At 40.3% G+C, this 135,331-nt stretch overlaps 1 protein-coding gene across 1 annotated transcript; it reads left to right on the top strand.

Moving 5' to 3' along the window:
* Positions 1–15,128: 15,128 nt before the first annotated feature.
* LOC145416068 (hemicentin-1-like) lies at positions 15,129–101,955 on the top strand. The gene is made up of 6 exons (XM_080285162.1): positions 15,129–15,144; positions 88,068–88,160; positions 94,198–94,358; positions 97,991–98,201; positions 100,842–101,138; positions 101,833–101,955. The coding sequence occupies exons 1-6, from the start codon at positions 15,129–15,131 to the stop codon at positions 101,946–101,948; spliced, it is 894 nt and encodes a 297-aa protein (XP_080141288.1). The 3' UTR covers positions 101,949–101,955.
* The last annotated feature ends 33,376 nt before the right edge of the window (positions 101,956–135,331 follow it).

Below are 135,331 nucleotides of genomic sequence, written 5' to 3'. Positions count from 1 at the left end.
AATGGAAATTTACTGAATGAGGAAGACAGCTCCAGAGTTAACCTGCAGCACACATGAATGACTAAGAATATCTGTTAACATTTGCATTAGGGAACTGAACAGAAAATGGATGAGAGTGCGTTGCCAGTTGGGTACTACGATCCCGCCGTAATGCAGGAGGGATGCAAGCAGACAGTTCAGAAGTGTAGTGTCTATTGTTGTAGCGACAGTGAAGAGGTAAAGATGCAGCAGTACGGCGAAGAGAGAGAGGTTGAAAAGAGTAAGCAAGTGGAGGAGTGTTGATGAGACGAAAATTCTCTGGCTCCACTTCGTTTAGAGAATCTGTGGGAGGCGCCACACCACATATGAGAGGTGGCTCCACACAGCTGAATGGGTAGGCTATAAAGAAGGAACGAAGTCGGCTCAGCACACCCAGTCTCTTGGGAAGGTCTTTTAAGAATTCTGACAATATGTTCACCACATGGACTGATAGCCAGCACCTCGTATTTACTAGTATGTTTATAAATATGGCTGGATAAAACCTTTTGTACGCCATTTGTGTGCAGCATGACGTCATTACACTGACTTCACAACACTGAAGAGGAATAGTAAAGTATAATAAGCAAAACAATATTGCTAAAGAAGAGGTGTTAGGGGCCTCCTTACCCAACTTGAATCCGACCCTTGACTCCTTTCCCCGACCGGTACATTAAACCATTAACCCACGAGCCACCCACTGTGTATAAATTAAAGAAATTTATAAAGGAAATGATCTAATACATAATTTCTTCCCACTCAGACAGAGCTGAGTAAAAATTAATTTGGTTGAGAGTGGAGTTGAGTTCGGCGAAAAGGTTGAAGGGACGTGTGGACGTTGTTTGATGAGATGGCAGTAGGAGGGAAATGGATTGTTGTATTGCTAAGTGAAACTGCAGATACCTGATGAGGTACACACACACACACACACACACACACACACACACACAGTTTATGGCCAGATGCTGTCCGATTAATCTAACGACTTTGAAGTACCAATCCACTATCTTCAATGGTGAGATATAAGGATAAATTAACACAAGAATACGACGTAAATCAAGACAAAGTGCTATGGAGAGGACGTAGAGCCACATTATTGTCTTATAAACTGCACTGGGGCGAAAACATAGCCAAGTTTAATTGAAACGAGGACACTCATTCCTATCTCATAAATAAAGCTCGTCGAACTATATTCAACCACAACTTCATATTTGAATTATAGGAGTGACCCAGTTACGTCAGCTGGAAACAGGCCGGCTATATATTGGTAACACTGTCTTGCTGAGAAATATCAACCTTAACGTATATTTTATTGCAGCTAATGACAAGTGATTTTTTTCTTTTTAGCCAAGAGAATTTCACAGCAGCTGAGCAGTAATTTAGAGTATAGTTTGTTCACTGTAACTATGCGTAAAATTGCCATCTCTCCATCTTGAATGCTGTAAGAACAGATTGTTTTACGATATACAGTACCGGTAGGGTATTATCCTGAAAAGTTTTGAGAGAATGCCGAACACTAGCAGTGTCTTATCATGACATTCATCTTGCATAAAGAGGAAGAAGAGACAGGGAGAAAATAATACTTCTGCCTAGTTGAAGTCAATGAACTACGCTGTATTATCCAAGAACAGAGACAATGTACGCTTGCGTTACTCTCATAATACATGGTGTTTTGACGAACAGATTACTCTCTCTGTCTCTCTCTCTTTCATGGTGCACTGTTTAGTTATCATTGCGTCTGCTTTTCTCCTAATATTCTCCTTGATGTTACCACGTAAGTATTCTTAATCTCTCTCTCTCTCTCTCTCTCTCTCTCTCTCTCTCTCTCTCTCTCTCTTTCTCTCTCATATTAACTCGTTTCCTCTCAGTTTCCTTAATCTTTCTCCCGCTTATAACCTCGTCTACATTTTCATTTCCTTCTCCCTAAGACGTCGTTGCTTTTCTTATTACTGCATTATCTCCTGTGTGTGCCTTGAATGGCTCCATATTGGCTAGTCTATTTTATCTTTTCTTTTCTTTTTTTTCTTTTTTTCAGTTTTTTCGCTTTCCATTATGTTTTCGTTCCGTTTCTAATGTCTGCGTATTTTTTTTCTTTCTTACGCCTTGTTTTATTTTTCTTCTCAATTTTCTTGCTTTTACCACATCTCTCATCCTTGAACATTCTCTCTCTCATTTCGTTCTGCCTATCTCTCAAGTTCCTTTTTTTTTTTGTCATTGTTTAAATTTTTCTTTACTCATGCTAGTCTGTTTTATAATTGTTATTTTTCTTTGTATCTGTCTTAATGTGCGTCCACACTGGCGATAGTTGGTCTCCAGACAATTTGAAAACACTGCGCTATACACCGCAGTCGACATTTTGATATATGTCTACAACAATGTATGTAACAGTGCATGTAAAAATATTGGCAAAATGTTGGCAACAAGAGGCGATTTGGTGAGGCCGTCCACACTTGTTTCCGTAGACATGAAGGTAATATCGGCATGCAAGAACGCCTTGGCAGCAGCTGCTACAGTAGTTATTTTGTGTGGGCCTCGGAGGAGACGCCGACATAGAGTCTGGGTGAGACCGTCCTTATTACATAACAGGAACAATGCGGGACAGCTGGGTCTCGTGCACAGTTTAATAGAGGATGATGCCTGTCTTTTGCCACCTACAGTACAAGAAAAAGGAGTATTCCATAATTTCTTTCATATATCCAGGTCTGAGTTCGAGCACTTGTTGCGCATGAATGGCACACATAGGAGGTAACATGACACAAACTTTAGGCAGCCAATATTGGCCAAGACCGCCTTGCTGTGACATTGCTGTTTGCCAGTATTTCCAACTGTGTATTATTTTATGTAACCAAAGTAGTGTCCTGTATATGGGACAAAATAAAATAACTGTAGTCCAATGATATACATATTTTCTTACCTCGATTTCAGCATCGTATGTCCTGTGTGACTTGTGTTTGTCTGCCAGAAACCACATGCTGTTGAATGCAAACCACTGGCACCTGTACACGCCATTAGCTCCATTACCAGATTTTCTCTCTTTTTTTCTTCAGTTCTCTTCTGAACTGAGTAATAAAGTTTTTCCTTTTTTTTCGGCCTCACCTTTCTCCACCTTCAGAATTTCTGCAATCTCTCACCGCGAATCTGCCCTCTTAAATATGTGCTTATAAAGTACATGGGTGGGATCCCAGAGTAGAGTTCGTCCCTCGCAATTGTCTATTAATTGTACCGTCTGCTCCCTGGTCCACTCCATAGTTTGCTCCGTAGTCCAACCTGAGTACCTGACGCTGCCGCTGTTGGTGTGCGTGTGTCTGCTTAGATATCTCCCCCAACCACGTTGACTCGTCCGCATCAGGGTTGCCAACATATCAGCTACAGATTAGTACCAACATGTCTGCAACACTGTATCATTAACGTAACACGTTGTTGCCTACTATGTTGTATTTTGTGTTGCCGACGTGTTTTGTCGCCAGTGTGGACGTAGACTAATAGTTTTCCTTCTACGAAGGTTCTTTCCATATTTCCCTGTGTCGGTTCATCTTTATTTATATCACTTTCATTCAAAATATATATATATATATATATATATATATATATATATATATATATATATATATATATATATATATATATATATATATATATATATTCTCTCTCTCTCTCTCTCTCTCTCTCTCTCTCTCTCTCTCTCTCTCTCTCTCTATTGTTTTGGGAGTGTATATTATGGTGCACTCGTAACCCTTAGTTAATGACCAAAAGGGATACGGTAAAGCTTACAAAAAAACTAACTTAACTTTACTGTACACTATAACATACACAACCAAAGAAGAAACCTGGGTTCGTTTTACAAAAGGGAGGATTCATATAGCCTCAGGATACAAATATAAGACAAGTCATTTCTTACCTAACCAGAATACACTCAGTGGAGGCTAAGTACTCACAAAGCTCAAGGAAACGTGGAGACATCGAAGGTTAAATCCAGATATAAATCACACACTAGTGTAAATGGTGGAGTGAACCAAAAATAGGAAATGATGCACAAACAGTGTGTTTTGTAATAAAAGTCACGCAGTGAGCAGTGTTAGGAAAAAGTGCAACACAATGTGACAAAAGTGTAAAGTGACTGTAAATGTGTACAAATATGAACAAAAATGTGTGTACAAAAACTGAGACAAAATGTGTGTCTGTACAAAATCAGACAAAAATGTGTACAGGGATGTGTGTACAAAATAAGACAAATGAGTGTCTCTTCACATTTCCCTCGACCTTATAAAGAAGACTTATTCTGCCTTTCTCAGCTAATTAACCACTAGGCTGACTTAAAAATAATCTCTGTCCATACAGAAAATAGAGGCACCTGCTACTAATGAGGGCCTCATACACTCCACACAGAACCAATTGCGTGCCATCAAGAACGTGACGAAAGCGCCATTTAGGCTTCTAATTGGCAAACATCCCTACTTTGCTCCTCCCACATTATGTCACACCCAAAGGTCAAGGACTAGAGGGATTTTCTGCGTAATCTGTGAGAAAAACATCTGGTGTGTTATCAGTTGAGAAGGGAAAAGTTGACCGCTAAGTAAATAGAGGTGGGCACCCCGGAAAACTGATAAAACTGATAAGGGAAAAGATTTAATGTTATTAACGGCTCGCTTCTCTCTCCTTTCATTATCTTATCTTCTATTTCACCCATTCGCTACTGGGGTAACTACGCCAGTGATTCCTCTCTTCCTGAGAGAAGAAATTTCTCAAGGGGAAATTTCTGGATTCTGTATAATCAAGTTCTGGACAGGTAATCTGCTAAAACATTATTAACACCTTTTACATGTTTTACATCAAGGGAGTATGCCTGCAAAAATAGGGCCCAGCAGGTCAATGTAAGATTTTTGTCCTTAAATCGGGACAAAAATTTCAGAGGGTGGTGATCAGTGTACACTACAACATCACCTGACCCTGGACCAACATATACGGAGAAGTGTTGAAGGGCAAGTATGAGTGCAAGGAGTTCTTTCTCAATAGTTGAATAATTTCTCTGGGCCTTATTGAACTTTTTGCTAATATAGCACACAGGCATTTCAAAGCCTTCATCATTATCCTGAAGCAAAACTGTGCCGGCCCCTAGGCCACTGGCATCAACGGCTAATTTAATGGGTTTATCAAAATTGGGAGCTTGAAGCACTGGGTGACTTGACAGGATGGCTTTGACTTTAGAATAGGCTTCCTCACATTCTGGCTTCCACTCATACTTGACTCCTTTTTTTAACAAATCAGTGAGGGGAGTTACATGATCAGAGAAGTTCAGGATAAAAAGTCTGTAATACCCTACCATACCCAAGAATCATTGCAACTCTCTTATTTTTGGGTTGGGGGGAATTGACTATGGCCTGAACTTTACCATCAGATGGACTCACTTGGCCTACACGGACCACATAACCTAGGTACTGCACTCAAGCCCTCACAAATTCACATTTAGCTAAATTATGCACAAAATTAGCAGAGGACAGTCTCTGAAGCAAAGCATCTAGTTGGTTCAAGTGTTGTTCCCAGTTGTTGTGAAAAATAACAACTTCGTCAATGTAAGTAACACAGTTCTCAACATCTTTGATGAGATCATTCATCAGCCTTTGGAAGGTGGAAGGAGCATTCTTCATACCATAGGGCATGACCTTATATTTATAAGTCCTGCCACCAACCACAAAATAGGATATTTCTTGGGCCCTTTCTATGAGTGGGACTTGCCAATATCCCTTCATTAAATCTAATTTTGTGATAAACTTAGCACTGCCTATCGCATCCAAACAATCATCTACTCTAGGAAGTGGGTAAGTATCAGTCCTGGTAAGGGAGCTGACTTTATGATACTCAATACAAAAGCGATGTGACCCATCAGGTTTTGGAACCAATATGATCGGCGAGCACCACTCACTTTGACAGGACTCGATTAACCCCTTCTGCAACATATAGTTCATCTCCTCTCGAATGATGGTCTGCTTCTGAGGACTAGCCCGGTAGGGGGACTGCTTTACAGGGCTGGCACCTCCAACGTCCACGTCGTGCTGTGCCACTTCCTTCCATCCTGGGGTGTCCTAGAAGACATCAGGGAACTTCTCGAGAAGGGCAACAAGCTCAGCACGCCTTTCTGCAGTCAAGTGGGAGAGTTTATCAGTCAGTGTACTCCAAGCTTCCTGGTTTTCTCTCCAACTGGTCATCTTGTCCAAAGTCAAAGGGCAGCCCTCATCCTCTGCCAACTCGACACCCGACACCATGCATGCAGCACTAGGGGGGTCCACGTCTCGCCTTAGAGTGACCATACCACTTCTTCATCTTCTCTTGAGAGGACTCCAATTGTGCCCTGGCTACTTCCATACTATAGGCCAGTCTTTCTTTAAATTTTGACACAGAGTCTAGCAAGTTAATTTGGTCATCATCCTTGACCCATTGTTCTTTGAGAAGTTTAAGAGGACCTCTTACGTCATGGCCAAAGATTAACTGAAACTGGGAGTAGCCCAAGGACTCGCTCGGTGCCTCTCTGGTTGCAAAAAGTAGGAAAGGCAAACACTAGTCCCATTCCTTTTCATCAACACATAGTTTTCTGAGCATACTCTTTAAAGTTTGGTGCTACCACTCTAATACACCTTGACTCTGAGGATGATATGCTGAGGAAGTGACCTGTGAGATTCCTAACTCCTTAAAGGTTTGTCTGAGCAGTTTGGAATTAAAATTACTGCCTTGATCTGACTGCACTTCCTTAGGGAGACCAAAACGGGTAAAGAAGGTCAGCATCTCCTTTATAACCAATTTAGCTGAAATATTTCTCAAGGGAATGGCATCAGGATATCTAGTGGCCATGTCTAACATTGTGAGGATGTATTGGTGGCCTGAAGAGGTCTTAGGCAAGGGCCAACAATGTCCACAAGGACTCTAGTGAATGAGGCCTCAAACATAGGTAGAGGAATCAAAGAAGCCGCAGGGATGGGCTTAATGCTCTTACCGACTAGCTGACAGGTGTGACATGACCTACAGAACCGAGAGACATCTCGACGGATTTTAGGCCAGTAAAAATGCTGCCAGATGCGGGAGAGAGTCTTCCTCACCCCTAAGTGACCTGCTAAAGAAGAGTCATGAGCAATGGACATAATTTTTTGCCTATAGGGTCTTGGAACCACCACCTGATGTACAGTCTCCCACTAGTTATCATGAGCAACACTAGGAGGTCTCCATCTTCTCATTAACACGTTATTTGGCCTTAAATAAAAACACTCAGTCAGTTCAGACTCACATTCATCATCCCTAACTGCTGAATCAGTTAAAGTGGCAATCTCTAGATCAGATCTTTGCATATCATCTAACTTTGCACTTGCATCAGTCTGGGGAGAATCATCTACCTCTGAGTCATTTAACTGGGCAAAAAAGGTATCACCAAGCCCAATATCCTCATCGGCATTGCCAGTGCCATTACTGTCAACGTTCTCATGGCTGGCTTTTGCCATCATAGCTCTAGTTACAGCACATGCGGGAAACAATTTAGGACATGTATCTTCCAACTCTTTAGTCCTATCCTCACTCAGGGGAGTTTTTGACACGCAGAGGACAGCACTCACCTCTCCTCCGCCAAGTCATTACCCAAAAGGAAAGTGACCCCTTGCACAGGAAGCTGGTCAACAACACCCACACGCACTGAACCAGTAACTAATTCTGACTGGAGCTTCACCTCAACTAGGGGAACAGATAGAAACTCAGCTATACCCTGTAGCAAGACACATTCATTAGGGTCAGTTATATCAACAATCCCCTTCAACATTAGTGACTGTGAAGCTCCTGTGTCTCTAAGTATAGTGACTTCCTTACCATCTTTTCCATAAACTGAAATTGACCCCTTAGAAATAAAGTTAACAAATAAATGACCTGGGGAGTAGTCACTTTGAGTACTGCTTGGGAGAAGACACTCTGATGGAGTCTTATTACCACTCTCCCCTGAACCTGACGGCTGCACTGCCCCAGTCTTACTAGTGTCTAACAATGGCTCTACGGGAGTCTGTCTATCCACCATTGATGGCTCCATTCTGGCCTTATCAACAGTATGCACCTGCTGGGGTTGTGTCTGACTACCGCTAACAATATCTGTGGGTGGCTGCTCTCTGTTGGTGTCAAAAGATCCCCAAGAGTTTACCAAAGTAAATGGTTTTACAGAGGGACTTTTCCCTTGTTTTTCCAGCACCAATCCTCCAAGTGCCCCGTTTTCTGGCAATACTGGCAAAACCTGACACTTTTTCTTGACCCTCTGGCAACACTGTCCTCACTTACTTTCGTGCTAACATGCTCTGGGGTTGCAGTGTTCCCACTAGTGTCACTTGACATTAACTTGCCTTTACCAGAAGAAGGGTTCGCAAAAACTGGTTGGTTCACTCTCCTACCCTTAACAAATAACTTAGGCTTACGTTCATGCTTATGAATTATACTATAGTTATCTGCTACAACAGCAGCTTCAGCTAGGGTATCTAAATCTTTCTCCACTAGGTATGTAGCCATATCCCTATCTGTCTTACCAGTGAAGTTCTCCAAGATTATTAATTCTTTAAGTTTACATAAATCATCAACTTTCTTTGAATGCAACCATTGATCAAATCAGTCTGAGTACTCTAGCATATTCCACATGAGTCTGATCTTTCTTTTTCAAGGTGGATCTAAATTTAAGCCTATATGCCTCTGGCACGAGTTCATATGCTTTGAGAGTGGCATCTTTTAAACAATCATAGTTGGCACTTTGATCAACAGATAAAGAAATATAAGCCTCTTGAGCCTTTCCTTTCAAAACACTCTGCAGCAGTACTGTCCAAGAGTCTTTTGGCCACGAGAGACGACCTGCCACCTTTTCTAACATATGGAAATACTTGGTGACATCTTGCTCATTAAAGGGAGGTACTAGCTTAATGTTCCTAGCAACATCAAAAGATTCCTTGGCAGATGAACTACTAGCTCTAGGTAAACCAGGGTGCTTCAGTCTGTATTCGTGATCCATTTCCTTTTGTCTCATTTGAGCCCGTAATTCTATTTCCTTTTGTCTCATTTGAGCCTGTAATTCTATTTCCTTCATTTTGGCATTCCATTCTTGTTCTCTCATTTTTGCTTGCACTTCTAGTTCCTTCAGCTTAATTCTGGCTAACTCAAGTTGCACTTTGTCACCAGTATCATGAGCAGAAAAATCACTAGGGCCAGGTATCTCCGATGTCAAAGGCTCAGGGTCAACACCTTGTGCAGTATCAAATGACTCAGAACTAACTTTGCTCAAACATAGTGTCCAATATTAAATCAAGTAACTTAGTGACTGAGGCAGGAAATCTCAACTGTGAGGCCTGACAGGAGATGCACTTGGTGGATTACCCTGATCCTCCACAGTTCAAATACTACCACTCGTATAGAAAATATGATGGTCACAGAGTTGCCATATACATTTACAAATCACACCCACAAACAGTAATGGTTTTAAATTATTCTCTGGAAGCTGTTTTGTACAGAGTAAAAATTAGTAATACATATCTGTCTATTTGCCCTTTCTACTGTCCACTATAAGGTCCCATTGATAGTGATGCTTTGAATTCACTAGAGTATTTGAACATATTTCTGGGAATAAGTTAGTGTTGGGCGACTTTAACTCCCATCATTATTGATGGGGTAGCTTGAGGATTAATGGTTGTGGGGAGCATATAGCTGACCTAGTACTACAGTCCAACCTCTGTCTTCAGAACATTGGTAGAGCGACTCGTGTAGATGATCGTACTGTTAACTTTTCGGATATTGACTTATCCTTGGCTTCCCCAGGCATACATCAAGATTTCTCGTGGGACCCTTATGACTACTCCCTAGGAAGTGATCACTTGCCCATCTGTATTTCATATACACGCAACATTATTTCGGACCCTTCACCTCCAAAATTTAACTAAGAAAGCAAATTGGGGATTTTTCTCATGGACTCCCAATTTAGATATATCTGGGGAGATCATAGATGGAAAAGTCGAAAATTTAACCAATTCCATATTACACGCAGCTGAGGCTGCTGTTCCCAAGACTTCTGCAGTTCATGCGAAGCATAGAGCACACTGGTGGATGCTGAATTGCCAACAAGCATTAAGTAAACGCAACAGGAGAAACAGGTTATTTGATAGTCAGCCTACTGAGGAAAAATTCATTGCATACAAACAGGCACAGGCTGAGGCAAGGAGAATTCTCTGAAGGGCTAACCGTGACTCCTGACAGTCTTTGTGTCCGAGGTGAATCGTTTTACACCATTAAGTAAAGTCTGCTCCACCATTAAAATACTAAACAATAAAAGCCCTTACATTCCTGTTACCACACTGCAGGTGAATAATAACGTATATGATGATCCCGTAGATGTAGATAACGTCCTTGCCAGGAGTTTTTCTCATGTAAGCAGCTCAGCAAATTACGACCAGTGTATTGACCACCACAAACGCACGGCTGAACTACAAATATTGGACTTTGCCACAGAAGACATGGACTCCTCAAACAATCAAGAGTTTATGATAGATGAACTGCTCCTTGCCTTTATATCCTGTAAAGACACTATTCCTGGACCGGATAATATCATGCACGGTATGATCCAGCATCTTATTCAGGAAAACCTGATTAAGATGTTAACACTGAATAATGAACTCTGGGTTTCCCCAACGTTCCCAAACTCATGGCAATTTGCTCACGTCATACTGTTACCCCAGAAGGCTGGTCGTCTCATGAATCCCACTTCATTTAGTCCTGTTGTGTTGACTCAGGAGCTTGGTGTGGACCTCAGTGACTGTGACAAGTCGGTCATTGATAATTTAGCGCCTTGGAACCCATCTAACTTTACTGTTGATGTATCATGGCTCCCAGCAGCAAAGACCAAGGGGCCCGATGCGGAGATTCACTACTTTTTCGTAACATCATCGTGAGTCATCTGGGGTCCCAGCAATTGTGCATCAATGGCTCCAAGTCGAGTGAATGTGTGGGCACTAGTGTGTGGTCGATTAAATGTGCCCTCATGTATCGGCTGCCTACTGATATATATGTGTTGACATCAAATTTTTTTGCGATTAACAAAGCCATAGACTGTGCTCTAAACTCTAGGAATGAATCAATTGTCATATTTTCGGATTCAATATCAGCCCTTCAGGCAGTGACTTCTTGCATTACGGATTCTAATAAGACTAAGGGCCGCATCGTTAATAAATTACATTCTTGTGACAAGTCCTTCATGCTGGGTGACAGGTCATTGTAGTATCTACGGCAATGAGCAGGCTGACTTACTTGCGAAGTCGGGTGTGGAGCTTGAGGAGACTTGGGACGTTCCTTGTGATGTACGGTCGAGTCTCTCCCTCGGAAAGAAATCATTAAATCTTCTGTGGCAGGGTCAGTGGACTAGACTTAATATCGCAACATGTAAGCTGTTCCTGGGCGACTTGGCCACAGCGAATCGCTCCAGTAGTGTGGAAGAATATTCGCTCAGTTGAGAATGAACTGCACACGACACACCCATAGTTGCCAGACACTGAAAGACGATTTCCATCGCACTGTGATATCTGTGGTGTGGTGTTATGTATCGGTCATATCATCATGTGCTGTCGGCGATTTATTTATGAATGCTCTTCACTTATAAACTACTACGGCGCAGCAGACGTCTCCTTCACCCTCTCCAACATCCTGGGTGATGGGGATATTGTTAGTGATAAATTGATGGCTTTCTTGAGATAGGCAGGATTGATCATACTCGTACTGATGTGGCTTTTTTGTTGTGTGGTTATGGTTTTTATCGGCTGTAAATAAGTGTATGTTGTAGTATTAATTAGGGTTGACAGTTGACGTATTTCAAATAGTTCCTGATTCTGAATGACCTATGTTTTATATTGATGGCCCATATATTAAATCGTGCTTTGCCTGACAGTCAACAGGTGTTGAGTGCAAGTGTGCAGTATAGAAAAGTATTTAGCACTTTCAGTTGATGGTGTTCTGTGGGGTGGGCACTTCACTTTTTATACATATGTAAATGCTTTCAATCATTTTGTATAAGTTATCCTAATTAGGGTCGACAGCTGACTTACATGGATTACTGATGCCCTATACATTAGTTTGTGCCTCGACCGACAGTCGGCAGGTAATGAGCGCAGGGGTTTAATGTAGAAAGGCATTACTTATCTGCAGTCGATGGTGTTCTCTTGGTCGAAATATTTTTCCCATTGGCGTAGGTTTAGTTATTTGTATCTTTAGGCTTTAGTATACTCGTAGGTTAGGGACTAGTTTGTTAGGTTTATTAGTTTTAGGGGTTTTAGCTTAGATTTAAAAAAAAAGTTCGGTAATTATAAAAAACTAAAAAAATTAAAATATAATTGAAATGAAAAAAATAAGTAAATAACAATCTCTCTCTCTCTCTCTCTCTCTCTCTCTCTCTCTACTGTATACCTTTATACACACACACACACACACACACACACACACACACACACACAAACACACATATATATATATATATATATATATATATATATATATATATATGTGTGTGTGTGTGTGTGTGTGTGTGTGTGTGTGTACTTCGGCCCCAACGGTCGAAAGGAAAAAAAAAACTGCCAGGCCATAATAATAATATTATTACTATACTCCAGTACATACACTTCATGAATACCATGGCCATGCTACTGTACTGTTGTCAGTGCTCCAGCAGGCAACATAAATGTATCAGGTGCTCTTGTGCTAGAGACCTGCAGCCATGTCCATAATGCAGGCTTGGACCTCTCTGTAAGAATGTGTTGGGGAATCACAGCCCACCAGAAGCGGCACTTGGCCGCTTCCAGCATGGCAGGCATCAGGATGGTGACAGGGAAATTAACGAAGCAGTCACTGACAACATATATAATCATATTGACATTAGCTGTGATGAAAGACCCCATCGTGAGGTGCGGGATTGGGATGGCCGCCAAGAAAAGAGGGATATGGATGTGTAGTGTGAGCTAAATAACCATAAGGAAGTGAATAGTAGTGAAGTTAGGGATGAGGAGCATCATGGACAAGTGTATGAAAGAAATGAAGCTCAGGATAAGGATCACCATGGAGAAGTGCATGAAAGAGGGAATCATTCTGGTGTTACATGACCCTAGAATGATCATAACACAAAGAACATGGAAGCAGAGCAGCCACACAGGCCTGGGAGGGAAGGTTATCCTACAGACTGGATGGGTAAATCCAGAGTAAATGTAGCAACCTGGGAAAACACTACATATAATGAAATCGTTGGTGGTCACCAAGTAACTTTTTGACCCTCCCAAATGCAATGCAACAGCTAAGGTGAGCAAGGAAATTACTCAGCTAATAACAAATTACAGTGACTCCTCCATTTATGTGCCTAATGTGTCATTGATTTTTTTCCTGGGAAACTGAATCGCACAAACAGTAACACAGAAACCAGTTTTATAAGATTAACTGGTCTGGTGAAATTCAAAAATTTTCCCGAAGTCCCTTTTTTGCCCCTCTTGAAAATTTTTGACCCTCGCAGATCATACGTAATACTGATTGTAGTAAACATACAACCTGTAGAAACATCACTGGACATAAAAAGTTGATTAGAATGTACAAAGTGATAAATAAGTGGTGATCACTTACCATGACTGGGGGTGGAGTGGTGCTTGGGTATCGGGGAGGGGCATTTTCGAGGCTAAGGAGCTAGAGGACAGGGAATGAGCAATGCCTTTAACCCCTCGAGGGATGAGACCAGGCCTGGACCCCCTCAAAGTCACTCCTCCCATCATTTCAGGGGGTCAGATTTCTGGCATTTTCCCTCACAAACCAGATTCATTTCCGCGTAACAGGAATCTGGGTAGGGTATAACTCTCTTTGTAAATGGTGTAAATCGCAAATGGAACCAGTAATTGGAGGGGTCACTGTACAAGGATAACTCACCCATTGCCTCTCTTAAGGTCCTTGTCCGGGAACCACACTTTATCCTCAATAAGATCCCCCCAAGAACAAACATCGCAGATATTGTTAAGACTATCCAAAAGCGGGTTGAAAATGGAAAAATAGTGAAACTGGCAACTTATCTGAGGAAGCAGGGGACTTGCATATGAGAATACGGAATGTAAAAAGAAAAAAAAAACACCAACGATGTGGCAATGATTTTGGTATGGAGACAGGGGAAGGCCTCGATGGCAACAAGATCCCTGTCAGTTGAACCATCAAATGGAATGCTTGATCTGACAGAGGAAACAATGAAACATCTGAAGGAAAAACACCCAATTGCAAAACAAGCAAATGAACTGTCAAAACTTGACGGCAACTACTTCCCACCCAATCCTGTCATATATGACAGGATAACTGGAACTGTGGTGTGCAGGAAGACAATTCACATACAAAGAGGATCATGACCGTCGGGCACGGATGCAAAATCTTGAAAGTAATCTTCAGTAACAAGTTTAAGGGGGCCCTGCAATAGACCTGTGCAACACCCATGGATGGCCCGACCGGGGGGTGTGGGGTGGTCACCCCCTAGTGTGTGTTCTGAGTTGGTCAAAAAATTACTGAGTTGGTCAAGAATGGAGTGGAGACTTTTTTTTCTTTTTTTTTTTTTACATAAAAGGAGATGTCTCCAAGAGGACAAAATATTTTTTCACCTTTTTTCTTTATTTGACTTACCAAGTGTGATTTATGTATGGGTAGGTTATTTTTTTTAAGTGGTTAGTTTAAGCATGTTGTATCTCTCACTGTATGACTGAAAATCATTGAACAGTAGTGCAATTTTGAATTTGTGTCTAAATGCACCAGAAATCCAGAATGAAAATTTGTTTTAAAATGTCACCAGTAAATAAATTACTTTCCAGGAAATACTGTGAGTCTGTTTCAATAAAAATTACTGTCTCATAAATTTGGTTTGTTTATATCTGTTTAGTTGGTCAAACCGTAACACCAAACGGATCAAGTCGGTCAAAACTGTCCCTACCCCCCCCCCCAACATATACTCCTCGGGCCATCCCTGGCAACACCATTGCCTCGCTGGCGAGAAAACTGACTTCAAATCAGTGCAACAACACTGAAGCACTGACGGCATGGAGACTAATCCTCCTTGGTAAGAATCCAGGATGAAGGCCTGTCAGGGTAAGTGGAGTTTAAGGCAGATTATACAAAATGCATTGTGAAGGTGATGAAATATGGTGTTATGCAGACAGTTGGCAACCTCCAGGTGTGTGTGCAAGTCAGCAGGCAGGAGGTGAGACAACAGTTCACCGTATGAGGAAGATATTTGAGGAAGAAGAGTGCCACGCGGTATTGCTAGCTGATGTCTCAAATGCATTTAATTCTATCAATCGAGAGGCAGTGCTGCACAACACAAAGGTTAAATGTCCAGTATTTGCCCAGTATGTGAAAAATACAAAGAGCAAGCAAACCTTCACATTATGAGTAAGACAGGTTATCAAGATGTCGGTGTTATCCAATACACAAAAGGAACTACCCAGGGGGAACTCGTTGCCAGGGCTATGTACACCCTGACTATGACATTGCGCAACAACAGAGCAAATACGAGGCCACCAATGTAAAACAAGTAGCCCATGCAGATGATCTCACAGGTGCTGGCAAGGTGGAATATGTGAGGAAATGGTGGGACCTTTTAACATCTCATGGCCCTGAAACTGGTTATTGCCCTAATGCAAGGAAGTCCATCTTGATCGTGAAACCAGCTTAATATCAAGACGTGCAGGAATCTATCAAAGACACAAAGGTGACAGTGACAAAAAAAAAAACGCACTAGGCATCTACGTGCAATAACTGGAACTAATGAATTCAAAATTAAATATGTGAGTGATAAGGCAAAGACAAGGGTAAAAGAAATACATTTACTGTCCAACCACTCAGAAACAGAACCCCATGCATCTTATACCGCATTTTCATATGGTGTAAAGCATAAATGGACCTTTGTGATTTGAACCATTCCTGATATACAGTAGAGTTGCTGCTACAACCACTGAAGGAGGCTATAAGGGAATCATTTCTCCCGTCACTGACCATTGGCCACATATCCGCACCAGGAGAAGGGAATCTTCTAGCACTGCCGTTGACGATGGGAGGCCCTGGCCTTATAAAATCAGTAGCAATAGCAGGCTATGAACAGAGAAATTCACTTAGGCTCACTGAATCCTTGTCACAAAAGATTTGTGCCCAGGTTAAGACGAGTGGAATCGACTAACAACACAGAAAGATATAAAGACACGTATAATCTAAGTGTGAGGAGCAAGGCAGAAAGATCAGTTGCAGCACATAATTGGACGTCTCACATCAAACTAGTACAAAAAAGTTGAAATGACACAGGAGGCTGGGGCACTGTATTGGCTGATGGCCCTCCTTCTCAAGGCAAATGGCTTCCACTTCAACAAGCAAGGATTTACCGATGCCATAGCCTTGAGATTTGGAAGGCCAATAAAAAAAAAAAGCTATGTCAATAATGTGCATTTGGCACTGTGGTTGATGTAAACCATGCAGTGGCTTGCCAGAAGGGAGGTTTTGTGTGCATTCAGCATGAAGTACGCGATCTCACTGCAAAAATGCTACAGAAAATATCCCATGATGTTACCACGGAGCAAGCTCTCCTTCCTCTAGCTGATGACCACTTCATCCACCGAAGAGCAAACACAGCAAATTATATCCAAGAATGGATGTCGCTGCTTGAAGTTTCTGGACACGTGGGCAGAGGGCTTTCTTTGACATTAGGATATTTGGTCCTATGGCAGCATGTCACCGTGAACTCTCAAGGCTGCACACAAGGAGAATGAACAAAAAGAAGAAGAAGAAGAAGAAAAAAAAATTATCATGAAAGGATCCAACATTTGGACCACGGTCAAGTCTCTCCCCTTGTGTTAACAATATCAGGTGGGATGGGTACAGAGGCGGGGAGATTCAATTTGAGACAGAGTTTTTTTCTGAGAAAAAGTATCAACAACAGAGATCTGTTGTGGCCTGTATGAGATGTCAACTTTCATTCTCCATCCTGAGATCTGCACTCTTATGTCTCAGGGGCACAAGGTCATCGATCCTCAGGTCTATCTCTCTGACGGGCATGGATTACGAGGCTACTGTAGTTGAGAGCTGCATTGACCTGCGACTCCAACAGATTAGTTTTTATTATCTATCTGTCTATCTGTCTGTCTATTGCCAGACGCTTTATTTCTGTAAGATGTGGCCACAAACCAATCTCCTCCATGTTTTTGCCCTGTCCCCCGTCATTTCGCTGCCCTTCCCCCAGCTCACATCCCCTTATCTCATATTCCTCCACACTCCATCCTTCCATCTCATCGTCGGCCTCCTCTTCCCTTTCCCCCCATCCACCTTGTTCACATACACTCTCCTCGTTAGTCTCTTACTTTCTTTCCTCTCCACATAGCCAACACTTAAGTGTATTTCTCCTAGTGCTTTCTATCACTTCCACACCCACACCATAATGCTCCTTCACTTCCGCATTTGTTAGTCTGTCTCTCCACATAACTCCACATGCCTCTCTCAACTCATTTCCACTGCTCTCACTCTTAATTTGTGTCGTTCCAACAAGATCCAAGCTTCACTTCCATACGTTAGAGTTGGTATCACAATACTGTTATGCAGCGACTTTTTTACTTCCTTTCTTACTTCCTCATTTCTTATCACTGCTTTCAGAGAACAAGCGGCCTTTCTTCCCTGTTGCACCCTTTCAAGTACTTCATCCTCCAAACTTCCATCATTACTCATTACATTAACCAAGTGCTTAAATGCACTCACATTTTTCATTTCCTCACCATCCAACCTCACTGTTCATTCAGTGACCCCATTTCTCTCAATGACCATAACTGCTCATTCCTACATTCACCTTTTGATATCGTTTCTTACACATTTCCCCAAACTCATTCACCAAGCCTTGCAGTTCCCTTCGTCTTCACTTAACAATACAGAATCATCTGCTAACAACAGTTCAGGGAGTTTCCAAACTCTGTCCTCTCTAACTAGGGCTGCTCCAACATTCACTGTCTTACCTTGTATCTCATCTCTAACCCCATCGATATACAGACTGAACAACCATTGAGACATGACACATCCCTGTTTCAGTCCAACATTCGGAAAGAAAAATTCAGTCAGTTCACCATCCACACGCACTGCAGCCTTACCATCCTCATACGTACTCTTCACGGCATTCAACAGCTTCTCACTTGCTCCATATATTCTTTATACTTTCCACATCCTTGTCTACCCATTCTGTCATTTGCGTTCTCCGAATCCATGAATGCCTCAAATAGCTTCTTTCCCTTCTCTAGAAACTCTTCCACTAAAGACCTAAGGATGAAAATCTGATCTACACAACCTTTTCCCTTCCTAAAACCTCCCCGTTCTTCTCCAACTAATTCTTTTTTTTATTTCCCCAGCTCTGTTAATAAGTATTCTACCATATATTTTTCCTATTACACGAAGTGGACAAATGCCCCTATGATTACCACACACTTTTTTTCCCCTTTTCCTTCGTACAAGGGAGTAATTATACCTGATTTCCAGTCCTCTGGGATTCTACCGTCCTTCCAGGTCAATCTTCACGTCTTCCATGTCCATTCTACTTTTGTCTCTCCCCCATGCTTCATGATTTCACCACTCACTCCATCAATTCCTGGAGCTTTCTCCATTTTGACTTTCTTCATTGCTTCCACAACTTCTATCCCATTGATTCCTTCCTTCCTTCTCACCTCCCTCCTTTTCCTAGCCACTTATTTTCTATGTTTAACAATTCCTTAAAGTGTTCTCTTCATCTGTCCACTTTTTCTCCCTTCTCCACTAGCAATCTACCATTTTTATCTTTCACTCCCCTACTAACATCTTATTTACCCTGTTTACTCTTTTCCTCCTTCGAGAACATTTTCTTACATTCCCTCCATTTTACACTCAGATTCCTTCCAAATTCTTTATCCACTCTCCTCTTACTCTCTCGTACTAATCTTTTCACCTCTCACTTCTTCTCTACAATAAACTCTCTCTTCCGTCTTTCAGATTCCTCCATGCCTCTGTTTCCCATCCACTCACTTTATGCTCACTACTTTTGCGCAAAAGCCTGTCTCACCTCATCATTCCACCGTGCTGTTCCTTGCACTCCGTTTCGTCTTCTCTTCACCCCACACACCATCTCACATTCTGCACAGATTTCCTCTGTGAATATCTTGTACACACCTTCCACCTCCCCCATCTGCCCGAAATCCGCTCTTCCACTTCTCTTTTATATTCTGCAGAGCATATGGTTAGTAACCACAATCGATGGCGTGACTGAGGCCAACAGATTGTATTATGAAGGTTATTGTTAACCTTCACATTACAACTGCAAATGGTGAACTGTATTTTGATGGTTGATGTTGATCTAAGTTGTATTATTCTCAAATGGATGGAGGTGATAATAACTAAAAAAGGTAAAATTATTGTTATTATTGTTATTATTATTATTATTTTTATTATTATTATTATTATTATTATCATCATCATTATGATGGTTGTTATTGTTGTTGTTGTTGCTGTTGTTAATATTATTTTCGTTAATTATAATAATAATAATAATAATAATAATAATAATAATAATAATAGTAGTAGTAGTAGTAGCAATAGTAGTAGTAGCAGTAGTAGTAATAGTAGTAGTAGTAGTATAGTAGTAGTAGTAGTAGTAATAGTAGTAGTAGTAAAAGTAGTAGCAGTAGACCACGGTCAGTTCACTCCCTTCGTGTTCACATCAGATGGAATAGATTCAGAGGCGGGGTGATTCTGGTTGAGACTGTAGGAGGTTCTGTCTGTGAAGAAACATCAAACCCGGAACTCTCTTGTGTCCTGGATGAGATGCCGACTATTGTTCTCCCTCGTCTGTACTGTGCCTCAGGGGCACAAGATTATCAGCCTTCAGGCCATTCTCTCTGAGGCAATGGACCACGAAGCTTCTGTGCTCGCGAGCCACATTGACCAGCGGTTCCAATTGGTTATTTTTTTTTTTTCTGATCTGCAACGAGGCGATAGAGGCTCAGTGGAGTCCTGAGGGCAAGTGGATCAGACTGAGTGGAGAAATCACTCCAGACATCCCTCATCCCTCACCCTGCAGGGTACAGTGCCAGGTGAACTGTAAGTCTCCACAGGACTATAGGAGATGCCTAGTTTTCACCCACATCCACCTGTTCCACCCTCTCAACCAATCCAGTGACAATTGTGAGGCCACGGCCTCTCTAACTATACTGGACTCGGTTGGTACTGGGATTTGGGGTACTGGATATCATATCCGTAGGTATTGCAGTCCTAGTCTGCCGAGTTCCGTCATGTCATCTGAACCTCACTTCACTCTTGCCATCAGCTGCAGTAGTAGTAGTAGTAGTAGTAGTTGTGGTGATGGTGGTGGAGGTGGTTTTGGTAGTGGTTGTTTTAGAAGTAGTAGTAGCCGTAGTAGTAGTCATATTAGTATCAGTGGTAGTAGTAGTATCAGTGGTAGTAGTAGTATCAGTAGTAGTTGTAGTAGTAGTAGTAGTTGTAGTAGTAGTAGTAGTTGTAGTAGTAGTAATAGTAGTAGTAGTAGTAGCAGTAGTAGTAGTAGTAGTCAATCAATCAATCAATCGTCTTTATTTCGTATCTCGTGATACATAAAATATAATACATTTCATCATCATAAATACTATAGATACTCCTTTACAATTGAATTTAATAAAATATTTACAATAAATAAATCCTTAACAGTCAGATCGAGGAGTTGATCCAATTTCATTGATTTAAAAAAAAAAATAAATCCAATTTATACAATTTGCATACCAACACATTCAGTATCAACTGTTATACATCTTTTTCGAAATTTACATTAACTCCACACCACTTATTTCCTCATGGTTCTGCACCCACTGAATTCTGGCATTTATAATGTCCACAGAGTTATCCAATATATCTATCTCATATTTATCATAAAAATATTTCAATAAATGAGGAACATGGTGGCCAGAGGACTGATAAAATAACCTAAAAACCGCATTATTCTTTCTACTTAGGGCTTTACAGTACCTACCTTGCACTAGGGCAACATGGTGTCTAAGTAAAAGTAGTCCTGCTGCCTTAGATATACTATGATTACTTATTAATCTTGGGACATTATATATTTTCTTAAGAGCATTTGCAAATGCACTTTGAAAGCTTCTGAATACATTGCTTTTAAGCATATCTTTCATATTCCAAATACTTAAACCATAGTCAGGGACACAGTATGCTTTAAACAAATACAGTAACGTCTGTGCATTAACGTTCTTAAATTTTCTAATTACTGAATTAAATTTAGCATAAAATGAGTTCAATCTGAAAGAAATATCTTGATTATCAGAAAAGTTGTCTTGAATTACATGGCCTAAATATTTGTATTCATTTACCACTTCATAACAATTTAAATAACGGATACCTTGTGCCTGTTTCTTATTCTGTTGAAATATAACAATTTTTGATTTATCATTGTTAATTCTTAACTTAAGACTATTAATATTCTGTTCAAATATGTCACACAAATATAGAATATGCTCTTCACTATCAGCTAGTAATGCTATATCATCAGCATATGCAATTGCATTCAATCTAACAACCCCAAGGCAGCAACCCACATCTGTTTCCGTCAGGGTTTTTAAAACATTATCTATGTACAGTTTAAAAAGTAAAGGAGAAAGAACTCCTCCCTGCCTCACTCCTTTATTAATTATATGATACATTCCTTTACTCCCATTCCATGTAATTCTTGCTAACTGGTTTCTTAAGTATCTCATTAAAGTTAATGTTAAGTCAGGGGGAACTCCTTTATCCAGTAAAATATGACCCAATTTAAAATGATCAACATTATCAAAGGCCTTTGATAGATCCATAAAAGCTATGTATGATTTTCTGCCTCCTTTTGTATATGACCTAATGGTTTCTTTTAATAAAAAACAAGCATCTCTTGTAGACATTCCATTACAGAAGCCAAATTGTTTGGAATCAAAAAATACACTCTCACTTAAAATATTTAAAAAATGAAGTTCTAAAATTTTTAAAAGACAAGATGAAACCATTACTGGTCTATAGTTAGCAGAGTCCGCTGCATTACCCTTCAGATCTTTCATTATGGGAGTGATATCACCCTTTAACATTTCAACAGGTATGTAACAATGAGTAAAACAACTGTTGATAAAATGTGTTAAAATATTTAAAAACTCCACTGAAGCATGCTTTAGTAAAAAAGAATGTAATCCATCATGCCCTATTCCATCATTCAATGACTTAATTAACACAGAAAGTCTTTCAACTGATATGCATATATGAAACTTTCTTTTAATTTTCCACCTTTCTTTCAATACTGTGAGAAAGGAGTCCTCTTCATCACCACTACTAACATCTCCAACTCCTCTGAGCATTCTTCCATTAAAAATGTTTATTATTTCCTTATCATTACTGGTCCCATCAACTACTTTTGATGACCTTATTTTATTACTTTGTTTCTTGATTTCTTTCCAAAAGGCTGTCATATTCTTATTTAAGAATTTTTCTTCCACAGCCTTTGATCTTTCACTAATTTCTTCCTTCTTGCACTTAGAGAGTGCTAATTTAAATTCTTTCCTACTACCAACCATCTTCATGTACTCCTTTGAATTTCTTTCTTTTACCTTGTTCAACCATTCCATGTAGTCACAGCGTGATCTCTCATACAGTGTTTTAACATTTCTATTCCAACCAGGAATAATTCTGTGTTTATTTTTTCTTACCCTCATACCCTTATATTTCTTAGTACGAGATGATAATGAAGAAATCAGTTGCTCATAAAAAATATCAAGTTCTTGTATATGCTGCTTACGCTGGCATCCAGTAACCTGGCAACTTAATGTTTCAAGAGCAATTAACCTTGTCAAATCATTATTAACATCTTTTTCTATTGTTTTAATATCATCAGCACTTAGGCTGTTCCAATTTAAAAAGTCCTCACTAACACTTGTTTCTCCCTGGCAAAATGTACCAAGGCATTCTTCAGGGCAATTTATGTACATACATACAACCATTGGTAAATGGTCTGATCCAATAAAAGAATATAACACCTGTATATTAGAAATTATAACATTTTTGGAATCTCTACCTATAATATGGTCTAACCATTTTGTGTAGGAGTTGTTGTAAGGAATAAATGTAAATGTGTTAATATCAAGCATATCATAATCAAAACATTTCAGGTCATTTCTCCCAATAAAATTGCTGAGATTATTCCATGCTCTACCTATAAATGGGTCTGCATTAAAATCTCCTAAAAAATACACATTATCATAGCTATAATTAATTAAAACCTGCTCCAACTTACTCAGTGACTCCAAATAAAGTTCAAGGGTGACATCCTCCCAAACATCACTTTTTACATATACATTTACCAGTAATACTGTGAAACCTCTCACTGACATTTCCAAAATTATCATATTTGCTTCAAGAGATATAACTTTAACTTGAAAGGAAGCATTCTTTTTCCACAGACAAACAAGCCCTCCCTCACATCTTCCTCTAAATGATTTAACTGATTTCTCTGAATAGCCAGCAGCAGATCCCACACCCATATACCTTTCATCAATAAAAGCAATATCTCCTAGCCTAGTAGTAGTAGTAGTAGTAGTAGTAGTGACAATTGCAGCAGCAGCAGCAACAGAAGCCCCAGCAGCAGCAGCAGCAGTCGTCGCAATATCAGTAGCAGCAACAGCAGTAGTAGCTGCAGCAGCAGCAACAACAGCAGCAGCAGCAGCAATAGCAGCAGTAGCAGCAGCAGCCATAACAGTAGCATAAGCAGCAGTAGCAGCAGCAGTAGCAGCAGCAACAACAACAACAGCAGTACCGGTACTAGTAGTAGTAGTAGTAGTAGTAGTAGCAGTAGTAGTAGTAGCTGCCATTGCTGTTTTTGTTGTTGCTGTTATTGTAGCAACAGGTTCATCTGAAACGTAAATCTAGTTGACTACAGGCTGAAACTGCCTTCCTCCTTCAGTCCACCATCGAGGGATAGGGAGGGAGTTGAGGGCCGTTTATATTGTCCGGACATTGTAATCATATGGTTATTTTGGTGCCGCCACATGAAGGCATCCCTCTCCAGCACCAGAATGCATGATAAAACTATTAGTAGTACTTCTCCCTATTAAGTTACTATCCCACAAACTCCTCCTTCACATCCTTCTGTCAGTACCGTGGTAGTGTACCTCTCCCTCACAAGTTAGAATGCTTCAAGCCCTTTCTTCCCCTTCTTTTATCAATACAATGGTATATACCTCTTCCTTACAACTTCGAATCCCCTAAACCTCTCCCTTCCCCATCTCTCTGTTTATACTTTACTACCTCTCGCTTACAAGTTAAAATCCCCCAACTCCCTTGAGTCCCTTCTGCCTCTTACCCTCAGTTAGACCAGGATGGATGTGCTGGTAGGGCGGGTCTCACGGCACCCATAACAGCTCCCACACTTTTGCTTAACCTCGCTTATCTGCACCCAAACCCATGAAAGCTTCTCCAGTATGGTTGATAATTCAGATGCGACTGCGCGAGACTTCCCTCTCCCCTCCTATCTTCTCCCTGCCTAGCCAGTGCCTGTCTGCTGCCTCTCTCCCTCTCACTCACTTGCTCTCTCTCCCCAGCCTAGCTGGAGCTCAGTTACACACGAGACTGGGAGGAGTGAGGTACTGTACGTGTCGCGTGCTTCAGAGTAGACGGACTTTCTCGATCTCCTGTGAACGCTAAACGTGATAAAAACTCAGTTTTATACTGCAGTTTTTAATGACTGTTTACCTGCGGTGTGAAAATTTTATACAAATATTCACGGAAAATTAACCTCAGTATCAAACTTTACGAAAGGACCGCTGCATATTTGCCGAAGTGAAACATTACGCCAAGTGCAGCTTTTCTCACCAGCACCGTAAATGACAGGGAAAGTAGCCTACCCGATAAATGTTGCCCAAGACCACGACACGCAGTCATTGAATTAAAAAACTAGGTTCCTACTTAACTTCTGTTACTAACAATGTGAAGTACTGAAAAATCAGTAGAAATCCGTGGAAAGCATACGAAGTATTTTCAAGATTAAACCCGGATAGCAATTCTTCTTGTTTATAAACAACTCGGTTGTGGCCAGAAGGAACGAAAAACGGTAAAAAACCTGATCTTGTCTGTACCTAAATTATGAAAATCAGCAGAACTTTTACGTGAGCTAAGACAGAAAGTGTGGTTAACTTTATATTTGCTCCCGAAACTTTCTTGCCTCAGATGGATGATCAAAAAATACTCGGGATTAAGTTGTTTCCTTGGATGTTTAATCCCTTCACAACGATGTTTTTTTTTTAATGATTTTATTTTTATAAATGCCAGACGATTTTACACAGCTCGAGAGATTTTTTTCTTTCATTCTTTTTGTTTAATGATTCATTGCATTTGTTAGATACCGGTATAGACTTATTTGACTCCTTTACGAGGGGGTCTCTCCTTTGGTAAAAAGTAAGTTCCCTGGATATAGAAGAATGAAATACAGCAGAAGTAATAAAAATTGAAGAATTATACTCCATTTTTTTTTTTTAATTGAGGCGAAGATGCACTTGACGGGTTGATGATGATTGGCTGAATGCAACATGTCCAAAAAATATTTACTAACCCAAATTTCCCCCTCAGATATTTGTTGTCAGTTAATAATGTTAGATTATGAAGTAATGTTGCATTCAGCTAATAATCACCAATCTGTCAAGTGCATCTTCGCCTTGATAAAAAAAAAAAAAAACTGAGTATAGTTCTAAGGGTACACCTTGAAATATATGATTAATTTTCTTCATATTTTCACACATAGAATACTTTACTGATGGTGTACTATTCTGGTTTCAGGCCGTATTTTCAAGTCGTCTGAATAAATAATGCCACTGCAAAACAAAACACTATTCATCCATCATATTCAAGGATAAAGACCGTTTTTCCAAATTTCACTCTGACGGTCTTTGAGCTCAGGTTGATTATGAGGTTACCTGGTTTTCGGGTAAGTCGTCCTGTCACTTAAATAATCACTGTCGTGTTATTGATATATGTATATTAACGTTACCTTCACAAAATAAGCCTCTTCAATGACGTAGCTTATTAATCATTGTATTCATGCTTCCTCCAAACTGTTTTATAAAGGTTTTGGCACTTTTCGAACTGGAATGAACAGATGTTGCCTCACTTAACCACCTCAGTAAGACAAGGCTTTGCTAAACTGAACAAATTAATCAGGCAGCAGTAGCAGCAAGTGTCAGAATTACGTCATTCTAGTGAATAAGTTATTAAGGATTTTTTTTTTTTTTACCTCGATCCTATCTTAGTTTAAAATGATGGTAAAGTATTGCACATTTATTTTGTTTCTTGTTAGTTGCATTAATTTCTTTGGTTTTTCATGGTTGAATCAGAACCAAAGATTAGCTCATATATATATATATATATATATATATATATATATATATATATATATCTATATATATATATATATATATAAACGAACCTGAGGCTTACAGCCTGGAAAACTTGTCCCTCTTAGACAGAATTGGTAAAAACGACAAAATAAAAATAGTTTAGTTTGCGATGCCTGACACATTTCATATAAAAGACTGGAAATCATAGGAAGTGTGAAAGACAGATTGATCAAGATAATATTACAAACTTTCTCTTCAGTTAAGCTCCGAATATCCCTTAATTCGGCCGGATAGTATGGTCTCCTGGCTTTAGTCATTTTCATCGTAGCCAGGAAAACAATTGCTGGTTTATCACTATAACACGACCCTTTTGAATCTGATTACATGTTATCCATTACACTCTTGCAGCAAGACGAATTTATTCTTCTTGGGAAGGCCTTTTCGCACTTTAGGACATACCATTTATTACTACTTTTATTATTTATGATCTGTAATATGGACATAATCGTCTTGTGGGAACAAGTATGAAAAACAGAGGTATGTCAAAAGCCTGAACAGGATCAGGTTATAGTTTCAGTCATTATATATATTCGGCCCTAAATGTCTCTTTACGAGCTGATATTAACACTGACTGCATTTATAACAGCTCTTTGTCATTCCAGTACAATTGTAGCCTACTTGACATTTTCGTCTATTTGTCACCCGACGCCTTCATACGGTAAAGATGGCCACATCCGAATCACCTCCATGTCACTGTGTTCTCTGCTGTCTGGTTGCCCTCTCTCCAACTCACACACCTCTCTTCTTCACATTGTGCGTGCTATCTAGCTGCCTTCATTTCACTAGTTTTGACATCGTTTTGCCCCTTGATTCAGGTGTTGAATTTTAGTTTATTCTTCCTGTTCTCAGATTACTATTTTATTCAACTTAGGAAAGTCGGCTCATACTTGAAGGGATTAATGAAGGCTGTATATGTCTAACCTCTTCAGTTATAAGTGTCTTTAAGTGAACATGATTATTTGGTGGTAGCAAAATTAAACGAAAAAAAGTCACCAGATTCAAGTGGGTTGATGTTTTCAATTCATCCATCATCTAGTCCTCTTTTGCCCCATCAGCGGTGTAGGAGACCGGCACTAGGCCACTTAGTCCCAACATTTAAGGTGGGGGAGACAAGCCTCACTCTTCCCTGGAGGACATTATATGGACAATGAACCTCATCCATCCTCGGATATAACATTTAAAGGACCCATCATTAACCCCTAAACCACCAGGCTTCATTTTATTGCATGGGTATCACCAAGAGTAGTGAATGTTTTTCTTGATTGCAGTAAACTGTTTAGCTTGGCACTCAATGCAGTCACCATAGGACAACACAACATCGTAATCAGGGACCCACGATGGTTTGATGGCAAGGTGTTGGCATGGCGACCTGTGTGTCTTCAAAATCTAACATTAAAGTTCAAGCCATTCGGACACTTATCACACTCAGGATACTATGGCTCACCCTTTATCACGCTCAAAATCCTATGACTCACTCCTATCACTTACTGAATCTTATGACTCCTATAACTTTCAGGATCCTATGACTCACTATTTGCAGTTTGAGGATCCTGTGACTCACTATTACCACTTTGATGATACTATGACTCACTATTAGCACTTGCAGGATCCTCTGACTCACTGTTAACACTTGCAGGATCCAATGACTCACTCTTATTATTCCCTAGATTTTGAGTCTCACTCGTTTCGTTTCGTTTCGTTTTTAAAGGCTCCGACATGCTTGCATGCGTCGCCCTTGGTCACCAAATGGCGGCTTTCCAGGCTGCACGATCTATTGCAAACTCCCTGTTCAGTACCTTATCCCTGAGGTCATACTTAATGACCTCGTCCCACGTCTTTCTTTGTCTATCCCTCACAACCCCACCTCCAATATGAACACTTCTCACCTTCTACACCCAATTATCATCCCCCATCCTCTCCACATGTCCAAACCATCTCAGTCTACTTCTCATCACAACACCAATACATTCCAGTCCCATCCTACCTCTCAACTCTTCCATCATAAACCATCTCCCAAGGCCTTGCACGCAGGGACGCATTGCACATCCAGCTAATCATTTGTCATTTCTGTACGTCTGAGCTTGCTAATATCCTCCTCCTTTACTGCCCAGGTTTCACTACCATACAGCATTACACTCCTAACACATGCTGCATACAACAACCCCTTAGCACGTAGGGAGAGTCCTCTCAGTGTCAGGAGAGGCAACAGCTCCCTGAACTTCTTCCAACCACTTGTCACCCTAGCCACAGAGCTAGCTCCAGCCCCACCTCCAGCACACAACATGTCTCTCAAATAACAGAACTCTTCCACACACTCAAGAGACTCACCAGCAAGTTCAATCCTTTCACGCCTGACAATCTCCACCCACTCTCCTCGACACGCCGCACACATAAAATCAGCATTATCTCGCAGTCTACCTTTGATACCACTACATCTCTCGTGCACCCATTTATCACAAACACCGCACAAGATGGAGTTACATCCCACGCCCTTGTGGCAAACTGCACATGGCCACTCTCCCTCGCCTTTGACAGTACCGCCACAAACCCTAGATATCATCACTTTTGTTTTATCTGCATTTACCCTCAAGCCCTTGTGCCCCATACCATCTCTCCACCTCCTTAATCTTTCCTCTGCCTCCCTTTCGTTCTCTGCAATCAACACCAAATCATCAGCATACAACATCTCCCACGAGAGTCCGTTTCTGAAGTCACGTGAGAGGGCTTCAAGTACAATGATAAACAACATGGGACTCAAAACTGACCCCTGATGCACACCAACGTTCACGGAAAACTCATCACTCAAATCTCCATTCACTCTTACCTGGATGTGAGCACCCTTATACATGGCCATAACAACCCTAACTAGCCACTCCTCCAAGACAAGCTTTCTCATTGCCCACCTCACCACCTCTCTAGGGACTCTGTCAAAGGCCTTTTCCAAATCAGCAGAAACAAAATACAGATCCCTTTTGTTACCAATACATTTTTCCTGAAGCTGTCGAACAATGAATATGGCATCAGTGGTCCCCCTACCTGGCATAAACCCAAACTGCATCTCATCAATATTCACTCTTTCTCTAATCATACCTTCTAGAACTCTCTCCATTACCTTCATTATCTGATCTAAGAGCTTTATACCTCTATAATTTCCACTTTCCAGGGCATCGCCCTTCCCTTTATACACATTTACATTTACACTCTTCAGCCAATCATCTGGGACAACCCACTCATAAATAATCATATTTACCAGGTCTGTGACTAACCTCACCCCTATATCTCCTGAGGCCTTCAACATTTCGACCGTCAAGACACACCTGCTGCCTTCCCACCTTCATCCCGCCTATTGCCTCACTCTCAGTAGCAGCATCAAGCAAAGGCCAAGGGACAAACACTGGATCTCCTAGCTCCAAACCTTCCCTCTCCCAGTCAGACCTTCCCTGTCCCAGTCAAACTCCTCACTCAGCAAAATAAAATCAGCTAAAATACATTCCTAGAGTTACTCCTATTGCGAAATGATTATTGGTGACAAAATCAACAATCTAAAATCCAATTACTTACTCTCAACTGAATAAATCTTTCTGGAGTTTGGTAGTATACAGTGGTAGAGCTGGCCCAACCGTGGAGGAGTTAGTGTTTATTGGTAAACTGTCCATTCTTATCCTTCCATAGGCTAGCATCCTGTTGGTTCACACACACACACACACACACACACACACACACACACACACACACACACACACACACACACACACACACACACACACAGCTACTGGAACATGGATTTGCACTTGTCACACCAGTCACCCTGTAACAATTGGTACTTCGTCAGCATGGGGAGAGCTTACATCTGGCTGCCACTTTCCCTCCAAGGTTAGTGTCTGCTCCTGCAGCGAACCTTATAATCCTCAAAGCTAGTCAGGTGTAAAAAGAAAGAGGAGATTTCTCTTTTATATATGGTATAAAAAATAAATAAACATCTACCTATCTCTCTATTTATTTATCAGTCTACGGTATCTATCTATCTATAATTTATATATATAATATAATATAGATAGATAGAGAGATAGATAGGTAAATAGATAGATAGATAGCTAGATCGGCAGATAGATAGACAGATATAGATAGATAAATAGATATATTGACAAAAAGATAGATATATTGCATGACTAACTATGGACTTGTCTGTACTCTTTTCTACTAAGAAGACGTCTTCTATCATCCTGCAAATCTGATGACGTATTTTAAAGATACCGTATTCTCCTGGTAAGATCAAAAGCATGTATTTATCTCACTTAGGACTTTACGAAGTCCGTTCAGTTGATAATATAAATACATGAACTAGAAAAGGCAAATTCAATTGCTGGATGTTTTTGGAGTTGGGGAAAATATTTTGTGATCAAAACTGTTGGAAGCGTTCAGAAATTATGGCAATAGCTGTTGGTGGCTGAGCTTAAAAAAAAAAATAAATACTAGTGGCAGAGTGTGTGGAGGAAAGAAAAAAACATTCAGATAAAGCATTAAAAAAAATCACATCAATTAAATACTCAAGATCAAGCATAGGCAAGAGAAAAATAATCTAGAAATACAGAAATGGAAATGCAGAAAAATGAAGAATGGACATAAATAGCTGAAGAATGTATGCATGACGAGTAAAGAATCCAAGCTTGCTTGTGCGACTTTTCATTATGCAGTTATTTCACAGCAAAATTTGCAAGACATATTATTGATTCCCACGCTCGTTTTCACTCGGTAAACTTTTTATAATGGTGGATTCATCTTCATTTTGGTTTATCATATTAATTCTATTTCCTTAAAATAATATTAATGATTTATACATTCGGGCTCTTTGAACCATTTTAATTGATTATAACTTTAGGGTTGCATTGCAATTCTGATTATTTATATATTCTGTCTTCCATAAATTCTCTGATACTGACGCTGAAGAGGAACCTCTACGTGGGTACACTATGCACTAGGGGTGGAGCAGCTGCGGCCTCCACCAAGAAGCCAGACATCATATTCCTTTTATATTTTCATGGGAAGGACTCTGGTTCGAGCCAGGTGAGGTGCTGTCTAGCATAAGGGGCGTCGAATTCCTTCACGTTGTATGTACTGTACTGTACCCTTAGAACAGTCCCACAAAAGCTGATGCTTACCCAAGGTCAAATGGTCTGCTCAGTCAGACAAAAGCTCATGTAGAAGCAACAATACCATCCTTGAATGGCTCCCGGATGTAATGCATTACATTATACTTCCTGGTTTCATTAGCAATTGATACTGTTTAAAAATTGATACCGTATTTTGAGGTTTGCATGCCCTTCTGCATTTGTAATTATGTTTGTTTATGAATCCTGCCCTCTACTGCATTATAACAGTTTATATATCCTTTATCAGTCTTGCAAAGCAGGATTGTATTATTTTCGGTAAAGCGCCCTATACAGTAGCGTTATACTCAGGTCGTGTGTGTGTGTGTGTGTGTGTGTGTGTGTGTGTGTGTATTGTAACTCCTCCTAGGCTACTGAATGGATTTGAATGAAACTTCTCAGGTGAGTTTGTTGGGTTCCTGGGAAGGACTTCCATCATATACAACTTTCTAACCATGATATTTAGGGGATCAGTCCCCCTAGCCAAAAAAAAAATTCTCAGAAATATTGAAAGGAAGGCGGATATGGCTTTGATATATTAGTACGATATACCTTTTATAGTGAACTCTTACTTGTAAATGGATATTTGGGGAGGGTATCCCCCCTCGATAATTCTTAGAGGCTCAGTCCCCTCAAAAAAATAATTATGAAATAAGAGAAAGTGAGCTAATGAATTTCAATGAAGTATCTCAGGTCTGTTCGGCTGTTTACTCTGATAATGTCCTCCACTACTACATAAAAATTGTCACTATTATATTAGGAGGTCAACCCCTGCAAAACTTATAAATACAAAGTAGGGGAAGGAGGGCAGATATGACTTCGATATCTTACTACATGTAATACAATAGACTGTCATCCGTAATGCTATATTTGGGGAGAGTGACCCCCCAGTGATTCTTGGGTTGTCAGCACCCCCCCCCCCCAGAAATAAAAATGATCAGAGATGAAGGGAAATACTTCAGTGCAACTTCCTAGGTGAGTTAAGTTAGTTACTGGGAAGGTTCCACTATATACAATTATCCAGCTATTGTATAACTTCTCTTGGTCTGTAGAATTTTTGCATGCTTCAGTTCTCGACCTTAATTATTTTTTTTTTCTTGGTCTGTATTAATTGTTTGGTGTTTTACTTCTGATTTTTTTTGGTAATTCTGCTAATAAATTTAGGTTTTTTATTTTTGTGTGTGTGTGTGTTAATTACTTTTTAATAATTATAATTATTGTGTTAAATCTGGTTTCTTAAGTATATAACTGTGATTGTTGATTATTCAAAATTTTCTGTAATCTTTGCTGCTCTATTATGTTAATATTTTCAGTGACATTTTCATTGCTGTATGTTGTTATTATTATTATTATTATTTTTTTTTTGGTGGGGGAGATTTTGTCAATAAACATTTCTCAATTTTCATATTTAATTCTGAGTTCTTTTTTTATTACTTTTACTACGATATCGACTTTGTTTCAAATGTACGACTTCCTTCAATTGTTTCTGGCGTCCCTTGCAACTGTTTTTCCTCTAGATTTCTCCTCAAACTCTCTTTATATGATAATTTTGGAAGTCTGTTTATACCACATAGTCACTTTGTTCTTGTAGCTCATTCTGTTACATTCCTCAATGTCTTAAAAACTATCGCAGGGATTACCTTGGGTGAGCATAAAGATATGTTGAAAACACTCTGCTAACAATTCATTAGAACAGCAAGAAAATACCGTAGCCCAGGTTGGGCACCCACTTTAACCAAAAGAAAAATGCATATTCACAAAAGCACAAAACACAGCCTTAAGAATATTAAGAAGATGCACTTGGTGCACTATGGCTACAAATACAGACAAACTACACACACACAGAGATAGGTAGACAGGTGGGTAGATAGACTGACAGAAAGATAGAAAAACAGATCTAAATTTCCGTTCACGGTTCATCTGGATATGAGAAGCGCACAGTTCATAAATTCAGTTCAACACCATCCCTCATTGGTAACCATAATGCTTCACCCCCTCCAAAAGAAGTAAATAACTAGCAGCCTCCCAACACTACATAAATGTCTCCATAAAATCCCTATTACTCTACGCAACACTGTACCTAAAAAGCCAGTGCATAAACACATAGTTACTACTAACATCCAAACCTTCAACCAAACAGCATGCTTCATTTTTCACCATCGATCATATCCCCAACACTATATTGAGTGCCAAAATAACACCCCTCCTCCTCCTCCTCCACTCGCTTAACAAACAAATGTATAGCCAATAGCCACCATTGCCATCCAAAAACATCACTCAAAAAGCATCGTTCATTAATCACCAGACATTCGCACCTCAGAAATTACCCGACCCACAGAGACACGACTGCACATAGCCAGTGTGCAAAATGGTCACCACTCATCCCTGCCAGAATACCGACACTAAATACAACTCACAATAATCCATGATACCTACACTGACTGCAGCCTTCCTCATCCTCACGCCAAAACACACTTACCTTATGCATCATACCATCACAACACAGACCATTTTTTAACATAATCTCAACAAAAGACATCTGGGAGCAATCAGTTGATGTGGCTAGTTCCGTGCAGTCGACTGGGTTCACGACTGGATGACTCCGTTTTTTTTTTTTTTTTCCCGAAGAAGAAGGAACCAAAGACCATGAGCGCGCAATAACAGTTCCCTCCAAGAGAAAAACAAAATACAAGAGAGAGCCAAATTCAAGATCCATTCATTTCGAGATGCCTGGACACACTGCGTTTGAAAGACTGGAGATCATAGGCAGCAGGAAATACATACAGAGGGAGACTGTTCCAGAGTTGACCTGTTGCATAAATGAAGGACTGGGAGTAACGGTTAACTCTTGCATTAGAGAGTTGGACAGAAATGGGATGAGAGTTTGCTGCTAGACGGGTGCTACGCGCCGGTAGTAAAGGTGGAGGAATGCATGCAGACACATCAGAGGAGCAGTAACCATTAATGTAGCGATAGAAAAGAGATAAAGATGCAACAGTGCAGCGAAGGGACAGAGGTTGAAGGGAGTCAGTAAAAGGAGGAGAGTTAATGAGACGAAAAGCCTTTGACTCCACCCTAGTGAGAAGAGCTGTATGTGGGGAGCCTCCTCACACATGAGAGTTGTACTCCACACAGGGGTGGATAAAACCCCTGTATAGAGTCAACAATTGTGCAGGAGTAAAGAAAGAATGGAGTCGGCTTAGCACACCCAATCTCTTGGAAGCAGATTTTACAAGAGATGTAATATGATCTTTCCAAGATAAGTCCCGAGTAAATGAAACCCCAAGCATGTTCAAGGATGATGCAGGATTAAGCTGATTATTATTAAACATTAGTGGGTATACCTGTGGAAGATTTTGACGGGATGATAGGTGTAAGAACTGAGTCTTAGATGCATTAAAACCAACAAGATTATTTTTACCCCAGTCAGAGATACGAGCCAAGTCAGACATTAGGTGTGCCATAGCCTCATCCCTTGTTTGTTGAAGTAACTGCTGAGATGGGCGTTTGGGAAACGAATGGAAAGGTGAAGGGTGGAGTTATCAGCGTATGAGTGGATAGGGTTAGATGTACAGTACAGCTTAGAAGGTCATTGATGAATAAAAGGAAGAGAGTTGGTGCTAGGACAGAACCTTGAGGAACACCACTGTTGATAGATCTAGAAGAACGATGGCCGTCTACAACAGCAGCTATAGAACGACCAGAAAGGAAGCTATCTATGAAGGCACAGACAGAAGGATAGAAACCGTAAGAGGGCAGTTTGGAAATTAAAGATTTATGCCAGACTTGATCAAAAGCCTTTGAGATGTCAAGTGCAATGGCAAAGCTTTCGCCAAAGTCCCGAAAGGAGGCTGACCAGGAGTCTGAAAGGTAGGTGAGAAGATCACCAGTGGAGTGTCGCTGACAGAACCCGTACTGATGATCAGAAAGAAGGTTGTGATAGGAAAGATGCCTTAAAACTTCTCTATTGAAAATTGACTCGAAAACTTGAAATACAGGACGTTAAAGCAATTGGACGATAGTTGGAGGGTTGGGAGTGGTCACCCTTCTTTGGAACTGGCTGAATGAGAACAAACTTTCAGCAAGAAGAAAAGGTACAAGTTGACAGACAAAGCCAAAAGAGTTTGTCTAGGCAGTGTGTAAGCACAGTTCTTGAGAACAACAGGAGGGACCCCATCAGGCCCATATGCCGTGTTAGTATTGAGGCCAGTGATGGCAGAAAATACATCAGCTGAAGAAATTTTAATGTCAGGCATGAGGAAGTCAGAGGCGGGAAGTGATGGAGGAACACCACCGGAAATGTCTAAGGTGGAATTGGAGGAGAAAGTCTGTGCGAAGAGATCTGCTTTATCAGTAGAAGAAATAGCTACAGAACCATCAGAGTAGAATAGAGGAGGGAAGGATGATGAGGTAAAGTTGTTAGAAAGGTTTTTGGCAGGGTGCCAGAAGGAGCGGGAAGAATTCGAGTTGGAGAGTTGAGAGCATTTAGTACGGATGAAATTATTTTTAGCAGAGCGAAGAACAGACTTAGCACGATTCTGGGCAGAAGCATATAAAAGATGTGATTCAGGGGTGGGTTGGCTCCGGTACCTTTTGTAGGCCCTTTCCTTGTTGCGGACAGCATTAGAACAAGCGTGATTAAACCAATGCTTTCTTGCATTAGTCAAAGGATATGAGAAAGGAATGTATGCTTCCATGCCTGAGAGAATAACCTCTGTAATGTACAAGGCACACTCAGATGGCTCCCGGCCATGGAAGCAATAATCATTCCAAGGAAAATCAAAGAAGTACTGCCTGAGGGCCTCCCAATCCTCGGCTCCAAAATGCCACAGACGACCTTTCTTTGGAGGGTCCACAGGCCATACCGGAGTGATAGGACAGGTTAAGGTGATAAGGTTGTGATCGGAGGAGCCCAACGGAGAGAAAAGATTAACAGTGTAAGCGGAAGGATTAGTTGTAAGGAAGAGGTCAAGTATGTTGGAGCTCTCTCCAAGGCGGTCAGGGATATGGGTAGGGTGCTGTACAAGCTGCTCTAGGTCATTAAGGATAGAAAATATGTAGGCTTGTTCACCAGGTGGATCAGTGAAAGGAGAGGAGAGCCAAAGGTGGTGGTGAACATTGAAATCTCCTAGAATGGAGATTTCAGAGAAAGGAGAAATGGATAGAAAGTGTTCCATCGTAGAAGTAAGATAGTCGAAGAATTTTTGACAGTCAGTAGAATTAGGGGATAAGTAAACAGCACAGATATATTTAGTCAGAGAATGACAGGAAAGCTGAAGTCAGAGTGTAGAGAATTCAGAAGAATCGAGTTCAGGAACACGAGAGCAAGATAAGTCGTTGCGTATATATACACAACAGCCACCTTTGGCTTTTAAATGAATATAGAGAAAGTAGGAGGATACAGAAAAGGGTTTGCTCTCAGTCCCCTCAAACAGCTGAGTCTCAGTTAGAAAATGAAGGTGAGGTTTAGAGGAGGAGAGGTGGTGCTCAACAGAGCGAAAGTTAGAGGAAAGGCCGCGAATGTTGCAGAAATGAAGAAGAAGAGAGTCAGACAGTGGTTCCAGGCACCTAGAGTCGTCACCGGGAGAGGGGCGGAAGTTGGGGGCATTTATAGTCCCCCCCCTCCTGGGGACTCCGAAGCTGGGTGATGAAACGCCATGATTTTGTTCTGAATTTTGGAAAAATAAGTGTAGTGTGTACTGTGCATGTAGTTTGGTGTAGACAGAGAAATTTGTGTTGAAGAGCATGCTGGCCTACTTTCTGTGTAACTGAGACACTGAAAAAGTTCAGCAAAGGGGGATGGTCAGAAACTAGTCCTGAGGGCTGATGAAACGGGAGCTCCAGCACTCCCTATCATCAGCTTTTCATACACCTCGGGAGTCCTGCCCTGCTCGACTGGTGCTACAGTCTACTCCTCATAAATTACAACTTTAGCATGGGAATTATATTACATTTTTTATACCACGTTCTTGCTACTGTCAGACGACTTTGTTTAGCTTAGAAGGAAACCCTAAATAGTGTAGAGCAGGGGTGGGGAACGTCCTGCCTCCGGGCCGCATAAGGCCCGAAAGACCATTTGATTAGGCCAGCGAGGCAATTCATAAATGCAATTTCATAAACTCATAAATATATATATATATATATATATATATATATATATATATATATATATATATATATATATATATATATATATATATATATATATATATATATATATATATATATATACACTGTATATATATATATAATGTACTCGGCTACAGTTGATTTTAAGTTGATAATTTTGTATGGCCCGCTAATGATGTAAAAAATATCCTGATGGCCCTTAATAGCAGAAAGGTTCCCCACCCCTGGTGAAAAGGTTAACAAACTCATATTTAACCCGAAAAGCTTGAAAACTAACCACTATGCTCAATATAATCGCTTGGATATAGTATGAATAAGATGGAAGAGAAGGCACCATAGTGAATGGGCTAAATTCTGGCACCTGCAATTTTCATATACTATTCATATTAATAAGTCTAGAAAAATTAAAGATCATTAATCCTTAATTGACTCAATTTGAATGTGAATTTTCTCTATTTAGTGCTCAGTCTGGTGTTATTTCTAAAATCTGACATCATCACACCCGTGCTCGTGGACCAAGAACAAGTGTTATGTTTTAATAGGTGTCTGTCGTTTCTGTCTATCTGTCAGTCTATGAGGCTGGGCTAGCAAAATAACTCAAACAGCTTGTATCCGATTTAAACAAAATTTTGTGAAAGTGCTGATGAACAACCAGTAAGTAACTTCATTGTCTTTAGAACAATAGTTCAGAGGCCAAGGTCACAGGGCTGGCTCAAGGTATGACCTAGCAAAGATAACTTAAAGTTTTTATCCAGTTTAGACCAAATTTAGGAGGAGGGTTGCAGGAATGCCAAGAACAGAGTAACTGAATTTTGAGAAGGAAGGTCAAGGGACAAGGTGAAATTTTGACCTGTGTGTGTGTGTGTGTGTGTGTGTGTGTGTGTGTGTGTGTGTGTGTGTGTAGCGAAATTAAATTATTATCCCATTTTTATCAACCCTCGTGGAAGGGTGGAGGGTCAGCCAAGGGGTAAAATTAATGCTTTAGAGAACAATACGGTAGGTTGAAGGTCAGACTCACAGGCTAAGACCAACTTAAGGCTTTGACTACTAGAAAACACAAATTTTCTTCTAAAATGCTTGTTAAGAAGTAAGAATGGCAAAAGTGCACAGATAAGAGAAGAAAAAAGCACAGAAGCAAGAGAACATTCAGGATGGGAGGAGATTTGGAGACCTATACCCATTACTACATTCCACCAGCTACAAGTTTTTGGCTAAAGTGTGGAATGTAGTAATGGGTACAGGTCTCCATATCTCCTCCCATCCTGAATGCTCTCTTGCTTCTGTGCTTTTTCATCTCTTATCTGTGTGCTTGTGTCATTCCAACTTCTTAACAATCATTTTAGAATTTACTTTGTTTTTTAGTTTATGATCTTTTGGTGGATGTATAATTATGCATAAAGCAAGTGTTAACTTGGATTGTTACATGCATAACATACCGAAACACTAAAATGGGGGTGAAAAGCAGTGTTTTGGTACGTTCTTTAGTTGTAGGCAAGCTGTAGCTAACCAAGATTGTGCCAATTGACGTACTTATGGATGACCGTGATGCGTTTTCCAGGCTATAACTCACAAACCGTAGCCTGAATGCTTTTCTAAACATGAAAAGAAACTTCTACACTTGACAAGCAGCGTTTCGGTATATAGCACACATGCATACGCCTTTTAGTTTTGAAGTTATGGTTGATGAAGAAGGAGGAAAGAAAGAAGAGCAAGATCAGTATTTTTGCGGTTAGATTTTGTGACTCCTACCAAGGTTAACAAGACTTTGCGAGTAGTTTTGCACTTGATTAGTGAAGGGTTTTACTTCATAAGCTTAGAACTAGGCTTTGGAAATGCTCCTGTACGGTATAGTACAGGACGCCATTTTAACCTGCCCATTCTTACAGAGTGCTACCTCACTCCGTAATAAGTGTTTCTCAAAACTGAATATATTCGCTTTGAATGCACAAAAAAATCATGTGCTCAACAACAAGAAGGGGAAAAAATTGTTTACCCATGAAATGTATTAAACTGTCAGTTGGAATATACCTCAGCCTTAAAATCGTCTCATGTTAGCTTGAGTAGAATGCCCACATATATCAACTGTTGCTAAAGGGACAAACAGTTTTTATTCAGTTAAGACCAAACTTTGTGGATGGGTTGGGGATAAAGTTAGAATAAAACATTTCGATTTTGAGCACAATCAAAGTTCCAGGTCACCAAGAAAGGTCAAAGTTTGAGGTTATAGGGCATTTTCAACTACTACAATTTTGATATGATTTGAACTAAACTTGGTGGAAGTATTTAGGGTCAGGAAATGATAAAATAAAATTTTGACTACTATCATTCAGAAGTCAAGGTCACAGAGCAAGGTTAAAATTAGCCTCGTGAGAACATATATATATATATATATATATATATATATATATAGATAGATAGATAGATAGATATAGATATATAAATATAGATATAGATATATATGTGTATATATATATATATATATATATATATATATATATATATATATATATATATATATATATATATATATATATATACACACAGATCAAAAAGCCCTCGGGAGCAGGGGGGTGGTTGCTTTCTCAGGCAGAGGAACTCCTTGAGAGTGAAATGGCTGGGAAGCATGCCGGCACGTGACTGGCTACAGCATAGCTGGGTCTTTCGGGTGTGGGCAATCAGGCAAGTTAGCTGCCTACTGCGACTGCAACACAATGGCGAGATGTTCAGGAAGTTAGCCAAAGAAACCTTGATGGAGTCTGAAAGAACAATAATGGCCCCCAGTCCCGTGCAGCCCTTAAATGGGCAGGGGGTGCTAAGAATCTCACGGCTGCCTCAATTACAATCTAATTCCTTTGTCAATGCAAAAAATACAATTAAAATTGGTAACTGGAATGTGAGAACGCTAAATCATGACGGGAAAATCGATGAGTTAGTGAAGGTTTTTCAAAATTACGGACTTGATATTTGTGCTCTGACAGAAACTAGATTAACTGGAGTTGATAAGTTGGATTTGGAGGATGGTATACGTTTATTGATATCTGGTCGACAGGACGGAATGCATTATCAGGGAGTAGGATTGTTGCTGGGTTGTAAGGCAAATAAGGCTTTATGTGAGTGGGATCCTATAGATGAGCGATTGTTATACGCACGGTTTAAATCAAAAAGCTCATGTAGAAGCAACAATACCATCCTTGAATGGCTCCCGGATGTAATGCATTACATTATACTTCCTGGTTTCATTAGCAATTGATACTGTTTAAAAATTGATACCGTATTTTGAGGTTTGCATGCCCTTCTGCATTTGTAATTATGTTTGTTTATGAATCCTGCCCTCTACTGCATTATAACAGTTTATATATCCTTTATCAGTCTTGCAAAGCAGGATTGTATTATTTTCGGTAAAGCGCCCTATACAGTAGCGTTATACTCAGGTCGTGTGTGTGTGTGTGTGTGTGTGTGTGTGTGTGTGTGTGTGTGTGTGTATTGTAACTCCTCCTAGGCTACTGAATGGATTTGAATGAAACTTCTCAGGTGAGTTTGTTGGGTTCCTGGGAAGGACTTCCATTATATACAACTTTCTAACCATGATGTTTAGGGGATCAGTCCCCCTAGCCAAAAAAAAAAAATCTCAGAAATATTGAAAGGAAGGCGGATATGGCTTTGATATATTAGTACGATATACCTTTTACAGTGAACTCTTACTTGTAAATGGATATTTGGGGAGGGTATCCCCCCTCGATAATTCTTAGAGGCTCAGTCCCCTCAAAAAATTAATTATGAAATAAGAGAAAGTGAGCTAATGAATTTCAATGAAGTATCTCAGGTCTGTTCGGCTGTTTACTCTGATAATGTCCTCCACTACTACATAAAAATTGTCACTATTATATTAGGGAGGTCAACCCCCCCTGCAAAACTTATAAATACAAAGTAGGGGAAGGAGAGCAGATATGACTTCGATATCTTACTACATGTAATACAATAGACTGTCATCCGTAATGCTATATTTGGGGAGAGTGACCCCCCAGTGATTCTTGGGTTGTCAGCACCCCCCCCCCCAGAAATAAAAATGATCAGAGATGAAGGGAAATACTTCAGTGCAACTTCCTAGGTGAGTTAAGTTAGTTACTGGGAAGGTTCCACTATATACAATTATCCAGCTATTGTATAACTTCTCTTGGTCTGTAGAATTTTTGCATGCTTCAGTTCTCGACCTTAATTATTTTTTTTTTCTTGGTCTGTATTAATTGTTTGGTGTTTTACTTCTGAATTTTTTTGGTAATTCTGCTAATAAATTTAGGTTTTTTATTTTTGTGTGTGTGTGTGTTAATTACTTTTTAATAATTATAATTATTGTGTTAAATCTGGTTTCTTAAGTATATAACTGTGATTGTTGATTATTCAAAATTTTCTGTAATCTTTGCTGCTCTATTATGTTAATATTTTCAGTGACATTTTCATTGCTGTATGTTGTTATTATTATTATTATTATTATTTTTTTGGTGGGGGAGATTTTGTCAATAAACATTTCTCAATTTTCATATTTAATTCTGAGTTCTTTTTTTATTACTTTTACTACGATATCGACTTTGTTTCAAATGTACGACTTCCTTCAATTGTTTCTGGCGTCCCTTGCAACTGTTTTTCCTCTAGATTTCTCCTCAAACTCTCTTTATATGATAATTTTGGAAGTCTGTTTATACCACATAGTCACTTTGTTCTTGTAGCTCATTCTGTTACATTCCTCAATGTCTTAAAAACTATCGCAGGGATTACCTTGGGTGAGCATAAAGATATGTTGAAAACACTCTGCTAACAATTCATTAGAACAGCAAGAAAATACCGTAGCCCAGGTTGGGCACCCACTTTAACCAAAAGAAAAATGCATATTCACAAAAGCACAAAACACAGCCTTAAGAATATTAAGAAGATGCACTTGGTGCACTATGGCTACAAATACAGACAAACTACACACACACACACACACACACACACACACACACACACACATATATATATATATATATATATATATATATATATATATATATATATATATGTATGGACAAAAAGATATATAAATAGATAAATAGATAGATAAACAGAGATAGGTAGACAGGTGGGTAGATAGACTGACAGAAAGATAGAAAAACAGATCTAAATTTCCGTTCACGGTTCATCTGGATATGAGAAGCGCACAGTTCATAAATTCAGTTCAACACCATCCCTCATTGGTAACCATAATGCTTCACCCCCTCCAAAAGAAGTAAATAACTAGCAGCCTCCCAACACTACATAAATGTCTCCATAAAATCCCTATTACTCTACGCAACACTGTACCTAAAAAGCCAGTGCATAAACACATAGTTACTACTAACATCCAAACCTTCAACCAAACAGCATGCTTCATTTTTCACCATCGATCATATCCCAACACTACATTGAGTGCCAAAATAACACCCCTCCTCCTCCTCCTCCACTCGCTTAACAAACAAATGTATAGCCAATAGCCACCATTGCCATCCAAAAACATCACTCAAAAAGCATCGTTCATTAATCACCAGACATTCGCACCTCAGAAATTACCCGACCCACAGAGACACGACTGCACATAGCCAGTGTGCAAAATGGTCACCACTCATCCCTGCCAGAATACCGACACTAAATACAACTCACAATAATCCATGATACCTACACTGACTGCAGCCTTCCTCATCCTCACGCCAAAACACACTTACCTTATGCATCATACCATCACAACACAGACCATTTTTTAACATAATCTCAACAAAAGACATCTGGGAGCAATCAGTTGATGTGGCTAGTTCCGTGCAGTCGACTGGGTTCACGACTGGATGACTCCGTTTTTTTTTTTTTTTCCCGAAGAAGAAGGAACCAAAGACCATGAGCGCGCAATAACAATTCCCTCCAAGAGAAAAACAAAATACAAGAGAGAGCCAAATTCAAGATCCATTCATTTCGAGATGCCTGGACACACTGCGTTTGAAAGACTGGAGATCATAGGCAGCAGGAAATACATACAGAGGGAGACTGTTCCAGAGTTGACCTGTTGCATAAATGAAGGACTGGGAGTAACGGTTAACTCTTGCATTAGAGAGTTGGACAGAAATGGGATGAGAGTTTGCTGCTAGACGGGTGCTACGCGCCGGTAGTAAAGGTGGAGGAATGCATGCAGACACATCAGAGGAGCAGTAACCATTAATGTAGCGATAGAAAAGAGATAAAGATGCAACAGTGCAGCGAAGGGACAGAGGTTGAAGGGAGTCAGTAAAAGGAGGAGAGTTAATGAGACGAAAAGCCTTTGACTCCACCCTAGTGAGAAGAGCTGTATGTGGGGAGCCTCCTCACACATGAGAGTTGTACTCCACACAGGGGTGGATAAAACCCCTGTATAGAGTCAACAATTGTGCAGGAGTAAAGAAAGAATGGAGTCGGCTTAGCACACCCAATCTCTTGGAAGCAGATTTTACAAGAGATGTAATATGATCTTTCCAAGATAAGTCCCGAGTAAATGAAACCCCAAGCATGTTCAAGGATGATGCAGGATTAAGCTGATTATTATTAAACATTAGTGGGTATACCTGTGGAAGATTTTGACGGGATGATAGGTGTAAGAACTGAGTCTTAGATGCATTAAAACCAACAAGATTATTTTTACCCCAGTCAGAGATACGAGCCAAGTCAGACATTAGGTGTGCCATAGCCTCATCCCTTGTTTGTTGAAGTAACTGCTGAGATGGGCGTTGCGGGAAACGAATGGAAAGGTGAAGGGTGGAGTTATCAGCGTATGAGTGGATAGGGTTAGATGTACAGTACAGCTTAGAAGGTCATTGATGAATAAAAGGAAGAGAGTTGGTGCTAGGACAGAACCTTGAGGAACACCACTGTTGATAGATCTAGAAGAACGATGGCCGTCTACAACAGCAGCTATAGAACGACCAGAAAGGAAGCTATCTATGAAGGCACAGACAGAAGGATAGAAACCGTAAGAGGGCAGTTTGGAAATTAAAGATTTATGCCAGACTTGATCAAAAGCCTTTGAGATGTCAAGTGCAATGGCAAAGCTTTCGCCAAAGTCCCGAAAGGAGGCTGACCAGGAGTCTGAAAGGTAGGTGAGAAGATCACCAGTGGAGTGTCGCTGACAGAACCCGTACTGATGATCAGAAAGAAGGTTGTGATAGGAAAGATGCCTTAAAACTTCTCTATTGAAAATTGACTCGAAAACTTGAAATACAGGACGTTAAAGCAATTGGACGATAGTTGGAGGGTTGGGAGTGGTCACCCTTCTTTGGAACTGGCTGAATGAGAACAAACTTTCAGCAAGAAGAAAAGGTACAAGTTGACAGACAAAGCCAAAAGAGTTTGTCTAGGCAGTGTGTAAGCACAGTTCTTGAGAACAACAGGAGGGACCCCATCAGGCCCATATGCCGTGTTAGTATTGAGGCCAGTGATGGCAGAAAATACATCAGCTGAAGAAATTTTAATGTCAGGCATGAGGAAGTCAGAGGCGGGAAGTGATGGAGGAACACCACCGGAAATGTCTAAGGTGGAATTGGAGGAGAAAGTTCTGTGCGAAGAGATCTGCTTTATCAGTAGAAGAAATAGCTACAGAACCATCAGAGTAGAATAGAGGAGGGAAGGATGATGAGGTAAAGTTGTTAGAAAGGTTTTTGGCAGGGTGCCAGAAGGAGCGGGAAGAATTCGAGTTGGAGAGTTGAGAGCATTTAGTACGGATGAAATTATTTTTAGCAGAGCGAAGAACAGACTTAGCACGATTCTGGGCAGAAGCATATAAAAGATGTGATTCAGGGGTGGGTTGGCTCCGGTACCTTTTGTAGGCCCTTTCCTTGTTGCGGACAGCATTAGAACAAGCGTGATTAAACCAATGCTTTCTTGCATTAGTCAAAGGATATGAGAAAGGAATGTATGCTTCCATGCCTGAGAGAATAACCTCTGTAATGTACAAGGCACACTCAGATGGCTCCTGGCCATGGAAGCAATAATCATTCCAAGGAAAATCAAAGAAGTACTGCCTGAGGGCCTCCCAATCCTCGGCTCCAAAATGCCACAGACGACCTTTCTTTGGAGGGTCCACAGGCCATACCGGAGTGATAGGACAGGTTAAGGTGATAAGGTTGTGATCGGAGGAGCCCAACGGAGAGAAAAGATTAACAGTGTAAGCGGAAGGATTAGTTGTAAGGAAGAGGTCAAGTATGTTGGAGCTCTCTCCAAGGCGGTCAGGGATATGGGTAGGGTGCTGTACAAGCTGCTCTAGGTCATTAAGGATAGAAAATATGTAGGCTTGTTCACCAGGTGGATCAGTGAAAGGAGAGGAGAGCCAAAGGTGGTGGTGAACATTGAAATCTCCTAGAATGGAGATTTCAGAGAAAGGAGAAATGGATAGAAAGTGTTCCATCGTAGAAGTAAGATAGTCGAAGAATTTTTGACAGTCAGTAGAATTAGGGGATAAGTAAACAGCACAGATATATTTAGTCAGAGAATGACAGGAAAGCTGAAGTCAGAGTGTAGAGAATTCAGAAGAATCGAGTTCAGGAACACGAGAGCAAGATAAGTCGTTGCGTATATATACACAACAGCCACCTTTGGCTTTTAAATGAATATAGAGAAAGTAGGAGGATACAGAAAAGGGTTTGCTCTCAGTCCCCTCAAACAGCTGAGTCTCAGTTAGAAAATGAAGGTGAGGTTTAGAGGAGGAGAGGTGGTGCTCAACAGAGCGAAAGTTAGAGGAAAGGCCGCGAATGTTGCAGAAATGAAGAAGAAGAGAGTCAGACAGTGGTTCCAGGCACCTAGAGTCGTCACCGGGAGAGGGGCGGAAGTTGGGGGCATTTATAGTCCCCCTCCTGGGGACTCCGAAGCTGGGTGATGAAACGCCATGATTTTGTTCTGAATTTTGGAAAAATAAGTGTAGTGTGTACTGTGCATGTAGTTTGGTGTAGACAGAGAAATTTGTGTTGGAGAGCATGCTGGCCTACTTTCTGTGTAACTGAGACACTGAAAAAGTTCAGCAAAGGGGGATGGTCAGAAACTAGTCCTGAGGGCTGATGAAACGGGAGCTCCAGCACTCCCTATCATCAGCTTTTCATACACCTCGGGAGTCCTGCCCTGCTCGACTGGTGCTACAGTCTACTCCTCATAAATTACAACTTTAGCATGGGAATTATATTACATTTTTTATACCACGTTCTTGCTACTGTCAGACGACTTTGTTTAGCTTAGAAGGAAACCCTAAATAGTGTAGAGCAGGGGTGGGGAACGTCCTGCCTCCGGGCCGCATAAGGCCCGAAAGACCATTTGATTAGGCCAGCGAGGCAATTCATCAATGCAATTTCATAAACTCATAAACATATATATATATATATATATATATATATATATATATATATATATATATATATATATATATATATATATATATATATATATATACTGTATATATATATATAATGTACTCTGCTACAGTTGATTTTAAGTTGATAATTTTGTATGGCCCGCTAATGATGTAAAAAATATCCTGATGGCCCTTAATAGCAGAAAGGTTCCCCACCCCTGGTGAAAAGGTTAACAAACTCATATTTAACCCGAAAAGCTTGAAAACTAACCACTATGCTCAATATAATCGCTTGGATATAGTATGAATAAGATGGAAGAGAAGGCACCATAGTGAATGGGCTAAATTCTGGCACCTGCAATTTTCATATACTATTCATATTAATAAGTCTAGAAAAATTAAAGATCATTAATCCTTAATTGACTCAATTTGAATGTGAATTTTCTCTATTTAGTGCTCAGTCTGGTGTTATTTCTAAAATCTGACATCATCACACCCGTGCTCGTGGACCAAGAACGAGTGTTATGTTTTAATAGGTGTCTGTCGTTTCTGTCTATCTGTCAGTCTATGAGGCTGGGCTAGCAAAATAACTCAAACAGCTTGTATCCGATTTAAACAAAATTTTGTGAAAGTGCTGATGAACAACCAGTAAGTAACTTCATTGTCTTTAGAACAATAGTTCAGAGGCCAAGGTCACAGGGCTGGCTCAAGGTATGACCTAGCAAAGATAACTTAAAGTTTTTATCCAGTTTAGACCAAATTTAGGAGGAGGGTTGCAGGAATGCCAAGAACAGAGTAACTGAATTTTGAGAAGGAAGGTCAAGGGACAAGGTGAAATTTTGACCTGTGTGTGTGTGTGTGTGTGTGTGTGTGTGTGTGTGTGTGTGTGTGTAGCGAAATTAAATTATTATCCCATTTTTATCAACCCTCGTGGAAGGGTGGAGGGTCAGCCAAGGGGTAAAATTAATGCTTTAGAGAACAATACGGTAGGTTGAAGGTCAGACTCACAGGCTAAGACCAACTTAAGGCTTTGACTACTAGAAAACACAAATTTTCTTCTAAAATGCTTGTTAAGAAGTAAGAATGGCAAAAGTGCACAGATAAGAGAAGAAAAAAGCACAGAAGCAAGAGAACATTCAGGATGGGAGGAGATTTGGAGACCTATACCCATTACTACATTCCACCAGCTACAAGTTTTTGGCTAAAGTGTGGAATGTAGTAATGGGTACAGGTCTCCATATCTCCTCCCATCCTGAATGCTCTCTTGCTTCTGTGCTTTTTCATCTCTTATCTGTGTGCTTGTGTCATTCCAACTTCTTAACAATCATTTTAGAATTTACTTTGTTTTTTAGTTTATGATCTTTTGGTGGATGTATAATTATGCATAAAGCAAGTGTTAACTTGGATTGTTACATGCATAACATACCGAAACACTAAAATGGGGGTGAAAAGCAGTGTTTTGGTACGTTCTTTAGTTGTAGGCAAGCTGTAGCTAACCAAGATTGTGCCAATTGACGTACTTATGGATGACCGTGATGCGTTTTCCAGGCTATAACTCACAAACCGTAGCCTGAATGCTTTTCTAAACATGAAAAGAAACTTCTACACTTGACAAGCAGCGTTTCGGTATATAGCACACATGCATACGCCTTTTAGTTTTGAAGTTATGGTTGATGAAGAAGGAGGAAAGAAAGAAGAGCAAGATCAGTATTTTTGCGGTTAGATTTTGTGACTCCTACCAAGGTTAACAAGACTTTGCGAGTAGTTTTGCACTTGATTAGTGAAGGGTTTTACTTCATAAGCTTAGAACTAGGCTTTGGAAATGCTCCTGTACGGTATAGTACAGGACGCCATTTTAACCTGCCCATTCTTACAGAGTGCTACCTCACTCCGTGATAAGTGTTTCTCAAAACTGAATATATTCGCTTTGAATGCACAAAAAAATCATGTGCTCAACAACAAGAAGGGGAAAAAATTGTTTACCCATGAAATGTATTAAACTGTCAGTTGGAATATACCTCAGCCTTAAAATCGTCTCATGTTAGCTTGAGTAGAATGCCCACATATATCAACTGTTGCTAAAGGGACAAACAGTTTTTATTCAGTTAAGACCAAACTTTGTGGATGGGTTGGGGATAAAGTTAGAATAAAACATTTCGATTTTGAGCACAATCAAAGTTCCAGGTCACCAAGAAAGGTCAAAGTTTGAGGTTATAGGGCATTTTCAACTACTACAATTTTGATATGATTTGAACTAAACTTGGTGGAAGTATTTAGGGTCAGGAAATGATAAAATAAAATTTTGACTACTATCATTCAGAAGTCAAGGTCACAGAGCAAGGTTAAAATTAGCCTCGTGTGAATGTGTGTACATATATATATATATATATATATATATATATAGATATATATATATATATATATATATATATATATATATATATATAGATAGATAGATAGATAGATAGATATAGATATATAAATATAAATATATATATATATATATATATATACACACAGATCAAAAGCCCTCGGGAGCAGGGGGGTGGTTGCTTTCTCAGGCAGAGGAACTCCTTGAGAGTGAAATGGCTGGGAAGCATGCCGGCACGTGACTGGCTACAGCATAGCTGGGTCTTTCGGGTGTGGGCAATCAGGCAAGTTAGCTGCCTACTGCGACTGCAACACAATGGCGAGATGTTCAGGAAGTTAGCCAAAGAAACCTTGATGGAGTCTGAAAGAACAATAATGGCCCCCAGTCCCGTGCAGCCCTTAAATGGGCAGGGGGTGCTAAGAATCTCACGGCTGCCTCAATTACAATCTAATTCCTTTGTCAATGCAAAAAATACACTTAAAATTGGTAACTGGAATGTGAGAACGCTAAATCATGACGGGAAAATCGATGAGTTAGTGAAGGTTTTTCAAAATTACGGACTTGATATTTGTGCTCTGACAGAAACTAGATTAACTGGAGTTGATAAGTTGGATTTGGAGGATGGTATACGTTTATTGATATCTGGTCGACAGGACGGAATGCATTATCAGGGAGTAGGATTGTTGCTGGGTTGTAAGGCAAATAAGGCTTTATGTGAGTGGGATCCTATAGATGAGCGATTGTTATACGCACGGTTTAAATCAAAAAGCTCATGTAGAAGCAACAATACCATCCTTGAATGGCTCCCGGATGTAATGCATTACATTATACTTCCTGGTTTCATTAGCAATTGATACTGTTTAAAAATTGATACCGTATTTTGAGGTTTGCATGCCCTTCTGCATTTGTAATTATGTTTGTTTATGAATCCTGCCCTCTACTGCATTATAACAGTTTATATATCCTTTATCAGTCTTGCAAAGCAGGATTGTATTATTTTCGGTAAAGCGCCCTATACAGTAGCGTTATACTCAGGTCGTGTGTGTGTGTGTGTGTGTGTGTGTGTGTGTGTGTGTTTGTGTACTGTAACTCCTCCTAGGCTACTGAATGGATTTGAATGAAACTTCTCAGGTGAGTTTGTTGGGTTCCTGGGAAGGACTTCAATTATATACAACTTTCTAACCATGATGTTTAGGGGATCAGTCCCCCTAGCCAAAAAAAAAAAATCTCAGAAATATTGAAAGGAAGGCGGATATGGCTTTGATATATTAGTACGATATACCTTTTACAGTGAACTCTTACTTGTAAATGGATATTTGGGGAGGGTATCCCCCCTCGATAATTCTTAGAGGCTCAGTCCCCTCAAAAAAATAATTATGAAATAAGAGAAAGTGAGCTAATGAATTTCAATGAAGTATCTCAGGTCTGTTCGGCTGTTTACTCTGATAATGTCCTCCACTACTACATAAAAATTGTCACTATTATATTAGGGAGGTCAACCCCCCCTGCAAAACTTATAAATACAAAGTAGGGGAAGGAGGGCAGATATGACTTCGATATCTTACTACATGTAATACAATAGACTGTCATCCGTAATGCTATATTTGGGGAGAGTGACCCCCAGTGATTCTTGGGTTGTCAGCACCCCCCCCCCCCAGAAATAAAAATGATCAGAGATGAAGGGAAATACTTCAGTGCAACTTCCTAGGTGAGTTAAGTTAGTTACTGGGAAGGTTCCACTATATACAATTATCCAGCTATTGTATAACTTCTCTTGGTCTGTAGAATTTTTGCATGCTTCAGTTCTCGACCTTAATTATTTTTTTTTTCTTGGTCTGTATTAATTGTTTGGTGTTTTACTTCTGATTTTTTTTGGTAATTCTGCTAATAAATTTAGGTTTTTTATTTTTGTGTGTGTGTGTGTTAATTACTTTTTAATAATTATAATTATTGTGTTAAATCTGGTTTCTTAAGTATATAACTGTGATTGTTGATTATTCAAAATTTTCTGTAATCTTTGCTGCTCTATTATGTTAATATTTTCAGTGACATTTTCATTGCTGTATGTTGTTATTATTATTATTATTATTTTTTTTTTGGTGGGGGAGATTTTGTCAATAAACATTTCTCAATTTTCATATTTAATTCTGAGTTCTTTTTTTATTACTTTTACTACGATATCGACTTTGTTTCAAATGTACGACTTCCTTCAATTGTTTCTGGCGTCCCTTGCAACTGTTTTTCCTCTAGATTTCTCCTCAAACTCTCTTTATATGATAATTTTGGAAGTCTGTTTATACCACATAGTCACTTTGTTCTTGTAGCTCATTCTGTTACATTCCTCAATGTCTTAAAAACTATCGCAGGGATTACCTTGGGTGAGCATAAAGATATGTTGAAAACACTCTGCTAACAATTCATTAGAACAGCAAGAAAATACCGTAGCCCAGGTTGGGCACCCACTTTAACCAAAAGAAAAATGCATATTCACAAAAGCACAAAACACAGCCTTAAGAATATTAAGAAGATGCACTTGGTGCACTATGGCTACAAATACAGACAAACTACACACACACACACACACACACACACACACACACACATATATATATATATATATATATATATATATATATGTATGGACAAAAAGATATATAAATAGATAAATAGATAGATAAACAGAGATAGGTAGACAGGTGGGTAGATAGACTGACAGAAAGATAGAAAAACAGATCTAAATTTCCGTTCACGGTTCATCTGGATATGAGAAGCGCACAGTTCATAAATTCAGTTCAACACCATCCCTCATTGGTAACCATAATGCTTCACCCCCTCCAAAAGAAGTAAATAACTAGCAGCCTCCCAACACTACATAAATGTCTCCATAAAATCCCTATTACTCTACGCAACACTGTACCTAAAAAGCCAGTGCATAAACACATAGTTACTACTAACATCCAAACCTTCAACCAAACAGCATGCTTCATTTTTCACCATCGATCATATCCCCAACACTATATTGAGTGCCAAAATAACACCCCTCCTCCTCCTCCTCCACTCGCTTAACAAACAAATGTATAGCCAATAGCCACCATTGCCATCCAAAAACATCACTCAAAAAGCATCGTTCATTAATCACCAGACATTCGCACCTCAGAAATTACCCGACCCACAGAGACACGACTGCACATAGCCAGTGTGCAAAATGGTCACCACTCATCCCTGCCAGAATACCGACACTAAATACAACTCACAATAATCCATGATACCTACACTGACTGCAGCCTTCCTCATCCTCACGCCAAAACACACTTACCTTATGCATCATACCATCACAACACAGACCATTTTTTAACATAATCTCAACAAAAGACATCTGGGAGAAATCAGTTGATGTGGCTAGTTCCGTGCAGTCGACTGGGTTCACGACTGGATGACTCCGATTTTTTTTTTTTTCCGAGGAAGGAACCAAAGGCCATGAGCGCGCAATAACAGTTCCCTCCAAGAGAATAACAAAATACAAGAGAGAGCCAAATTCAAGATCCATTCATTTCGAGATGTGTGGACACACTCCGTTTGAAAGACTGGAGATCATAGGCAGCAGGAAATACAGACAGAGGGAGACAGTTCCAGAGTTGACCTGTTGCATAAATGAAGGACTGGGAGTAACGGTTAATTCCTGCATTAGAGAGTTGGACAGAAATGGGATGAGAGTTTGCTGCTAGACGGGTGCTACGCGCCGGTAGTAAAGGTGGAGGAATGCATGCAGACACATCAGAGGAGCAGTAACCATTAATGTAGCGATAGAAAAGAGATAAAGATGCAACAGTGCAGCGAAGGGACAGAGGTTGAAGGGAGTCAGTAAAAGGAGGAGAGTTAATGAGACGAAAAAGCCTTTGACTCCACCCTAGTGAGAAGAGCTGTATGTGGGGAGCCTCCTCACACATGAGAGTTGTACTCCACACAGGGGTGGATAAAACCCCTGTATAGAGTCAACAATTGTGCAGGAGTAAAGAAAGAATGGAGTCGGCTTAGCACACCCAATCTCTTGGAAGCAGATTTTACAAGAGATGTAATATGATCTTTCCAAGATAAGTCCCGAGTAAATGAAACCCCAAGCATGTTCAAGGATGATGCAGGATTAAGCTGATTATTATTAAACATTAGTGGGTATACCTGTGGAAGATTTTGACGGGATGATAGGTGTAAGAACTGAGTCTTAGATGCATTAAAACCAACAAGATTATTTTTACCCCAGTCAGAGATACGAGCCAAGTCAGACATTAGGTGTGCCATAGCCTCATCCCTTGTTTGTTGAAGTAACTGCTGAGATGGGCGTTGCGGGAAACGAATGGAAAGGTGAAGGGTGGAGTTATCAGCGTATGAGTGGATAGGGTTAGATGTACAGTACAGCTTAGAAGGTCATTGATGAATAAAAGGAAGAGAGTTGGTGCTAGGACAGAACCTTGAGGAACACCACTGTTGATAGATCTAGAAGAACGATGGCCGTCTACAACAGCAGCTATAGAACGACCAGAAAGGAAGCTATCTATGAAGGCACAGACAGAAGGATAGAAACCGTAAGAGGGCAGTTTGGAAATTAAAGATTTATGCCAGACTTGATCAAAAGCCTTTGAGATGTCAAGTGCAATGGCAAAGCTTTCGCCAAAGTCCCGAAAGGAGGCTGACCAGGAGTCTGAAAGGTAGGTGAGAAGATCACCAGTGGAGTGTCGCTGACAGAACCCGTACTGATGATCAGAAAGAAGGTTGTGATAGGAAAGATGCCTTAAAACTTCTCTATTGAAAATTGACTCGAAAACTTGAAATACAGGACGTTAAAGCAATTGGACGATAGTTGGAGGGTTGGGAGTGGTCACCCTTCTTTGGAACTGGCTGAATGAGAACAAACTTTCAGCAAGAAGAAAAGGTACAAGTTGACAGACAAAGCCAAAAGAGTTTGTCTAGGCAGTGTGTAAGCACAGTTCTTGAGAACAACAGGAGGGACCCCATCAGGCCCATATGCCGTGTTAGTATTGACGCCAGTGATGGCAGAAAATACATCAGCTGAAGAAATTTTAATGTCAGGCATGAGGAAGTCAGAGGCGGGAAGTGATGGAGGAACACCACCGGAAATGTCTAAGGTGGAATTGGAGGAGAAAGTCTGTGCGAAGAGATCTGCTTTATCAGTAGAAGAAATAGCTACAGAACCATCAGAGTAGAATAGAGGAGGGAAGGATGATGAGGTAAAGTCGTTAGAAAAGTTTTTGGCAAGGTGCCAGAAGAAGCCTGAAGAATTCGCGTTGGAGAGTTGAGAGCATTTTGTACGGATGAAATTATTTTTATCAGAGCAAAGAACAGACTTAGCACGATTCTGGGCAGAAGCATATAAAAGATGTGATTCAGGGGTGGGTTGGCTCTGGTACCTTTTGTAGGCCCTCTCCTTGTTGCGGACAGCATTAGAACAAGCGTGATTAAATCAAGCCTTTATTGCATTAGTCAAAGGATATGAGAAAGGAATGTATGCCTCCATGCCTGAGAGAATAACCTTGGTAATGCGCAAAGCACACTCAGATGGCTCCCGGCCATGGAAGCAATAATCATTCCAAGGAAAATCAAAGAAGTACTGCCTGAGGGCCTCCCAATCCTCGGCTCCAAAATGCCACAGACGACCTTTCTTTGGAGGGTCCACAGGCCATACCGGAGTGATAGGACAGGTTAAGGTGATAAGGTTGTGATCGGAGGAGCCCAACGGAGAGAAAAGATTAACAGTGTAAGCGGAAGGATTAGTTGTAAGGAAGAGGTCAAGTATGTTGGAGCTCTCTCCAAGGCGGTCAGGGATATGGGTAGGGTGCTGTACAAGCTGCTCTAGGTCATTAAGGATAGAAAATATGTAGGCTTGTTCACCAGGTGGATCAGTGAAAGGAGAGGAGAGCCAAAGGTGGTGGTGAACATTGAAATCTCCTAGAATGGAGATTTCAGAGAAAGGAGAAATGGATAGAAAGTGTTCCATCGTAGAAGTAAGATAGTCGAAGAATTTTTGACAGTCAGTAGAATTAGGGGATAAGTAAACAGCACAGATATATTTAGTCAGAGAATGACAGGAAAGCTGAAGTCAGAGTGTAGAGAATTCAGAAGAATCGAGTTCAGGAACACGAGAGCAAGATAAGTCGTTGCGTATATATACACAACAGCCACCTTTGGCTTTTAAATGAATATAGAGAAAGTAGGAGGATACAGAAAAGGGTTTGCTCTCAGTCCCCTCAAACAGCTGAGTCTCAGTTAGAAAATGAAGGTGAGGTTTAGAGGAGGAGAGGTGGTGCTCAACAGAGCGAAAGTTAGAGGAAAGGCCGCGAATGTTGCAGAAATGAAGAAGAAGAGAGTCAGACAGTGGTTCCAGGCACCTAGAGTCGTCACCGGGAGAGGGGCGGAAGTTGGGGGCATTTATAGTCCCCCCCCTCCTGGGGACTCCGAAGCTGGGTGATGAAACGCCATGATTTTGTTCTGAATTTTGGAAAAATAAGTGTAGTGTGTACTGTGCATGTAGTTTGGTGTAGACAGAGAAATTTGTGTTGGAGAGCATGCTGGCCTACTTTCTGTGTAACTGAGACACTGAAAAAGTTCAGCAAAGGGGGATGGTCAGAAACTAGTCCTGAGGGCTGATGAAACGGGAGCTCCAGCACTCCCTATCATCAGCTTTTCATACACCTCGGGAGTCCTGCCCTGCTCGACTGGTGCTACAGTCTACTCCTCATAAATTACAACTTTAGCATGGGAATTATATTACATTTTTTATACCACGTTCTTGCTACTGTCAGACGACTTTGTTTAGCTTAGAAGGAAACCCTAAATAGTGTAGAGCAGGGGTGGGGAACGTCCTGCCTCCGGGCCGCATAAGGCCCGAAAGACCATTTGATTAGGCCAGCGAGGCAATTCATCAATGCAATTTCATAAACTCATAAACATATATATATATATATATATATATATATATATATATATATATATATATATATATATATATATATATATATATATATATATATACTGTATATATATATATAATGTACTCGGCTACAGTTGATTTTAAGTTGATAATTTTGTATGGCCCGCTAATGATGTAAAAAATATCCTGATGGCCCTTAATAGCAGAAAGGTTCCCCACCCCTGGTGAAAAGGTTAACAAACTCATATTTAACCCGAAAAGCTTGAAAACTAACCACTATGCTCAATATAATCGCTTGGATATAGTATGAATAAGATGGAAGAGAAGGCACCATAGTGAATGGGCTAAATTCTGGCACCTGCAATTTTCATATACTATTCATATTAATAAGTCTAGAAAAATTAAAGATCATTAATCCTTAATTGACTCAATTTGAATGTGAATTTTCTCTATTTAGTGCTCAGTCTGGTGTTATTTCTAAAATCTGACATCATCACACCCGTGCTCGTGGACCAAGAACGAGTGTTATGTTTTAATAGGTGTCTGTCGTTTCTGTCTATCTGTCAGTCTATGAGGCTGGGCTAGCAAAATAACTCAAACAGCTTGTATCCGATTTAAACAAAATTTTGTGAAAGTGCTGATGAACAACCAGTAAGTAACTTCATTGTCTTTAGAACAATAGTTCAGAGGCCAAGGTCACAGGGCTGGCTCAAGGTATGACCTAGCAAAGATAACTTAAAGTTTTTATCCAGTTTAGACCAAATTTAGGAGGAGGGTTGCAGGAATGCCAAGAACAGAGTAACTGAATTTTGAGAAGGAAGGTCAAGGGACAAGGTGAAATTTTGACCTGTGTGTGTGTGTGTGTGTGTGTGTGTGTGTAGCGAAATTAAATTATTATCCCATTTTTATCAACCCTCGTGGAAGGGTGGAGGGTCAGCCAAGGGGTAAAATTAATGCTTTAGAGAACAATACGGTAGGTTGAAGGTCAGACTCACAGGCTAAGACCAACTTAAGGCTTTGACTACTAGAAAACACAAATTTTCTTCTAAAATGCTTGTTAAGAAGTAAGAATGGCAAAAGTGCACAGATAAGAGAAGAAAAAAGCACAGAAGCAAGAGAACATTCAGGATGGGAGGAGATTTGGAGACCTATACCCATTACTACATTCCACCAGCTACAAGTTTTTGGCTAAAGTGTGGAATGTAGTAATGGGTACAGGTCTCCATATCTCCTCCCATCCTGAATGCTCTCTTGCTTCTGTGCTTTTTCATCTCTTATCTGTGTGCTTGTGTCATTCCAACTTCTTAACAATCATTTTAGAATTTACTTTGTTTTTTAGTTTATGATCTTTTGGTGGATGTATAATTATGCATAAAGCAAGTGTTAACTTGGATTGTTACATGCATAACATACCAGAAACACTAAAATGGGGGTGAAAAGCAGTGTTTTGGTACGTTCTTTAGTTGTAGGCAAGCTGTAGCTAACCAAGATTGTGCCAATTGACGTACTTATGGATGACCGTGATGCGTTTTCCAGGCTATAACTCACAAACCGTAGCCTGAATGCTTTTCTAAACATGAAAAGAAACTTCTACACTTGACAAGCAGCGTTTCGGTATATAGCACACATGCATACGCCTTTTAGTTTTGAAGTTATGGTTGATGAAGAAGGAGGAAAGAAAGAAGAGCAAGATCAGTATTTTTGCGGTTAGATTTTGTGACTCCTACCAAGGTTAACAAGACTTTGCGAGTAGTTTTGCACTTGATTAGTGAAGGGTTTTACTTCATAAGCTTAGAACTAGGCTTTGGAAATGCTCCTGTACGGTATAGTACAGGACGCCATTTTAACCTGCCCATTCTTACAGAGTGCTACCTCACTCCGTGATAAGTGTTTCTCAAAACTGAATATATTCGCTTTGAATGCACAAAAAAATCATGTGCTCAACAACAAGAAGGGGAAAAAATTGTTTACCCATGAAATGTATTAAACTGTCAGTTGGAATATACCTCAGCCTTAAAATCGTCTCATGTTAGCTTGAGTAGAATGCCCACATATATCAACTGTTGCTAAAGGGACAAACAGTTTTTATTCAGTTAAGACCAAACTTTGTGGATGGGTTGGGGATAAAGTTAGAATAAAACATTTCGATTTTGAGCACAATCAAAGTTCCAGGTCACCAAGAAAGGTCAAAGTTTGAGGTTATAGGGCATTTTCAACTACTACAATTTTGATATGATTTGAACTAAACTTGGTGGAAGTATTTAGGGTCAGGAAATGATAAAATAAAATTTTGACTACTATCATTCAGAAGTCAAGGTCACAGAGCAAGGTTAAAATTAGCCTCGTGAGAACATATATATATATATATATATATATATACATATATATATATATATATATATATATATAGATAGATAGATAGATATAGATATATAAATATAAATATATATATATATATATATATATATATATATATATATATATATATATATATATATATATATATATATATATATATATACACACAGATCAAAAGCCCTCGGGAGCAGGGGTGGTTGCTTTCTCAGGCAGAGGAACTCCTTGAGAGTGAAATGGCTGGGAAGCATGCCGGCACGTGACTGGCTACAGCATAGCTGGGTCTTTCGGGTGTGGGCAATCAGGCAAGTTAGCTGCCTACTGCGACTGCAACACAATGGCGAGATGTTCAGGAAGTTAGCCAAAGAAACCTTGATGGAGTCTGAAAGAACAATAATGGCCCCCAGTCCCGTGCAGCCCTTAAATGGGCAGGGGGTGCTAAGAATCTCACGGCTGCCTCAATTACAATCTAATTCCTTTGTCAATGCAAAAAATACACTTAAAATTGGTAACTGGAATGTGAGAACGCTAAATCATGACGGGAAAATCGATGAGTTAGTGAAGGTTTTTCAAAATTACGGACTTGATATTTGTGCTCTGACAGAAACTAGATTAACTGGAGTTGATAAGTTGGATTTGGAGGATGGTATACGTTTATTGATATCTGGTCGACAGGACGGAATGCATTATCAGGGAGTAGGATTGTTGCTGGGTTGTAAGGCAAATAAGGCTTTATGTGAGTGGGATCCTATAGATGAGCGATTGTTATACGCACGGTTTAAATCAAAAAGCTCATGTAGAAGCAACAATACCATCCTTGAATGGCTCCCGGATGTAATGCATTACATTATACTTCCTGGTTTCATTAGCAATTGATACTGTTTAAAAATTGATACCGTATTTTGAGGTTTGCATGCCCTTCTGCATTTGTAATTATGTTTGTTTATGAATCCTGCCCTCTACTGCATTATAACAGTTTATATATCCTTTATCAGTCTTGCAAAGCAGGATTGTATTATTTTCGGTAAAGCGCCCTATACAGTAGCGTTATACTCAGGTCGTGTGTGTGTGTGTGTGTGTGTGTGTGTGTGTGTGTGTGTGTGTGTGTGTGTGTGTGTGTGTGTGTGTGTATTGTAACTCCTCCTAGGCTACTGAATGGATTTGAATGAAACTTCTCAGGTGAGTTTGTTGGGTTCCTGGGAAGGACTTCAATTATATACAACTTTCTAACCATGATGTTTAGGGGATCAGTCCCCCTAGCCAAAAAAAAAAAATCTCAGAAATATTGAAAGGAAGGCGGATATGGCTTTGATATATTAGTACGATATACCTTTTACAGTGAACTCTTACTTGTAAATGGATATTTGGGGAGGGTATCCCCCCTCGATAATTCTTAGAGGCTCAGTCCCCTCAAAAAAATAATTATGAAATAAGAGAAAGTGAGCTAATGAATTTCAATGAAGTATCTCAGGTCTGTTCGGCTGTTTACTCTGATAATGTCCTCCACTACTACATAAAAATTGTCACTATTATATTAGGGAGGTCAACCCCCCCTGCAAAACTTATAAATACAAAGTAGGGGAAGGAGGGCAGATATGACTTCGATATCTTACTACATGTAATACAATAGACTGTCATCCGTAATGCTATATTTGGGGAGAGTGACCCCCCAGTGATTCTTGGGTTGTCAGCACCCCCCCCCCCCAGAAATAAAAATGATCAGAGATGAAGGGAAATACTTCAGTGCAACTTCCTAGGTGAGTTAAGTTAGTTACTGGGAAGGTTCCACTATATACAATTATCCAGCTATTGTATAACTTCTCTTGGTCTGTAGAATTTTTGCATGCTTCAGTTCTCGACCTTAATTATTATTTTTTTCTTGGTCTATATTAATTGTTTGGTGTTTTACTTCTGATTTCTTTTGGTAATTCTGCTAATAAATTTAGGTTTTTATTTTTTGTGTGTGTGTTAATTACTTTTTAATAATTATGATTATTGTGTTAAATCTGGTTTCTTAAGTATATAACTGTGATTGTTGATTATTAAAAATTTTCTGTAATCTTTGCTGCTCTATTATGTTAATATTTTCAGTGACATTTTCATTGCTTTATGTTGTTATTATTATTATTATTATTATTATTATTATTTTGGTGGGGGAGATTTTGTCAATAAACATTTCTCAATTTTCATATTTAATTCTGAGTTCTTTTTTTTATTACTTTTACTACGATATCGACTTTGTTTCAAATGTACGACTTCCTTCAATTGTTTCTGGCGTCCCTTGCAACTGTTTTTCCTCTAGATTTCTCCTCAAACTCTCTTTATATGATAATTTTGGAAGTCTGTTTATACCACATAGTCACTTTGTTCTTGTAGCTCATTCTGTTACATTCCTCAATGTCTTAAAAACTATCGCAGGGATTACCTTGGGTGAGCATAAAGATATGTTGAAAACACTCTGCTAACAATTCATTAGAACAGCAAGAAAATACCGTAGCCCAGGTTGGGCACCCACTTTAACCAAAAGAAAAATGCATATTCACAAAAGCACAAAACACAGCCTTAAGAATATTAAGAAGATGCACTTGGTGCACTATGGCTACAAATACAGACAAACTACACACACACACACACACACACACACACACACACATATATATATATATATATATATATATATATATATATATATGTATGGACAAAAAGATATATAAATAGATAAATAGATAGATAAACAGAGATAGGTAGACAGGTGGGTAGATAGACTGACAGAAAGATAGAAAAACAGATCTAAATTTCCGTTCACGGTTCATCTGGATATGAGAAGCGCACAGTTCATAAATTCAGTTCAACACCATCCCTCATTGGTAACCATAATGCTTCACCCCTCCAAAAGAAGTAAATAACTAGCAGCCTCCCAACACTACATAAATGTCTCCATAAAATCCCTATTACTCTACGCAACACTGTACCTAAAAAGCCAGTGCATAAACACATAGTTACTACTAACATCCAAACCTTCAACCAAACAGCATGCTTCATTTTTCACCATCGATCATATCCCCAACACTATATTGAGTGCCAAGTTAACACCCCTCCTCCTCCTCCTCCACTCGCTTAACAAACAAATGTATAGCCAATAGCCACCATTGCCATCCAAAAACATCACTCAAAAAGCATCGTTCATTAATCACCAGACATTCGCACCTCAGAAATTACCCGACCCACAGAGACACGACTGCACATAGCCAGTGTGCAAAATGGTCACCACTCATCCCTGCCAGAATACCGACACTAAATACAACTCACAATAATCCATGATACCTACACTGACTGCAGCCTTCCTCATCCTCACGCCAAAACACACTTACCTTATGCATCATACCATCACAACACAGACCATTTTTTAACATAATCTCAACAAAAGACATCTGGGAGCAATCAGTTGATGTGGCTAGTTCCGTGCAGTCGACTGGGTTCACGACTGGATGACTCCGTTTTTTTTTTTTTTTTTCCCGAAGAAGAAGGAACCAAAGACCATGAGCGCGCAATAACAGTTCCCTCCAAGAGAAAAACAAAATACAAGAGAGAGCCAAATTCAAGATCCATTCATTTCGAGATGCCTGGACACACTGCGTTTGAAAGACTGGAGATCATAGGCAGCAGGAAATACATACAGAGGGAGACTGTTCCAGAGTTGACCTGTTGCATAAATGAAGGACTGGGAGTAACGGTTAACTCTTGCATTAGAGAGTTGGACAGAAATGGGATGAGAGTTTGCTGCTAGACGGGTGCTACGCGCCGGTAGTAAAGGTGGAGGAATGCATGCAGACACATCAGAGGAGCAGTAACCATTAATGTAGCGATAGAAAAGAGATAAAGATGCAACAGTGCAGCGAAGGGACAGAGGTTGAAGGGAGTCAGTAAAAGGAGGAGAGTTAATGAGACGAAAAGCCTTTGACTCCACCCTAGTGAGAAGAGCTGTATGTGGGGAGCCTCCTCACACATGAGAGTTGTACTCCACACAGGGGTGGATAAAACCCCTGTATAGAGTCAACAATTGTGCAGGAGTAAAGAAAGAATGGAGTCGGCTTAGCACACCCAATCTCTTGGAAGCAGATTTTACAAGAGATGTAATATGATCTTTCCAAGATAAGTCCCGAGTGAATGAAACCCCAAGCATGTTCAAGGATGATGCAGGATTAAGCTGATTATTATTAAACATTAGTGGGTATACCTGTGGAAGATTTTGACGGGATGATAGGTGTAAGAACTGAGTCTTAGATGCATTAAAACCAACGAGATTATTTTTACCCCAGTCAGAGATACGAGCCAAGTCAGACATTAGGTGTGCCATAGCCTCATCCCTTGTTTGTTGAAGTAACTGCTGAGATGGGCGTTATGGAAACGAATGGAAAGGTGAAGGGTGGAGTTATCAGCGTATGAGTGGATAGGGTTAGATGTACAGTACAGCTTAGAAGGTCATTGATGAATAAAAGGAAGAGAGTTGGTGCTAGGACAGAACCTTGAGGAACACCACTGTTGATAGATCTAGAAGAACGATGGCCGTCTACAACAGCAGCTATAGAACGACCAGAAAGGAAGCTATCTATGAAGGCACAGACAGAAGGATAGAAACCGTAAGAGGGCAGTTTGGAAATTAAAGATTTATGCCAGACTTGATCAAAAGCCTTTGAGATGTCAAGTGCAATGGCAAAGCTTTCGCCAAAGTCCCGAAAGGAGGCTGACCAGGAGTCTGAAAGGTAGGTGAGAAGATCACCAGTGGAGTGTCGCTGACAGAACCCGTACTGATGATCAGAAAGAAGGTTGTGATAGGAAAGATGCCTTAAAACTTCTCTATTGAAAATTGACTCGAAAACTTGAAATACAGGACGTTAAAGCAATTGGACGATAGTTGGAGGGTTGGGAGTGGTCACCCTTCTTTGGAACTGGCTGAATGAGAACAAACTTTCAGCAAGAAGAAAAGGTACAAGTTGACAGACAAAGCCAAAAGAGTTTGTCTAGGCAGTGTGTAAGCACAGTTCTTGAGAACAACAGGAGGGACCCCATCAGGCCCATATGCCGTGTTAGTATTGACGCCAGTGATGGCAGAAAATACATCAGCTGAAGAAATTTTAATGTCAGGCATGAGGAAGTCAGAGGCGGGAAGTGATGGAGGAACACCACCGAAATGTCTAAGGTGGAATTGGAGGAGAAAGTCTGTGCGAAGAGATCTGCTTTATCAGTAGAAGAAATAGCTACAGAACCATCAGAGTAGAATAGAGGAGGGAAGGATGATGAGGTAAAGTTGTTAGAAAGGTTTTTGGCAGGGTGCCAGAAGGAGCGGGAAGAATTCGAGTTGGAGAGTTGAGAGCATTTAGTACGGATGAAATTATTTTTAGCAGAGCGAAGAACAGACTTAGCACGATTCTGGGCAGAAGCATATAAAAGATGTGATTCAGGGGTGGGTTGGCTCCGGTACCTTTTGTAGGCCCTTTCCTTGTTGCGGACAGCATTAGAACAAGCGTGATTAAACCAATGCTTTCTTGCATTAGTCAAAGGATATGAGAAAGGAATGTATGCTTCCATGCCTGAGAGAATAACCTCTGTAATGTACAAGGCACACTCAGATGGCTCCCGGCCATGGAAGCAATAATCATTCCAAGGAAAATCAAAGAAGTACTGCCTGAGGGCCTCCCAATCCTCGGCTCCAAAATGCCACAGACGACCTTTCTTTGGAGGGTCCACAGGCCATACCGGAGTGATAGGACAGGTTAAGGTGATAAGGTTGTGATCGGAGGAGCCCAACGGAGAGAAAAGATTAACAGTGTAAGCGGAAGGATTAGTTGTAAGGAAGAGGTCAAGTATGTTGGAGCTCTCTCCAAGGCGGTCAGGGATATGGGTAGGGTGCTGTACAAGCTGCTCTAGGTCATTAAGGATAGAAAATATGTAGGCTTGTTCACCAGGTGGATCAGTGAAAGGAGAGGAGAGCCAAAGGTGGTGGTGAACATTGAAATCTCCTAGAATGGAGATTTCAGAGAAAGGAGAAATGGATAGAAAGTGTTCCATCGTAGAAGTAAGATAGTCGAAGAATTTTTGACAGTCAGTAGAATTAGGGGATAAGTAAACAGCACAGATATATTTAGTCAGAGAATGACAGGAAAGCTGAAGTCAGAGTGTAGAGAATTCAGAAGAATCGAGTTCAGGAACACGAGAGCAAGATAAGTCGTTGCGTATATATACACAACAGCCACCTTTGGCTTTTAAATGAATATAGAGAAAGTAGGAGGATACAGAAAAGGGTTTGCTCTCAGTCCCCTCAAACAGCTGAGTCTCAGTTAGAAAATGAAGGTGAGGTTTAGAGGAGGAGAGGTGGTGCTCAACAGAGCGAAAGTTAGAGGAAAGGCCGCGAATGTTGCAGAAATGAAGAAGAAGAGAGTCAGACAGTGGTTCCAGGCACCTAGAGTCGTCACCGGGAGAGGGCGGAAGTTGGGGGCATTTATAGTCCCCCCTCCTGGGGACTCCGAAGCTGGGTGATGAAACGCCATGATTTTGTTCTGAATTTTGGAAAAATAAGTGTAGTGTGTACTGTGCATGTAGTTTGGTGTAGACAGAGAAATTTGTGTTGGAGAGCATGCTGGCCTACTTTCTGTGTAACTGAGACACTGAAAAAGTTCAGCAAAGGGGGATGGTCAGAAACTAGTCCTGAGGGCTGATGAAACGGGAGCTCCAGCACTCCCTATCATCAGCTTTTCATACACCTCGGGAGTCCTGCCCTGCTCGACTGGTGCTACAGTCTACTCCTCATAAATTACAACTTTAGCATGGGAATTATATTACATTTTTATACCACGTTCTTGCTACTGTCAGACGACTTTGTTTAGCTTAGAAGGAAACCCTAAATAGTGTAGAGCAGGGGTGGGGAACGTCCTGCCTCCGGGCCGCATAAAGCCCGAAAGACCATTTGATCAGGCCCGCAAGGCAATTCATAAATGCAATTTCATAAACTCATAAATATATATATATATATATATATATATATATATATATATATATATATATATATATATATATATATATATATATATATATATATATATATATATACTGTATATATATATATATAATGTACTCGGCTACAGTTGATTTTAAGTTGATAATTTTGTATGGCCCGCTAATGATGTAAAAAATATCCTGATGGCCCTTAATAGCAGAAAGGTTCCCCACCCCTGGTGAAAAGGTTAACAAACTCATATTTAACCCGAAAAGCTTGAAAACTAACCACTATGCTCAATATAATCGCTTGGATATAGTATGAATAAGATGGAAGAGAAGGCACCATAGTGAATGGGCTAAATTCTGGCACCTGCAATTTTCATATACTATTCATATTAATAAGTCTAGAAAAATTAAAGATCATTAATCCTTAATTGACTCAATTTGAATGTGAATTTTCTCTATTTAGTGCTCAGTCTGGTGTTATTTCTAAAATCTGACATCATCACACCCGTGCTCGTGGACCAAGAACAAGTGTTATGTTTTAATAGGTGTCTGTCGTTTCTGTCTATCTGTCAGTCTATGAGGCTGGGCTAGCAAAATAACTCAAACAGCTTGTATCCGATTTAAACAAAATTTTGTGAAAGTGCTGATGAACAACCAGTAAGTAACTTCATTGTCTTTAGAACAATAGTTCAGAGGCCAAGGTCACAGGGCTGGCTCAAGGTATGACCTAGCAAAGTTAACTTAAAGTTTTTATCCAGTTTAGACCAAATTTATGGGGAGGGTTGCAGGAATGCCAAGAACAGAGTAACTGAATTTTGAGAAAGAAGGTCAAGGGACAAGGTGAAATTTTGACCTGTGTGTGTGTGTGTGTGTGTGTGTGTGTGTGTGTGTGTGTGTGTGTGTGTGTGTGTGTGTATAGCGAAATTAAATTATTATCCCATTTTATCAACCCTCGTGGAAGGGTGGAGGGTCAGCCAAGGGGTAAAATTAATGCATTAGAGAACAATACGGTAGGTTGAAGGTCAGACTCACAGGCTAAGACCAACTTAAGGCTTTGACTACTAGAAAACACAAATTTTCTTCTAAAATGCTTGTTAAGAAGTAAGAATGGCAAAAGTGCACAGATAAGAGAAGAAAAAAGCACAGAAGCAAGAGAACATTCAGGATGGGAGGAGATTTGGAGACCTATACCCATTACTACATTCCACCAGCTACAAGTTTGTGGCTAAAGTGTGGAATGTAGTAATGGGTACAGGTCTCCATATCTCCTCCCATCCTGAATGCTCTCTTGCTTCTGTGCTTTTTCATCTCTTATCTGTGTGCTTTTGTCATTCCAACTTCTTAACAATCATTTTAGAATTTACTTTGTTTTTTAGTTTATGATCTTTTGGTGGATGTATAATTATGCATAAAGCAAGTGTTAACTTGGATTGTTACATGCATAACATACCGAAACACTAAAATGGGGGTGAAAAGCAGTGTTTTGGTACGTTCTTTAGTTGTAGGCAAGCTGTAGCTAACCAAGATTGTGCCAATTGACGTACTTATGGATGACCGTGATGCGTTTTCCAGGCTATAACTCACAAACCGTAGCCTGAATGCTTTTCTAAACATGAAAAGAAACTTCTACACTTGACAAGCAGCGTTTCGGTATATAGCACACATGCATACGCCTTTTTAGTTTTGAAGTTATGGTTGATGAAGAAGGAGGAAAGAAAGAAGAGCAAGATCAGTATTTTTGCGGTTAGATTTTGTGACTCCTACCAAGGTTAACAAGACTTTGCGAGTAGTTTTGCACTTGATTAGTGAAGGGTTTTACTTCATAAGCTTAGAACTAGGCTTTGGAAATGCTCCTGTACGGTATAGTACAGGACGCCATTTTAACCTGCCCATTCTTACAGAGTGCTACCTCACTCCGTGATAAGCGTTTCTCAAAACTGAATATATTCGCTTTGAATGCACAAAAAAATCATGTGCTCAACAACAAGAAGGGGAAAAAATTGTTTACCCATGAAATGTATTAAACTGTCAGTTGGAATATACCTCAGCCTTAAAATCGTCTCATGTTAGCTTGAGTAGAATGCCCACATATATCAACTGTTGCTAAAGGGACAAACAGTTTTTATTCAGTTAAGACCAAACTTTGTGGATGGGTTGGGGATAAAGTTAGAATAAAACATTTCGATTTTGAGCACAATCAAAGTTCCAGGTCACCAAGAAAGGTCAAAGTTTGAGGTTATAGGGCATTTTCAACTACTACAATTTTGATATGATTTGAACTAAACTTGGTGGAAGTATTTAGGGTCAGGAAATGATAAAATAAAATTTTGACTACTATCATTCAGAAGTCAAGGTCACAGAGCAAGGTTAAAATTAGCCTCGTGTGAATGTGTGTACATATATATATATATATATATATATATATATATATATATAGATAGATAGATAGATTGATAGATAGACAGATATAGATATATAAATATAGATATATAGATAGATATATACAGTATATATATATATATATATATATATATATATATAGATCGATAGATATATAAATATATGGATATATACACACAGATCAAAAGCCCTCGGGAGCAGGGGGGTGGTTGCTTTCTCAGGCAGAGGAACTCCTTGAGAGTGAAATGGCTGGGAAGCATGCCGGCACGTGACTGGCTACAGCATAGCTGGGTCTTTCGGGTGTGGGCAATCAGGCAAGTTAGCTGCCTACTGCGACTGCAACACAATGGCGAGATGTTCAGGAAGTTAGCCAAAGAAACCTTGATGGAGTCTGAAAGAACAATAATGGCCCCCAGTCCCGTGCAGCCCTTAAATGGGCAGGGGGTGCTAAGAATCTCACGGCTGCCTCAATTACAATCTAATTCCTTTGTCAATGCAAAAAATACAATTAAAATTGGTAACTGGAATGTGAGAACGCTAAATCATGACGGGAAAATCGATGAGTTAGTGAAGGTTTTTCAAAATTACGGACTTGATATTTGTGCTCTGACAGAAACTAGATTAACTGGAGTTGATAAGTTGGATTTGGAGGATGGTATACGTTTATTGATATCTGGTCGACAGGACGGAATGCATTATCAGGGAGTAGGATTGTTGCTGGGTTGTAAGGCAAATAAGGCTTTATGTGAGTGGGATCCTATAGATGAGCGATTGTTATACGCACGGTTTAAATCAAATCATGGCAACATCAGTCTGTTTGTGTGTTATGCACCTACTAATGATGCACTCGATGAAAGGAAAGACACATTTTATGAAAAGTTGCAAGAAGGAGTAGGAAGGGTACCTAGACATGATGTTTTGATCTGCGTTGGAGACTTTAATGCAGTAATGGGCTGTTCAAATGAGGGATTTGAGGCATGTATGGGTAAGATGGGAGTTGGTAGTAGGATGAGTGAAAACGGAGTGAGGTTTGGAAGCTTCTGTCTAGCAAATGCCTTAGTCATCGGAGGCACACTCTTTCAGCATTGCAATATACACAAGACAACTTGGATGTCGCCGTGTGGAAAATATAAAAATCAGATTGATCACATCGCTATCAGTAGGAGGCATAGAAGTTCTCTGCTAGATGTTCATGTTAAACGGGGAGCGGATATTGGTAGTGACCATCAACTCAGCATTGCAAAAATAAGGTTTAAACTTAAAAATCAGAAGAAGGAAAAATCTGGTGTTGGTAGATACGATATTGTTAAGCTTAGAAGGGAAGGAGAAGAAAAGGAGGAATTCAGATTAGATTGCAGAAATAGGTTTTTGGTGTTGGAAACGTTGGAAGAGGGGGAGAGAAGTGTAGATGAGATGTGGGAGGATGTGAACAAAGTTTTGCATGAGACTGCTGAATGTACGATTGGAAGGAGACATAGATTCAGGAGAAAGAAATGGATATTAGAGGAAACGTGGGATATGATAAAAAAGAGAGGTGAGGCTAAATTGAGGAGTGAGATGCAATGCGTTGATGAACGAGAGATTGAATTAGCAAGAGCTGCGTACTGGAGTTTGAATTCAGAAGTAAGAAGGTTAGCTAGGAGAGATAAAAGAAGATGTGTGGATGAAAAGGTTGCAGAGACTGAAATCTTAATAAACAAAAATGATGGACAGAGTCAAAGAATAGCATATGAATCGATTAGAGAACTGAGTGGTAATTCAGGTAAACGCAAGGAAATACCAGTTAGAGACAGGGAAGGAAATTTATTGACCAAAGATGGAGATATTAAAAATAGATGGAAAGAGCATTTTGAGACAGTTCTTAATAGACCAATACCACCAGAAGAGGATATACCGTCTGCTCAGGAAGATTTAAATATAGAAACAGGAGAGTTGAGGCTTGCAGAAGTGGAGAAAGCAGTAAAACAGTTAAAGAATAATAAGGCACCAGGGGAGGATGGTTTATTTCCGGAAATGTTTAAAGTGGAGGGGGATAGATTAATAATGATCTTGACCAAGCTATTCAATAATATATGGGTGACGGGGTTACTACCATCAGTTTGGAAGAATGGTGTAATTGTTAAAATTCCGAAGAAGGGAGACCTGAGTGAATGTGGTAATTGGAGGGGAATCTCTTTGTCACCGATAGCTTTGAAAGTTTTCAGTAGAGTGTTGTTAAATAGGTTGGAGCCGGTGGTTGAGGGTATTCTGAGGGATGAACAGGCTGGTTTTAGAAAGGGACGTGGTTGCAATGATCAGATCTTTATAGTTAGGCATTTGATGCAGCAAGTTAATGAAATGAGAGTACCGTTAAGTCTTTGTTTTGTTGATTTTGAAAAGGCTTTTGATAGTGTTTCGAGAGAGACTATGGGGAAGATCATGAGACATTATAGAGTACCAGAGGAGTTTGTGAGGGTCATTATGAACATGCATGAGGACACATTTTGTAAAGTGATGGTTGATGGTTGTCTGAGTGATTCGTTTGAAGTCAAGTCCGGAGTAATTCAAGGTGGTGTTCTATCGCCTTTACTATTTATATTGGTCATTGATTACATTATGAAACGCGTTGGAACAGAAACCGGTGCAGGTATACTTTGGGGAGAGAACAGGAAACTTTTGGATTTAGATTATGCAGATGATATAGTTTTGATTTGTGATGGGCCAGAAGAGATGCAGAGAGTGTTGGACTGTTTGGTGAGTGAAGGTCGCAAGGTGGGTTTGGTTATTAATTGTTCAAAAAACTGAAATAATCAATATGAATATGGAAAATGCGCAGGAATGTGTAATTGGAGGTATGGTTGTAAAGCAAGTTGATAGGTTTAAATATTTAGGTACTTATTTAACCAAGGATGGTTCTTTGAACTTTGAATTCGAGGAAAGGTTAAAGAAGGCTAATCAGGCAATGGGAATGCTTAAAAATATTTGGAATAATAACAGTTTTTCTGTGCATACAAAAATCAAACTTTATAAGGTAATGGTTAGGAGTATCTTAATTTATGGACACGAGTCTTGGTACAGCACAGTGACTATGGAAAATAAATTCTTGGTGTTTGAAAATAAAGCACTTAGAAGAATATTAGGAGTTAAGTGGTGGGAAAGGATACCAAATAGTAGAATTAGAGAAATAACGGGAGTGCAGCCGATCGATGAATATGTTAGATTCTCACGATGGAAGTGGCTAGGACATGTGTATAGGAGACAGGGAATAGAACGAGGTACACCAGGGTGGGTGGCACTTGGTAGGAGAGGTAGAGGAAGGCCAAAAGAGACGTGGGTGAGGACAATGAGACGGGAAGCTGGAGATGAGTGTTGGGGAGATCTTGAGGAGTTAGCACAAGATAGGATGTGGTGGTGTGAGTTCATCGAGGCCCTATGCATCCCCGAGGGTGCCACAGGAAATGATTGAATAAAATTTATATATATATATATATATATATATATATATATATATATATATATATATATATATATATATATTGTTACATAGCCTATGATTTCATCATCCTTTGTGTAATTTTAACGCACAGTATGCTGCATGTTTGATCACGAGCGTGTTCTGCCTCAGTCCCCCCCTTCTACCGTTATAGTAGAGTAAGTCGTCCTTTCTGTTGTTCAGTGCGGGATTGTCAACTCTTTGTCCCCATGGCTTCATTTGCGTGTCCTTCTTACAAGTTGTATCAAGCTCTGCTGTCCCCTATATAATGAGCTCAGTCTCTGCATCATTGCCACTTAGATCTGCTCCTCATTTTGTTCACATCTCTGTCCTCCCCTGTACAGTTATTATTGAGTGCTCAGGAAGTCTCCAACCATCTAGCAGTTGTGTAATTTGAGTATAAGTGTTGTTGCATTTTGTTCTTGTACTGTATAGCATAAGTTTAATTTGTAGGCCTAATGAAGTTTTTGTAATTCATGTAGGGTTCTTTATATCAGTCATCATTAATAATATTTTGTATCTGTAATAATTTATCTTGCATTTACTGAGCATTACCCAGTGAATTTTCATTTTAACAGGGCTGACTTAGATAAATTTACTCATGCTAATTTCGTGTTAATAGAGGCTATTGCAGTTAACCATATATTGAACCTGTTTTTTGCCATTACATTATCCTTATGAGTCCTGAATGTTTTGTTGATAGTTTGAGCATTAAACTTTAACTTGTAATTTTACCTAACTCTTTTGTTTTGAACCTGGAACTTTACGGGACTGTAGTGATTTTTAGTATTCTCACTTAAAGTGTACATTATCTTTCTCTGTTCCGTAACATAAATTTGGCGACCTCTCATCAGGATATTCAGGATATTATCATAAGGATATTGCTTGATATTTTGTGACTGTTACATATTCATGATGTCTACTATTACTACACTTAATGAAGCCAAAGATTTTTTGTCAAATGTGCAAACAGTGTGTGATGTAGAAAACAGAACAAAGAATGAACTTAAGCTTGTTGCTCAACAATTGGGAATTGCAGTTCACTCTCATCATTCTAAAGATCAAATTGTTGGCATGATTAATAAAAGCTTGTTTAATGTAACTCCTCCAAATGAGCAAACGCAGATTGAATTAGCTAAGTTACAGCTAGCCCTGCAGGAGGCTTGTGTGAAGGAAGCTGAATTTCAAGCACGTGCTAAGGAGGCTGAGTCTCAGGCTAAGGAGGCTTGTGTTAAGGAGGCTGAATTTCAAGCAAATGCTAAGGAGGCGGAGTCTCAGGCTCGTATTCAGGAGGCTGAATTTCAGGCAAATGCTCGTATTCAAGAGGCACAGGTACAGGCTCAGGCACAAATTGAACTTGCTAGGATTCAGGCAGACCATGAGTATCGCATGAAACAAGGTGGAACTGGATCATCTAGCTCTGATGAGTTTGATGTGGCTAAAAATGTTAAACTTGTCCCTCCTTTTAATGAATCTGATTTAACAAAGTATTTTCGGTTGTTTGAGAGGGTAGCTACAGGTTTTAATTGGCCAAAAAATTATTAGCCAGTACTCCTTCAAACTGTTCTCACCGGTAAAGCTCAAGTAACTTATGCATCTTTGCCTCAGGATCAATCTGATAATTATGATGTAGTTAAGAGCTTGATTCTTAAGGCCTATGAGCTTGTTCCTGAAGCTTATAGAGTAAAATTTAGGACAACTTACAAGCAAGATAAGCAATCCCATGTTGAGTATGCAAAAATCAAAGAAGATCTGTTAGAGCAGTGGTTAAATTCTAAGAATGTGGATTCTGATTTTGGTAAATTTAAGCAGATGATTTTGCTGGAGGATTTCAAAAGGTGTATTAGTAAAGATGTAAGCCTATATCTTAATGACAAAAGAATAGATAATTTGTCTGATGCTGCAGTTTTAGCTGATGAATATGTTCTCACTCACAAGAGATATTCTAAAGAAAAAGGGAAAGCTGAGAGTAAGTACGTTGCCTTTACTCAGAGTAGAGGTAACAGAAAAGAGAATAAAGATGATGTTTCTCAGGAAGTAAATACCAGCTCCACCTCTAGATTTCAGAAAAGTAAATGTACTTATTGTAGTAAGCTTGGTCTTACTACGGAGAAATGTTTCAGGAGACAGTGTGATGTGAACAAAAAGGAGTCTTTAAATATTCAGTCAATTGGTTTAGTGTCCACCCTTGAGAGTTCCCATAATTCTTTAACCGAGTTAACTGAACCTGCTTTGAGGGGTAACTTAAATTCTCATGATGGAGCTCCTCTTTTGAGCAGTAACGTGGGTGACACTCTCAAGAGTTCATGTGCTAATTTCCTGTCTGATGGTTTTGTCAGTCCTCTGGACAGTAATGACAGGAAATCAGTCAAAATATATCGTGATACAAGAGCTTGCCAATCCCTTATGCTGACCAGTGTTCTAGGCTCTAATGTTAATTCCTCTGATGAAACTGTAATCTTACAAGGTGTAGGGAATAATTACTTCTCTGTCCCTCTGTGCAGAGTGAATTTAGAGTCTGGTTTTGCTAATGGTTCCGTTATGGTTGGGTTAGTTGAGACACTCCCAATGTCAGGTGTAACTTTCTTACTTGGAAATGATATTGGTGGAAGTCAAGTGTGTCCAGCTCCTCAGTTGTCTGGTGAGCCAGTGGTTGCGACCCAGGATTGTGATGTCCCTGATGTGTTCCCTGCATGTGCTGTCACTAGGGCTAAGTCTAAAGTTACTGGTGATTTAGAGGATAATGATGATGATGATGTTATCCTAGCTGACACTTTTCTTCCTAATTTGGACCACTCACCAGATGAGGCAGTACCCAGTAGTGTTGATAATTTGTCTCGTCAAGAGTTGGTTGAGTTGCAGGTTGCTGACCCTGAGTTGAAAGGTCTAGCTAACTCTGCTTACAGTGAAGAAGAGTCAGCCGGTGCTTCTACTTGTTATTATGTAAAGTCAGGAGTATTTATGAGGAAGTGGAGACCCCCAACAGCATCAGCCGACTGTGAATGGGAGGTTGTACATCAAGTTGTCATCCCTCATGTTTGTAGGCAGGATATCATTAGAGTGGCTCATGATTCCAGTTTGGCAGGACACCTTGGAGTTAGGAAGACTGTGGCACGCATTTTGAAACACTTCTACTGGCCAGGTATCTTCAGGGATGTTTCCTGGTATTGTAAGTCTTGTCACACCTGTCAAGTTGTGGGGAAGTGTAATCAGACCAAAAAGGTTGCACCTCTAGTTCCCATTCCTCCTTTTGAGGCGCCATTCACCCGTGTGTTGGTGGATATTGTGGGCTCTTTTCCTAAGACTTCTTCAGGATTTTCTTATGTGTTGACCCTGATTGATATGGCTACTCGTTATCCTGAAGCCATTCCACTTAGAAATATCTCAGCAAAGAACGTGGTTAACCCCTTAACGGCGGGGCGTCACTTTCGTGACGCTTGGGAGCAAGGGATCATACCGCGGGGCGTCGCTTTTGTGATTCTGTGTTATTTTGAATTCACCTGGGCTTCCAAGTGGGGGCTTGTATCATCTATCAGTACTGCCAATGTCCAACACTAGTCAGCACTCCTAATCTCATCTATACTCCCATCCATAGTTGACAATTTAGCCATTTCTCCCCGTTCTTGACTCCCCTCCCTACCCCCCCTCCATTACCCTATCCTCTCGCCTGCCCGGCCGTGCTACGCTAAGTAAATCTTCCCTGGAATTTTTCACTGTTTTCATCCATTGAAATAAGCCCTATGTCCTATTCTTATACCAAATAATATATACAAGAAAGAAATTAGGTAAGTGAGAGTGCCATACACCTGGAATTGGCTAATTATCACCTGACAACACCTCACATGCACTCGTTCGCTAATTTTCGCTGTTTTTTTCCCCTTGAAATATGCCGTATAATCTATTTTCGTAATAAATATACATGTAAGGAGGGAAGGGAGAAGCCTAAGTGATATTTACATTCACCTGGAACTACCAAATTTATAATGTATTGTCTAGATTTCCTGCCAATCATATCAGTGCTAGACTTAGCTGTTTCAAGAAGTAATATTGGTAACTCTGAATGACCCCTAGCAGGCCTCCACGCTGGCCCTCCGTTATCAGTTCACTCTCATCTTCCGAAGAGAGAGTACGTATGTTTCTTCTTGCTGACTTCAAGGCCTTTTTTCACCCCCATGCAAATGGCCCTGTAACCTTTACCCCCTACTAAACCTCGTGTGGAAAGAGGTAAAGGGCTGACAATCGATAAAAGAGTGACTACGATCTTTCTATTGAGTAAAACAGTGCAAGTTGAATTGTAAATAATGTGTAAATAATGTGTAAACAGCAAGTGAAAGTAATGAATGTAAATATATGTGAACAATGGAAAATAGTTTTATAAGTTATTTCAAGTGACAGTGCACAACACAGTATAAATAAAATAGAAATGTAAATAATGTAAATAAAATAGAGAACGTAAATAGAAATGTAAATGAGTAGTATTATAAGAATACGAGTATATACCCTAGGAGTAATGAAAGTGAAAGTTTCACTCTAGCATGTCTGAATGCTATGAGTTATGAGAGTGAAGATGAAAGTGACATTTACTCTCAATGCCAGTATACAGGACGAGAAAGTGAATGCTACGTATTTTACTGAAAGAAATTGAATCCCTACAGTGACAATAAACTAATACTACTGAAGGAAACTTATGGATAAAGACTGTAGATATATATAAGTGTTATATAGTAATAGAAATATAAAGTGTGAGGGGTTTTATGAATAATAAATGACAGACTACCAAGAGCGAAATAGTGCCAGTGCGACGATCAGATGCGCTCTTAATTTCCATTGCTTTCATAGTGGTTTTTTTTTTTTGAGTATGGATCCCAAACTACTTGAAAATTGTAGAATAGTGTTTATAGTGTTTGTATCTGGCTGTGGTAATCATATTACGGGTTGTCAGGAAGTGTAAAGTGGAGACTTCGTTACCCTACTTCAGAGGTCTCCATAAGTCCTACGGTAACGACGAAGGCTCAACAATCATTCCAGGAGAAAGCTGAAGGTATGTGCCATAAGCATATGTAATTTTATTATTCTAGGACTAATAACTGATTTTTGGCAAATATTTTTTGAGAGTCTGTCGGAGCCCAAATAACCCCGCGGCACACGCAAGTCATTGGTAAACAAGCCCGCGGTGTAGGGGTTAAGGAAATGCTAGGGTTCTTCACCAAGTTTGGTCTGCCCAAGGAGGTACAGCCAGACCGGGGAAGTAATTTCATGTCAAATGTTTTCAAGCAGTCTCTGAAAGAGTTGGGCATCAACCAGATCACGTCTTCAGCTTACCATCCCCAGACCCAAGGAGCGTTGGAGAGATATCATCAAACACTCAAATCGATGCTCAAGAAATACTTTTTGGAACATCAGAAAGACTGGGATAAAGGTCTTCCATTCGTCGTATTTGCCACAAGAGAATCTCCAAATGAATCACTGGGCTTTTCACCTTTTGAACTACTGTTTGGCCATGAAGTAAGAGGACCCCTTATGTTACTCAAGGAATGCTGGCTGTCGGAGGAAGATGACGTCAACCTGCTGGAGTATGTGATGAAGTTCAAAGAACGGCTGTCCACTGCTTTACAGCTGGCGAGAGAGAATTTAGGAGCTGCTCAGGAGAAGATGAAGACTTGGTATGATAAGAAGTCCAGGTTACGCCATTTCAGCCAGGAGATCAGGTTTTGATTCTGCTACCAGTTCATGGGCAACCTCTTCAAGCCAAGTTTAGTGGTCCTTATTTCGTGGAGAAGAAACTCAGCAATGTCAACTATGTCATCGCCACACCAGATCGTAGAAAGAACAAGCAACTATGTCACATCAACATGCTAAAGTTATATCACAGGCGGGATGAAAATAATCCAGTCTGCACTGTAGCTGTTCCACCCGATTCTGCAAGTGAAGCTCTCCCATGCAGTATGAGCCTGAGTGATAGTTTGGGGAGGAATCCTGATATCATGAATGATCTCCAGACTAAGCTTTCCCATCTACCTCCCAAGGAAAGGCAGGAGTTTTCGGCATTCCTGCAGGAGTACCCACAAGTGTTCCGTGCCACTCCAGGAAGAACCACTGTGTTGATGCATGATGTCGATATTGGAGACGCAAAGCCAATTAAACTGCCTCCTTACCGTGTGAACCCAGTGAAAGTTCCTCTCATCCAGAAGGAGCTTCGCTACCTGTTGGACCACAAGATGATTGAGCCCTGTCAGAGCGAGTGGAGTTCTCCTGTCACTCTAGTCCCTAAGCCAGGTGGGTCACAGCGACTTTGCATTGACTACAGACACGTTAATCAGATAACTAAAACAGACACTTACCCTCTCCCTCGTGTGGAAGATTGCATAGACGAGATCGGAAAGGCTAGGTACATAAGTAAGTTTGATTTGTTAAAGGGATACTGGCAAGTACCTATGACTGAATGTTAGGGAGATCTCATGTTTTGTAACACTAGGAAAGAAAATGTTATTGCAGATTGCTTATCTAGACTTTAGACAGATTGTTTAAGAGTAATAAGAAATTTCCTTTGTAAATTTCTTTTTCTTTGTGGGGAGGTGTTACATAGCCTATGATTTCATCATCCTTTGTGTAATTTTAACGCACAGTATGCTGCATGTTTGATCACGAGCGTGTTCTGCCTCAGTCCCCCCCTTCTGCCGTTATAGTAGAGTAAGTCGTCCTTTCTGTTGTTCAGTGCGGGATTGTCAACTCTTTGTCCCCATGGCTTCATTTGCGCGTCCTTCTTACAAGTTGTATCAAGCTCTGCTGGCCCCTATATAATGAGCTCAGTCTCTGCATCATTGCCACTTAGATCTGCTCCTCATTTTGTTCACATCTCTGTCCTCCCCTGTTCAGTTATTATTGAGTGCTCAGGAAGTCTCCAACCATCTAGCAGCTGTGTAATTTGAGTATAAGTGTTGTTGCATTTTGTTCTTGTACTGTATAGCATAAGTTTAATTTGTAGGCCTAGTGAAGTTTTTGTAATTCATGTAGGGTTCTTTATGTCAGTCATCATTAATAATATTTTGTATCTGTAATAATTTATCTTGCATTTACTGAGCATTACCCAGTGTATTTTCATTTTAACAGGGCTGCCTTAGATAAATTTACTCATGCCAATTCGTGTTAATAGAGGCTATTGCAGTTAACCATATATTTAACCTGTTTTTTGCCATTACATTATCCTTATGAGTCCTGAATGTTTTGTTGTTAGTTTGAGCATTAAACTTTAACTTGTAATTTTACCTAACTCTTTTGTTTTGAACCTGGAACTTTACGGGACTGTAGTGATTTTTAGTATTCTCACTTAAAGTGTACATTATCTTTCTCTGTTCCGTAACAATATATATATATATATATATATATATATATATATATATATATATATATATATATATATATATATATATATATATATATATATAACCCATTGGATCCCAGTGGTGCTGGGCGAGGCATGGCACTGGGTGGGTACTAAGCATACCGCCCTCCGCCTATCGGCTCAAAGTCGCGAAGCTCATAGGTCCCTACCCAGGGGTTCCCTACTGTATAAAGACTTGAAAAATCCCAGTTCTGTCCAATATTCCGGACATTGGGTTCCAATGGGATATATATATATATATATATATATATATATATATATATATATATATATATATATATATATATATATATATATATATATATATGCAAACTAACCACAGGAGAAATGAAGGAGTACTTTCATATATTACATCTTCAGACAGAGTGAGAAGGAAACGTAAAGGGTAGAGGTATTTTATGCACACCCGCTGCAGGTAGTGGCACACAGAACAATGGATGACCTGAATTTTTTTACATGCGGCTTAACTTATGGTCACCTGCAGCAGGGAGTGGAACACAACAAAGGATGACCTGAATCTAAAAATGCACGTGACAAAGGAGGAGGGAGTAGGAGGGGAGGAAAGGGGAGTGAGGGGGAGGGGGTAGGGGGAGGGGAGGAGGGGAAGTGGAAAGTGGAGAGGGGGGAGGGAGGAGGGGATAAATACTGCTGCTTAACTTAAGACCTAGAGGAGTAATGCTTGGTGTGTCCCACACAGGTGTGTCTGCACTACCAGGAGATGACAGGGAACAATCACGTGTTAGTCTGGGGGATACTGCTTTAAAATTAATACAGTTAACAATTTATCACACTTAAAATGACCATAGCTCATATTTACATTCTTTTCATATGTGCCAGAAATTAGACAAGATTCTATTTCTTTCATCTAAGCTTTTTGATCTTCCTAGAATCTTGGAGCCTGTCCAGTCAACATGGTGATCACTGGATGCTTTGTGCTGAAATAAACCACAACTCCGTTGGGCTCTCCTTACACTGTATGTTGTGAGATTCTAGTTTCCAAATCTTTTCCAGATTGTCCTATGTAAAATTTGTTCAGCTCATACACGGGATTTTGTAAACAACGCCTGAATTACTGTAAAAACTGTAACAAATTTACATAGGACAATCTTGAAAAGATTTGGAATCTAGAATCTCACAACATAAATACAGTGGCACATATGAAAAGAATGTAAACATGAGCTATGGTCATTTTAAGTGTGATAAATTGTTAAACGAATTAATTTTAAAGCAGTATCCCCCAGACTAACACGTGATTGTTTCCTGTCATCTCCTGGTAGTGCAGTCACACCTGTGTGGGACACACCAAGCATTAATCCTCTAGGTCTTAAGTTAAGCAGCAGTATTTATCCCCTCCTCCCTCCCCCTCTCCCCTTCCCCCCTCCCCTCCTCCCCTCCCCCTACCCCTTCCCTCCCACTCCCCTTTCCTCCCCTCCTACTCCCTAGGAATACATTTTGATCCGAGAATGAATTTTAAACTTCACGTTAATACTTTGCTTGATCGTTGTGATAAACCGTTAAATGTCCTCAAGTACCTAACGGGTACTACCTGGGGTGCCGACAGAAAATCTTTATTAATGGTGTATAAGTCCCTTATTCGATCGAAGCTAGACTATGGCGCACAGGTGTATGGCTTGGCATCCGAAGCCACGCTGAAAGGATTGGATGTGCTACAGAATAAATGTTTGCGAATGTGTCTTGGAGCCGTCCGGTGTACCCGTGTAGCTCGTATGGAAGTGGAGGCGAATGTGCCTCCCCTCCATATTCGCCGTGACCACCTGGCTTGGTCCTATGGACTTCCAACATTTAGGAATAAGTAATATCGGCAATGTGGCCTGTACCCCCCTGCGTCAATACCACCACCTTCTGTGGGGGGTGCGTTGGCCACTTGCCGTTCGCCTCCACTTACTGACTCAGGAGCTTGGTGTGGACCCCAGTGACTGTGACAAGTTGGTGTTAAAAAGTATAGTGCCTTGGGAGCTACCTGGCTTTACTGTTGATGTTACATGGCTCCCAGCACCAAAGGCCAAGGCGCCGGAGGAGGAGGTCCACCACTTGTTTCATAACATCATCATTCGTCACTTGGGGTCCCATCACTTGTACACCGACGGCTCCAAGTCTAGTGAATGTGTGGGTGCAAGTGTGTAGTCGACTGAATGTGCCCTCAGGTATCGTTTGCCGACTCATAGATCTGTGTTTACCTCCGAACTTTTTGCTATTGACAAAGCCATAGACTAAGCTCTCAATTCTAGGAATGACTCATTTGTTATATTTTCGGAGTCAAAATCAGCCCTTCAGGCAATTGCATCTTGCACTACGGACTCTCACGAGATCCAGGGCTGCATCGTTAATAAGTTGCATTCATGCAACAAGTCATTCACGCTGATCTGGGTGCCTGGTCATTGTCGTATCTACGGCAATGAGCAGGCTGACTTACTTGCAAAGTCGGCTGTAGAGCTCGAGGAGACTTGGGACGTTCCTCGTGATCTACGGTCGAGTCTCTCTCTCGGAAAGAAATCAATAAATCTTCTGTGGCAAGGTCAGTGGACCAGACTACATATTCCAACTTGTAAGCCGCACCTGGGCGACTGGGACACCGCCAACCGACCCAGTCGCCTGGAAGAAAAAGTATTGGCAAGAATACGGCTCAATGCCACCGTTTTAACTCACATGAAACCATATATGGAAAGACGCTTCCCACTGCACTGTGACATCTGTAATGCGGTGTTATCTATCAGTCATATCATCCTGCGCTGTCGGCGATTTATTCATGAACGTGCTTCACTTATAAATTACTGCGGCGCAGTAGACGTCCCCTTCACCCTTTCCACCATCCTGGGTGATGGGGACATTGTTATGACTGATAAATTGATGGCTTTCTTGAGAGAGACCGGACTGATCAGAGTGATGTGACTTTTTTACTATATGGTTTTGTTTTTTATCGACTGTAATTATGTATATATATATATATATATATATATATATATATATATATATATATATATATATATATATATATATATATATATATATATATATATTGTACTAATAATTGGGGTTGACAGTTGACATATTTGAAATAGTTCCTCCTTCCCACTGATCTATTTCTAATATTGATGTCCCCTACATTAAACCCCGTTCCTCGACTGACAGTCACCAGCTGATGAGTGTAAGTGTTCAATATAGAAAGGTATTGGGCAGCTGCAGTCGATGGTGGTCTGTTGGGCGAGGTTCTTCACTTTTTGTACAAATTTTGTAAATACATTATACCATCTTGCTTAAGTTGTTCTAATTAGGGCCGACAGCTGACGTATATGGAAATGTTCCTGACTCGTCTGGTTCCCTTTCATATATTGATGTCCCCTATATTAGGTTGTGCCTCGACTGACAGTCACCAGGTGATGAGTACAATTAAGTCATGTAGAAAGGCATTACATATCTGAAGTCGATGGTGTTCTGTTAGTCGAGGTATTTTTACCATTAGTGTAGGTCTAGCTATTTGTCTCTGTAGGAGTTAGTATAGGTTAGCGATTTGTCTGTTAGATGATTAGTTTTAGGGTCTTTAGTTTAGTTTTTCTTTATAATATAAGGTATTAAAAATATAAAACCAAGAAAAATTAAAAAAAAAAAAATACAAAAAAAAAAAATAAATAAAATTATTATATATATATTTATATGTACGTTTGCATGAAAGTGTTTCTGTATGTATGCATGGAAGTGTGTGTATGTGTGTGTGTGTATGTATGTATGTATATATATATATATATATATATATATATATATATATATATATATATATATATATATATATATATATGTTTAAATGTATATACATATATATATATCCGGCCTTAATGACCAGGGGCTTTGGCCCCAAAGGTTGATAGGCCAAAAAAAAAAAAAAAAATCCTACTCCCTCCTCCTTTGTCACATGCATTTTTAGATTCAGGTCATCCTTTGTTTTGTTCCACTCCCTGCTGCAGGTGACCATAAGTTAAGCCGCAGGTAAAAAAATTCAGGGCATCCATTGTTCTGTGTGCCACTACCTGCTGCGGGTGTACATAAAAGACCTCTACCTTTCACGTTTCCGTCTCACTCTGTTTGAAGATGTAATATACGAAAGTACTCACTGTCGCTCCTTTCATTTCTCCTGTGGTTAGTTTGCATACATATCTTCACGGTGAAGTGAAGTCTCAGCATATATATATATATATATATATATATATATATATATATATATATATATATATATATATATATATATATATATATATATATATATATATATATATATATATATATATATATATATATATATATATATATATATATATATATATATATATATATATATATATATATATATTCACTCCCAGCACCTTTCCTGCTTCATTTATTCTAAACTTCACTTCTGCATCTATTCTTCCATCCACAGCAACATGTGACCCTAGATGTTTAAAACAATCTACCTCCTCAAGCAACTCACCATTCAAAACTATATTCATCCCCCTACCATCTATCAATCTCGTACACTTTATCACTTTACTCTTATTCTCATTTACTTTCAATTTCCTCCTTTCACACACCCTTCCAAACTCCTCTACCAACTGTCTCAATCTCTCCTCTGAATCAGTCACCAGTGCAGTATCATCTGCAAACAGCAGCTGCTTCAGATTCCACTCTCCACCATCAACATTCACCAGACTCAGACCTCCACCTAAAACTCTGGCATTCACCTCCCTTACAACACCATCCATGTAAATATTAAACAACCAAGGCGACATCACACATCCCTGTCGCAGCCCCACTCTCACGGGAAACCAATCACTCACAGCATTTCCCACTCTTACACACGCTCTACTATTTACATAAAAACTTTTCACCCCTTTTAGTAACCTACCATCAAGTCCATACAATCTTAAAACAGTCCACAAAGCCTCCCTATCAATTCTATCATACGCTTTCTCTAAATCCATAAATGCCCAAAACACATCCTTGCCTTTCGCTAAATACTTTTCACACACTTGTCTCACAGCAAACACCTCATCAACGCATCCCCTCCCTCTCCTAAAGACACACTGCTCATCACCAATCACTCCCTCTGTACTCTCTCTAGCTCTCATAATTAACACTTTACCATACACCTTACCTACAACACTCAACAGACTTATACCCCTAAAGCTAGTACATTCATACTTATCACCCTTGCCTTTATACAACGGGACCACACAAGCACTTGTCCAGTCAATTGGCACCATACCTTTCTCAAAGCACACATTCAACAATCTTACTAACCAGTCAACAATAGTCACTCCACCACCCTTCAGGCATTCCACAGCACACCCATCCATACCTGCAGCTTTCCCTGTTTTCATCTCCTTTACTGCCTTCTCCACTTCCTCCTTCGTGATCAAAGAATCATTTAACTCTCCCAACACATTTATTCCTTGCACCCTTTCATCCGCCGCAATCTCAGTCACCCTTTCCTCCTCTACATTTAACAATCTTTCAAAATACTCTGCCCATTTCTTCCTTACTGCATCCATTTCAATTAACATCCTTCCATCCTCTGATTTTACTCGTTCTTCCTTCCCAGACTCTCCCTTTCGCACCCTTTTCACCTTCTTCCAAAACATTTTCTTATTCTGTTGAAAATTCTCTGTCAGCCGCCTACCCCACTTCTCATCTGCTGCCACTTTAGCATCACGCACAGCCCTTCTCGCTCTATTCCTCTTTTCCTTATACCTCTCATATGACATCTCATCCTTCCTCTGCAGCCACACTTCATATGCACGTCTCTTCTCAGCCACAGCCATACTTACTTCCTCGCACCACCATTCACTTCCTTTTCTTACACCACCACCCACACGTCTCACACCACACACCTCTTCTGCATGCCCCACCACAGCACTCTTAAACAACTTCCTCCTCCACTCTGCCATTTTCCCGATCTTTCACTGCGTTCCACTCATCTTTCAATTTCTTCTGATACTCTATCTTTTTCCCTCTTTTATCCAACTCACTCACTTTCAAAACCTCCCTGCCACACCTAACCCTCCTAGCTCTCTCTCATCTCTTACCTACTCTTAACTTTCCCTCCACCAGGTAGTGGTCAGACATACCTCCACCCTCCCCTCTCAGAACTCTCACATCCAACAATCTTCCTATTACATTCCTAGACACAACCACATAGTCCATCAAAGCTCTATCAACAACCCTTCCACCCTCCTGTCTCACCCATGTATACTTATAAATATCTTTCTTCTCAAACAGCGTATTCCCAATCATCATCTCTCGCTCAACACACATCGCTATCATTTGTTCCCCATTTTCATTTCTTCCAGGCACACCATGCATACCAACTACGCCATCAACTGCTACATTTTCCACTCTAGCATTCAGATCTCCCATCATTACCACATTCACATTCGCTCCAAAACTCTGCAGACACTCACCAACATCATTCCAGAAAGACTCCCTCTCTTGTTCATCCCTTTCACTGCCAGGCCTATATGCACTCACAAACACCCACAACTAACGTTCAAAATTCGCTTTCACCCACATCAGTCTCGATGACACCTCCTTCCATTCAATCACACACTGCTGTACTTCCGGACTCACTAACAAGGCCACACCTTCTCTTGCCCTTCCTCTATCAACACCTGACAATCTTCCATTCACACTTCCAAACATAGACTCATCCTTCCCTTTCATCTTCGTTTCACTCAAAGCTAACACATCCAACTTTCTTCTCACAAACATTCTTCCAATCTCCTCCCTTTTAGCCTCAATCGTACTACATCCACGCACATTCATAGACCCAATCTTCAGGGTACGGGGATAACTCCATCCCCCATCCCTTTCTCTGGCCTGTCTCTTTTTAGGAACTAAAAAACAGAGGAGGGGGTCCCTAGTCCCCTCACCTCGCCCCTTTTAGTCGCCTTTTACGACACGCAGGGAATACGGTGGCAGTATTCTTCCTAACACAACCTGGCCGCAGAGTAGTAGTACCACCCCATAGTGCGGCCAGGTTGTGTCCCCCCCGCCACAGGAGGGGGGGGACACAACTTTGATATTAACTGGACGAAACTCACTCGATGAGTTGAGGATCGCCCAAAATTTGACCTATTGTTTTTAGAACAATAGGTCAGAGGTGAAGGTCACATGGCAAGCACTACTTAATCAGTTGTTATCCAGTCTAGACTAAACTTTGTGAAAAGGCTCAGCTTAACACCAGGAAAAAGAGGTTCAACTTTCAAAGCAATCACTCAAGGTTGAAGGTGGCAGGGGATGGACAAAATTCACAGTCACTGGGCAAAGTTAGCTCATACAATTATTACCTAATGTGAAGGGTTAGGCAGAACAAAGGGTTAAGGGTTTGACCAGAATGAAATATTTCACCTCTGATAAAAATCTGTTGAAAGTCAAGGTCACTGGGCAAGCTCAAATATTAGGCTGCTTGATTAGTTGGTGGGGGTAGGCGTTGCATTCTAAGTACTCCATATACTTTTGAAAAATTCTATTTAAATTTATTTCTCTAGTTATTCCTCCTTGGAATATTTATTTTTTTAAATATTCTAATTCTACTGTTTGTGGTATTTCTGTTTCCTTCTACTAAGCCTTCCATGTGAGTATTGTTTTCTGTTCTTGCGTTTTTAAACATCGTCTTCTAAATTCTGCGTTCTCTTCTAATTTGTTCTTGATGATGCTAGTGTCATTTAATATATATTTACTCATTTTGGCCCTCGATATGTGGTTGGTTGGTGCCCACAAAACTGATTAGATTAGCATTCATCTTGGCACTGGCATAAACACGGCCTTTTATCTAAGCTATTCATTATGAATATTATGCCGCCATAGTCTCTTTTATGCTATTTGTATACATTTTTGTAAGAACAAACCATGCCTCAGCAATGTATAGGAAGATAATATGCGTAATGTGCACAATATATCTGACAAAAGCATTACAAAGCCTCATATGCCACAGAAGGTAGAGTCCCAAGTGGTCCTGCTTTCGATCGCACACAAGGGTCATTTAGTTATAAAATACCGCACAATTAAAAAAAAAAAAATCGATCTACCATCTGTCTGTTGCAGACACCTTAATCCATAAAGGGTGGCCACAAGCAAATCACCTCATGTCAACCTGTCCTCCACCAACAGGTTATGTTATCTAAAAATTTCTTCCCTTTCTTTAATAATACGTCTATGTTCCATCCTTCCAGCTCATCTTTGCTCCCCCCCTCCCCATCTCCCTTCCACCGCATTCACGTACACTCATAGTCAATCTATCATTCTCCATTATCTCTGCAAGGCCTCAAACCATCGCATAAAAATGTTCTAAGTACTTTTTAAAAATGTGTTGCAAGTTCTTCCCCTTGCACTCTTTCCGTGGGGCGTGGACGGGTACTGTTTTCGCTCGGTTTGTATGTTTGTGTGTCTGTTAACAACTTTACGGGAAAACTACTGGTGCGATTTTGACTAGAAATACAGGGATGATGGGCTGTGACCTGATCACCTGATTAGATTTTGGGCCCAATTGGGCCAAGGCCCAGGCTGTAGGCCCAAAAAATGTTTAAAAACGGGAACAGGTAAAAATCGTTTTTTCGCCATAATTCCTTTCAGATCCATTATACCGACATGAAGCCAAAACCTAAAGGTGCATCTTTCATATCTGCATCCTATGACATGCCTCATTACATCACGGGGGTTTCCCCCTCACTTATCGGTAGGTGGGTCAGTGTCAGGTGGATCAGGTCTAAAATTTCAAATGGGCATAAGATCGTCAATTTGCACCCTAATCACTCCAGATATATGTGACATCTTTGACTTGATATCCTGTTGTGTTTGTAAGTCAGCACTAAAATGACTGCTGGGGAAGGGTTTGGTGTGCCTTGGCACCGCTTCTTGTTTATTCTCATTTCTATTATGTGATATCCTGTGTTAATTTACTTTCTCTTCTGCAGCAGATATGGCCTTCCAGTCCTGCCACTCAACACTGCTGGTCTCTTATGCTGTGCAGTTGCTCGTCCTCACAGCTCCTGCCACAACCATGGACGGTATGTAAATAATGAAGAGAATAATGAAGAAATAAATGCATAAAGAAACACAACTGCAAAAACAACCAACAAAAAGTTACAACACCACAGACAGTATGCAAATGAGAAACATCATCATCACTCAGCCTTTTGTTTTCTGTGTTCAGTGGGATAAGACAGGATCAAGAAAGTAAGGAAGGGGAAAGAATATGATAGTGGGAGCACTAATTAAGAGCATATTCTGGGAAATGTGTCATCCGCCCATTCACTCATGATTCAGGGGCCCAAAATCCATGGTTCCACCTCGCAGGCATCCTCTTTGCATGTAGTTTCATAATTATCCTCAGGACTGAGTCAGTCCCACAGCTAAAACGACCCTGTCTATCTCTGAGTAGTCATTCTCATATACTCTTCACCTGCTCTATGATAATTCTTCAGTAAACAGCACTCAGATCATTTCGTATCTTTCATTTCGTTTATAAATGCTCCAACATTCTTCCATGCATCGGTCTTGGTCATCTAATAGTGGCTATCCATGCTGCACGATCACTGGAAACCTCCCTATTCAGTCCTTTATCCCTAAGATCAAACTCTAAGACCTCATCCCAGGTCTTTTTCAATCTGCCTCTCTCAACCCTACCGCTGACGTTCACACTTTCACTTTCTACATTCAATTGTCACTCGCCATTCAGTTCAGTCTTTTCGAGAGCACCCTAACCTAAACTAAACTAACCTTGCTTTTCAAGTGGCTTGTGGTGTGCCACAAGGTGCCCCTCGGTGGTTCTCAGGGTCAATCTTTTCACCGAGGGCCACAGAGAACCACCTAACTTGACCTAACCTGACCTTGCTTTTTCAGTGGCCCTCGGTGAAAAGACTCACTGCTTCATCCTCCCCACGTGCCCAGACCATATCAATCTACCCCTCTTCATCACAACACCAATACACTCAAATCCCATCCTTCCTCTTAACTCTTCATTCGTAAATCTAGCCAGCCAGGCCTCACATTCAAGGATGCACCACACATTCACCCAATCGCTGTCATTTCTGTACGTTTGAGCCTACGAATATCCACTTCCCTTTCTGCCCAGGTCTCTTTGCCATACAGCATTACGCTGCTAACACATGTCACATACAAAGATTCCTTAGCACAGGAGGGAGAGCCCTCTGAATGTCAAGAGAGGCAACAGTTCTCTGAACTTCCTCTAACTGCTCCTTACCCTAGCCACAGAGCTAGCTCCAGCCCCACCTCCAGCACATAGCATGTCCCCCAAATAACAAAGCTCTTACACATACTCAAGAGACTCACCAGCACAATCAATCCTTTCATGCTTGACAATCTCTACATGCTCTCCCCGACACACCACACACACGAAATCTACATTATTTCGCAGTCTACCTCTAATGCCACTCCATCACTTATTCACCCACTTAACACAAATGCTGCACAAGATGGAGTTATTACCCACACCCTAGTGGCAAATTGCACATGGCCACTCTCTGCTTTGAGAGTACCATCATCACCCTTACATATCATCACTGTTGTTTTATACGAATTTACCCTCAAACCCTCGTGCCCCATTCCATCTCTCTACTTCCAAATCTTTCCTCCATCTCCTTTCATTATTTGGAGTCAAAACCAGTCATGAGCATATGACGACTTCCATGAGAGTGCATTTCTGAAGTCACGCGAAGGAACTACAAGCACCATGACAAACAATTAGGGGCTCAAGACTGATCCCTGATGCACTCCAACATTCACCTGTATTTTTCCACATAGGCAGAGTCACAGCCATCTTCCACTCTTTTCACACAGTAGCACCAATCGAATAAGGCAGTACTCCCGAGGAGGACGGAAAGCTGGTGACAAGTAGAGCTGGAGCTACTGTTTAAAAGCCCTCAAGCCTAGCTTCTGGTCATCCCCCTTTACTGAACATTTTCAGTGTCTCAGTAGCACGGGAGTCAGCCAGCATATACCTCCTATACATTTTCATCTAACTTTCAAGAAGAAACTACATTTGCATTATAACACCACACTTCCTGTTCCAAAATTTTGCAAAAATGTCATCTCAACACCCACATACGGAGTCCTTGCCGGGGAGGAGGGAGACCCACAATCAACCCCTCTTCCAGTGATGAGCAAGTGAGATCAATGAAACCATTGTGTGGTTCTCGTTTTATTAATTTCTGCATCATTTATGGCCTTTCCCCTAATTTTGCTGTTGCAGACCACCTAACTTCCGTTAAACCACAACTCTTCCTCACTTAGGCTCAGCAGTCAGAGACTACTTTCTGTATAATCACTTTAAGCCAAGGACCGTTGTTGTCTGTATGTTTGCAGCAATGTATATACTCTAGTGTTCCTGAACTTGAATCCTCTGAGTTTTCTACATCTGACTTCTGCTATCCTGCCATTCTCTGACTAACTATATTTCTCCTGTGTACTTATCCATTAATTCTACTGACAATGAAAAATTCTTTGGCTATCATACTTCTAAGATAGAACATACTCTATCAATTTCTCCCTTCTATGGAAACAACTTTCTAAGTGATGTCAATGTTCACCACCACCTTTCGGTCTCCTTTCTATTCACTGATCCAGCTGTGTCTAAGACTACATCTTTCCAATCCTTAAGGACCTAGAGCAGTTTGTACAGCACCCTGCTCATATTCCTGACCGCCTTGGAGAGGATGCCAACGTACTTGACCTATTCCTAATAACTAATTCTTCTTACTCAATCTTTTCTTTCTGTTGGGCTCCTCTGATCACAACCTAATAACCCTAATTTGTCCTATTACTCCAGGAAGGCCTGTGAACCCCCCCAAGAGGTAGTGGTGGTGGCACTTTGGAGTTGCTGATTGGGAGGTCCTCGGACAGTATTTCTTTGAATTTCCTTTGAATGATTACTGCTTTCATGGCCGAAGGTCATCCGAGTGTGCCTTGCACATTGTGGAGATCATTATCTTGCATATGGAAGCATGAATTCCTATCTCTCATCGTTTGACTAATGCAAAGAAACCTTAGTTATATCATGCTGGTTCTAATTCTGTCAACAACAAGGAGGATGCCTACAACAGGTACCAGTGCCAGGATACCACTGAATCTCATCTCTTTTATGTTCCTCCCTGGAATCATAAGTCTTTTCTTCACAGTGATAAGAATGATTTCATTCATTCTATGTGGTCTGAATTGTTTGACTTCCTCTTTTCCCCTCTGATGGCTCGGTCACTGTTAATTCTACTAGAAAGACAGAACTCTTTGGTCATACTTTCTCCTCCAGTTCCACCATGGATGACTCTGGTCCTGTTTCTCCACCTCTTCTTTCCTCTCACTTCATCATGACTGGCATTAAAAAATCTTTGGTCGATGTACCTTCTGCCCTCGCAGGCTTCAAAACTAACAAGGCCTTTCTGTTGTTCTTAACAATTGTGTCTCTGTGCTTTCACATTGCCTAGGTAAAATCTTTTACCTTTATCAGTCGACTGGTACCTTTACTACTTCTTAAGTTTGCTCTCATTAAGCCTGTTCCAAAGAGGGATGACCGTTCCCAGTCCTTTAACTATCGCCTAATTACTTTAACTTCGTGTATTTCTAAAGACTTTTAAATATATTCTTAACACTAAACATGAAACAATTTTCTTATCAAAAGCTTTCCAACTGCCAGTGTAGGTTCTGTCAGGGATGCTCTAGGCGATCTTACCTTCCTTTCAGACTTTTGATTTTCCCCATTTTGGGATTTTGGAGAAAAACGAAAACTTCTATCTGCACCATGATCTCTAGCTTCCTTTCTGGTTGTTCTATAGCTGCTGCTGAAGACAGTCACCGATCTTCTCTTGGCGCTATGAATAGCAGTATTCCTCTGGGTTCTGCCCTTTCACCAAGTCCTTTCCATTTATCAGTGACCTCTAAGCTGTACATCTAACCCTACCCACTCATACATTGAACACTCCACGCTCCATTTTCCTTTTGCTTCTCACAGCGTTCAACTCAGCAGTTACTTCAACAAACTCAGAATGAGGCTATGAGATGCCTAATTGGTGACTTGGCTCATGTCTCTGATTGGGGTAAAAGTTGGTTTTAATGCATCAGAACTCAGTTCCTTCATATTTCAACTCGCCAAAATCTTTCATAAGAATAACTGTTAGCATTTAACAATATCCAACTCAATTATGCAACATTTCTGAGCATACTTAGGATTTCATTCTCTTGGGATTTATCTTGGAAACATCATATGACCTTGCTTGCAAAATCTGCTTCCAAGAGATTAGGTGTGCGAAGCTAACTCTGTCTTCTTTAACCTTGGACGGCTGTTGATTTTATGCAGAGGTTTTTGTTGATTTTATGCAGAGGTTTTATTCGCCCCTGCTTATAGTACAACTGTCTTGTGTATTGGGGGTGGGTCGGTCGCAACATACAGCTCTTCTGAACATGGTGGAGTCAAAGGCTTTTCTTATAAACATTCCTCCTCTTATTGACTCCTTTCAACCTCTCTTCGCCGAGCTTTGCACCTTTATCTCTTTTTTTATCTCTGCTTTACTGATCATTGCTCTTCTGAGTTGTCTATGCTCACAACACCCATTTAGTAGCAAACTCTCACATCTTTTCTGTCCATCTCTCGAAAGAAAGAGTTGACTGATATTCTTAGTCCTTCATATATGCAGTAGGCCAGCTCTGGAAGTGTCTTCCTCTGTCCGTATTTCCTTCTGCATATGATCCCCAGTCTCTTAAACGCTATGTGTCCAGTCATCTCCAAATGAGTGGATCTTTAATTCAACTCTATTATTATTTCTTGGAGGACACAATCTTGCAAACTTCTGCCCTTTAGTTCCCCCCTTTCCTGCTTTTTAAAAAATCTGTTCGTGTAAATTTTTGTATATGTTTCCAGCAAACACTTCATTCCAGTCGTCACTGCACTTAATCATCTCTGCAAACGCTCATGAATACCAGATGCCATCCCATTCTTTTTACCGCAACACAGGATTCTTTACTTGTGGCTACTTGGAATCATGTGTCAGTAAAAACAATAAAACGAAAACTTTAAGCAAAGCAGAGGTTGTTTCTAACACTGATGGTACTTCAACGGTTGGTTTTATGATGGCCTTGGCCACGCACGTGTAAGTACGGTATAGGCATTCTCATTCTCCTGAACATCTAACACCCACGACAATCATTAAAAAGAAAAAAAAATCTGCTCTTGATCTTTCGTCTTAGTGCTACACTCTTCTCCATAGATTCTCCACAGATAAAATTACAGAGAAAAGGAACACAGTTTGTCTTTCGCCCTTTCTCTCTACCCCCTCCCCCCTCCCGTGTAAAAAAAATCAACTTCCTTCATGTCAGGTTTCTCCTTTCTTCCCATATTTCCTTTAACAACACAATATCACACTCTATCTCTAGTCTGTCAGACAACGCAGTACAGCAGGAAATAGTGAAGGAGACAGTGCTATTCAGTACTGCCTGCTTATTCATTAACACCACGAAGAGTATTTGAGGCTAATCCTGCCACTTTTCCTCCCCCAAATTCCTCTCAGCAACTAACAAACACACTCAACATGGTGGTTCATATAAAGTTCCTCTTCCACTCTGTAGAGTGAGTTCTTACTTTTCTGGTGACGGCTCAGTAATTGTTATCAACACCCTCCTTCCATGTTTTATTAATTTCTTATATCCACTGCCACACTCACGCGTAACAAATTGACTGAGATGTCACCACAACACATAGGGTACCGCTGGATGAATTTCTAGTGGAACGGTATTTACGAACTACCCGTAAGTTGTGGTAATTGCAATCCCAGGCCCATCTGAAGTGTGAACCAAGTGGACTGCAGGTTTTAGTTGCCATCCTTTTGATGTCCACCATCCTCTTCTCTGGGGATAGGGAGATGAAGCACCTTGTATTTCTTACAAACATGAGTTAGGTAAGATTAGCACAAACCAGACATCTGCTTCTGAGTTTTCATGAGTGTAATGATTTTCTCCCAACCTTCCCAGACTTTAGAAAAAAGAGGTTTTCTACATCGGGTACTAATTTTTTTTTTTTCCTTTTCTCTTCCATCACAGACAGGTCAGTATGGAAGGACATACTGAAGGAAGCCCCACCCATCCAGTACTCCACCCTGAGCGGCCCGTCCTTCACCAACACCACAGAGACCACAGTCACGGTTGTGTCTGGTACCACCGCCATGCTGCCGTGTGGTATTAGGAACCTGCATAACTACACCGTGAGTTGACACACGCTATTTGGCCAGCAGTTAAAAATGTTGGGGAATGGATCAGAACTATTGAAACACAAAGGTTGGCATTAAGAGACTTAGAGATAGATAGACAGAGGGATAGAGAGACTAGCAGACAGATATCACATAGACAAAGATAGACAGGTAGGCATAGAAAGAGTGCGTGTGTGTGTGTGTGTGTGTGTGTGTGTGTGTGTGTGTGTGTGTGTGTGTGTGTGTGTGTGTGTGTGTGTGTGTGTTTCATTAACTATATGGCTATAAACTCAGAGAAATTTAGAGTCTTAATAACTTAAACAGTGAATTATGTTTTTGGCTTTAAGAGGATCACATGCATAGTGAGTTGAACTACGAGAAATATGCAAAATTTATTAGAAAAGCGGTAGGTATTCGTGGAACTAATAGAGAACCTTTGAGGACGAGAAGGTTCTCCCTAAGCTGATCATTACTATCCTGTGGTACTGATATTGAAGTAGAAAGCAGAATAACTAGAGTCGTGTTAAAATTATACCTACACATTGAATTCCGAGACATATTGCAGCAACAACATCATGTTCATATGAAACGTGAACCCTGTGTACTGCAGGGTGAGTTGAAGGGACGTTGTTAAAACCAGGCAGTGTAACAGTGTAACAGTGTCAGTGGTACAGCGTGAAGAAGTCCCTTTCCAGCACCGTGACGTCTTATAAAACTTATTTTGATGTCTCAAGACGATTTATTCAAAATAAGAGAGCCGCAAGATGTAAAATAGTTAAATACCGGTAGTACGGTTGTATCCAATGCATCCGTTTTGAAAATTCTTCAGACATAAATTACAGTGTCAGGACACAGGCAAACTATATTTTAAACAAGTTATACTTTTGAAAGGGATTGTTTCCTGGCTTCGAAATGAAATTTGGCAAATAGCAGTTAGGTATTAAGTAGGTGTGTACTGTAGAAGGCCAGTCCATTATCATAATTATATCACACTCTCACCACTTCACCTCTACAGGTCCTTTTGTGAACTGAAAAAGGAAATCAATAAGCATGTTCGAGAAGAGAGTGTAGAGTCGCCATTGTAGTGGATGGGTTACTGATGATTGTTTCAAGGTCTTTCTGCATTAGAGTTCCCTACCACACTTAAGCCCTTCAGTCTGATATGTATTTCCCACAGTATTCCTGAAATCATTACATGATTTTATGTAACATCAGCAAACGTATTTGAGCTGGAAAGGTTATATACATCATTAATAAATCCTTCGATGTTTAATTCAGATGCATTAAAGAACGCCATCAAAATAAATGCCGACACTCTTGTATAAGTTGGGCGGTACCGTTACCTGGGGTAAACACTAAAACTAATGAAAGATCATGAAAACGAAAAAAAAAAAAATGCATTACGACTGAACGGAAAGTTTCTGGTAAACACAGAGGCATCATGGAAAGTAGATTGCCAGGATGTGCGAAACAAAAAGTATATAACGAATATAATCCCAGCTATGACGTTCGGCTGACACCTGGAAACTGACAAAATCGATGGTAAACAAACTAATCCGTTCTCAAAGAGCAATGGAAACAGTGTTGGGAATATCTTTTAGAGACTGGAAGAGATCAACTTGGGTGAGACAGTAGCCTAAAGCCAAGGACATTATACAGGTTATAAAAGAAGAGAAATGGAGGTGGGCAGGTCATGTAGCAAGAATAAGAGGTAACCGATGGAGCAAGAGGCTGACTGACTGGACTCCAAGAGATTGCAAGGGTAGTTGAAAAATGCCAGTCAGGAGGTGGAGAGATGAGATACAGGAGCTTGCAAGCTAAACCTTGCAGAGACTGACTCAGTCAAGGAATTCCTGGAGAAAATTGGGGAGGCCTTTGTTCAGCAGTGGACTTGCAATGGATGATGATGATGATGATGATGATGATGATATCCTACACATCTGAATCTAAAAACTGGAGATTAAAAAAAAAGTCACTGAATAGCGGAGAATGAGCAGAAATGACACCCTCGGACTGAAATGATTCCTGTAAGTGCTCCTCGCTAACTTTTAAAATCTGACTGACGTCGTTTATTTATCTTATTCTTTCTGCACCAGATGATCTTGCTTAACTTAGGAAAGTCCTATTGAACAGGCGGGGTATATTATTACTTCATCTAACGCCTGCAGTTCGAAAAGTCTCTCAAAAGATGAATAAAAGTTGTCACGAGGGGACGAGAATTAAAGCAAAAAGGCATCCCCAAGCTCTGTAGGTTAACAACGCACTGTAACTCGTTCTCTCTCAGTTAAAACATGTAGCAGTAACTCATTTATGTATAACAGGAATTATTAAGACGAAACAAATCTCAAGAATTATAAACTGCAGATGCTTCATCATCGTCATCAACCTAACCCCATTAACAGTTATAAAATTAAAGGTGGGAAAGATTCAGCAACACCCACACACACACACACACACACACACACACACACACACACACACACACACACACCCACACCCACACACACACCCACCCACACATCAACTTACCCCACATAGTGATTCGCTCAACCTTTCACCATTTAAGCCTCAAGTCCAGGACGATGACCCCACCCTCTCTCTCTCTCTCTCTCTCTCTCTCTCTCTCTCTCTCTCTCTCTCTCTCTCTCTCTCTCTCTCTCTCTCTCTCTCTCTCTCTCTCTCTCTCTCTCTCTCTCTCTCTCTCTCTCAACAATCAACACTCACTCTCCTGTACAGGTGTCGTCAGTGGGCAGGCGTGGGGCGTGGTGTTAGACTCGAGACTATTAAATTAATAACCTAAATCTTGGAACGCTAAGCACTGCACCACCAATAACTCTCCATAACATACAGGTGTTGTGGTGCCACGGTAAGTATAACCGTTTCTTGACCGCCAGACCCAGAATGCAAATTTTAAATATTAAGTTCATGGCAACCATGTGTGAGAAGTGCTTCATCTGACCACCATTAACCTTTCCTTCATACAGGTGTCATGGGTACGACAATAATTGACCCCTGGAGGTAGTGGTCTGGTGGTTTAAGGAGCCTCCTGTTGTCTGAAATGACCCATGTTCAATCTCAATGTGGGACAGGGAGCAATTCGATTATACGAATTCTAAAATTGAATTTACTGACCCATCGATGTCATAAAATTATTCCCGCTAATATCAATATATCAGTCCAGAATAAGACAGCTCTAGCATGTATTCAGTATGGACCGTGGGTATTAACGCCGAAATGCTAACATGCGAAAGTGTGTTGTATGTCGAAGACTGCTGGACCAAATGGAACTGACTCTCAAGCCTAAAAAATTCGCCTACACCTCAGACACAAGGATGGAATCAGTCGAGAACGCTAAGCATTTCACCAGTCTTAAACTTTCTTTCAACCAAGTGTCATGGGTGCAGGGGCGGGACATTCGCCTCCTGACCACCAAGTCCGTCACCTACACTCCACACACAAGGTTGGAGCCAGCCAAGAACGCTAAGCAACTTACCACCATTTACTTTCTTTTCATACAGGTGTTGTGGGTGCGGGGGAGGGACATTTGCATCCAAACCACAAAGTCTGTCACCAACATCTCAGACGCCAGGTTCCAGCCGGTCAGTAACGCTAAGTAGTTCACCATCATCAACCTTCCCTTCATACAGGTGTCGTGGGCACGGGGGCGGGACATTCGCCTCCTGACCACCAAGTCCGTCACGTACACCTCAGACGCCAGGTTCGTGTCGGTCAACCCAGCGGGAGGGCAGCAGTGGATTCTGAAGATACACTACGTGAGGAAGACCGACGCGGGCTCCTATCTGTGTCAGGTCTCCACCACCCCGCCCATCACACACACCGTCAACCTCACTGTGCAAGGTGACTAATTCTTGTTCACTTTAACTTGGCGTAAAATGGCCACCTCTCCATTTCGAATCCCGAGTTGTAGCAATAGATTAACAATAGAACATGATGCTAGCCACGAAAACGTACTAGGGAAAGGATGTAAAGCCACAGTATTGTCTTATCCTGCCAGTGCGGTACGGAAGTAGTCTGTAAAATGACAAAAAATCTCTATCATATTAATATGAATAAACTATAACATTCTGAACGAATATCGCAAGATCACCCTTTGAAAAGTTATTTCCGAGCTGAGTAAAGTCGTCTGGAGATAGCCAGAATATGACGAAAATGGTGGGAGGGGGTGTAATTGAAGCGACAGAATTAAGTCCTCGATCACTAGATTCCAACACAGGAAGTGGTAAAATGTGTCTGCTGTTAGGGTGAAAACGGCTACGGATTTTGTTTCTATTCCTTTCACTATCAACGCCTGGTGTAAGCTTATGGGAATCGACTGGTAGTAAAAACGAAGACATATGAAAAATATTAGAGGTAGTTTGGGTAGTACCATAGTATAGGGTAGTACCATAATTCGACAACATTAATGTCTCAGCCAATGGAAGCGTTTTTTATTTTCATTTAGTTTAACGCCATACCAGTGAAGATAACAAGCTTTACAGATGTATTAGGCCTCTGATCAGTACATTCGCAGAAATGTAAATGTGTTTCTCCTCCAGAATGGGGTCTTCAACTCATCCTTGCCAACCATGTAATTAGTTTTACTATTTCTAGCTGCTCTAGGGGCACCCTTATCTGTTTTTTAGCATTCCAATCTCCCCACCTCTTGGTGTAGTCAATTTTAGAAAAGCTCCATCTCGTGGGCCGTCATAGCCAAAGTATTTCGTTTTGCTGGGTGCCAGCCCAAGTTGAAATACAGTGAAATGAATGTGTAGATGAGGCAGCAAGGGCAACAGCTACCCATGATGCCTCAATCAGACATCTTCCCTACACAGATTACTTCCCTGTGATTAAAGCTGTTGTCTGGACCTCCTGGCAACATGCATGGGATACACTTCCTGTTCCAAGCAAGCTCCGGGAGGTGACGGCTTTAGTTAGTCGATGGGTCTGTACAGTCATGCCCAGTCACTGGGAAGTTGCCGTGACCCGCCTAAAGATCGACCATTTACGCATGATGCATTGCTATCTCCTGAAGGGAATTTCCCCTCCTTATTGTGAAGACTGTCTGGTCCCACTGACTGTGTGGCATCTATTCTTTGAGTGTAACAGTCTAGGCGCTAGGCGATGCCCTCCGTTGACATCTTTCCAGGTTTAGAACGGGAGATGGGTCTTACCTTTTCTCCTCAATCCTTTTAGAGGAGACGTGTACATGTATGACGTTTGTTGAGGAAGCAGGTTTCCTTAATCAGCTTTTGTTATTATGTGTAGTTTTAACTTTCGTTTTTCTAAGCATAGTTTTATGGAATACCCCTGACGTATTATTTGAATTTTAATGTGTGATGACTCTTTATCTGTCATGATTTTATATATAAATACATATAACTGTAAGAGTGGATATTGTCCTAAAATAATAACTCAATTTTCCTAAACCGAGTCCTCATCTACAATAATAGAAAAGTATGTTATTAGTCTGACCCCAGGCTCATCTGAAACGTAAACCCGGTGGACTGCAGGCTAAATTGCCTTCTCATGCAGTCCACCGTTCACCTTTTGGGGGATAAGTAAGTAGCTAAGGGACGTTTGTACAGTCAGGTAATGGAGTCGCCAAATTATATCCATTCCATCACATGAAAGCGTCCCTCTCGAGCACCAACAAACTATGTAACAGGCAGTTATGGTTGCATTATGGCCACAAAGCTGGGTTAACACTAATGAGCACATTTGGTGCCCGGGGCCAAAGCAATAATAATTACAATACAGAGGCCGTGCTTTAGCGGATAACGATGTCATACTCGATTTGGGAGCAAACACACATTAACCTGTCTGTTTGGTGGAACGAAGTGACTAGTCAGTGATCTCTTGTTACACTACCATGATCTTTTTAGTGTAATGAACCAATCAATCAGTCAGTCAATCAATCCAGAAGCGAGTATAGCATCATTACCCACTGAAACATGGCAGCAGAGCTGAATAAGAGTGTTTGGAGGCAGCACCGAAAAAAAAAAAAAAGGTCCCTAATCACTTCGTTCCACCAAACAGACAGGTAAATGTGTGTCTGCTCCCAAATCGAGTATGACATCGTTATCCGCTGAAGCACGGCCTCTGTATTGTAATTATTATTGTTTTGGCCCCGGGCACCAAATGTGCTCATTAGTATTAACCCAGCTTTGTGGCCATAATGCAACCATAACTGCCTGTTACATAGTTTGTTGGTGCTCGAGAGGGACGCTTTCATGTGATGGAATGGATATAACCAGGCGACTCCATTACCTGGCTATAAAAAACGTCCCTTAGCTACTTCCTTATCCTCCAAAAGGAGGACGGTAGACTCCAAGAGAAGGCAAATTAATTCTGCAGTCCACCGGGTTTACGTTTCAGACGAGTCTGGGGTCACACTAATAACATACTTTTGTATTGTGGTAGATGAGAATTCGGTTTAGGAAAATTGAGTTTTTATTTTAGGACAATATCCACTCTTACAGCATTTCTTTCCATTAATAGAAGCTGTAGCGACATTGCAGCCGAGCAGAGAGGTGTACGTGCAGTCTGGGAGTCGCCTGGAAGTGGTGTGCCAAGTCCAGGGATGTCCACCTCCAGCCTTCCTCGCCTGGAGCAGAGAAGGCCAACTCGTTGGCACCCCAAAGGCCCACGAGTTCCAGGTCAACGATAACAATGTGACCACGCCTGTGTCTCGACTGTCCCTGGCTCGATCCCAGGCTACACCCACAGACTCTGGCACCTACACGTGCACTTCCACCTGTACACAGCCACTGAATGTTACAGTGCACGTGTTAAAAGGTGAGAGTTTATAAGGTAATCCAATATTTTTGCTACCAACAGCCCACTTCATTCACCAAAAGAAAGAACTCAAGCAGCTAAGGAAAATGTAGAATGCATCTATTCATGGCGACTCTAAGATTCACTACACGTGAGACGACTTTGATTTAATTCATTTCCTTCATTCATTTCTTTAGAACACAAAACATTTACTCAGAGAGAGAGAGAGATAGATAGAGAGAGAGAGAGAGAGAGAGAGAGAGAGAGAGAGAGAGAGTCGTCTGCAAGCATAATCCATTACTGTACTAAGTACAATTCATGGGGACTCCAGTCTTTAATATAATAATATTCTTGAATAAATGTGTGATGACACCAAACCCTTTCAAACATGATATTTGAAAATATATTCATTGCATTTATTAATCCCATCAATACATTCAAGTTCTTATTATCTGTTTGTTTTTTCCTTATCACCAGTTGAACTATTAACGTTCGGGAAACCGTCTCTCGAGGAAAAGCTTAATAATGATAATTTCTAACTACCTCACCACGGAAAGCTGCCCATTTTTAATAAATCTAATCGACTGAATAGCAAAAATAAAATAGGAAAGCTTCTCTGTAAAGACAAGGCTATGACCTCAATCATTTTTACTATATTCTGGAAGCCTTCAAAGTGTATTTCCTACCCTGCCCACACTGCATGACAAAATTTCAGGTGAGGAACTGGCCGCCATGCAGCACCACAACACCTCCTGCCCACTAAGCCTGTCCACCAGCCTGGCCTGTTCCTTAATAGTCTCCGCCACCCTACTGCTGCTCACTAGGTCCTAGACGGAGCCTCCTTCAGTCAAGCAAGCGTGGAGCTGCCCTGTCTCTGTCATACCGTGTCCTAGCACCGTCCACCTTTTAGGCAGGGAGAAGCAGGGAGAAGCATGGAATGGGAAGGTTAAGGTTGTTAAATACAGGTGAGGAATTCTTTACTGTCTGAGCAAATAGACAGACTGACAGGAATGAGTACTAAGAAGAAATAAAGAAAGGGAGCGCTGACTGCATTACTTTAATACCAAAGATGTGCAGTTTCTTCCTCTGCATTCAGAGAGAGCATGGAGACTGCATACCCAGTTCTGTGATATTTATGATGATTTCTTTGAAATTCATTTGCCGTCACTTCCCGGTTTCTGAAATTCTTATTTTTGGGAGGGGGGCTTATTTCCCCAAAGATTCACTGGGAGGTTCATGCTCCCTAAAAATGGCATTAGGAATGGGAGTTCAATGTAAGCCATGTATGCCCTTCTTTCACAGTTTCTGGGAATTTTTTATTTGGTGAGGGGGCTGGCACAGATAAGTCATAATTGGAATATTGTTAACAATGGAAAACCTTCCCAGTAACCAGACGAACTCACCAGGAAAGATTAATTCAAATCCATCAAATAGCCTAGGAATGAAGAACACACACACACACACACACACACACACACACACACACACACACACACACACACACACACACACACACACACACACACACACACCGCTCGCTGGTGCAGTGGTAACGTTCCCGCTTGCCAACTGGTGGACGGGAGTTCGCGCCTCGCTCAGGTTGCGAAAAGTTTCACTGACGAAGTCGGTGGTTACTGTCCCCCTTGAGCAAGGGGACGGGTGTGTGCGTGTGTGAAGGTCACAGCCTTGCCCTTAGATCGGTCTATATGAGCTCTCAGCTCCCTTCCGGGAGGGTAAAAGCTGTCGATCACGACCATCAAGTGATCCTGACCGATCCGGTGAATCCGGTGAATTACACACACACACAGGATTAATCTAGCACAATGGTAAAGAGAGGGATGCATAAAATGGTACCATATGCTATGCTAGATTGTTAATAATAATAATAATAATAATAATAATAATAATAACTAATAATAATAATAATAATAATAATAATAACATGATAATAATAATGTTAGTAATAACAATCTTTATTCATCGCAGGCAGTATCTGAACACAACTCCTTGATCTAGTATCTTAATATATAGATAGATAGATAGATAGTTAGATGGATTTAGTTAGATGGATTTAGAAATTATCTTGCTGATGTTCCATGGCAGTCTTTCTTCTCTAGTGATCCCAATTCTACTCAGTCCCACATTTGTGACTTAATACTAGCTGGTATGGATTTATTCATACCAAGTCAACAATTCACTAAAAGAGCAAACTCTCCAAAATGGTTTGATGGCAATTGTGCCAGAGCAACAGCCCAAAAGTCATTAGCATATAACTCTTACTTAAAATCAAAAACACCTGAATCACTCTCCCAATTTAAAATTGCTAGAAATCATGCAAAAGCTGTATTAAATCTATCTAAATCAAACTTTCTTCAAAAGCAAGAATCAAAACTACTTAACAACCCTAATGACAATAGAATATTCTGGTCAACTCTTAATTCTTTCAATAATAACTTTAACAAGTCATCTTCCATTCCCCCACTAAAATCTTCAGATGGCAATATTACAAATGACCCACGTGGGAAAGCAGATATCTTTGCTAGTACCTTTGCAAGAAACTCTACCATAGATGATACCAGCCAGAATGTCTCAGTACTGGAACTTGATTCTCCCGAAATTGCCCCACTTAAAATACAGACAAGATTTGTAAAATCCATCCTAGACAATTTACCTACCAACAAAGCTCCAGGTCCAGATGGAATTCCGCCAATTGTTTTGAAAAAGTGTTCCCCTGAACTTGCCTCTGTCCTAGCTAAATTATTCAGACTATGCATACGTACTTCTTTATTCCCAAATTCAAGGAAAGAAGCCAATATCCACCCAGTTCCGAAGAAAGGAAGTTCGTCTGACCCCTCCAATTACAGACCAATAGCTATCACATCTTCTCTTGGTAAGGTATTTGAAACTTTAATTAATAAGCATATTGTTAAACATCTTGAATCCAACAATTTAATTAATGATTGACAATACGGTTTTCGCCACGAAAGATCCACCATTGACATACTCAATCTCTTAACTCATACCATCCATCAATCAATTGATCTTTTGGGAGAAACTCATGCAGTAGCTCTTGATATCTCTAAAGCTTTCGACAGAGTATGGCACCGTTCCCTGCTCTCCAAACTCCCTTGCTATGGACTAACGTCTTTTGTTCCTTTGATTTCTTCTTATCTTAGTAACAGGAAAATAAGAGTAAAAGTAGATGATGTATATTCGAATTTCCACTCAATTAACGCCGGCGTGCCGCAGGGATCAGTTCTGGCGCCAACCCTATTTCTGGTTCATATTAATGATCTCTTATCTGTCACTCACAATCCCATTCACTCATATGCAGATGACTCAACACTACATAGTTCATTCACACTCAGACATCCATTTACAAAGTCTAATATCTCTACCTCTCAACTCAGTACAGCCATCTCCATAAATCAAGATCTATCTAAAATCAGTGAATGGGGACAAAACAACCTTGTCTCTTTTAATGCTAGTAAAACTAAATATATACAGTTTACTAATAGACAGATATTGCCAGATTCGTACATTACCTTCAGTGCTACTAATATTCCCATCTCCAAAAGTATTGAAATTCTTAGCGTCTCACTTACAGTGCCCTCAGCTGGACCTCTCATGTCAGATCACTTGCTAAAACCGCCTCAAAGAAACTTGGATTATTGTACAGAGTCCGTAACTTCTTCGCCGATGAGCAGTTAGCTATAATTTATAAGAGTCATGTGCGCTCTCAGCTTGAATATTGCTCACCCTTGTGGAATGGTTGTGGAGAGGTTGCATTAAGACAACTAGACAAAATTCAGAATAAAGCTGTTAGAATCATTAACAACCCTGCCATTACATATAAACTACCTACCCTGCAAGTAAGAAGGAATGTTGCCTCCCTTGCATTATTTTACAGATATTTTTTTGGCAAATGCTCAGACGAAGTTGCGTCCATGGTGCCACCTCTCCATGCCTTCCCTCGTGCTACACGGGCATCTGGTAGCGCTCATAACTGGAATGTCACTCAACCATATTGCAGAACTTCTGCCTATCAGAATTCTTTCATTCCCCGAACTGCATCTCTCTGGAACTCGCTTCCCCAGAGTTGTTTTCCTCCAAATTTCAACCTACAACTGTTCAAGTCTAACTGTTACAGATATTTTATGAACAGAGGACACCAGTAATCTGGTGTATGGATTATTTTTTTTTCTCCATTTGTTTTTCCTTCCTCCGTTCTGTTATTAAAAAAAAAAAAAAAAGATATATATTCTCTCTCTCTCTCTCTTTCTCTTTTTTACAGTTCCAAGCCTCCGACCGGCTATTTCGTCTGGAGCAGGGTTTCTGGAACAATGACGGACACACTGAGCACTTAACACGAATAAAATGTTTTGTATGGCAGTTTTTATTATTTTCCTAAGTAAATGTGATGGGTGAACAGTGGCAGAGGGCGGCAAGAGATGGCACTTGCTGGAAGGACAGTAGGAAAGCTGCTGGAGGAAGAAAAAAAGGCGAGGAGCAAGAGAAAACTGGAAGGGTAACTGGCAGATAAGATCTGAATCTGATGGAAGAGGTATAAGCCATGAGTAAAGAATTCTCAAAATATATCTGTGCATCGTGTGAGGTACTAGGCGGGCTGAAGTGATGACACAAGCGAATGAAAGAAGAAACGAGGTGGGAAAGAAGGGAGAGATCAGTTGGATGGAAGTATATGAGACATCTAGCAAGTCAAAATTGTGAAAACCCCAGGACCTGATGGAATGTGTGACGAAATGCTCAAATATATCGTAGGGAAAAGAGAGTAAATGAACAGAGACAGGGGTATCCAGATTGGCCTGAGAGGAAGGTGGAGTTTCATAGCACTGGAAGTCAGCTACAATAGTTCCCCTATGGAAAGGAAGAGGAATGAGAACAGTGTGTGGAAATCATAGGTGTATATGTTGTCTCAGTGTGATAGAATCGATACATGGATGGATGCTTGTTAGAGCTGGGGAGATACCCAAGGAATTACTCTAGCTGGTGAGGAACAAAAGGGCTTTAGAAGTGGGCTGCGTGTGAAGATGAAATATTCGTTCCAAGATTTTTCGTGAAAAGTTCTTAGAGAAAGAAAAGAAGTTGTATGCTGTCCGCATAAATCTATTGTTCTTGTTGATCAACCCCAGTCTGTCTGGCTGAGCAGACCCGTCAACTGTAGGCAAGATACTGCCAACGCAGGACCCTTCCATGCAGGTGAAAAATGACTAACTCTCCTTTTTGATTTCCAAGCTGTAATAATACATTAACACTAGAAAACGATGTTAGTGACGAAGAATGCACTGGAAAGGCTAGGGACCGGTATTATTGTCTCATTCTGACATTGGGCTACGTAAAATAAGCTGCCATTGATTTTAAAAATTCTCGTCAAGTTAAAAGGAATGAACTATAGAAACAGTTCTTACGTTAAATAAGATCGTCAATAAGCAGCAGCCTTCCCCATCCCGCTCATGTTTTAGTTTAGGGTTGATACTTCTAGGGGTATCACAAAATTGTTCTATTCAACAATAAAGCAGTCTGCATCAAGAACGCCGTTTGCAATCGCCTTTAATACCAAAAGGGGCTGATAACAGTAAGAAGTGTATATATATATATATATATATATATATATATATATATATATATATATATATATATATATATATATATATATATTTTTTTTTTTTTTTTTTTTTTTTTTACCTGATCGTGGCGCGTAGCAGTTGGTCTGTTTTTCATCAGACGGCCTGTGGCTCGATCCCTAGCATGGTGCAGGTGGACAATATAAGCTGATATTTTATTGTGGCAGTACAAGTTACCTAAATAAAAAATGGTTCAGATATGAGGGTATGACTTCCATTAATTTGCCTGGATGTAGAGGAGGAGGAGGGGAACTCTGAAGTCCTGAAAATCAGCAGGCTTCATATTTATCATATGCTTATTAAGTGTGATTAAAGCTACACAGACAAGGATGGCCCGGTTACTGAGGTATTGTACAACATCTAGTTCATACACTGTGATGTGTGGCGATGGATCCAGTGATACTGATGGTGGAACCTATTATTATACAGAGTTATAGTAATCTGACAAAGACTGCTAACCCTCATACTCAGTTGATGGCCATGTGTAGTTAGGCTGGAGGACTGATCTGATAAGTAACCAAGGAGACTCATTACAACCTTACAACCAAGCTTCACAAAATTTCTAGTTAAGAAGGTGGCCCAGTTTCGTCAGGTGAAATGAAATTACGTATGAAGGCACAGTATTCCTCCACCCACCAGGGGCTTAATAGCACCAATAATAATGAGTTCACTTATGCATCTGTGTACCGCTACCCTGGCGGGGCGCGAACCCTAGTTCTTCAGTGTACGAAAACGCACACTTTACCGTTGTACCACAGAGGCTAGATAGATAGATAGATAGATAGATAGAGAAATAGATAGATAGATAGATATAGATATAGAATTTTGCCACCGTATTCCCTGCGTGTCGTAAAAGGCGACTAAAAGAGGTGGGGTGAGGGGACTAGGGACCCCCTCCTCTGTTTTTTAGTTCCTACAATGAGACTGGGGATAGAAAGGGATAGGGGATCGAGTTATCCCCGTACCCTAAAGATTGGGTCTCTGAATGTGCGTGGATGTAGTACGACTGATGCTAAATGGGAGGAGATTGGAAGACTGTGAGAAGATAGTTGGATGTGTTACCTCTGAGTGAAACAAAGATGAAAGGGAAAGGTGAGTCTAAGTTTGGAAGTGTGAATGGAAGATTGCCAGATGTTGACAGAGGAAGGGCGAGAGAACGTGTGGGCTTGTTGGTGAGCCCGCAAGTACAGCAGTGTGTGACTGAATGGAAGATGTCACCGAGACTGATGTGGGTGAAAGCAAAATTTGAACGTGATTTGTGAATATTTGTGAGTGCATAAGGTCCTGGTAGTGAAAGGGATGCAGAAGAGAGGGAGTCTTTCTGGAATGATTCTGATGAATGTCTGCAGAGTTTTGGAGCGAATGTGAATGTGGTAATGATGGGAGATCTGAATGCTAGAGTGGGAAATGTAGCAGTTGAAGGTGTAGTTGATATGCATGGTATGCCTGGAAGAAGTGAAAATGGGGAACGAATGATAGGGATGTGTGCTGGGCGAAAATGGTGATTGGAAATACCTTTTCTGAGAAGAAAGATATTTATAAGAATACATGAGTGAGACAGGAGGATGAAAGGGTTGCTGACAGACCATTGATGGACTATGTGGTTGTGTCCAGGAATGTAATAGGAAGATTGTTTGATGTGAGAGTACTGAGAGGGGAGACTGGAGGTACATCTAACCACTACCTGGTGGAGGGAAAGTTGAGAGTAGGTAAGAGATGGGTGAGAGCTAGGAGAGTTAGGTGTGGCAGGGAGGTTTTGAAAGTGAGTGAGTTGGATAAAAGAGAGAAAATGATAGAGTATCAGGAGAAATTGAAAGATTAGTGGGATACAGTAAAAGATTAGGAGAATGGCAGTATGGAGGAGGAATGGCAGTTGTTTAAGAGTGCTGTGGTGGGGCATGCGGAAGAGGTGTGTGTGGTGTGAGACGTGTGGGTGGTGGTGTAATAAAGGGAAGTTAATGGTGGTGCGAGGAAGTAAGTATGGTTGTGGCTGAGAGGAGACATGCATATGAAGTGTGGCTGCAGAGGAAGGATGAGGTGTCATATAAGAGGTATAAGGAAAAGAGGGCGAGAAGGGCTGTGTGTCATGTTAAAGTGGCAGCAGATGAGAGGTGAGGTAGGTGGTTGACTGAGAATTTTCAACAGAATTAGAAAATGTTTTGGAAGGAGATGAAAACGGTGCGAAAGGGAGAGTCTGGGAAGGAAGAAGAGCGAGTAAAAGTAGAGGATGGAAGACTGTTAACTGAGATGAATGCAGTAAGGAAGAGATGGGCAGAGTATTTTGAAAGATTGTTAAACGTATTGGAGGAAAGGGAGGCTGAGATTGTGGTGGATGGAAGGGTGCAAGAAATAAATGTATTGGAAGAAATGAATGATTCTTTGATCACAATGGAGGAAGTGCAGGAGGCAGTACAGGAGATGAAAACAGGGAAAGTTGCAGGTATGGATGGGTGTGCTGTGGAATGCATGAAAGGTGGTGGAACGACTATTGTTGACTGGTTAGTAAGATTGTTGAATGTGTGTTTTGTGAGAGGTATGGTGCCAATTGGCTGGGCAAATGCTTACGTGGTTCCATTGTATAAAGGTAAGGGTGATAAGTATGAATGTACTAGCTTTAGGGATATAAGACTGTTGAGTGTTGTAGGTAAGGTGTATGGTAAAGTGTTAATTAAGAGAGTTAGAAAGGGCTCAGAGGCAGTGATTGGTGATGAGCAGTGTGGCTTTAGGAGAGGGAGGGGATGTGTGGATCATGTGTTTGCTGTGAGACAAGTGTGTGAAAAGTATTTAGAGAAAGGTAAGGATGTGTTTTGGGCATTTATGGATATAGAGAATGCATATGATAGAAATGATAGGGACCTTGTTGACTGTTTTAACCCGCCGCGTGCCAGTGCCGTTTTAAAACGGTCTGACATAATTCCACGGCCTGTGCCAGTGCCGTTTTGAAACAGTCTAAAATAAAAAACTTCACTGTGACCGCATTTTTCAAGATTCGTGGGTAATAATTGGCAGGCATGTAAGGTAACTGTTCCTCTACCATCCCCCAGGCTGTCAAGGCCATACACTCACTCGCTCCCCTCCTCAAGCTCGCTCAGCCTCACTCTGTCTGTGTACCTTTCCCAGTGCTGTACATAGTGAAGGCATTTTGTAAATATTTTCATGTAAGTGTACGTTGTAAATATTTTTTTGTAAGTGTAAGGACTATATAATGAAGTCAAGTTGTAAATACCTTCTTGTAAGTGCCAGGACTGTACATAATGAAGTCAGGTTATACCTATCTTCAAGTAAGTGTAAGATAATGCATTCACAATGAGAAAGACATGCAAATTGTGATACATGCTGAAGTAATAAGTGATCAGAAAAGTGTACTGAACATTGCTATACCTTCCCAGCATAAATACCTGAGTATACCTTACATAGAAAACGGCTTTCTCTCACGTATGTGGTGAGCGTGAGAGAGTGGCTATACCTGTACACGAGTATGCAGGACTTAATAAAACCGATTTCTGACCCTCGGTGAGCATTTTAATGGCAAAAATCGCTGTTTCCACATCAAAATCTATCATTTTAGCCCTCCCCAAAAAAGGTCGAAAAATGGCAGGCACTGGGGTGACCCAGAGGGCTAAAAATAGCCGGCAAGTGGTGGGTTAAGATTGTATGGACTTGATAGGAGGTTGCTAAAAGGAGTGATAAGTTTTTATGTAAATAGTAGAGCGAGTGTAAGGGTGGGAAATACTGAGAATGAGTGGTTTCCCGTGAGAGTGGGTCGGCGCCAGGAATGTGTGATGTCGCCTTGGTTGTATAATGTTTATATGGATGGTGTTGTAAGGGAGGTGAATGCAAGTGTGTTAGGTGGAAGTTTGAGTCTGGTGAATGCTGATGGTAAAGAGTGGAATCTGAATCAGCCGCAGTTTGCAGACGATACCGCACTGGTGGCTGATTCAGAGGAGAGATTGAGACAGTTGGTAGAGGAGTTTGCAAGGGCGTTTGGAAGGAGGATATTGAGAATAAATGAGAATAAGAATAAAGTGATAAAGTGCATGAGGTTGGTAGATGGTAGGAGGATGAATATTGTTTTGAATGGCGAGTTGCTTGAGGTGGTGGAGTGTTTTAAGTATTTAGGGTCACGTGTTGCTGTGGATGGAAGAATAGATGTAGAAGTGAATTTTGGAATGAATGGAATAGGAAAGGTGCTGGGAGGAATGAAAAAAAGTGCTTAGATGTCGTTCGCTTGGAATAGATGTATCAGGGTGTTGTGGTACCGACTGCATTATATGGGGCTGAAATGTGGAGTATGTCTTTAGCAGAGAGGAAGAGTTTGAATGCAATGGCGATGATGTGTCTGAGGAGTATGTGTGGAGTAAGGCGCATGGATCGAGTGAGAAATGAAGTTCGAAGGAGAACTGGAGTTGTGTGGGAGATGGCTGATCGAGTTGAGCAGAGTGTGTTGCAATGGTTTGGACATTTGGAGAGAATGGATGATGAGCGATTGGTGAAAAAGATAACTGGATCGGATGTGAGTGGTGTAAGGCTGACAGGAAGGCCACGAATAGGATGGATGGACTGCCTCTGAACCCTCTCTAACTCTCTTAATTAACACTCTACCATACCTACAACACTCAACAGACTTATACCTTAAAACTAGTACTACTGTATATTCATATATATATATATATATATATATATATATATATATATATATATATATATATATATATATATATATATATATATATATATATATATATATATATATATATATATATATATATATATATATATATATATATATATATATATATATATATATATATATATATATATATATATATATATATATATATATATATATATATGGTTTGTATGTGATAGTGTGGCGGTGACCATTATCCACACACTTGATGTATATATATATATATATATCTATTGCCAGACGCCATAATCCCATAAGGGGTGGCCATTTGACTTTGAGTTATTTGTTTTACGGGGAGGGGCACTAACCCTCCATCAACCCACTTGTTGACACGTAGGGAGCATGTATGGTTTGGTTATATGGTTACCACCCAGCGTTGTAAATGGTTTCTTGGCTTGCAGGAAACCATTTGACTTGTCACTCAATGTAAAGCCACCTGTAAAGGAAAGAAAAGCAATAAGAAGTGACAGGAAAGATGGGAGAAATAGGAAGAGAGTAGGGCAGGCACAGAAAAAGAATGATAAAGGCTAAGGAAGAAGTAGGCAGCACTACATCAAGTGTGTGGATAATGGTCACCACCACACTATCACATACAAACCATATATATATATATATATATATATATATATACCTAGGCTGCTTCCCGCAAAGAAAGGGAGGTAACCGGGACTGGTTGATGATGTTTTAACTTTCCTTCCAAGCATTCTGAGTAGTAACAATGATGGTATTCCTTCTGAAAACATTATGAAGCTAATTAAATTTTTGCATTGTAAACTCATCCTTTACCTTTGAAGGCAAACAATACACACAAAAATTTGGTATGGCCATGGGTAATCCCCTCTCCCCAGTTCTGGCAAATATTTACATGGAATACTTTGAGAAACATTTACTGACCTTCATAAAGGAGCAAAACACACAATAGTTTGGCTCCGATACGTTGATGATATCCTGTGCTTCTGGCCTAACAATCTTCCCATTGATGAATTTCTCCTGAAATTAAATTCGTTAGTTCTATCGATAAAGTTTACTCATGAGATGGAAATCGATAATGAACTACCATTTTTGGATGTAAAAGTTATCAGGGACCAAAGTGTTTTGAAGACTAAAGTATACAGAAAACCTACAAATATTATGTCATTTGTGCATTATTATTAAACCCGTCACATTAATGTAAAAAGATCTGTGTTCATATCCATGTAATTGAGAGCATATTGAATTTCAGACCCAGAATTTTTAGATGATGAACTAAAAATAATTCAGAGCACAGGAAAGGAGCTAGAATATTCACAAAGTATACTAACTCAGTGCCACAATACAGCCAAGAAACGATTCCTTGAAGGGAAAACTAATAACCCAGATCGGCAGAATATTCAAAGAACCCTTGTCCTCCCTTTCCATAAAAATTTTTTTGATGTTGTTCACATAATGAAGAAACTTAATGTACAAGTAGTTTCAAATATGAGAACATAAAAAAAAAAATCATTAAGAACAGCCCATTCAGTAATTCAGGCTTTCTTTGCAAAATCCCGTGTATGTAACAAATTTTACATAGGACAATCTGGAAAAGATTTGGAAACTAGAATCTCACAACATAAATACAGTGTAAGGACAGCCCAACAGAGTAGTGGTTTTTTTTCAGCACAAAGCATCCAGTGATCACCATATTGACTGGGTAGGTTCTAAGATTCGAGCAAGATCAAAAAGCTTTGATGAAAGAAATGTAATAGAATCTTGCTTAATTTCTGTCACATGAAAAGAATGTAAACATGAGCTATGGTCATTTTAAATGTGATAAATTGTTAACTGAATTAATTTTAAGTGCAGTATTCCCCAGACTAACAACTGATTGTTCCTTGTTGTCTCCTGGTAGTGCAGACACACCCGTACGGGACACACTTAGCATTAATCCTCTAGGTCTTAAGTTAAGCAGCAGTATTTACCCCCCCCTCCCTTTTTTCAGGTGCATTCCTAAGGAAGAAAAAAGAAAGGTACCTATTACTCTCTGCATCGCCTATTTTTAAATTCAGGTCATCCTTTGCTGTGTGCCACTCTCTCCTGCAGGTGTCCATAAGTTAAGCCGCAGGTAAAAAGTCAGGTGCCTATTGTTCTATGTATAGATCAATTTTACTTCAGGTCATCCTTTGATCTGTGTGCCACTCCCTGCTGCGGGTGTGCATAAAAGACTTCTACCTTTTACGTTTCTCTCACTCTGAAGATGTAATATACGAAAGTATTCACAGTCGCTCCGTTCATTTCTCTTGTGGTTATTTTGCATATACATATATATATATATATATATATATATATATATATATATATATATATATATATATATATATATATATATATATATATATATATATATCTATCTATCTATCTATATATATATATATATATATATATATATATATATATATATATATATATATATATATATATATATTGTTACGTAGCCTATGATTTCATCATCCTTTGTATAATTCTAACGTACAGTATGCTGCATGTTTGATCACGATTCGCCTCGTGGCTTCCATAGTGACCAGGCTAGCGTGTTTTACCTCACTCCCCTCTTCTCCCCCTTATAGTAGAGTAAGTCGTTCTTTCTGTTGTTCAGAGCAGGAGTGTCAACTCTTTGTCCCCTGTGGCTTCATTTGCGCGTCCTTCTTACAAGTTGTATCAAGCTATAATGAGCTCAGTCTCTGCATTAATTGCCACTTAGATCTACTCCTCATTTTGTTCACATCTCTGTCCTCCCCTGTACAGTTGTTATTATTTTTGTGAGTGCTCAGGAAGTCTCCAACCATCTAGCTGCTGTGTAATTTGAGTATAAGTGTTATTACATTTTTTCTTGTACTGTATAGCATAAGGTGTTAATTCGTAGACCTGGTAAGGTTTTTGTGATTCATGTGGAGTTTTTATGTCAGCCATTATTAATAATATTTTGTGGCTGTAATAATATATCTTGCATTAACTGAGCATTATCCGGTTTTCTCATTTCATCGGGGCTGACTTAGATAAATTTACTCTTGCTAATTTCGTGTTTAGAGAGGCTATTGCAGTTAACCATATATTTAACCTGTTTTTTGCCATTACATTATCCTTATGGTTCCTGAATGTTTAGTTGTTAGTTTGAGCATTAAACTTTAACTTGTGATTTTACCTAACTCTTTTGTTTTGAACCTGGAACTTTGCGGGACAGTAGTGATTTTTAGTGTTCTCACTTGAAGTGTTCATTATCTCTCTCTGTTCCGTAACATAAATTTGGCGACCTCTCATCAGGATATTCAGGATATTATCATAAGGATATTTGTTGATATTTTGTGACTAATTTATTCATGATGTCTACTATTACTACTCTTGATGAAGCCAAAGATTTTTTGTCAAATGTGCAAACAGTGTGTGATGTAGAAAACAGAACAAAGAATGAACTTAAGCTTGTTGCTCAACAAATGGGAATTGCTGTTCACACTCATCATTCTAAAGATCAAATTGTTGACATGATTAATGAAAGCTTGTTTAATGTAACTCCTCCAGATGAGCAAACACAGATTGAAATAGCTAAGTTACAGCTAGCCCTGCAGGAGGCTCGTGCTAAGGAGGCTGAGTTTCAGGCACAAGTTGAACTTGCTAGGATTCAGGCAGACCATGAGTATCGCATGAAACAAGGTGGAACTGGATCATCTAGCTCTGATGATTTTGATGTGGCTAAAAATGTTAAACTTGTCCCTCCTTTTAATGAATCTTATTTAACAAAGTATTTTCAGTTGTTTGAGAGAGTAGCTACAGGTTTTAATTGGCCCAAAAAGTATTGGCCAGTACTCCTTCAAACTGTTCTCATCGGTAAAGCTCAAGTAACTTATGCATCTTTGCCTCAGGATCAATCTGATAATTATGATGTAGTTAAGAGCTTAATTCTTAAGGCCTTATGAGCTTGTTCCTGAAGCCTATAGAGTAAAATTTAGGACAACTTATAAGCAAGATAAGCAATCCCATGTTGAGTATGCAAAAATCAAAGAAGATCTGTTAGAGCAGTGGTTAAATTCTAAGAATGTAAATTCTGCTTTTGATAAATTTAAGCAGATGATTTTGCTGGAGGACTTCAAAAGGTGTATTAATAATGATGTAAGCCTATATCTTGATGAGAGAAAAATAGATAATTTGTCTGATGCTGCAGTTTTAGCTGATGAATATGTTCTCACTCACAAGAGATATTCTAAAGAAAAAAGGAAAGCTGAGAGTAAGTACGTTGCCTCTACTCAGAGTACAGGTAACAGGAAAGAGAATAAAGATGATGTTTCTCAGGAAGTAAATACCAGCTTCACCTCTAGATTTCAGAAAAGTAAATGTACTTATTGTAGTAAGCTTGGTCATACTATGGAGAAATGTTTCAGGAGACAGCGTGATGTGAACAAAAAGGAGTCTTTAAATATTCAGTCAATTGGTCTAGTGTTCACCCTTGAGAGTTCCCAGAATTCTTTAACCGAGTTAACTGAACCTGCTTTGAGGGGTAAATTAAATTCTCATGATGAAGCTCCTCTTTTGAGCAGTAACGTGGGTGACACTCTCAAGAGTTCATGTGCTAATTTCCTGTCTGATGATTTTGTCAGTCCTCTGGACAGTAATGACAGGAAATCAGTTAAAATATATCGTGATACAAGAGCTTGCCAATCCCTTATGCTGACCAGTGTTCTAGGCTCTAATGTTAATTCCTCTGATGAAACTGTAATCTTACAAGGTGTAGGGAATAATTACTTCTCTGTCCCTCTGTGCAGAGTGAATTTAGAGTCTAGTTTTGTTAATGGTTCCGTTATGGTTGGGTTCGTTGAGACACTCCCAATGTCAGGTGTAACTTTCTTACTTGGAAATGATATTGGTGGATGTCAAGTGTGTCCAGCTCCTCAGTTGTCTAGTGAACCAGTGACTGCGACCCAGGATTGTGATATCCCTGATGTGTTCCCTGCATGTGCTGTCACTAGGGCTAAGTCTAAAGTTACTGGTGACTTAGAAGATAATGGTGATGATGATGTTATCCTAGCTGACACTTTTCTTGCTAATCTGGACCACTCACCAGATGAGGTAGTACCCTATAGTGTTGATAATTTGTCTCGTCAAGAGTTGGTTGAGTTGCAGATTCCTGACCCTGAGTTGAAAGGTCTAGCTAACTCTGCTTGCAGTGAGGAAGAGTCAGCTGGTGCTTCTACTTGTTCTTATATAAAGTCAGGAGTACTTATGAGGAAGTGGAGATCCCCAACAGCATCAGCCGACTGTGAATGGGAGGTTGTACATCAAGCTGTCATCCCTCGTGTTTGTAGGCAGGATATCATTAGAGTGGCTCATGATTCCAGTTTGGCAGGACACCTTGGAGTGAGGAAGACTGTGGCACGCATTTTGAAACACTTCTACTGGCCAGGTATCTTCAGGGATGTTTCCTGGTATTGTAAGTCTTGTCACACCTGTCAAGTTGTGGGGAAGTGTAATCAGACCGAAAAGGTTGCTCCTCTAGTTCCCATTTCTCCTTCTGAGGCGCCAGTCACCCGTGTGTTGGTGGATATTGTGGGCCCTCTTCCTAAGACTTCTTCAGGATTTTCTCATGTGTTGACCCTGATTGATATGGCTACTCGTTATCCTGAAGCCATTCCACTTAGAAATACCTCAGCAAAGAACGTGGTTAAGGAAATGCTAGGGTTCTTCACCAAGTTTGGTCTGCCCAAGGACGTACAGGCAGACCGGGGAAGTAATTTCATGTCAAATGTTTTCAAGCAGTCTCTGAAAGAGTTTTGCATCACCCAGATCACGTCTTCAGCTTACCATCCCCAGACCCAAGGAGCGTTGGAGAGATATCATCAAACACTCAAATCGATGCTCAGGAAATACTGTTTGGAACATCAGAAAGACTGGGATAAAGGTCTTCCATTCGTTGTATTTGCCGCAAGAGAATCTCCAAATGAATCACTGGGCTTCTCACCCTTTGAACTACTGTTTGGCCATGAAGTAAGAGGACCCCTTAAGCTACTCAAGGAATGCTGGCTGTCGGAGGAAGATGACGTCAACCTGCTAGAGTATGTGATGAAGTTCAAAGAACGGCTGTCCACTGCTTTACAGCTGGTGAGAGAGAATTTAGGAGCTGCTCAGGAGAAGATGAAGACTTGGTATGATAAGAAGTCCAGGTTACGCCACTTTCAGCCAGGAGATCAGGTTTTGATTCTGCTACCGGTGCATGGGCACGCTCTTCAAGGGAAGTTTAGTGGTCCTTATTTCGTGGAGAAGAAACTCAGTGATGTCAACTATGTCATCGCCACACCAGATCGTAGAAAGAACAAGCAACTTTGTCACATCAACATGCTAAAGTTATATCACAGATTGGACGAAAATAACCCAGTCTGCACTTTAGCTGTTCCACCCGAGTCTGCAAGTGAAGTTCTCCCATGCAGCATGAGCCTGGGTGATAGTTTGGGGAAGAATCCTGATATCATGAATGATCTCCAGACTAAGCTTTCTCATCTAGCTCCTGAGAAAAGGCAGGAGTTTTCGGCATTCCTGCAGGAGTACCCGCAAGTGTTCCGTGCCACTCCAGGAAGAACCACTGTGTTGATGCATGATGTCAATGTTGGAGACGCAAAGCCAATTAAACTGCCTCCTTACCGTGTGAACCCAGTGAAAGTTCCTCTCATCCAGAAGGAGCTTGGCTACCTGTTGGACCACAAGATGATTGAGCCCTGTCAGAGGGAGTGGAGTTCTCCTGTCACTCTAGTCCCTAAGCCAGGTGGGTCACAGCGGCTTTGCATCGACTACAGACGTGTTAATCAGATAACCAAAACAGACACTTACCCTCTCCGTCGCGTGGAAGATTGCATAGATAGGATCGGAAAGGCTAGGTACATAAGTAAGTTTGATTTGTTAAAGGGATACTGGCAAGTACCTATGACTTGCTAGTGAGATCTGATGTTTTGTAACACTAGGAAAGACTTTTGCATGTTCTGTAATGTCATATGGCATGAAGAATGCACCAGCCACTTTTCAGAAGCTCATGAATGTTGTAACAGAGGGTTTGGCAGGGTGTGTTGTTTATATTGATGATGTATTAATCTTCAGTGACAACTGGAAAGATCTCTTATGCCATGTCAGTAAATTTCTTGAGCGTTTGGTTCAGGCTAATCTTGTAGCTAATTTATCAAAGTGTGAGTTTGGTCAAGCTAAAGTTCAGTACCTTGGGTACGTAATTGGTGATGGACATGTTACACCACCAGGAGCTAAGGTTCAGGCTATAAGTGATCTTCCCAGACCTAAAAGTAGGAAAGAGCTACAAAGATTTTTGGGAATGGTAGGTTATTACAGGAGATTTGTTCTTAACTTTTCAATTCTTGTATCACCACTTACAGACCTACTGAAAAAGGGAGTTAAATTTGTCTGGACCGATAACTGTGGATCCTCTTTCAGCAGACTTAAAGGTATCCTATTAAGTCAGCCAGTGCTCGCTACTCCAAATTTTGCTAAGCCTTTTAAGATGGCTGTTGATGCAAGTGATAAAGGAGCTGCGGCTTTTTTGCTGCAAGAGGATGATCAGGGTATTGAACACCCTGTATCTTATTACAGTAAGAAGTTCACTCCACCTCAAAAGAACTACTCTACTATTGAGAAAGAGCTTTTGGCTTTGATTTTGGGTTTACAGCATTTTTCATTTTATTTGTGTTCTGGTTTTGACCCCATAGTCATTTATACCGATCATAACCCACTGAAATTCCTTAGTAAGTTGAAAGATAAAAATCAGAGATTGACAAGATGGAGTCTACTTCTTCAGGAGTATTCATTAGACATACAACATGTCAAGGGGAAAGAAAATGTTATTGCAGATTGCTTATCTAGACTTTAGACAGATTGTTTTAGAGTAATAAGAAATTTCCTTTGTAAATTTCTTTTTTTTTTTTTTTTTTTGTGGGGAGGTGTTACATAGCCTATGATTTCATCATCCTTTGTATAATTCTAACGTACAGTATGCTGCATGTTTGATCACGATTCGCCTCGTGGCTTCCATAGTGACCAGGCTAGCGTGTTTTACCTCACTCCCCCCTTCTCCCCCTTATAGTAGAGTAAGTCGTTCTTTCTGTTGTTCAGAGCAGGATTGTCAACTCTTTGTCCCCTATGGCTTCATTTGCGCGTCCTTCTTACAAGTTGTATCAAGCTCTGCCGGCCCCTATATAATGAGCTCAGTCTCTGCATTAATTGCCACTTAGATCGACTCCTCATTTTGTTCACATCTCTGTCCTCCCCCGTACAGTTGTTATTATTTTTGTGAGTGCTCAGGAAGTCTCCAACCATCTAGCTGCTGTGTAATTTGAGTATAAGTGTTATTACATTTTTTCTTGTACTGTATAGCATAAGGTGTTAATTCGTAGGCCTGGTAAAGTTTTTGTGATTCATGTGGAGTTTTTATGTCAGCCATTATTAATAATATTTTGTATCTGTAATAATATATCTTGCATTAACTGAGCATTATCCGGTTTTCTCATTTTATCAGGGCTGACTTAGATAAATTTACTCTTGCTAATTTCGTGTTTATGGAGGCTATTGCAGTTAACCATATATTTAACCTGTTTTTTGTCATTACAATATCCTTATGATTCCTGAATGTTTAGTTGTTAGTTTGAGCATTAAACTTTAACTTGTAATTTTACCTAACTCTTTTGTTTTGAACCTGGAACTTTGCGGGACAGTAGTGATTTTTATTATTCTCACTTGAAGTGTTCATTATCTCTCTCTGTTCCGTAGCAATATATATATATATATATATATATATATATATATATATATATATATATATATATATATATATATATATATATATATATATATATATATATATATATATATATATATATATATATATATATATATATATATATATATATATATATATATATATATATATATATATATATATGCTGTATATGATTGTGTGTGTATGTGTGTGTGTGTGTGTGTGTGTGTATGAGCAAGCTAATTTTCAACCATGTAGGATTTTTAGTGGAATACATGCAAATTAAGTATGCAGAGTATCAAGTAAATTGAAAATGTCCCGAAAAAAAAATATGTCATTGTAAAAATATGAAAGGTGTCCAGAGTTTTTGGATAAGTGAATTTGGCCAATATATTGATTACAGTTCGTGGGTGGCGGGGCCATTTTAAGAAAACGCTTAATAAAGTACATAAAGCTCAGTATTTTCTGAAATTACCGATCCCTTCAGAAATACGCGTAAACGCTACTATGTTGCAACTTGCAACCCTCCATTGACCAAGCACATACTCCCTACCTTCCTGCACACCTAACCAAGTACATAATGGCCCTCGTCCCCCCCCCCCACCCTTTACCCTGTATAACACAAACATTAAAACTTTAAAAGATGACAGAGAAAATCACCACCATCATCTCCACTACCACCAACACCATTATCGTCATCATCATCATTAACATCTCAATAAACCATCATCACTACCATCATCATCATTATCTCCACTACCACCACCACTATCATCATCATCATCATCATCATCATCATCATCTCGACTACCACCACCATCCATCATCATTTCAACGAACCTTAGAACTACCATAATCATCAGAATCTTCTAAGCTATCACCACCACTATCAACAACATATCTTCTAAGCTATCACCACCACTATCATCATCATCATCATCATCATTATCACAATCATCATCTCATTACCACCACCACCAACACTACCATCATCATCATAATCGCTATCGTCACCACCTCAACTATGATCGTTATCATTATCATCGTTGCAACCCTCCATCTGACCAAGCACATACTCCCCCACGTCCCTGCACACCTAATCAAGCGCATAACGGCCTTAACTCCCTCCCCCCGATAACACAGAGGCTTTTAAACTTAAAAATTTCATTAGTTTGTTCATGGTATCCATAACCTGATCCCTTCAGATTCCTTGTGCAGGGCGCATTGAAATCATTGTGCATTTTCTTTTACTTTTTCATTTAAAAATAAAAATAAAAACTTAAGGCAAAGCATTCTATCTAGCAAAAGGCGCCAGTTCACTATAAGTCACATAACTATGTGAAAATTTCATGACTGTATAGTAAATACTAGATTTTCATTATTAAAAAGAAAATACTTAAGACAGCATTCTACCAATCAGAAGACACCATTTCACTATAAGACACAAAACTATGTGATTTTTCATGACAAATATTACTTACAAATTTCAAATAAAATGGTATTCTATATGGAGAGCCAATAAAAATGTCAAAAACAGTGTTAAGTGCACAAACGAAATAGGGAAACAGCCAGTTAGTGGGAATTTCCTTCATCTCAACATACCACCGGCAGGGTACTGTCATCTCGCACGTAGCTTCCAGGATATTCATTCATAACCCACCATTTTGGCATGTCTCTAACTTTTCTCTAATTTAAATGGTGCTGTGTGCCACGGTGTATCCAGAGGGATGGCCAGGGTAGCACTAGGCTACCCTTAGTATACGCCTGGCCACCCCAAATTTTGGGGGAAATACCCACGGAAATCCCCTCCCGCACTATAAAGAGTTCTCCTTGGCCCACCCCATTATTAGACTTGGTCACCTCACCCTAGCGACGTTTTTGGCGGTGTGACATGTTCAGAGAAATATGGTACAATGAACGAAAACTTCTGCCACTGATGGACGAAGAATAATTGGTTTGTGTGTCGTAGTCTTTAACTCGATTTTACCCACTGACACTGGGGTAAAATTACATACCTAGTTTCCATTATTTCCATCATTGCAGTTGGCTAATACCCAGTGTTTAAAACAACTCAGAAACATAAATAAGAAGAGGATCATAATTAAAAATCAAAGTAGGTCAATAGGCTTCTCATTACTCGACAATACAGGCTTATTCTGGATAGAAAATAATGACTCACTAATGCAGGGCCCTGTTTCTGTAGAGCTGCCCGCCATTGAGATCTCAAGTGCACTAGCAAAGTTTTTGCCAAAGTTCCGAGAGGAGGATGATCAGGAGTCTAAAAGGATGGTAAGGAGACTGCGAATGGAGCTTCCGTTGCGGAACCCGTATTGGCGATCGGAAAGAAGTTTATTACAGGAAACGTACTTTAAATTTATTTTTCAATATAGATAAAAAAAAAAATACAGGACGTTAAAGTAACAGGACAGTAGTTAGAGGCATTGATCCTAGTTAGGGACAGGCTGAAAGAGAATAAACTTCCCGCAAAAAGGAGAGGTAGAAGCTGACAAAGGCGGAAGAGCTTACCATTGCAGGGTGTAAGCACGGAAGCACAGTTCTTGAGAACAATAGGAGGGATCCCATCAGGCCAGTTCGCCTTCTTAGTACTGAAGGCAGTGAGGACAGAAACTTCTTCAACCGAAGAAATTTTAATGTCAGTCATGAGGAAGTCAGAGACAGGAAGAGACTGAGGAACAACATCCAGAGTCATCTAAGATGGAAGTGGAGGAGAAAATCTGGGCCAAGTGTTCTGCTTTCTCTGCGGAAGAAACATTTACAGTCATCAGGGAGGAAAAGAGGAGGGAAGGAGAATGAAGTAAAGTTATTAGAAAGGTTTTTGGCAAGGTGTCAGAAGGAACGAGAACAGTCGGAGTTGGACAGTTCAGAGCAATTAGTACAAACGAAATTATTCTTAGCAGGACAACGAACTGACTTAGCATGATTCCCGACAGAAACATACAGAGATGAGATTCAGGGGTGATTTGGCACTAGTACCTTTCGTAGGCCTTTTCGTCGTGGTGGACAGCTGTTAAACAAGGATGATTAAACCAAGCATCTTTTTTTTTTTTTTTTTTTTTTTGCATTAGCTAGAAGATAAGACAAAAAAAATGTATACATCCATGCTTGAGAGAATAACCTCCGCAATGTGCAAGACACACGCAGATGGCTCGGCCATGGAAGCAATGGTCATTCCATGGAGAACTAAAGGAGCACTTAGTGGAGCGCACCTTTCCAACAAGGGGAATGTAATTTCCAAACCACTCTTTATAATGGGTTAGGTTTTCTCATCAATGGTTAGGGTTTCGCAAAAAGTGTTTTTTGGATCCAGAATCTGTAATACGATCCAGATCGGTCCCAAAAGTTAACTGATTGTTCCCTGGGACATGGGCAGTCTACTCACCAATTTGGTCCAAATCTCTCTTTTAGTTTTTGAGTAATCCTGCTAACAGACAAACAGACAAACAAACAGGGGTGATAACATACTCTCCATGTCAGAGAGAATAAAAAAAAAATGCTGCCTGAGCACCTCCCAATCAACAGCTCCAAAGTGCCATGGATACCACGTCTTGGGAGGGTCCGCAGGCCTTACTGGAATGATAAGACATCTTAAGGTGATAAGGTATTCGGGGAGCTCAATGAGGGGAACAGATCAACAGAGTAGGTAGAAAGATTAATTACAAGGAGACGGTGAAATTTGTTCGAACTCTCTCCAAAGCCGTAAGGGGTAAGGGTAGGTTGCTGTACAAGTTGCCCTAGGTCATTGTGTGTGTGTGTGTGTGTGTGTGTGTGTGTGTGTGTGTTTGTGTGTCCATACATACATACATGCGTTAGTGCTTGCTTGTGTACGTGTGTGTGCATGCCATTCCTTTCACCCACGGAGGACACAAGGTCATGCAATCACCATCACACGGTTATGCAGTCACAACAACACACCACACATGCTTTCAGTTCTCCAAACCCATCCCCACTAAAGGTCTGTCCTTAAACGAATGAAGTCGCTTGGAGGCAGCAAGACTTATTATAAGAAAACATCGATAGTAATTGGTTTTACTCCAGTATCTGTGCCCGTTCGATTGTGATTAACTACATAACCAGACCATGTTGTTGCAGAGAGAGAGAGAGAGAGACTGTTCCATTTATTACTGGGAAGTGACAATAGTTTTATGATGATAATGATGATGATGATGATGAAGTGTAGAATAGTATGCATGTGAATTACAAACTGTGTTTTTCATAATTACATGGAGCCGTCTTCAATATATTAAGTAATGGGAAAAAAGACCATAGTCGTGGCGCGCGACTCTGAGGTTGGTATTATCGTGCCCTGGCAACCTACCATTCAAAAGTGCGTCTGATTTCGTGTATAATATGAGACGCATGTGATTCGTGTATAATACGTTATGTATAATAATATTCGTGTATAATATATTCGTGCATAATAATATGATTCGTGTATAATATGATACGAAATGGGACGCACTCTTGAATGATATGTTGTCAGAATATGATAATGACAACCTCAGAGTCGTGCACCGCTACTATAGTGTGATCTATAGCATTCAAGGAGTGAAACGACTGGGATATACCTTAGTTCAGCGGGGTCTGGCTGTGGATGGTTAAAATAACTTTATGTGAATCATTACATACGATAGCTGATAGACTAAATGTTCGTGAATAATAGTCCTTTCATCTGTTTTCCGGCGCTGCTTCGCTGAAACGGGAAACAGCAAGTGCAACCAGAACAAAGGACACCTTTTATAGTCGCACCCACCCCAGGCTTATCCCCTATCCCATTACAGCCTTAAAGGTGTACTTTCTCTTTGGATTACGCCCCTCAAAAACATTCCAGATCCACACTACACACACCTCAGACACATCTCAGACACGCTCCAAATGCTCACCAGACACACTTGACATCTCAAAGGCTTTCGATCGAGTCTGAAACAAATCTTTAAATTCTAAACTCCCCTCGTACGGTTTCTATTCTTCTATCTGTGCCCATATCTCTAGCTTCCTTTCTGGTCGTTCTGTAGCTGCTGTTGTAGACGGCCACCGTTCTTCTCCTAGAGCTATCAATAATGGTGTTCCTCAGGGCTCTGTCCTATCACCAACTCTCTTCCCCTTATTCATCAGTGACCTTCTAAGCTGTACACCTAACCCTATCCACACATACGCTGATGACTCCACCCTTCACCTTTCCATTCGTTCCCCACAGCGTCCATCTCAGCAGTTACTTCAGCAACCAAGGGATGAGACTATGGCACACCTAATGCCTGAACTTGCTCATAGCCCTGATTGGGTAAAAGTACTCTTGTTTTTAATGCATCAAAAACTCAGCCCTTACAATTGTCAACCCGACAACATCTTTCACAGGAGGACCATCTAACGTTTAATAATATCCAGCTTAATCCTGCATCACCTTTAAATATACTTGGTGTTTCATTCTCTCGGGATTTATCTTGGAAAGAACTTATTACCTTCCTTGTAAAATCTGCAGTCAAGAGATTAAGTGTGCTAAACCGACTTCGGGCCTTCTTTACCCCTGCAGAGTTGTTGACTTTATATACGGGTTTTATTCGCCCCTATGTAGAGTACAACTCTCATGTGTGTGGAGGCTTGCCACATACAGCTCTTCTCAACAAGGTGGAGTCAAATGCTGTTTGTCTCATTAACTCTCCATCTCTTACTGGCTCCCCTAAACCTCTGTCTCTTCGCCGCACTGTTGCATCTTCATCTCTTTTCGGTCGCTGCTCCAAAGGTCACTACTCCTCTGAACTGTCTGCTTGCATCCCCGCACCACAACAGCAAGTGCGTAAAATCCGTCTAGCAGCAAACTCTCTTCCCGTTTCTGTCCAGCTCCCTAATGCAAGAGTTGACCTTTACTCCCAGTCCTTCTTGTATGCAACAGGTCAACTCTGGAACTGTCTTCCTCTTTCTGTTTCCTACTGCCTGTGATCTCTAGTCTTTCAAGCCATCTCGAAATGTACAGATCTTGAATTTGGCTCTGTTACCTTGTTTTTGTTTTTTATTAGAGGGAACAAATTGCAGGCTCCTGGCCTTTGGTTCCTTCTTCCTTGCATAAGAAAAAGAAAACATCCTTCAGCACATCCCATAATTGTAATGCTCACAAAAACTTCGGTTGAAATGTGCAGCTTTCATCCTCTCAAAAAGTAGGGTGACTCAGTGAGCGAGTGAGTAGGTGGGTGACAAAGGTAGGGACATACTCTGGATGTGGCTGCCTCCTGTGGCTGCGGCCAAAAAAAAAAAAAAAATCGATGATGATGTGTACAAGATCAGACATATAAACAATCCGTGTTTGTCGTGAATGCGAGGGAATGAGGTTACTTTCGCTTATTTTCCGGGCTACCCCGCTGGAAAGGGTAACAGCGAACGTGTATAAAAAAATGACGATGATGATGATGATGATGATGATGATGCTGACGATGGTGTGCACAAAAACAGGCATATAAAGAATATGTATTTATCGAAATTTACTGCACTCTGCTCATTCACTTTATTAGTGGGCCGTGGTGATAACGTTAGTTATGTTTATGATGATGATGATGATGATGATGATGATGATCATCATCATCATCATCATCATCATCATCATCATCATCATCATCATCATCATCATCATCATCATCATATTCATCCTGCTATGAGGCTGTTCTCCCCAATTCATATCACCCTCATTCCTTACCACTCCAATCCATTCCTCCATCCCATCAGCAGCCTCCCTCTTACCCTCTACCCTTCCACCTCACTCATCTTCACCCTCCTGTTTAGTGTGTCATTTTCTATTCTATCCACATATCCACCACGAATAGGATGGATGGACAGTGTGAAGCGCTGGATGCGAGAGGGATGTCTGTTGAGCAAGGAAGAGTGGCTGTGCGTGACAGAAATAAATGAAGAGAAATTGTGAATGAATAAATGTTGGTGCAGCCCTGAGGGGATATTCTCCCGCATTTGGTCTGATCAGCTAATCAGGTCAGGTGCAGGTAAGGGGATGGGTCTATAATGATGTGGCAGGGGTAAACCAGCTCTGCTGTCGGGCCCTGCTGCGGATGTCACTGATTGCACTGCGCAGTTGACCCTTGTGCGGTGTGGTGCGGTGAAGTTCTGTCCCTAAGATGCGAATGAATGTGTTTGAATGGATGAGTAAATGGGGAGTGTGTCGTCCTGTCTCGGCTACCTCCCTTTCCTTGGGGGAAGCAGCCTAGGTATATAGATAGATCCACATAGCCAAACCGTCACAAGGCACAGTACTCTCCGTACCGAAATAATCACTAGGTAACTGTGGTAATATTGCTGCTATATGATGAGGCTTATTGTGTCGTCATCGTCACCAACACCATCATCACGACCCATGGCTTTCACCCAAGACTGTCTCTCCCTCGTGGAATTCTCCTGTCAGCTCGAGGAATTTTCCTGGTTTGCCACGTGACTTCAGTGAAAACAGTTAGCGAAATACACATAAAAACATGTAAAGTTAATTTAAGAAAAAATGCGAGAGAGAGAGAGAGAGAGAGAGAGAGAGAGAGAGAGAGAGAACTTACAGTTGCATGCACTTATAGTTGCATGGATACTCAGACCACACAGATCTTCATATGTAATCCTTACCAAGTGGTTCAACAGTCATATTAATGGGAAGAGTAATTCCGTACTCGATGGAGCGAGCGCAGTGATCAAGAACATTATCAAGGTATAGTAGGGTGCCAGAGCACAGCGCCAACACTCGATTATCGAAGAAACTATTACAATAATGGCGGACCTGCGCCATCACTGGACAGCATGGAAATGTACTGGATGCTAATTTGGTATCCTTTCTGTGTATTCACCACTGCTGAAAAAAAGCCAAAAACAGCCAACTTGAGCATCAACTTTGGATTATTTCAGAAACTTTTTAAACTACAGCGACATTTCCAGATCGCTCGAAAGCTAACGGAAAAGTAAGAGGTGTTACTAAAGTTACATTTCTCAATATTGGTCACCATATTGCTAACCCTCCCTACCTTAAAAAAAAAAAAAAATGATAAGCAGCAGAGCTCAGTGATCTCGGAAACTATAAAATCTACGGCGGACCCATTCATAAAGCTGTAAAGCTTATGAAAACGTAATAGGTTTTAGCTTAGTCTTTTTTTTTTTTTTTCAAAATCTCACCGTATTAAAAAAAAAAAAAAATCCAGCGCCCTACTCACCACCAGAACCGGTTTATCTTGAAATCTGAGCAAAACGTTTTAAAGATAACAAAGCAGAACTTAGATTGAAAATTATCATTTAAAAGCCATATTCCCTCAAGGATTTTCAATAGGATAACATGAATGATTTTTGGTGACATCTGCTTCAGCCACTTGTGTTTGGTGCTTCATTCTTCCTCGTCTTAAATAGTCCTCACCTATGTGGTCATCCGTCACTGCTTGTCATCTCAAGTTGGTTGGCAGGGTCAGGGCTCCAGGAACGGGTGGGGGGAATTTTCGAACACTTTTTCGATTGATTTCTGTCGTAACTCTCGTTTGTTTTCCCAAGGAAACACTATGAAAAGCAAGTGCTAATTCTTACCATGTCTCCTCTTCCTCTTATGGAAGTTAATCTTGGTTACGAGACGAAAGTTGTTATAGATTTGCAAATTTTTAAACAGGGAAGATTGGGAGAGAAAAGTGCAGAATTTCTCATGTCCTAGTTTTTACTGCATAAACAAATCTAAGTTACAAGAGGGAATCGATCTTACTGTAAACACGTCCGAAGTTTGTGTGTGTTGGTGAAGTATTTGTGTAATCTTAAACACCGACGCTCTCTTAGCTGTCCTTGCTTGCTGTGTAAGATCATGAAAACAACTCATTGCCTACATGACATTTCCCTAAACTGAATACTCCGTCCAGGTCTACCTGGTTCTCATAAGCGCAGGATCAGTAATCTAAAAAGCCACTGAGTCTCACACAACTCGGTACCAAAGGTGCTTCCTTTCCAGAGCTCTTGGTCTGTGGAATTCCTTTGGTCATGATACAACCACTGCACTTATCCTTACCTTATTCACATCTAACAACAGCTCTCCCTTTGGTTTAGAGGACAAGATTTTCTCTCTCTCTCTCTCTCTCTCTCTCTCTCTCTCTCTCTCTCTCTCTCTCCTGTCGGTGTCATACATGTGTCGGAATTACTTAATAGTGATGTATAGTGCTTTGTACTCATCCGAATTTAAACGGTTCTGTGCATTATATAATATATATTGATAAATGGGTGCATAAGAAATGTAGTGGTATTAGAGGTAGATTGCGAGATGATACTGATTTCGCGTGTGCGGTGTGTCGGGGAGATCATGTGGAGATTGTCAGGCGTGTAAGGATTGATCTTGCTGGTGACTGTCTTGAGTGTTTGGAAGAGTTTTGTTGCTTGGGAGACATGTTAAGTGCTGGAGGTGGGGCTGGAACTAGCTCTATGACTATAGTGAGGAGTAGCTGAAAGTTCATAGAGCTGTTGCCTCTCCGGACACTGAAAGGGATCTCCCTCCGTGCTAAGGGATCATTGTATGTGGCATGTGCTAGGAGTTAAATGCTGTATGGTAGTAAGATCTGGACAATAAAGGATCAAGATATTCATAGGCTCAAACGTACATAAATGACAGTCATTAGGTGGATGTACTGTACAGTGCATCCTTGAATGTGAGGCGTGGGGGGAGGGCTAGGTTTATGGTGGAAGAGTTAAGAGAAAGGATGAGACTGGAGTGTATTGGTGCTGTGACGAGGAGGCGTAAATTGAAATGGATTGGGCATGTGGTGAGGATGGAGGATGACAGCTGGATGCAGAAAGTGAGAAGTGTGAATGTTGGGTAATTTGCGAGAGACGGACGGAAGAAAATCTGGGACGAGGTCAAAGAGTGCGACCTCAGGGTTAAGGGACTCAGTAGGGAGGCTGCTAGAGTTCGGGCAGCATGGAGAGCCGCCATTAAGGTACCAAGGCAGGCGAATGCAAGCATGTTGGAGGCTTTGTAAATGAAACGAAATCCATATACATACTAAAACGCACTTTACCGTTGTACCAGATATATACTGTCCATTTTATACATATATACATATATATATATATATATATATATATATATATATATATATATATATATATATATATATATATATATATATATATATATATATATTCACTCTCATCTTAAATGTCGGGTCCAACTGCCTAGCCCCGGGCTCCTACGCTCCTCATGGGGCAATGTATGATTGTATGATGGATGGATATATATATATATATATATATATATATATATATATATATATATATATATATGTGTGTGTGTGTGTGTGTGTGTGTGTGTGTATGTATGTACATGTCAGGACTCCATATTATAAATATAAATCATAACTGAAACCATGATGGATAGATAGATAGATAGACAGAGCACCAGACATGGTGTAGGAGCAGGATATTAGCTTGCAACTCTTTAAGTGAAGGAATGTTGATCGGGCACCAGAAGCAGTACATACACACAGACATACAGTGTTCTAGAAGCTTCCACGACAGTAGACCACACGTGACACGACCTCTGCTACACCAGAATGTAGGATTCTGAGATCAGAAGGAGACTGGCCATAGAACTGGCAGGTAGTGGAGAGAGTGAATAAGAAGAGGGGTCCAACTAAACTTACTTAGTATACAAAGTCTTTGTATAATACATACGCTGCTCAACTTAGACTTTCTCTGAAGATACTAAATCAAGATCAACTCCCTGTAATCATCTTTAACTCCACCTGCTCTTCAATTACCAAAATAACTTTAACCAAAACTCAAGACTCACCTATTACAAGAATTAAGAGTTACATATGTATAAATGTTGGCTACAAAGCTTTAACGTTAAATGGTGGCAGTAACGAACGAGCCTACGAGTCTACGAGCCTACAAGTCTACGAGCATACAGTAGTAACGACGAGTTACGAGTGAGGATCAACAAGCTCTACGATTAACTACAAATAACAAGTTTACAAGACAACTCTATAATCTTCACGCAACTTCAAGCAGCAGCAAGAAGAATAAAAAACAAAGTAAGTAAAGGAAAAGAAAGACCAGAGCAACAAGCACAAAAACCCCAACACTCTCTCCCGCTTACCTCCATTGCTGACACAGAGGTCAAGACACATGGCAAAACACCAGAGCCACATTTATAACGCATCTTACTCACCTTTCCTCTCCCAGGTTACTCATTGCTACTTAGTTACCACAGCTACCAGTGTGAGAAGCCGACGTCACCATGTGTATCTGCTCAGAAGACATCACCATGCATTTTTCCTGAGACAATGCCAAGCCAATCAACGTGTGACTGACACCAGGCACTTCTCACCCACTACTCATTACTGATTATTCACATAGCTCCTACTCATACTCAGTTATTTCCACAGTATTGAGTGGGAATTTGACTTTCTATGATAAGGTTTGCCTGTGACTACAGCTGTTAACCGCTACATTCACCAGGCCATGGAATTTCCTGAGTAATATCGTCCATCAACACAGCTCTAGAATTATCGAGAAGAGATCTTCATTCAACTCAGCATTTATCTTCCGAGATCAACAGTTGCTTCGACATGCCTCTCTGATCTGTATCAAGTGGGTGTAATTATACTTACTCATTTCTTCTCAGTGCTAAAATTAGGTATATTCAACTACTTTACTTATTTTTATATATACACTTAAACACTCACTATCTATCGTTTATTACAACTCATTTACTCATCTATTTAGTAAGGACATAAACAAAAGATGTATTTCATAATACCATACCTTAGCAACATGAGTTCTTTTTAGCTAAGTGATATGACGGATATTTTCGCCCCACCCGTTTTAATACCAGATGGTACACAGTTAGCGCCCACTGCAAATACAAAATTAGGAGAGCCCCAGGGCAACACACCCATTGTACAAAATTCACCACAACTAAAAATAAAGAAGCAAATACGTCAGTTCTAGATGATGAGTGGCAAACCCCCTCTGATGTAGCGAGTGAGGACTTTGTCTCTGACTTACATACCTATGAAAATATACTTAACGGGGTTCATCATTCAGGGAAAATCTATTCCACTATTCTCTCACACAACGATAAACAAGTCCAAGTTAAATTAACAGAGCAACCAGTGAAAATGAACACCACAGATCAAGCTCAGATATTTGTTTATCACGAGGATAAAACTCCCCCGAAATTCTCTGGCACAGAAAAAGATCGTATTGACGTCATTTCATTGGTCAGTCAGTGCGATCAGCTCTTCATCAAGAGGCATATTAAAGATGAACAAGAGAAAATTGCTATTTTTTCCTCTTGGATTAGTCAGGAAAGATGTCCGGCAGGCGACTTACTAAGGTCAGATAAGCTCCTCAAGGCTAAGACATATGATGAATTTAAAACTGAATTTTGAAGAAATTTTCTGGAGGTATGAACTTCTTGCCAGGTATAATCTCAGAATTACATAAGATTGTAGATCTTGTAAGGGAGCACACTACAAATCATGTGCTCAGTGAAATAACTGCTGATGTCTCCACGATCAAAAGGACATTATTAGCTACCTTAGAAAACTCAAACTGGATAACAGGAGATGGAAAGATGTCCCCAGACCTCGTCGTGGACATCATTGGTTATGTAGCTGCCTTGTGTAAATTACCTGATAGGACCTTTAAGATCGCCAAAACGATCGCGTACACCCCAGGCATGTGCTTACTAGACTTAATGAACGAGGTAGAGATGCAGTGTAGCAAAGCAGGGGTGATTGAAACACAATCACATTCTAGTACAATGAGAGTGTCTGAGACAGTATCAGGGGTGAAAACAGCTACAACTACCCCAAACAGAGAACAAAATTGATCGCGAACCGAAAGCAGGCAGAGAAAACAACTAAATGTGTCAAGGGCACGATCACAAACACCAGGCTACAGGCAGTTTCATAAGTTTCCGCGCAGCCCAAGCAGATCTCGCGCCACAGACACCACTAAATATGGGAATTCATCTTGTAGATCACAGTCAAGAGATAGGTCCACTCTATGTCATTATTGTGCAAAACCAGGACACACTAGAAATGAATGCTTTATCAAAACAAAAGAGGATAGACAAAAGACACAAGGATTTGGTCCTTTCTGTAGACATCATCGGTGCCAAGGGCACTGGACCGGTAATTCCAAAACAGTAGAAAAATTAGTGTCTATGTTCAAATCGGGGGAAGACCAAGTCATAACAAAAAAACGAACAAAGGTAAAGAAAAGCAAGTCTAAAATTCACATAGGAGACATGTTGGAAATGAGTGTATCTTGATACTATCTGAATGTGAGGATCAAAACGTTTCCTTATTTTTAGACACAGGCTCTCCAGTGAACTTAACAACACAAAAAGAAATAAATAGAATTTTTAGAAATAAGAAGAAAGTAACTTTTCCGGAAGAATCTGATTTAGACTTATATACAGTAGATGGAAAACAAATCACAGTAAAAGGTATGATACGGTTAAACATCAGTTTCACAGAGACTACAAGACCAATCTCTGCATTTTTCTATGTCGTTGAAAACTTAGCAATTAATGCTCATATGTTACTGGGCTTAAGATGCATGAGAACAGAGAAAATAACTTTACTCCCACAAATGAATGGAATAGACTTTGACAATGAATTCATAGAGGAAATACCATCAGAGCCCTCACCGATTAGTAAAAGAGAACCAAAAAGAACTGGTAATATTAAAAGATTAAACAAACATACACAAACAGATGAGTGTATAGATCCACTCCCCCCCCCCCCAGCCTCCAGGACTAGAAACCCAGGTAACGGTACTGATTTATCAGTTTTTCCCGCCCATCTCACCAATGATTTAGTTATACCACGTAATTCCTATATGAAAGTTACCATAAAGAGCAAATTACGGGATAGTACTGTTCTTGTCTTAGAAGAATTATGTAAAGTAAAGGAATTGTCAGCAGAAAACGCATTGTGTCAGATGAACGACGAAGGGCAAACTCAAATATTCATAATTAATCACATGAATGGGGAAATACAGCTGAAAAAAGGGACTTGCATAGTTAATATTGAATAATGTCCCGCCCCTGTTAAGGAAATAGTTATAGCTGGAGTGACAAGTGAGATAAAATCTACGGATAGAGAGAGCATAAAAGAAAATTTAATTCACTCAGGTGAATTTGATGAAGAAAATGATTTGTTAACCCTGTTGGAAACACACACGGACACCGTAGCATTACCCGGAGAACAGTTAGGGTGTACTAACCTGATTAATCACAAGATTAATGTGCACCAAGATACACCACCAATTTTCATACCGACCTACCGGATCCCACCATCTCAGCGTACACTTGCAAACCAGTATGTCGATGAAATGTTAAAACTTGGAATTATTGAGCCATCAATCTCCCTGTGCAGTGCCCCATTATTCTTCGTGCCAAACGAAGTGGAGAAATGCGTGCGGCAGTAGATCAGCGTAAACTAAACAATCACACAATCCCAGACCGATTTCCCATGACATTGCTAAGCGACATCCTACAGAATATTGGACCAGAAAATATATATATATATATATATATATATATATATATATATATATATATATATATATATATATATATATATATATATATATATCCCAAAACATGATGTAATGCAATAGTTATTTTGCTTTACAAAAAAGGCGACTCAATAGATCATAGTAACTCTGGACCCATTAGTTTATTAACAATTACTTACAAACTCTTCACTAAAGTCCTTACTAACAGAATAACAACAAATTTGGAAGAAGACCAACCTTGTGAGCAGGCAGGATTCCGAAGCAGGTATTCGACTACTAATCATCTACACACAATGAATCGGCTAACTGTGAAAATTACAGAATGTAATAAACCACTCTGCTTAGGTTTTGTTGATTACGAAAAAGGCTTACCACTCAGTGGAGCACATACCAATTCTGAATTTATTGCGGGAACAGGTAGTAAATAAGAACACGGTAAAACTGCTCAAAAAAATATGCACCTAGGGAACTGCTACAGTAAGTTACATAAAGACTCGGAAAAAATTAAGACTGAGAAGGGTGTGCGTCAGGGAGATAATGTTTTACCAAAATTATTTACAGCAAGCATAGAAAG

This window comes from Coenobita brevimanus, chromosome 104 (genome assembly GCF_032717465.1).
Source record: "Coenobita brevimanus isolate Jiangsu-jjx chromosome 104, ASM3271746v2, whole genome shotgun sequence".
Classification (NCBI taxonomy): domain Eukaryota; kingdom Metazoa; phylum Arthropoda; class Malacostraca; order Decapoda; family Coenobitidae; genus Coenobita; species Coenobita brevimanus.
Note: the sequence above shows the minus strand (reverse complement) of the source record. Positions and strands in the feature narration are given on the sequence as shown.

What these genes read in the sequence shown, in the direction of transcription:
- LOC145416068 (XM_080285162.1), top strand. An exon ending in GGAACCTGCATAACTACACC is followed by an intron (nt 94,359 to 97,990) that starts GTGAGTTGACAC and finishes CCCTTCATACAG; the next exon opens with GTGTCGTGGGCACGGGGGCG. An exon ending in TACAGTGCACGTGTTAAAAG is followed by an intron (nt 101,139 to 101,832) that starts GTGAGAGTTTAT and finishes ACAAAATTTCAG; the next exon opens with GTGAGGAACTGGCCGCCATG.